The sequence below is a fragment of the Polypterus senegalus genome, chromosome 12 (genome assembly GCF_016835505.1).
Source record: "Polypterus senegalus isolate Bchr_013 chromosome 12, ASM1683550v1, whole genome shotgun sequence".
Taxonomy (NCBI): domain Eukaryota; kingdom Metazoa; phylum Chordata; class Cladistia; order Polypteriformes; family Polypteridae; genus Polypterus; species Polypterus senegalus.
Window position 1 is genome coordinate 155,409,388 of NC_053165.1, and position 144,179 is coordinate 155,553,566.

General features: G+C 40.4%; 3 protein-coding genes across 5 annotated transcripts in view; all 3 read left to right on the forward strand.

Moving 5' to 3' along the window:
* Positions 1 to 22,880: 22,880 nt before the first annotated feature.
* LOC120539978 (G-protein coupled receptor 54-like) lies at positions 22,881 to 65,203 on the forward strand. Its single transcript, XM_039770387.1, has 6 exons — positions 22,881 to 22,982; positions 23,067 to 23,425; positions 38,643 to 38,767; positions 54,729 to 54,864; positions 59,078 to 59,316; positions 64,215 to 65,203. Exons 2-6 carry the CDS (start codon positions 23,122 to 23,124, stop codon positions 64,575 to 64,577), a joined length of 1,167 nt encoding a protein of 388 aa, XP_039626321.1. The 5' UTR covers positions 22,881 to 22,982; positions 23,067 to 23,121; the 3' UTR covers positions 64,578 to 65,203.
* A 6,026-nt stretch (positions 65,204 to 71,229) lies between these two features.
* akap8l (A kinase (PRKA) anchor protein 8-like) lies at positions 71,230 to 94,465 on the forward strand. Its single transcript, XM_039770388.1, has 13 exons — positions 71,230 to 71,378; positions 75,829 to 75,882; positions 76,130 to 76,139; positions 80,668 to 81,130; positions 84,160 to 84,262; positions 85,195 to 85,247; positions 86,034 to 86,064; positions 86,376 to 86,481; positions 86,616 to 86,757; positions 87,389 to 87,494; positions 89,415 to 89,545; positions 89,811 to 89,906; positions 93,560 to 94,465. Exons 1-13 carry the CDS (start codon positions 71,354 to 71,356, stop codon positions 93,896 to 93,898), a joined length of 1,659 nt encoding a protein of 552 aa, XP_039626322.1. The 5' UTR covers positions 71,230 to 71,353; the 3' UTR covers positions 93,899 to 94,465.
* A 27,408-nt stretch (positions 94,466 to 121,873) lies between these two features.
* The window catches only part of brd4 (bromodomain containing 4), a 130,798-nt gene continuing 108,492 nt past the window's right edge, over positions 121,874 to 144,179 (forward strand). For 2 of the 3 annotated variants that reach the window (XM_039770390.1, XM_039770389.1), the window contains exon 1: positions 121,874 to 121,963. The gene's annotated coding sequence lies outside the window, so the exon portion shown is untranslated. The remainder of the gene's footprint in view (positions 121,964 to 144,179) is intronic. The other variant, XM_039770392.1, reaches the window with a different exon arrangement.

Consider the following 144,179-nt stretch of genomic DNA (forward strand, 5'->3'; position numbering starts at 1 on the left):
GGGGGGCTTGGGTGATGGATTCCCCAACATGAGCGTCCTGGCCGTTGGGGGGAAGCCAAGTCTAGGTCTGGAGGGAGCGTAACCAAAGCCAGGGATCAGGAAGTCTCCAGATCATTCGAGTGGAGAGAAGGTCAGCAGCAGGAAGGGCGACTCCCCTGTTGAGAAGCCCGATGGGAGAAGCAGGGGAGCCACCAAGTAAAAGAAGGCACCAGGCTTTGTTTTTAAAGAGACTGCTTCCAGCCGTTGTTTTTAAGCTTGTTCTTAAAGAGTTTTTTTTCTATTGGATTTTAACCTCCACTTCACAACTGTTTTATTGGATTATTTATTTAAGGAATTAATGCACTGCACTTATTTATTTGAACACTTTGACTTTGTTTTTGTTTGCTGCCTTTTTTAAAAAAAGCACTTTACACTTTTGCACCTTCCCCTTGCTTGGTTGTGCCTCACTGCCAAGCTCATCGGTGACATTACCGACGTCATAGGGTTCAAGGGCTCTCAGAAGCGAGATGGGAGCATGGAGCGAATCCGCATCATCACGGTCAGTCAGTCACACAGTGTTATGAAGTCAAAACGGTCAGACCTGAACTCTATACTACGTGCACAAGGTGACAGAAAGTGTTATGGTGTATAAAATCTGTACATTTTGGTTTCCATTATATTTTCTTCAAGACAAGACAACAGATGAACTAAGACAAATTAAAGCAGGTTTTCTTCCCTTACACCTTACTTTTATAACACTTGTTCATAGCTTCGTGCTAATTTGGTTTATAGCCTGGGAAAGGATGCTGAGCTGATACCTCAGGCTATTGATTACTTTATGGATGGACATCTGGAACAACAATTTGGTTTACAGCCTGGGACACAGAGAACTACTGATACCTCAGAGTACATCAAAGGTTTTGTTGTGTGGGAAAACGGACATTGAATTAATTCATCAATCATTTGGACAGCCAGCCAATCAGGTGCATGTGTTGTGAAACCAAGGCTTGACATTTCATAATAAATATGCCTTGGTTTGGAAAGCAAGTGAGAGAGAAGCAAAGGGAGAAGAAGAGAGAAGCAAAGAAGAAGAGGAACGGACGAATACGGCCCTGGTCGTCAGAAAGGCATCATGAACATCGATTGCTAAATCAAACGCCTCCCTGGGACATTCATCCTTGTCATCTGTAACTTTTTCGTAAGCTTTTTCTAAAGACTATATATTCAGACTTTCCTATCAGTACCTATTTTCTAGTATTTTTTGTTCCAGTGGTATTATTATTATTCTTGTAATAAATACCATGCTGCTTTTAACTTTCAATGCTTTGTCTTAATGTCTAGAGTGATTGAAGCAATAAGTTAGATTTCTTTGAGCACCTGGTGACAGCCGGATTTTTGCCATTATTTCTGTGCTGCGAGGTTTATAAGGCTGAGAGTGAGAGCGCTATACTCAACAGAAGGGACAAATACGAGAAAGAAGGTAAATGGCCTATAGTCAAGAGTGCTGAGTCTTTGTATGTTTAAATGTATTCTTGTAGACAAAAAGTAATATTTAGGTCTGAGATATCACTAAAACATCGTATTGTTGTTCATGCCGAAAATAAATAAGTCTCTTGAAGTGCTGAATGACAGGCTGTTATTCCTATAGCACTTGTGTGGTTTAAAGTGCTAAAGGTTAATCAGCGTGTGTGTGTCATTCATGAGGCACTGTTGTGGTTAGGGTCGGTGTGTGTGTTTATCTATGTGTGTGTGTGTGTGTGTTCATCTTAAAGTGCAACAGTAGACCAACCCGATAACGAACTTGACGAGGACACTTACCCTTGAGGAAACAGATAAAATGGCAAGTAGAGGGAAATACCACAATAATACATTATTAAAAGATAGAGAATGGAATCAGGAGATGACACACAGACAGATCAGAAATCAAGCAGGAGTCGCAACTAGGAAAAGAAATATAAATTAAGCAAAGATCAAGAGTGCCACTAGAATCGTGGTCAAAGGAAAGGATAGATAGATAGATAGATAGATAGATAGATAGATAGATAGATAGATAGATAGATAGATAGATAGATAGATATGAAGGGCACTTTATTATAGATAGATAGATAGATAGATAGATAGATAGATAGATAGATAGATAGATAGATAGATAGATAGATAGATATGAAAGGCACTATATAACAGATAGATAGATAGATAGATAGATAGATAGATAGATAGATAGATAGATAGATAGATAGATAGATAGATAGATAGATAGATAGATAGATAGATAGATAGGAAAGGCACTATAGAATAGATATAGATAGATAGACCCAGAACCTTCTTGTTCCTTGTTGTTCACTTGATCTTTGTTTGGTTTCCTGATATGCTTAAATAAGTTTTAAATAAGTATTAACCCTTGTATTCTACTTCTAAGATAGATGCTATATTTTAATGTGGAAAACATGCCAAAACACTTGATGTGCAATAACTATATTACCCCTAAATAATTATGAGATAGATTATTAATCCCAAGGGGAAATTCACATACTCCAGCAGCAGCATACTGATAAAGAACAATATTAATAAAAGAGTGATAACAATGCAGGTAAAACAGACAATAACTTTGTATAATGTTAAAGTTTACCATCTGGGTGGAATTGAAGAGTCGCATAGTGTGGAGTCTCCTCAGTCTGTCAGTGGAGCAGGACGGTGACAGCAGTCTGTCTCTGAAGCTGCTCCTCTGTCTGGAGATGATCCTGTTCAGTGGATGCAGTGGATTCTCCATGATTGACAGGAGCCCGCTCAGTGCCCGTTGCTCTGCCACGGATGTCAAACTGTCCAGCTCCGTGCCTACAATAGAGCCTGCCTTCTTCACCAGTTTGTCAAGGTGTGAGGCGTCCTTCTTCTTTATGTTGCCTCCCCAGCACACCACTGCATAGAAGAGGGCGCTCGCTACAACCGTCTGATAGAACATCTGCAGCATCCTATTGCAGATGTTGAAGGACGCCAGCCTTCTAATGAAGTATAGTCAGCTCTGTCCTCTCTTGCACAGAGCATCAGTATTGGCAGTCCAGTCCAATTTATCATCCAGCTGCACTCCCAGGTATTTATAGGTCTGTACCCTCTACACACAGTCACCTCTGATGATCACGGGATCCAGGAGGGGATTGTAGACCAAAAAGGGAACATGGAACCAGAGCAATAAAAAACACAAGATGTCATTTATACTCAGAGTATTGTAAACTAGAAGGCCCAAGCATTAAAGAGCTCCAAAGCACATAAACTCAAGCACTTCAAATAGTGCCCACTAGAGGGGCATATCACTGCCAAACCCCGGCTAGTTATGACGGCACGCATCAAATGTTTTACTCTTCACTAAAAGAATTTCAATCACAATGGAGCTCTGTGGAGCACAAAGGCAGTCCTTAAAAAGACAATCCAAGTCGAACAAACTCCCAATACAGAATCCAAAACAAATGGTTGACAAAACAGCAAGATGGTCAAAATTCTTGCATAGCACAGCAAAACAGAAAATAACTCACTGGCTCCATGCAGGTGGACAATGAACCACTAGGAACTGTGGAAGACCCTCTAAATGTATAGAGTGGAGGGCATTTCCTGTTCGGTGAATGGTAGGGGCCCCACCTCCCAAGGAATCAATCACAAAACATATGGAACATAACAAACACAGTTTATATAAATAGACCAAACCTAAAATAAAGAATGAACAACATATTCAACGTAAATAGAATCAAACATGAACAAAAAAGGAATAAAACATGAATTTGATCTCCAGCTATGGGAGGAACTCTGAATGAGATATAACACAGAGGATAATCATAACCAGCAGCTCAGAAACTAACAATCAGAAAGGTGCAAAAAGTAATTCATACGTGAATCCAAATCTTGTACAAACAGTAAGTGTAAGACTCCGACCTTTATGATCTCATGGTCTACCAGATGGGGATGTTATTCGTCTTCCGGCTAGTGTCCCTCTGAAATGCAGCCATTAAAGGAGACAGCGTTAGCGACAGTGCCCCCTCTCAACTTGGCGTGGATGCTTCTTCCTTGGCTGGTGCTCTGAAGATGTCCCCTATGAGCACCTTCTTCACAAAGTACTAAGGACATCGGTTCTCACCAGGATATGTTGACCATGGCTGAGCATTGTACATGACTGTATCCCACAACTGACTGGCTCCATGTCTAGCACTTCTGAGATTAACTCCATCTCGCTATAGTCTACAAAGATGTGACTTGAATAGCAAAGTACTTCAGAAAATGTGGGAGGCAAAAAAATGACTCAAAAAGTAGAAGGGTCACGTTCCCCACATTCTACACGGATGTGCATTTTCACTTAAGAAACATAGCAAAAGTTAGACCTCTTATATCATTGAAAGATGCTGAGAAATTAGTTCACGCTTTTGTTTTCAGTCGACTAGATTACTGTAACGCACTCCTCTCAGGACTACCCAAAAAAGACATCAATCACTTGCAACGAGTGCAGAATGGAGCTGCTAGAATCCTAACTAGGAAAAGAAAATCCAAACACATCTCTCCAGTTTTGATGTCACTACACTGGTTGCCTGTGTCATTCAGGATTGACTTTAAAATTCTGCTTATGGTTTATAAAGCCTTAAATAATCTCGCTCCATCTTATATATCGAAATGTCTGACACCTTATATTCCAAATCGTAACCTTAGATCCTCAAATGAGTGTCTCCTTAGAATTCCAAAAGCTAAACTTAAAAGAAGTGGTGAGGCGGGCGGCCTTCTGCTGTTAGGCACCTAAAATCTGGAATAGCCTGCCAATAGGAATTCGCCAGGCTGATACAGTAGAGCACGTTAAAAAACTGCTGAAAACACATTACTTTAACATGGCCTTCTCATAACTTCATTTTAACTTAATCCTGATACTCTGTATGTTCAATTCATCATAATAACTATTCATGGTGGCTCTAAAATCCATACTGACCCCAACTCTCTCTTCTGTTTCTTTTTCCGGTTTCTTTGTGGTGGCGTCCTGCGCCACCTCCACCTACTCAAAGCATCATGATGCACCAACATTGATGGACTGAAAGCCAGAAGTCTACGTGACCATCATCATCAAGTCCTTCAATGAGAACCCTAAATCCAAAGAGGACTGTTTCATTTATGTTAGGTAGAATGCCCAGAGGGGACTGGGCGGTCTCATGGTCTGGACCCCCTGCAGATTTTATTTTTTCCTCCAGCCATTTGTTTTTTCTGTCCTCCCTGGCCATCAGACCTTACTTATTCGATGTTAATTAATGTTGACTTATTTTATTTTCTTACTGTGTCTTTTATTCTTCTATTCTTTATTATGTAAAGCACTTTGAGCTACTGTTTGTATGAAAATGTGCTATATAAATAAATGTTGTGGTTGTTATGTCTTTCATCAGATTAATTTTCTAAGTCTGCTTGGCGTCTTTGAAGACGAGCTCTTCTGTTTTGGCGCTGGAGCTGCTTTTTGAACAGATGGCACAAAACTCATTCACGTCTCCTGCGACTTTCTCTTGCTTGCTTACTGTATCTCGTATTTTCTGTGTCCTGATTCTGTATGCTAATTACCTGATTTCTGGCTCTTCCGTGTGGTAAATGAGGTATTTGTGAGGTGACAAGTCAAGGTTGGAGCAGCTCAGAGCCATTCTTAAATCCCACCTGATTCAAAGAACGTCAGATAATTTTACTTGTTCCAGGAAAAGGGAAGAATCGCTGTGAAGGCAGAGCAACATTTCTTTAACCCCTGAAATTAGCTGGTAACATTATTTCTCTCATCCTTTTATGACGCTTAAAAACGTAAAATTAATAATTATTATAGATCCATGGTTTTTCAAAATAATTTCTTCGTTGTTTCAAAATATTTGATATACAGATTCAGACTAGCAAGAAAGGCGGTTTAGAGCTTTTGGACAACATAGATGGTTACATATTATTGCTATTTTTGTCATATTAGAATTCCTTTTTTTCATGTGATTTTTTTGATGTCATTTTTGTTAATATTGTTATATGTATTTATTATTTAGTACTAGCGTAGCATACGCTGCATAAGGTGACGTCACATCAGTGTGGCGATCATGTGGTTGTGAACTTTGTGTGCACATACTGACATTGTCAATAGATGGCACCAGAAGGTCATCGCGTGTGTATTTGAGAGGCAAGAGAACTTCGTAATGCCCATGATCTAAAGGACCACTAAATAGCAGGGATATGGAGAGACGTTGGCTCGGATTGTAAACTCGAGGAGAGGCATGACGACGTTCTCGGAAGTGAATGGAGATAGCAGCTGGAAGCATTTGGGACATCGCCACCATTTCTGCCTCGCCACCATAAACTCCGGAAGTATTCATGTAGTTAGCGTATTGTTGAGCAGACTGTGTGACTATGCTTCTGTGACTAAGAACAACGGGCAGCACGTCGGCGAAGTTATCCCAATGTTGGCAAACAAAGGTTACAGCCATGTTGCAAAGTTCGAGAGCAACAGTTTCGTCGATGACATTTTTCCAGAAATATCCGACTGATAGAAACAAACAGTTACCTGATGCAGGAATGTGTATGACATTGAAAGAAGTGTTGTTTTCATGAAATACATTTGAGGTGGTGGCCATGGTAGGCAAATGAAGAGTCAACGTGGCTCACAGCTGCATGTGGACTGTAGCACAGACCAAAGCGAGTGAGGATGTGTTTGGTGACGTGTTGGGGGCGGGCACATGAGTAAGCAGTGCGCATGCCTTGAGAGGGAGGGTGGATGCGTGAGGAGGGTGAGAGTTGGCGGGTGGGGCTCTGTCGTGCATTCCACATGACGTGGGAGGAGGGTTAGAGTTGGCGGGCGGGGCTCTGTCGTGCATTCCACATGACGTGGGAGGAGGGTTAGAGTTGGCGGGCGGGGCTCTGTCATGCATTCCACATGACGTGGGAGGAGGGTTAGAGTGGGCGGGCGGGGCTCTGTCGTGTGTACCCCATGGTCAGGCGACTTGGTCGATTATATATATAGAATCGCAGCCGGAACCAAAAAGAACAATGAAAAGTCAACGTGGCTCAGAGGTGCATGTGGACTGTAGCACAGACGAAAGCGGCTGATGCTGTGTTTGGTGAGTTGTTGCATGCGGGCACATGAGCAGGCAGTGCACATGCCTCGAGAGCGACGCTGGAAAGCAGGAGGAGGGTTACAGTTGGTGGGCGGGCCTCTGTCAAGCGTATCCCATGACGCGGTAGGAGGGTTAGAGTTGGTGGGTGGGGCTCTGTCGAGCGTATCCCATGGTCTTACAGTTGGCGGGCGGGGCTCTGTGAGTTGGTGGGCCTGGCCCTGTCATGTGTATCCCATGGTATCCCATGGTCTTACAGTTGGCAGGCGGGGCTCTGTTAGAGTTGGCGGGCGGGGCTCTGTGAATTGGCAGGCATGGCCCTCTGTCTTGCGTGTGTCTTGCGTGCCCTTAGTGAATTATATATATAGATTTATATATTGTGTATTAAAGCCGTTTGAATCTATCCTTTATGCTTTATGAGTGGATCTCTTGAGGCGGGTAGCACAGTGGCACAGTGGGTAGTGCTGCTGCCTTGCAGTTAGGAGACCAGGGTTTGCTTCCCGGGTCCTCCCTGCGTGAAGTTTGCATGTTCTCCCCGTGTCTACGTGGGTTTCCTCCCACAGTCCAAAGACATGTAGGTTAGGTGGATTGACGATTCTAAATTGTCCCTAATGTGTGTGTGTGTGTGTGTGTGTGTCCTGAGGTGGGCTGGCATCCTGCCCGGGGTTTGTTTCCTGCCTTGCACCCTGTGTTGGCTGGAATTGGTTCCAGCAGACCCCCGTGACCCTGTAGTTAGGATGTAGCGGACTGGATAATGGATAGATGTAGTGAAAAGTAAAATGATACCTTTTATTGGGTAACTAAAAAGATGTCATTTTGCTTGAGTTTTCACTACATTTATAATGGCTAACATGGCACAACACCCTAGTATTGTGTATATGAGAAAATAAAAACAGAAACATTTCGAAATGTCTTATAATGTGAAAATGCTACTGAATGCAAAATAACAGAAGAGAAATGAAAAAGGTATTATCAATTATTATCACTGATTGTGAATCTGGTTGGAACAAAAACCTCCAGCCATTGGATGTTCCTAGGTCCAAGTTTGGGAACCACTGCTGTAGTGGACCTGGGCAACTTGAAACATATTTATTGTGGACACTGGCCCGGGCACACACAGACGGACATCGTAAGTTCCACCACACACTCTTTATTCACACAATATTTACATTTTTAAAGTGCTCTCAAACCCCAGTGCCTCTTGCACCGATCCCCCAAAGTCCAGGCCTCACAGTTCTCCGTGCCTCTCTCTCCTGGCCGCCTCCAGTCCTCACTCTAGCTACGTCCTCTTCCACCCGACATCCACCAATGACCGGAGGGAGGTGGCCCCTTAAATAGCTGCTTCCCGGCATTCCCTTGAAGACACGCCCCAGTGTGGCGGAAATGCCGGCTGCGCACCCGGAAGCCCTCCGGGTGTCCCCTGTCTTCTTCCCCCCAGCACTTCTGCCACACCAGGCATCTACAGGCACCGGGGCGCCGCCTGCCGGTGGCCACGGGTCCCTACAGGGCTGGGCTTCCAAGCCCTTTACCCGAGGCCCCCAACATAACCAGGGCGGACGCCCCCTCACGGTCTGGAGGAGGCACAAGCCCTCCTCCGGTCCTCCTGAGCGTCCCGGCCAGGCTCCAGCCCCGGCCGGATGCCACATTATTTATTTATTTATAAAGCTTTTTAAAAACAACATCAAGGCTGACCAAAGTGCTGTACAATTAAAACCCAACATATCAGACACACAATAACCAAAGGCTAAATGAAACAGAAACACATAAGAGATTCATAATTAAAGTATACAGATAGCCAACATACCATACTGGGTTAAAAGTCAGAGAGTAAAAGTGTGTTTTTAAATAAGATTTAACTTGTCTTGACTCATGACTTCTCCATCATTAACAAATGACAAATATCACATAAAAATGTGAAAAATAACAATTCAAACATAACCATAACTACAATAACACAGAAAATTAGCACAAGCCAGAGAATAAACTGTACATGGACTGACTGACGTCCTGCCTTGCACTTGATGTGTCTAGGATTGGCTGCTTTGCCCTACAAGCTTGTAATAGCAAATGACTGGACAGATGTTACAAAGTGAAAAGCATGAGTCAAATAACTCTTCAGAAAATGAACAAAACAAAAAGATCTTTACTTAAAAAAAAAATATTTCAATGTGATTACTATGGGAAAAAGAATAAAAATCTAATTAGGCCCATCTGTTGTGTAATTAGACGAGGGCTAATTAATGAGTCCTCTTCACTCTTTTAAACAGGCTGTTAGTGTTTCCAGACATTTTAATTACATATTTTTTGATGCCCAGACGTCTCTGTGGTTTATTTAACTGCTGTTATCTCAATTAGCTGCACAAGGCCTGCTTGGCAGAGGAGAATGGAGGGTCAGCGGGTCGGTCCCCTGGAATAATCCTTCCATCTATTTTGTTTGTCTACGGCACTGCACTTTTTTTGGAGTTGCAGGAATGCATGCGGCTCTTTAACGATGATTTACGAGATCACTGTGCTGCCAGACGGTGTATGTATCATTCAGTCTGACCTGAAAGGGAACGCAAAAAGCACAACACGTCACCCCTGACTACGCAGAAAAGTACACTACACATACCTGCGTATGCGATGGATTGGCACCCTCCTCACTGTCCTGTTTCATTACCACGCGGGCAGAGCCACAGGGGATGACTAGTATATATATGTTGTCACACACGTGCGAGTAGGAGGCAGCTAAAGGGTCTGAGTAAGTGTAATAAAACATCTGACCAGGGCGTGGCGGAGTGCACTGACTGTCTTTCTCAGCTCCCTTCAGACTTTTCCCGGGAAATCCTGCAAGGTTCCGGTGCCTCAGAAGACGTCACTTCCGAAGGCGGCCCCTTTGATGACGTCACTTCCGAAGCCGGCCCTTTGACGACGTCACTTCTGAAGGCGGCCCCTTTGACGACGTCACTTCTGAAGTCGGCTCCTTTGATGACGTCACTTCTGAAGGTGGCCCCTTTGACGACGTCGCTTTTGAAGTCACTTCGGCCGCCCCTTTGATGACATCACTTCTGAAGCTGGCCCCTTTGATGACGTCACTTCTGAAGCTGGCCCCTTTGATGACGTCACTTCTGAAGGCTGGCCCCTTTGATGACATCACTTCTGGTTCCGGGCCCTTTGTTGACATCATTTCCTCTCCAGACTTTTAAAGCCTCCATCTTGGGCTACTATAGTCAGTTCTGTTTTGGACTCTGTGATATGCACATCGTGCTTCTGATTTAAAAACCCTTTTGCAGCTGGGAAAAACAATATATGGGTTGCTGCCCCAAACCTTTATGATGTCTTGGACTCTTAATTCTTACAATATAAATACATATATTGCCACACATGTGCGTTTAAGATGTAGCCAACAAGCCCTAAGGACAGTGATATTGCACGAGTACTAATGCCTCTCTCTCTCCATGAACAGAACTAAAGAAGACAAACAATAACTCACCTTCAATACTTTGGTCACCCAAAATGGCTACCATTCAACGATCCCATCTGCATACTCCATCGATGACGTCACTTCCGACGCTCCCAAGATGACGTTACTTCCGGCTCCCCTTGATGACATCACTTTCTGGCTCCGCCATGATGACGCCACTTCCAGCCAGCCATAATAACGTCTCTTCCGGTCCTCGATGATGACGTCATTTCTGTCCATGCGCGTTCGATGTCATTTCCTATAAACCATCTTGTTATAGAAACTCCATGGAATCCATGTATTACTGTATGTTGTCAAATGCTCTTATTTTGATCCAGTTTTACGCTATTTTTTTCATTCTGTCCAGGACTTTATACAGGGTCATTCCCCAACTCTTTTTGAGACTTTCTGAGTTGATTATTTCTATCTGTACTGTGAATCGTCGTCATGTTAGTTTTGCAGCATTTGTCTTAATTTAAGCAGACCGTATAGCCGCTCTGTACTCTTCAGAATTCATCCAGCAACTTCTGACAGCAGTCACATCATCAATAAACACCAGTGACCGACTTCCATTGGCAGCCATGCATGATCAGGCCATAAAACTGCCTCCTCTATGTTTCACAGATGATGTGCTAATCATCAGGTCATGAGCCATTTCTTCTCTTCTGCATACTGTTCTGTCTCCTCCATTCTGGTACATAGTGATCTTAGTTTCCTTTGTCCAAAGAAAACTGTTCCAAAATTGGACAGGCTTTTTAAGAATATTTTCTGTCAAAGTCTAATCTGCCCTTCCTACACTTGAGGATTACCAGTGGTGTGCACCTTGCGGTAAACTCTCTGGCTTAACTTTCATGAAGTCTTGTCTTGATTGTAGACTTTGGCAATGATAGGCCTGCCTCCCGGAGAGCGGTCTTGGTTTGACTGAATGTCATGAAGAGGTTCTTCTTCACCAAGAGTTGAGAGTTCAAAGCAACATCTTACAAATGCAAATTCCACACTTGGAATCAACTCCAGACCTTCTACCTGCTTAATAGGGAATGAAATAATGAGTGGTGGCTCTGAGACTAGGGATCTGCACTGGCAATTGGAAGGTTGCCGGTTCGAATCCCGTAAATGCCAAAAGAGACTCTGCTCTGTTGGGCCCTTGAGCAAGGTCCTTAACCTGCAATTGCTGAGCGCTTTGAGTAGTGAGAAAAGTGCTATATAAATGCAAAGAATTATTATTACATCTGGCTATGGAACAGCTTGTCAGTCAAATGCCCAAATATTTTTGAGCCCCTGGAAATGAGGTGGCTGTGCAGAAAAATGGCTGTCATTCCTAAGCGGCTCATATGATATTTTTGATAAACCCCTTAAAGCTGAAATTCTTTACTTCAGTCACATCTTGATTGCTTTGTTTCAGATCCATTGTGGTGGCGTACATAGGGTTGCCTGTCCCATATCTGATCATTTCCTCAGGCCCGCCACCAGAAATATTTGGGCCCCAGACAACTGGATACGTGTGGGCCCCTCTGCCTTCCCCTGGGTCCCCACATGCCAAAACCTTCAAATACGTATACAAAATGATTGAAATGTAGTTTATCCGACAGCGACAATGCTGCATTTATGAATACCATACTTGATGAGTTAAGCCTTCTGGCATATCAAAGTTTGACTGCGAGAAGGAAAGCCAATGCTAACGGAAGCTCTTAGCGGAATTGAAACAATACATTAATGAGATAAGCCTATGTATTATCTAACGTGTAACGGTACAATTATACCAATGCAATGAATAGGAGTAACATCTGAACATTTTAATATATACTAACGGTTAGGGTTATCTACATGGTGTACAATCAGTATGGTAACTTGCTGTATCAAACTTCAAAGTTTTCAGAAAATCCGGGTGATCCAGAATCTTTAGTGATACACACAAAACCAATGCACACTCGTCACTGCTTTAAAAGCAACAATAAACACCCAAGCGAATGAATTATCAAACTACGGAGACGGATTTCTGCTACACCATACACGTCAACATCCACGATAGTGCGCAACAATATCGCTGTGGTCTGAGACAGAACAGCCCCTTTGTGTGTGAAACGGAAGTTTTCAATTACAGCGGCGAAGTCAATCCATTATCCACTTACCCTGTACAACAAACATACGACTCAACGTCAAGCTCAAGGACGTCGGCGTCGGCTCTCCTTTGTCTTTGAGAAGCGTGCTTCACACGACACGAGCACGATATCTACCTGCGTGGAGCGTGCGGCTATTAAAACACTCACTTGTATTGTTGTAAGCTAAATGATTTAACTTTTCTATTACATGTAACTTGAATAATTGTCCGAATATATATCTACGCGCACAACATCAGCATAAAAAAAAATCAAGCGTGATTTTTTAGGGTCCTGGACCAGAGTCCCGTTTGACCCCCCCTGGCGGCGGGCCTGATTTTGTCCCCTGTCCCGTACTGACCTTTCAGGGACACCCAAATGTCCCGTATTTAGTTCATTTTCAAATTTCGGAATAAAAATATATTTTTTACTACCTTCTTACTGCACTTAGTTGTAGCTTTATAAGTAATTAGACTTTCTTTTCTCAGATTCTCTTGATGAAAATAACCCAAATGTAACGAGGAAACTCGTGTTTGCTTCCTATTTGCAGTTTGTTCAGTTGCTGTGCTTGGCTGAGGACGGCGACACTCTTACCGTTATGCTCTCCCACCGCGCTGCTCTGCAGTTCTGGATCAGCACTATACAGCGGCAACAAAGTGGGTTGTTACTACTTTCCACCGCCCACCTTTTTTCTAACTGCCTGTATTAAATAATAATAATAATAATATTTCTCTGTTGTCTGTATTAAATAAATATTTTCAAATGATTTGACATGCAGGTTGGGTGCATTGGCAATTATTCTAAATTGTCCCTAGTGTGTGCTTGGAGTGTGTGTGTGTGCGTGTGTTTGCCTTGCGGTGGGCTGGCGCCCTGCCCGAGGTTTGTTTCCTGCCTTGCCCTGTGTTAGCTGGTATTGGCTCCAGCAGACCCCCGGTGACCCTGTAGTTAGGATATAGCGGGTTGGATGATGGATGGATGAATATTCACATTAATCAATCAACATTTATTTATATAGCACATATTCATACAAAAAAATGTAGCTCAAAGTGCTTTACAAAATGAATAGAGAAATAGAAGACACAAAAAATAAACATAAGTCAACATTAATTAACATAGAATAAAGTAAGGTCCGATGGCCAGGGTGGACAGAAAAAACAAAAAAAACTCCAAAGGCTGGAGAAAAAAATAAAATCTGTAGGGGTTCCAGACCACGAGACCGCCCAGTCCCCTCTGGGCATATATAAATAACTCCAAAATGAACAACAAGGACATGAACACCACACTGGCTGAAACACAACATTCAGGGCTTGTGACAGCCATCACCTTAGGCCCTCATTGATGACCATTAGCTTATTAAACCGTTACTGGGGGTCCTATTTTATTTGTATTGATAGCCATTACCTGCAGTGGGCTGGCACCCTGCACGGGGTTTGTTTCCTGCCTTGCGCCCTGTGTTGGCTGGGATTGGCTCCAGCAGACCCCGGTGACCCTGTAGTTAGGATGAAGCAGGTTGGATAATGGATGGATGGATAAAAACATGTTACACAAATATATGTATGTACTATTATGCTAAGGGGTGGCATGGTGGCGCAGTGGTAGTGCTGCTGTCTCGCAGTTAGGAAACTCGGGTTCACTTCCTGGGTCCTCCCTGCGTGGAGTTTGCATGTTCTCCCCGTGTCTGCGTGGGTTTCCTCCCACAGTCCAAAGACATTGCAGGTTAGGTGCATTGGTGATCCCAAATTGTCCTTGGTGTGTGTGGGTGTGCCCTGTGGTGGGCTGGCGCTCTGCCCGGGGTTTGTATCCTGCCTTGCACCCTGTGTTGGCTGGGACTGGTTCCAGCAGACCCTTATGACCCTGTAGTTAGGATTTAGCGGAATGGATGGATTTCACTTTTACAGAATTTTTTTTAGCTTGTATTAATTCATTTTCAAATGGTTTTTCTTTTGTTTTCCTCGTAACTTATTAAAATCCTTGCTTTATGTTTTTAACTCATCCATTCATTATCCAACACGCTATATCCTAACTACAGGGTCCCAGCCAACACAGGCCACAAGGCAGGAAACAAGCCCCGGGCAGAGCGCCAGCCCACCGCAGGGCACACACACACCAAGTACATACTAGGGACAATTTAGAATCGGCGATTCACCTAACCTGCATGTCTTTAGACTGTGGGAGGAAACCCACGCAGACACGGGGAGAACATGCAAACTCCACGCAGGGAGTGTTTTTAACTCATGTCGCTACTTTTATATAATATATTGGTCTGGGTGTGTAGAGGGCATGTATACATTGTGACAGATAGGGGGGGCTCTATCGCTCCCTTGAACCCCTGTCCAAGACTCCAGACACCAGATAAAAGTCCAAATGATGACTTTATTTATTAACAGCAGTGCACCAAGCACCCTCTCCTCCACTATACTCATACAATACACAATACTACACAATAATAAACAATCCCCCACTCCCAGACGCGTTGCCACCCTTCCACCCAGCTCAGCTCGCTGTCTGGGAGCTCCCACAATCCTTTTATAATCCCTGTCCCGGGTCAGATCAAAAGTCCTTTTCTTCACCCCGGAAGTACGTCATTTCTGCCGTCTCTGCCTATGACGCACTTCCAGGTTATAGGGCACATATGACTCTCTTGCGGCCCCTGGGGTATCCCCAAACACTATTGTCCAGAATTCCCTGCTGGTCTTCGGGGCACCTCAATACTGCAGGGTGGGCTCCATCTGGTGGCCTGTGGGTATTGGCCGGGGTGACAAGCCGGCCATAGACCACAACATTTATATACAGTATATAGTAATAGAGAGAGAGATTTTAAGAGTGTCCCATATTTCCAATTTTCTAATCTGGCAACTCTAGGTGTACAGAGCCAAAATTATGAAAATTGTGTCACTGTCCAAATACATATAGTATGTACCTAATTGTAGTTAATATACAGTTGGTTGGAAAAATATGTGCTTATGAGGCATAAGTAAAATGTGCTGGTAAATTTTTTTTTTGCTGGGAGGAATTTCTTTACATGAAGAGAACAAAATTTGATAAGAGGAAAAACTGGCTGTTTGAAAAGGAGCCGAGTGTTGGTAAGTCGCGATTGCAGTGATGCTGCGTTTCAGTCTTCGTGTCAGTTGGATTTGCTGTGAGAATAACCGAGACTATTACAATTGAACTGCTTCTCCTCCTGACTCTTGCCTTTGGCAAGAGAAGTTTTTCAATTTTAAAGCTGATTAAATCTGATACTTGAGATCCATCATGTGCCTGAAGACGATTTCAGCCCAAGCTCTAATTTAAATAGAGCTCAGTGTTCGAAGGACTTTGCGCATGAAGGCCATAGTGGCTGCCTTCACCGTAGCCAAAGCCTGCAAACAGTGATTTAGAAAGTTATAGTAATATCCATATGAGTGATTTTTTTTGTTTTCATTTCTATTGTGTATTTATTTTTTTAATTGTATATTGTGCAATTTGCATTTATTTTGTAGCTATCCACAGTACCTATTAAAGATGGGTAATAGAATAATCTTTATATATAATACACTACCGTGGCTCTTCATTCGTCTGTCCAGGACTTTGAATCACCGGTAGCTCGCAAACCGTTTGAACTACTGACCTGAAATTTGGTACACATATGTTACGTGACATGTGTTTCGGGGAGATGATTGACCTCCAAGGTTATTCCTCTTTTCATTTTTATTTTATTTTATTGTAGAATCAACATTCGGCAGCAGTCTGCAGGACAGCTGTGTGGCGCATGCATACGGGTGCAGTTCTCATCCCTACCACCTTCACCGTCACTTCCCCTACCTCTTCATATCTTAAATCGTTCTTGAGGCAGATTGAAGACTTAAGTGCCAGCTTAAGTGAAAAATTAAGGAAAAAGTACTAAGTAATCGCAACACAAACACCGACTTTATCAGTTTTAATGCAAAAAGATGCCGACGGTTGAAGAGAAGAAGCGGGCCGCTAGGGTGGAGAAAAGAAGAGCTGCCCAGGAAGCAGCAAGCGCATCAACCTCTGAGCAAACGAATGATAAACGTACAGAGAAAGAAAGTCAAGTGTATTCACTGCACGTTATTGTGCAGGGCACCGTTACTGGTTATAAAATGTTTGCTAGCTCTTCTCCTCTGTGTACTTTTAGCGCCTTTCCTTTGCATCCTCAAGTGTGTGAATGTCTCTTCACCGGCACTCCTTCTCTCGAGTCTTCTTCTTTAGATTATTTTTGAATATTTTATACTTTCCATCTCTGAAGGTGACTTTCTCAGCATGCCCTCTACACCTTTGTTAACGTCTCTTCACTGGCACTCCATTACTTGAGAACGATCCCGTAAAGCCTGTTTCACAGACTCTGTCATTTTTCTCAAGGTACCTTTCTCCCCACCATTCCAGGTTTATACTTTCCATCTTTGAAGGCGACTCTCTCAGCGTGTGCCTTTTCTCCTCATCAGCCATCTCATACTCACGGTTTCTCTTTCGTCATATCACCAAAGCCAAACTGACCAATCACAGTAAAGCCAAACTGACCAATCATACTAAAGCCAAGCTGACCAATCACAGTAAAGCCAAACTAACCAAACACAGTAAAGCCAAACTCACCAATCAGAGTAAAGCCAAACTGACTAATCATACTAAAGGCAAACTGACCAATCACAGTAAAGCCAAACTGACCAATCATACTAAAGTCAAACTGACCAATCACAGTAAAGTCAAACTACCCAATCAGCGCAAAGCCAAACTGACCAATCATACTAAAGCCAAACGGACCAATCACAGCAAAGCCAAACGGACCAATCACAGCAAACCGAAACTATCCAATCATACTAAAGCCAAACTGACCAATCACAGTAAAGCCAAACTGACCAATCAGATTTCTCCAAGGGACTGGACACAGAGACCTTATTCTTTTATTATACAGTAAATGCAATGTGCACCTTACATTTAATTTGCATTTTTACTTTTTTCTTAAATATAACATTTTCTGTTATTGTTTTTCTATTTTCTCAAAAAAATAAAAACAAAATAAAGGATTTGTGTTTTTTAAAATCTTCCTTTTCATTTAGATATTGCACTAAAATAATGGTGATAAATTTTACCTTGTTGGGATATGGAAGAGGGTGATGTGAAGGGTCCCACAGAGTTTTTTTTTTTTACTATTGCCCCCAGAGTCCCTAGGACTGCCTCTGTCTTCAGCGAGAACACGGGGACAGAGTTGGAAAAATGTTAAAGGCAGATTTTGTACAAACGTTAGAAAGTTTCATGCAAAGAAACAGATGTGTGGAATAAATTACCAAGTAAAGTGGTGGAGAGCAGGACTTTATGGACCTTCAGATCTCATCTTGATGTGATTTTGGGAATTCTAGATGAACTAGCATAGTGAAAAGTCCATTTATTAAAACAAACCTAATGTCATGTCTTGTCATTTTCTAACCCGCATAATCCAGACCAGGGTTGTGTGGCGTGTTGGAGCCTATCCCAGTTAGCACAGGGCGCAAGGCAGGAACAAACTATCCACAGGGTGCCAGTCCACAGCGCCACAGGGGATGAATGGGAAACGGCTCAGCCTTCCATTGCACTACTGCCACCACTCCTGGAAATACAGCTGGAAAGAGATCATGGGACACCTGGGGCACTTCCAGGCGCTCTATAAAAGGAGCCACCTCACTCCATTTGAGAAGCCAGAGTTGGGAGGGAGAGAACGACGCTTGCCTGAGCAGGAGTGGAGGGCAGAATGAACTGAGGGATAAGAGACAAAGTACTTTGTACTGTGCTTGCTGCTGTGGGAAGCGATGGAGAAGGGCTTCCCCACTGAAAATAAATGTGTCTGTTGCTTTGCCACGTGTCTGTTGTGTCGGGTGTTTGGGGAGCTGTGCTCCCCCTGGTGGTCACAAGTGGCACCCCAGATGGGATTTCTTGGCTGTCTGTTGACAGGTGACCCATATTAAGAAATTTCTTGTGACCAGCCCCGGCACACAGTGCAGCAACTCGTAATGGTCAGACAGATTGTTAATTTCCAACATAGCATGTGAGTTTTGCCATTGAGGATCCTAAAGCTGGACGTGCAGCTTCCTGTCAGCATAGACGCCAGCTGTGGAAGTCATAGAAGTGGACTGTAGCAGAACACAATGCCCTATGTTACTTGAAAATGCCTTCACATTAAATCAATTAGCCAAATGTGCTGAATTACTTTAGGATATAAAAATGAAAACTTCATAACTATTAGAGATGTTATAACTAAAAAAAAACAATTACCACACAGGTTTCCATTTATGTTTAATCAGCCCTACCTTGTTCTATGTGTGTTTTTAAACATCTGCATTTATATGTGTACCAGTTCTGGGAAAGGTATTATTATTACTATATGATAGATAGATAGATAGATAGATAGATAGATAGATAGATAGATAGATAGATAGAGAGATAGATAGATATGAAAGGCACTGTAGTATATCGGTTTCCTCCCACAGTCCAAAGATAGATAGATAGATAGATAGATCAGCAGCCCTAACAAATTCAATGAGGTAAAGATAGATAGATAGATAGATAGATAGATAGATAGATAGATAGATAGATAGATAGATAGTTTTCATTATGCACGAAGATAGATGAGAAAGACACTATAGTGGATAATAGATAGATAGATAGATAGATAGATAGATAGATAGATAGCCCTATGAAAGAGCACAGAATCAGAGCTGAATTGAATTCATTTGAGGGACCAGACACAAGTGTATTGTTGGTGACATATTTGCAAGTGACACAGCGGCTCCTGTTACAAGCTCACAGTGCCTGGTGGAGAATGTGGCCCTCTTCTGAGAAGTGATCTGTGGACGAGAAGTTTTTGCATATTTAGGTGAGCGACAGAAGGAGATGTTGAAGGGTCAGTCTGCAGCATGGGGAAATTTTGTTTTCCTACTGTTATGGGTGTGCGCCCAGGGGCCTGTGATGGCAAGGGACTCTTTTTCACCAAGATTTACCCTCTACTCGATGAAACGATTGACTGTCTGTGGATAAGAATTATCAAGGGGAATCTTCCTCCACTTGATGAAACGATTGAATATCCAACAAGTCAAAAATAATTGCCTGAAAGCAATGAAGTGATAGATAGATAGATAGATAGATATGAGAAGATAGATAGATATGAAAGGCACTATATAATAGCACTAGATAGATAGATAGATAGATATAGATAGATAGATAGATAGATAGATAGATAGATAGATAGATAGATAGATAGATAGATAGATATATGATAGATATAGATAGATAGATAGATAGATAGATAGATAGATAGATAGATAGATAGATAGATAGATAGATGAGAACGACACTATATAATAGATAGATAGATATGAAAGGCACTATATAATAGATAGAGAGATAGATAGACAGACATACAGATAGATAGATACTATATAATAGATAGATAGATAGAGTAGATAGATAGTGATGGATAGTCTCCTCAGTCTGTCTCTGAAGACAGCAGTCTGTCTCTGAAGCTGCTCCTCTGTCTGGAGATGATCCTGTTCACTGGATGTTGTGGATTCTCCATGATTGACAGGAGTCTGCTCAGCGCCCGTCGCTCTGCCACAGATGTTAAACTGCCCAGCTTCATTCCTACAATAGAGCCTGCCTTCTTCACCAGTTTGTCCAGGTGTGAGGTGTCCATCATCTTTATGCTGCCTCCCCAGCACACCACCGTGTAGAAGAGGGTGCTCGCCACAACCGTCTGGTAGAACATCTTCAACATCTTATTGCAGATGTTGAAGGACGCCAGCCTTAATGAAGTATAGTCAGCTCTGTCCTTTCTTACACAGAGCATCAGTATTGGCAGTCCAGTCCAATTTATCATCCAGCTGCACTCCCAGGTATTTATAGGTCTGTACCCTCTGCACAGTCACCTCTGATGATCACGGGGTCTGTGAGGGACCTGGGCCTCCTAAAATCCACCACCAGTTCCTTGGTTTTGCTGGTGTTCAGGTGTAAGTGGTTTGAGTCGCACCATTTAACAAAGTCCTTGATTAGGTTCCTATACTCCTCCTTCTGCCCACTCTTAATGCAACCCATGATAGCAGTGTCGTCAGCGAACTTTTGCATGTGACAGGACTCCGAGTTGTATTGGAAGTCTGATTATAAGGCTGAACAGGACCGGAGAAAGTCCAGTCCCTTGCGGCGCTCCTGTGTTGCTGAGGCAGGAGTTTTGCAACATCGGAGGTGACTCTGTGATTGTTCCGATTTGGTGTCATCCTCAATGAAGGAAAAAGGGAAGAAAGAGTTAAAGACATTGCCGACACTTGGTCTGCAGTCGAATTACATTTCATTTCAGAGCCTCAAAGATTCCTCTAATCGCATGTGTACCAAATACATAAGCAGACCCACACAGCAGCTCTGATTGACGACTCGTCAATAGATTAGACGTAAACCTTCAGCCATCAAGGGCCACATTTACTTGGGACACTTCAGATGCAAACTCCTAGCGGTGTAGCTATAGGAGCGGGCGGAGGGGGCGGTCCGCCCCGGGCAGTATATTTTTGGGGGCGGCATTATGGGCCAAAAGGCTCAGTACAATTCGTGTGTAAGCAGCAGGGTTCGGAAAAATATCACTCATGAATGAAGAAAGCCAAATTCTCTGATTTTTATCCACAAATGCTTCAAAAATGATTTTCGGACTTGTAATCTGTGACCGCATCAGACACGGCAGTTGAAATTTATGTGGCAATAACAAAAATAAACATAAACATTACACCGATAATAATCTCTAGGACGATAAACAACTAATTTACATTTTATAATTTTGTTTTGTTATCAATCTGAATTCGTTCTTGCTCTGCGCAGAAAACATCCCCACCTATCGCTTGTACACTACATTGGTTGTGGTTTTCGCAGCGTAATTATATTAAACTAATAATTAGAACACGGCTTATCAGTGCGTCTATACTATATTCTTGTTTAGTTGATGCTTATAAATAATTAAATGTGAAAAATTATTGCTGTTTCTCTCTATATATGAATACATCTATGCAAAAATTATCTTAATTTTTCTCTTAATTTTCTACGATAGATATGTTGGAGGGGGGCAAATTGAGGCACCGCTCCGTCCCGAGCGGCACGAATTTGAGCTGCGGACTTCCCAAATCAAGCAAAGTGCGTACTCTGCAAACGATCCACCAATCAAAAATCACTACTTGCTAGAGTCCGCCCTCTCAACTTTGACAAGTAAAAGTGACAGTTTTCATTTCAGACCTCATTTCATGTTGCGTGTGTATCACTGAAATAAATGAAGAAATAAATAACGAAACACTTAAAGAAATTAGCAACTAAAATATTTTGGTGACGCGTTTAATTATCGGTACTCACATTTCATATTGCTATCGTTTATTTATCGTTAAATGTCACGGTATTTTATTTGAGTATTTATTTTATTTTGTCCGAAATATTCCTTCATATATAGAGAAGACAACCAGTAACCTTGTGTGCAATGGAAGTCATTGGTCAAAAGGGGGCAACACTTCCCAAAATCATTTAACTATTTTCCCTGTGGCAAATTGTGACAAATGTATGACATGACAGGTCGAGCTAACAGAAGGGGCTAACGGGTCTCTCATAGCTATGTATAAATACGAGGTTATTCACGATTCATGTCACTTTGCCGTCACTCGGACTGTATGACAATCAATGCAATGTACACCAGCATGTATCGATCAACAAGTTCGGTCAATTTATCTTTGTCACGAGTGTGCGTTTTAAACCAGACCTATCTGGATGAAATGGACCCTTTAAGTGAGCTAAGACATTTCAACGGAACTGAGGGCCACATGTCAAGAGCGCCACTGCGTTACTTTGATCCCCTCACAACATTCTAAATAGTTCACTGTTAACGCAGCGCTCTTCGTTCGCTAGGAAGTAACCTTACCTTCAGGAGACATTTTAATCCGTCTGTATTGGCACTGACAAATAACGCGTTTAACTGTTTATCAGTGTCCAGTTTTTAAAAAGTCGTTACCCATATCGTACCTGTTACATTAACTCTTCCTGCTGGGTACCTGGTGAATCTCCTAAAGTAAGTCTCAATCTCCGGAGCCCATCCAGCGGCGTCAGTTACTGAGTAGACCGAGAGGAACAAACGACTCTGCAGCAGATGTCAAATTGTCTCCGACAGCGAGCCAATGAGGGCTCGAGGAATTCGAAAGGAATCCAATAGGCTCCGCCCCCAATCCTTCCTCCCACCCCCTCCAGCACCGCACATCTGTATAAGAAGCTCTCCGCTCTGCCTGATGGTCAGGTTGTCTGCCTGCTTTCTGCGGTGAAGAAAGGTGCACCTGCACCTGGGTGAAGTCAAACGAAAGAAGACTGCGGAGAGTGGACGGGATACTGACCACCATTTACTGCGTACGTATTAAGCGGCAAGTGGCTCCGGGATCATCCGCGTTTTATTTCGCACAACCATCTAAGAAACTGTGTTATAAACGGCAGGTGCACTGAACTTGAACCGACCCACGCAGAAGAGCGCCATGCACTGACAGGAGACATGAGTTTACGCTCCACTTGTTTACCAACAGAGGGGTCGGGACAGGGGAGGAACAGCTCACCTCCTGACAGGGAGGCCAACCCCACGGGGGGCAACAGCAACCCCGCCAGCCTTTTAGGCATCGGGACGAAACTGTGGATCTACAACATCACCGGCGACGAGTCGCCACCCTTCCTGACTGACGCATGGCTCGTGCCTTTGCTTTTCGCCCTTATCATGCTGGTTGGACTGGTGGGCAACTCGCTGGTCATTTATGTAATCACAAAGCACAGGCAAATGCGAACTGCAACCAATTTTTACATAGGTACGTAGATCTATCTATCTATCTATCTATCTATCTATCTATCTTATAGTCAATTTTATATATCTATACTTACATGCTGTCTTTCATGTATCAGTAAATCAAGCAGATGGCGCCTTTTGTGTGTATATATATAACACTTATATAGTGCCTTTCATATCTATCTATCTTTAGAATTTTCAAGGTAAAATCGCTAAAAATGTTGCTTTACCCTGTACAACAGAAATAATGACATGGTCTATCTATCATAAAGTGCCTTTGATATATCTATATTTATCTATATTTTGTTTAGTGCCTTTCCTATATGAAAGCAACTGCATCAATTAATGAATGGGCAGATGTTTCCTGTTTCCATTTTTGTTTAATCAGTTTCTACCTTATTCTTTGTGTGTTATAATTACAAATCTATATTTTTATGTGTACCACTAGTTTGTTTAGTAATAAGTATAAACTATACTTTTACTTCGAATTGTTCACAGTGCTCTCCACCTGCACTCAGTGAAAAGCGCTTTAAAAATATGAGTTGTATAGCACTGAATATATTACTGTCATTTATACATTGCTTTTCATCTGTTGATATATCACTTATACTGTGCCATCTATCTATCTATCTATCTATCTATCTATCTATCTATCTATCTATCTATCTATCTATCTATCTATTATATAGTGCCTTTCATATCTATCTATCTATCTATCTATCTATCTATCTATCTATCTATCTATCTATCTATCTATCTATCTATCTATCGCATGTTAGGAGACGTTAGCCAACATAAGCGGAAAGCTCCAGACCTAAATTTGCTAAACACGCTGTAATAGATAGCCATGGAGGCAGAACTCTGATAATCTTATTGGAAATGACTGAAGTAAGTTGTATGGCAAGCTGATCAGTGAACACTATAAAACAGGATTTTCTTTTTGTAGATAGCTATGTGATTACAGCAAGTGTATCACATTCTTCTTAGAAGGGTACAATGTCACATCATTGAAAAGTTGGTTAAGCAGAGGTTACACAATCAGATCTATCAGAAGCTGGTTTAGAAGGTGCCATAGAATTGGATCTACCAAAACGGTGTGTGCGAGCTACAAAATCAGATATGTCAAAAGCTGGATTGGGGGGACTTCAGATTTACATCAATTAATGCTTGTTAAAGAAGGGAACAGATGCAACTCTATATTAAAAGCTTCTGAGAGAGGGCCACATCATTATCGTGTCTGCTCACAGTTGGTCACAGAATCAAAAGCACTCTTAAATGTCTAATGTTTCTTTAATGGTACTTTTCTGGGTTGTGTGGCTCCTTGTAGAACCACTGCTTGACTGAGAATAATTTAATTCTATCAAAGGGCTCTTTGCTTATCAATTGTTTTGATTTTTTGGTGGGGGGCTTTACAAAGATTTGTATGTGGACAAAACAGAAATCGTTAAGGTGTAGTAGTCTACCACACAGGATCCAACAGGAGAAGAAAACCTGCGCTGAGCCTGAGTGATTGTATGAAGTAAGCATCCCATTGCATCTTACAAGTCTGTTATCATCTATTCATGGTTATTTGTGAAGCCTGTAACAGATCTAATTAAATAAAGGCTCTGTCTGGAACTTTCACGTGGACCAATATTAGTTTCATTGTAAGGTTCGTCAAGTTCTGGAATTTCCATTTATTGGTTATTTTAGCCGTTCCTTTCCTTTTATCTTTCCTGTTGGTCATGATATTAAATTGTTCAGGCAATCATTCCACAGCTTATAATTCTTTAATAATAATAATTCTTTGCATTTATATAGCGCTTTTCTCACTACTCAAAGCGCTCAGCAATTGCAGGTGAAGGGCCTTACTCAAGGGCCAAACAGAGCAGAGTTCCTATTGGCATTTACAAGATTCGAACCGGCAACCTTCTGATTGCCAGTGCACAAACCCTAGCTTCAGAGCCACCACTCCACCCAGATAGTAACTGGTGACTACTTTCTTTCGGCCATTTCTGTCCAATGCTGTGCACACACCTCCATCTGCTCCCTGCAGCGCAAAGGTGAAGGCATGTTTGGTAGCTGGTAGAGTTTGGGTAAATAAGAAATTGTCACGAGGCATACCATCAAGAAATATTGTATCGTTATTTGTGACTGTTTCACAGATCAATGGTTTTCTCTGTTGTAACTTGAGCTTCCACTTCAGTTCAGTGTGTATCTATTTTGTTTCCTGTTTTGCTTACAGGAGCCAGATATCCTAGGCAGGCGCTTAATTCCAGTTTTCATGAAGCTGATAAGGTGAAACAAGCACTTGTAAGCTCATCTATAGACAGTGGGCTAGGTTCCTGTTCATTGCAAAAGTACACAAGGACCTCTTATGGGTTTAATAGCTCATCTTGATGTAGCAGTTTCTCTCACTTGCTTTAAAACCATTCTTTGTACAAAGAGATCTTGGCTATAATTATAACTTTCGTAAGTTGTACTCCTCACCCAAACATCGATGTTAGGATGTCTGCATACGAGAGGAAGATGTGAGTATTTGGCGGTCTCCATATTTGTTAGCATATATTTCTCTGCCGTTGTCCTTCCTGCATTCTGTATCATGGAGTATGTGTGGCGGGTTTCATTGATCCATAGTATTAGCCACCCACTCAGTCCTGTGTTTGGCTTGATACTCAGGAGTTGGCATTTATTTTCGTGCCATTATGGTGTGTAACACTGTATTTTGTAACAATCCCTTCGGTGTGGTGACTGGAGCACAGGACAATTTGCACAGGCATTTGTCTTCATTTTGTATGCTGTACTTGATGCTCAGCAGTTGGCGCTGCTGCTCTTCTTTATCTTCCTATGAGCAGCCTCAGCAAATACACTTCAGACATCGTTGCTGTTCTTTTCATTTCTTCCATGTCACCCTCTTGAGCAAGACTTGAACCCTGATAACTACGAAGAGGCTGCTGCCACCTCATGCTTTTGCTTCACCAGTGCATGTCATGTCATAAGCTTTCAATTAAGATCAAAACCAAGGTTTTATCCCCAGTGGTTCACGCGTATTCACTTGACAGACAGATATATCCGTTAACATTTTATATATAATGTAGCAGAAAGGGAGTTCAATGATAAAGAGTTGGGGTGTCAAGACAGCCACTCTGTATGTTTGGAGGTGGCCAAGTCAGGTTAGGTTGGGGAGTAGGCACTGGTACAGCGCATTGCCACATCCACCACACAACAAAACAGCTCGGGATCCTGGTTGGCAACCCCCCAGGCAGACATGTGGTCCATTCAGGTGTTTTGTGGGCATCCCCTTGGCCTGGTCCAGCTCGGGTCCTCAGGAATAAGAATCCTGTAAGCTGATCACCCTTGGGAGAATCACACCACATGGCCGTAGTGCCATAACTGATGCTCCCTCACAATGCAGGTAATGTGTCTTATTCATCACAAAGTCAAACCAGCAGTACCCAAGGATTCTCCGAAGAGAAACAGCACTGAAGGAGTCCAGTCTTCATCTCAGGTCACTGGATAGCATCCATGTCTCGTAACCATATAACAAAACAGGAAGCACCAGGACACTAAACACTTGGACCTTCCTCCTTTTGCAGAGATATCGGAAGCACCAACACCCCTTTCCAGCGACCTCATGACCCCCCATGTTCTCCCAATCCATCTTCTGACTTCATAGGAAGAGTCACCATAGACATGAATTTCGCTGCTGAAGTAAGTAAACCCCTCAACAATGTCAACACTCTCTCCGCTGACAGACACACAGCTGATGGCCGTGCCTAAGAGGTCATTAAAGGCCTGGATCTTGGACACTCAGACTCCTCACTCAGTCTCTTGAGAGCTCCGATCAGAGCCTCCATTGACTCCATGAAGATGTCAGCAATGTCAAGATCAGCGAAGCACTCTTCACCAACAGATGCCCCACAGCCACTGGACCCTACGACCCAACCCAACACCCAGTCCATGCAGGCATTGTACAGGGTAGAAGCAGGAACACACCTCCCTGAGGAACCCCAGAATCAACAGGAAAGAACACAGAGGTTCCACAGTACCTCTCGACGTGGTCGACACTCTCTCCGCAGACAGACACACTGCTGATGGCTGTACCCAAGAGGTCATTAAAGGCCTTATCTTGGTTTTTATCAGGACACTCTCAAGCCCGATACTCAGAATCCTCCCTCAGTCTCTCGATTGCCCCGATCAGAGCCTTCATTGACTCAATGAGATTAAAAAAATCAACACAAATATTGCGGAGTCATTCCCAGTGACACGAGTTCAAGATGGCCGAGCTTCCAGTTTTGGGCCACTTCTGACAGGAAGAGGGGTGTCCAGGTGGATGGACACCAGAAGTGACATCAGAATCAAGTCAAGTCAATTTTATTTATAGGGCACATTTAGAACAATCAGAGAGGAAGAGAGAGGAAGAGAGAGATAGAGGCATTAGGACACAGCGCCATCCCCTGGAGTGGCGGTAGAATTGCAGTTACTAGGCCTCTTTAGCTGTCCCCTATGCACACACACGTGATAATATAGATAACTAGCCAACCAGCGTACCATACCGCATAATCAGGCCGGTTTTTAATGATTTTTAAGCACAGGGAGAAAATTAACATTTGAAAAATTGGTAATGTAATAAATCAGCAAGAAAAGCAACATTGTAACAATGCACGGAACGAACCAACACACAGTCGTCCGTGACTGAAAACTGGCGGACCGCCATCGCTCATGTGCCCACCTCCAACTCGTCACTTGAGTCGTTGTCATCTTTGCACAGTCCAGATGCACCTGTGACTCACGTAGACTTTCCGTGTTCCTGCAGGAGCATCTAAGAAGACGCACGATGCGAATTGCTGAATGTAGCGTGTAAAACAGTTTGCTATGGTGCACGCGGTCGTGCGTCGTAACCAAAACCTCGGTTTTTAAAGACTGCGACTTCATTGTGTTTTAACCTCAGTTGTAAAGGATTGCTTTAATGATCCCATGGGATACCCCTTGCAAACCGTTTTACACGCTGCATATGGCGATTCACCTCTGGCGTGGCCCCTCCCTGCGTGCGCCATAGGTGTCTTGCTTGTCGGCGGCTTAGTGAATCCACGCCCCTTCCGGCGTGCTTTCCATGGGTGTCTTGCCTTTCCATGGGTGTCTTGCCTTAGTGAATTATATATATAGATGATTCATTTTAAACAATGCAATACACTGCATGCATGTCTCCCTAAAAATACACAGATTTGCCACAACTGGACCTTAAAAAGCAAATGTTTTTCTTACTCAAGATATTTAAAGAATAGCCTGAAGTCCGACAGAATGAATATGAAGAGGTCGGAAGGCCAGCCACCTAAAGTTGAATTTGATCTTGTAGAATTAAACAGGGCAGAGCCCTGGGGTTCCAATATTTCTTTTATTATTACTCTGAGAATTGAGTTGACAGCTTCACCCCTGCGGGAAGATGAAAATGTTTTTTTTTTCTCTTGCAAAGGACTAGATTTTCAAAAAACTGAAATAGTTAAAGATGATCCAGCCTGTCCATAATACGTAAGTGAGAAACCAGAAGCTATCTGAATGGTGAAATATGGGACTGGTCTCATTTTTCTCCCCATAGGACACCCCTACCAAGTGTGATGCCCAGGGACTTTTTTGATAATCGTGCAAAGCGGACCACCAGGGAGGTAACAAAAGATGCGTGGTCCTTTATATTAAAACTAAAAAGCTGGGTCAAAAAATCAAAAACAAAAACAAACAAAAACACCTCTGTGATCTTTCATATTGTTGGTTGCTTTCTTGTTGTTACCTGAACTGCTTTATTGATTGTTAATCTATGATTGTAAATTTATGAGTTGCTACGGGGGTCTGCCCCCTGCTCACTTCGCTTGCCAACCCCCTGGCGGGCGCTACGTGCTAGCCACTTCTCAGCACTGCCGCTCACATATGGGGAAGCGGATGTACAATTTAAACAGATTGCTATTTACATGGTAATTGTTACATCTGCATAATAAACCTAACTGTTTTACATTACAGCGAGTAATTAACCATATTAAAAAATAGTAAAATGTAATAAATTGAAAGAAAATTTTGTTTTATGTTGCGTTAGAGGTATTCATTGCGTTATATGTTTTCGTTCTACTTGACTTTGAAATTAACACGCAAATACTTTTTAAGCTTACACTTTTACTGTAAAACTTCAGTAAAAACAATATTTGGAATTAACTTTTCATCAATTTCACATTGAATTTTGATTCGGTGTTTGGACTAACATCGTGACAACGCAATGTATAACTGCCCATGAGACAACATCGTTTCTTTCTCTCTAATAAATAAACCGACTTTTTCGAATGTTTGTCCCTGTGATTTGTTAATTGTCATAGCAAAAGCTATTCTCATGGGAAACTGTAAACATTTTAATAAGAATGGCATATCAAGATCTCCTTTGGTGTGTAATGTAATACCCTGAAAATGTACTACATTACCTTTCTTGTCACCTGTTAAAATTTTACGTCAGAATTGTTCGACCAATTTTGAATACAGCTAATCTCGTCCTATTGTATAGCCCATCCCTCAGACATAAATTACGCAATAACATTACGATACATTCTTCTTTCCACAGTAGTTTGTGTGGTGGAAGAACAGACGGTGTTAACAGTTGTAGATATTCTTCGTGATATTATAAATTGATGTTTTCATCCTCCACACCATCACCACCAACTGCTTCAGCTTAGTCTATTGATACGCATTTAACCAATTTGCTGTGTAACCAATGGACAATTTTTGTGTTAATTCGTTTGACTTCATCGTTTCTCGGTGCTAGGATTGCCCGTGTACTCATTTCTTCTGTTGATAACCCTTCAAGATGAAATTCTTCATTAAAATTTGGACATAAGTCATCTTTTACTGGGAACTTAAAGTGAGGAAAACGTAAAAATTTATAAGAACCAAGAGTGCAGGAACTGTGTCTGACAAAAGCATTCACACGAATGAGAGGTGAGAGGACCGTGGCTGAGAGGAGGACGGGACTTAGTGAAATCTCTTGGCAATAGTCTCATCTCATCTCAAGATTTTTTTAAAAATAAATTACATCTTTCCACTTGTGGCAATCAACTTTGGTTACCTGTCCTGACTGCTACCTGCAGGCTTTGGCCTGCCCATACCCAAAAAAGGAAACTGGCTTTGAAAGTTCAAAAAGAGTTCAAACGTTCAAAAATATTATAAACGTTCCTAACAAGGGAGAGGATAATCATAACTGTCTGGAGTGTTAAGGCAATCCAAAACCTTTTTTATATATATATATAAATTGAAAATAAGGTAACAAAAGGGCAACTAAAAGCAAACAAATCCCAAAATGCAATTCAAATAGGACAATCCAAAATTAATAGTTCATAAAAAAACTAAAAATATCAGAAGAAAAACACTCAAAGCAACATCCAATCAACAATCAATGATCCACTGCAGAGACTTCAGTATAAAAGCAGAGGGAGGAGCCACCTACAGTGATGTCAGGCTGCCCCACCTCCTATTGCTCCACCCACAAATCAAAAGAAATGGAAGAACACTTTAAGACATAATGTACACGTGACAAAAATAAGAAACTCTTTTTTTTTCTTTTTTCCCCGGGTCTGGCCGTTTTTAGTTCCTTAGTTAGGTGACATTTTTTTTCCCTTTTTGACGGGGCCAGTTCCCTCGGCAATTTTCAAATTTTATGGTATAGAAAACGATTAAGTTCTACATGGCTGCGCATTCAGTACGGACTCTTGGGTATACATCTTAGTAGAGTTTTCTACTTTTCCATTCTTTGTACAAAGAGATCTTGGCTATAATTATAACTTTAGTAAGTTGTACTCCTCACCCAAACATCGATGTTAGGATGTCTGCATACGAGAGGAAGATGTGAGTATTTGGCGGTCTCCATATTTGTTAGCATATATTTCTCTGCCGTTGTCCTTCCTGCATTCTGTATCATGGAGTATGTGTGGCGGGGTTTCATTGATCCATAGAATTAGCCACCCACTCAGTCCTGTGTTTGGCTTGATACTCAGGAGTTGGCATTTATTTTCGTGCCATTATGGTGTGTAACACTGTATTTTGTAACAATCCCTTCGGTGTGGTGACTGGAGCACAGGACAATTTGCACAGGCATTTGTCTTCATTCTGTATGCTGTACTTGATGCTCAGCAGTTGGCGCTGCTGCTCTTCTTTTTCTTCCTATGAGCAGCCTCAGCAAATGCACTTCAGACATCGTTGCTGTTCTTTTCATTTCTTCCATGTCACCCTCTTGAGCAAGACTTGAACCCTGATAACTACGAAGAGGCTGCTGCCACCTCATGCTTTTGCTTCACCAGTGCATGTCATGTCATAAGCTTTCAATTAAGAACAAAACCAAGGTTTTATCCCCAGTGGTTCACGCGTATTCACTTGACAGACAGATATATCCGTTAACATTTTATATATAATGTAGCAGAAAGGGAGTTCAATGATAAAGAGTTGGGGTGTCAAGACAGCCACTCTGTATGTTTGGAGGTGGCCAAGTCAGGTTAGGTTGGGGAGTAGGCACTGGTACAGCGCATTGCCACATCCACCACACAACAAAACAGCTCGGGATCCTGGTTGGCAACCCCCCAGGCAGACATGTGGTCCAGTCAGGTGTTTTGTAGGCATCCCCTTGGCCTGGTCCAGCTCGGGTCCTCAGGAATAAGAATCCTGTAAGCTGATCACCCTTGGGAGAATCACACCACATGGCCGTAGTGCCATAACTGATGCTCCCTCACAATGCAGGTAATGTGTCTTATTCATCACAAAGTCAAACCAGCAGTACCCAAGGATTCTCCGAAGAGAAACAGTACTGAAGGAGTCCAGTCTTCATCTCAGGTCACTGGATAGCATCCATGTCTCGTAACCATATAACAAAACAGGAAGCACCAGGACACTAAACACTTGGACCTTCCTCCTTTTGCAGAGATATCGGAAGCACCAACACCCCTTTCCAGCGACCTCATGACCCCCCATGTTCTCCCAATCCATCTTCTGACTTCATGGAAGAGTCACCATAGACATGAATTTCGCTGCTGAAGTAAGTAAATCCCTCAACAATGTCAACACTCTCTCCGCTGACAGACACACAGCTGATGGCCGTGCCTAAGAGGTCATTAAAGGCCTGGATCTTGGACACTCAGACTCCTCACTCAGTCTCTTGAGAGCTCCGATCAGAGCCTCCATTGACTCCATGAAGATGTCAGCAATGTCAAGATCAGCGAAGCACTCTTCACCAACAGATGCCCCACAGCCACTGGACCCTACGACCCAGCCCAACACCCAGTCCATGCAGGCATTGTACAGGTTAGAAGCAGGAACACACCTCCCTGAGGAACCCCAGAATCAACAGGAAAGAACACAGAGGTTCCACAGTACCTCTCGACGTGGTCGACACTCTCTCCAGACAGACACACTGCTGATGGCTGTACCCAAGAGGTCATTAAAGGCCTTATCTTGGTTTTTATCAGGACACTCTCAAGCCCGATACTCAGAATCCTCCCTCAGTCTCTCGAGTGCCCCGATCAGAGCCTTCATTGACTCAATGAGATTAAAAAAATCAACACAAATATTGCGGAGTCATTCCCAGTGACACGAGTTCAAGATGGCCGAGCTTCCAGTTTTGGGCCACTTCTGACAGGAAGAGGGGTGTCCAGGTGGATGGACACCAGAAGTGACATCAGAATCAAGTCAAGTCAATTTTATTTATAGGGCACATTTAGAACAATCAGAGAGGAAGAGAGAGGAAGAGAGAGATAGAGGCATTAGGACACAGCGCCATCCCCTGGAGTGGCGGTAGAATTGCAGTTACTAGGCCTCTTTAGCTGTCCCCTATGCACACACACGTGATAATATAGATAACTAGCCAACCCGCGGCGTACCATACGCCGCATAATCAGGCCGGTTTTTTAATGATTTTTAAGCACAGGGAGAAAATTAACATTTGAAAAATTGGTAATGTAATAAATCAGCAAGAAAAGCAACATTGTAACAATGCACGGAACGAACCAACACACAGTCGTCCGTGACTGAAAACTGGCGGACCGCCATCGCTCATGTGCCCACCTCCAACTCGTCACTTGAGTCGTTGTCATCTTTGCACAGTCCAGATGCACCTGTGACTCACGTAGACTTTCCGTGTTCCTGCAGGAGCATCTAAGAAGACGCACGATGCGAATTGCTGAATGTAGCGTGTAAAACAGTTTGCTATGGTGCACGCGGTCGTGCGTCGTAACCAAAACCTCGGTTTTTAAAGACTGCGTACTTCATTGTGTTTTAACCTCAGTTGTAAAGGATTGCTTTAATGATCCCATGGGATACCCCTTGCAAACCGTTTTACACGCTGCATATGGCGATTCACCTCTGGCGTGGCCCTCCCTGCGTGCGCCATAGGTGTCTTACTTGTCGGCGGCTTAGTGAATCCACGCCCCTTCCGGCGTGCTTTCCATGGGTGTCTTGCCTTTCCATGGGTGTCTTGCCTTAGTGAATTATATATATAGATGATTCATTTTAAACAATGCAATACACTGCATGCATGTCTCCCTAAAAATACACAGATTTGCCACAACTGGACCTTAAAAAGCAAATGTTTTTCTTACTCAAGATATTTAAAGAATAGCCTGAAGTCCGACAGAATGAATATGAAGAGGTCGGAAGGCCAGCCACCTTAAAGTTGAATTTGATCTTGTAGAATTAAACAGGGCAGAGCCCTGGGGTTCCAATATTTCTTTTATTATTACTCTGAGAATTGAGTTGACAGCTTCACCCCTGGGAAGATGAAAATGTTTTTTTTTTCTCTTGCAAAGGACTAGATTTTCAAAAAACTGAAATAGTTAAAGATGATCCAGCCTGTCCATAATACGTAAGTGAGAAACCAGAAGCTATCTGAATGGTGAAATATGGGACTGGTCTCATTTTCTCCCCACAGGACACCCCTACCAAGTGTGATGCCCAGGGACTTTTTGATAATCGTGCAAAGCGGACCACCAGGGAGGTAACAAAAGATGCGTGGTCCTTTATATTAAAACTAAAAAGCTGGGTCAAAAAATCAAAAACAAAAACAAACAAAAACACCTCTGTGATCTTTCATATTGTTGGTTGCTTTCTTGTTGTTACCTGAACTGCTTTATTGATTGTTAATCTATGATTGTAAATTTATGAGTTGCTACGGGGGTCTGCCCCCTGCTCACTTCGCTTGCCAACCCCCTGGCGGGCGCTACGTGCTAGCCACTTCTCAGCACTGCCGCTCACATATGGGGAAGCGGATGTACAATTTAAACAGATTGCTATTTACATGGTAATTGTTACATCTGCATAATAAACCTAACTGTTTTACATTACAGCGAGTAATTAACCATATTAAAAAATAGTAAAATGTAATAAATTGAAAGAAAATTTTGTTTTATGTTGCGTTAGAGGTATTCATTGCGTTATATGTTTTCGTTCTACTTGACTTTGAAATTAACACGCAAATACTTTTTAAGCTTACACTTTTACTGTAAAACTTCAGTAAAAACAATATTTGGAATTAACTTTTCATCAATTTCACATTGAATTTTGATTCGGTGTTTGGACTAACATCGTGACAACGCAATGTATAACTGCCCATGAGACAACATCGTTTCTTTCTCTCTAATAAATAAACCGACTTTTTCGAATGTTTGTCCCTGTGATTTGTTAATTGTCATAGCAAAAGCTATTCTCATGGGAAACTGTAAACATTTTAATAAGAATGGCATATCAAGATCTCCTTTGGTGTGTAATGTAATACCCTGAAAATGTACTACATTACCTTTCTTGTCACCTGTTAAAATTTTACGTCAGAATTGTTCGACCAATTTTGAATACAGCTAATCTCGTCCTATTGTATAGCCCATCCCTCAGACATAAATTACGCAATAACATTACGATACATTCTTCTTTCCACAGTAGTTTGTGTGGTGGAAGAACAGACGGTGTTAACAGTTGTAGATATTCTTCGTGATATTATAAATTGATGTTTTCATCCTCCACACCATCACCACCAACTGCTTCAGCTTAGTCTATTGATACGCATTTAACCAATTTGCTGTGTAACCAATGGACAATTTTTGTGTTAATTCGTTTGACTTCATCGTTTCTCGGTGCTAGGATTGCCCGTGTACTCATTTCTTCTGTTGATAACCCTTCAAGATGAAATTCTTCATTAAAATTTGGACATAAGTCATCTTTTACTGGGAACTTAAAGTGAGGAAAACGTAAAAATTTATAAGAACCAAGAGTGCAGGAACTGTGTCTGACAAAAGCATTCACACGAATGAGAGGTGAGAGGACCGTGGCTGAGAGGAGGACGGGACTTAGTGAAATCTCTTGGCAATAGTCTCATCTCATCTCAAGATTTTTTTAAAAATAAATTACATCTTTCCACTTGTGGCAATCAACTTTGGTTACCTGTCCTGACTGCTACCTGCAGGCTTTGGCCTGCCCATACCCAAAAAAGGAAACTGGCTTTGAAAGTTCAAAAAGAGTTCAAACGTTCAAAAATATTATAAACGTTCCTAACAAGGGAGAGGATAATCATAACTGTCTGGAGTGTTAAGGCAATCCAAAACCTTTTTATATATATATATATAAATTGAAAATAAGGTAACAAAAGGGCAACTAAAAGCAAACAAATCCCAAAATGCAATTCAAATAGGACAATCCAAAATTAATAGTTCATAAAAAAAACTAAAAATATCAGAAGAAAAAACACTCAAAGCAACATCCAATCAACAATCAATGATCCACTGCAGAGACTTCAGTATAAAAGCAGAGGGAGGAGCCACCTACAGTGATGTCAGGCTGCCCCACCTCCTATTGCTCCACCCACAAATCAAAAGAAATGGAAGAACACTTTAAGACATAATGTACACGTGACAAAAAATAAGAAACTCTAGAAGAGATCATGTAAAGACATGAACAATAATTCAAAAACAACAAAAACAATGAACAATGATTTATCTGTCTATCCATTATATAGTGCCTTTCACATCTATCTATGTATCTGTCAATCTATTTATCTATTTATAACTGTCAGGTTACAGGTTCTTATGTTGAGTATTGTTTTAATATCAGAGTGCTGGATTGTTGATAAGATTGGATTGAAAGCTCCATTAGAAGCATTGCAGCATGTAATAATTGATATGAGGCAGTGAAACTGTTCCCTGCTAACTTGTTTGAGGTCTGTAATTTAAGCTCTTCTATCCAACTTTTGTAAAACAAATTAAATCATTTTTCCTTTCACACCATCTACAAGTTTTCTGGTTAACATCCACCTCTTTGTTTTCAGAAAGACATGTAGTTAATGCACTGATATCAAATGTACTATTGATTTTCTTTTTACTTCATTATATACATATATACTGTAATATATATATATATATATACAGTACAGGCCAAAGGTTTGGAGACACCTCATTCAATGAGTTTTCTTTATTTTCATGACCATTTACATTGGTAGATTCTCACTGAAGGCATCAAAACTATGAATGAACACATGTGGAGTTATGTACTTAACATAAAAAGGTGAAATAACTGAAAACATGTTTTATATTCTAGTTTCTTCACAATAGCCACCCTTTGCTCTGATTACTGCTTTGCACACTCTTGGCATTCTCTCAATGAGCTTCAACAGGTAGTCACCTGAACTGGTTTTCACTTCACAGGTGTGCCTTATCAGGGTTATTTAGTGGAATTTCTTGCTTTATCAATGGGGTTGGGACCAGCAGTTGTGTTGTGCAGAAGTCAGGTTAGTTGGACGATCATTTATTTTTCAACAGGACAAGGACCCCAAACACACCTCCAGGCTGTGTAAGGGCTATTTGACCAAGAAGGAGAGTGATGGAGTGCTGTAAACGGTCATGAAAATAAAGAAAACACATTGAATGAGGAGGTGTGTCCATACTTTTGGTCTGTACTGTATATATATATATATATATATATATATATATATATATATATATATATATATATATATATACTGTATATATACTGAGGTGGGCTGGCGCCCTGCCTGGGGCTTGTTTCCTGCCTTGCGCCCTGTGTTGGCTGTGATTGGCTGCAGCAGACCCCCGTGACCCTGTAGTTAGGATGTAGCGGATTGGATTATGGATGGATGGATATATACTGTATATATACTGTATATACTGTATATATATGTGTGTGTGTGTAAATATACAAGATTTGGGGTACCACCCTAGTAAACCTAAATAACTGAATGTTTTTAAGCAAAAATGCACAGTGCCACCCTCAGGAGTGGTGGGGAATTACCATCACTCGAGCCTTTAAGTTGTCCCCTATGCACACATGCATGACTAATATATATATATATATATATACTCACATATATATATATATATATATACTCACACACACTGGGGATTAGTGTTTCAGATAGTGGTAGCTTAGCTGATTCTTGTGATGTCCAGGTTTGTGTTTTCTTTAGGCCAGGTATTGATCACGTGTGTATTTCCTGTAGTTTGTTTTTTTTTGTTTTTTTGCGTAATCCTTTTGTTTCTTGTTGGTTCTAATTAGTTAACTACTTTTGTTATTAATATCTTTTTTGTGATGTGTGTTTTTCTATACAGAGGTGTGTCATGGCCAGGAAGACTCTGGGAGCCCACAATAAACAGTGGCGTGCTGGTCAGGCAACCCTATTTAATGATAAGAACACCCAAGTATTGTTGCTTGCCAGCTAAAAGAACGTTGGCCGATTTAGTCTTTACAAAAACAAACAAAATAGCCACATGAGGCTACCAAGTTGAGAAATTATGAAATGTATACGCAGCTATTTTGATATATAAAAAAAAAGTATTTGAGATATCTCGAAATATATTGTAGATATTTTAAAATGTAAAGAAACACATTTTGAAATATCTGGAGATATCTCAGAGTGATATCTCAAAGTCAGCTGTATTTTGAGATACAGTATCTGACATTTATTTTCAGATATCTCTAGATGTTAATTTGGCTCGCCATACATAATTGTCTCAGCTGTGCTTTTTATACCCTTGACTATGCTGACATCTACTGTCTAATAATATTATTATAGCAACATCTCTATATTAAAAATGACGCCATGCAACCGTACTTAAAAATGTATTCATAGCATGTAAGGATTCCAACTTTTATAAAATGCAGAAAAGTTATATTAATCACACAATCTGGTGACAGGACCAGAAACAGACCAAAGTGATCTTTTTACTCCTCTTTTTGTCTCTTTTCAGCTAACCTGGCTGCGACAGACATCATATTTCTAGTTTGCTGTGTACCCTTTACTGCCACGCTTTATCCTCTGCCTAGCTGGATCTTTGGGGAATTTATGTGCAAGTTTGTCAATTATCTTCAGCAGGTAAGGCCATGGATGCCAGCATTGATCCGCACAGATTGATTGTGTGCATGTGACCTTTGTGCTCAGAGTGAATCAGGCAGGCAAGCCGGGTTTCTCTCATCCCAGCATCACGGATTTGTTACATTTTAGCCAGGATTTTTTCTTAATCTTTTTGCTCATTTAAAAGTTCTTGGCATGTGTTTAGATTATTTTTGATAATATTGTTGTGTTTATGTGTTTTAAGTACTAGCTGTGCTACTCATCTAAGACGGGTTGAAATCTAAGTAATCATCCTCAGCATATTCAACCTCAACATTTGGAGTGCATCATCTTTCAGAATGTAGTAAAATGCTTTGCAGTTTTCATTCCAACAGATGGTGCATCAGAAACACTAGCATTTCTTTTACAAATCCCATGACAATATTTTAAAATCTAGTCTATCTATCTATCTGTCTATGTATCTATCTGTCTGTCTGTCTGTTTGTCTATTATGGTGGACGGCCGGGACACCTCCACACTGGGAAGACCGGGGGAGCAAGTGTGGCCAGAATGTTACCTCCCCTGAAATGCTAGATGGCAGCCCCACTTGGTTGCAGTGGTGCCTTGGACTCCCTCAGGGCTTCATGGGAGTTGAAATTTGGTGCAGCCCTGTTGAGATCCATGGATGCCACCAGTGGGTGCTACAACTGCTGCTGAGCCCTGGTTAGCAGCTCTTCCACCACACCCAGAAGTGCTGCCAGAATTAAGTCATCAAACACCTGGAACACTTCCGAGTGCCTTATATAAGGGGTCAGCAGAGACCACTCAGGGAGCCAGAGTCGGGAGGAGGAGGACAAAGCTTGCCGGAGACAGAGAGAGTGGAGGAGAAAGAAAGACAAAGAGATGGACAAAGTGGGAAAAGGACTGAGCGATAGTGCTGATGTTTTGTGCATTGTGTGTGCTGTGCAGAAGGAAATAAATTTGTGCTTTGGGACTTCTGCATGTCCAGTGTCTCTCAGTAGCTGCGTTAATTCCACACTATCTATCTATCTATCTATCTATCTATCTATCTATCTATCTATCTATCTATCTATCTGGCACACAGTTTATTATGGTGGATAAACTGATTTCAGCAAGTAGAGTGGATATCTGTCCACCAATCAGTTACTCTTTGTGGGACATGTTCAGTGTTAACTTTACACTGCACCATTTATTGGAATGTATTTTGTAATGCATATAGTAATGAAAAGAATTGCATTTTCCATTCCAACAAATGGCACATCACAAACAGTAGCACTGCTTGTACGAATCCCATACCCAACGGCATATAACAGAGACATGGCAAGTGGACAGGGGTGGACAGACATACAAATGCATAGATACACACACAGACACACACTTCTCGTTTTATTAAGGTAGATCTATATGTAATCTATTATTCTCTTATGTACCTTGTGCTCTTTGGGTGTTACCCAAAGTGGAAGGGCCACCCTGACATCACCACACCTGAGACCTCCCTTAGCTATTTAAGACCCAGAGAAGAGGATCTCATGTTACACGGTTGATGTTATCAGCATTCCACTCCAAGAACTGGTGTGTCAAATATGTTACCATCCAAATTTGAGGGAATTCTTATTTGTACTGGTGATGGACAGGTTGATAGAGGAAAGAAATCTAATAGTATGTAGTGTAGTATGAGTAGGGAGCAGGTCGAGTAGACCCTGGAGAGGTGGAGATCTGCTCTAGAGAGAAGAGGAATGAAGATCAATAGGACTACCACAACAGAATACATGTGTGTAAATGAGAGGGAGGACAGTGGAGTGGTGAGGATGCAGGGAGTAGAGTTGGTGAAAGTGGATGAGTTTAAATACTTGGGATCAACAGTACAGAGTAATGGGGATTGTGGAAGAGAAGTGAAGAAGAGAGTGCAGGCAGGGTGGGATGGGTGGAGAAGAGTGTCAGGAGTGATTTGTGACAGACGGGTATCAGCAAGAGTGAAAGGGAAGGTCTACAGGACGGTAGTGAGACCAGCTTTGTTATATGGGTGGGAGATGGTGGCACAGGAGACAGAGCTGGAGGTGACAGAGTTAAAGATGTTAAGATTGGCATTGGGCGTGACGAGGATGGACAGGATTAGAAATGAGGACATTAGAGGGTCAGCTCAAGTTGGGAGACAAAGCCAGAGAGGCGAGATTGAGTTGGTTTGGACATGTGCAGAGGAGAGATGAGGGGTATATTGGGAGAAGGATGTTAAGGATAGAGCTGCCAGGCAAGAGGAGAAGAGGAAGGCCTAAGAGAAGGTTTATGTATGTGGTGAGAGAGGACATGCAGGTAATGGGGGTGACAGAGCAAGATGAAGAGGACAGGAAGATATGGAAGAAGATGATCCGCTCTGGCGACCCCTAATGGGAGCAGCCGAAAGAACAAGAAAGAATGAAAGAAGCAGAACAGGAAAGCCTATTGTGTGTGTGTTAGCTGCACCATTGGTTTTCCCAGTTCTGATTTTTGCTTTGACTATTCTTGTTACGATTACTGGGTTTAGATTTGGGTGTTGAAGTCCCATAGGGCTGATCTTTGGTTTTGACTTTCTCCTCGTTTACTTTTACTCTCCTCCTCATCCCTTTAAACATGGTAGCCTATCCTGCACAAGATTAACAAGCAATCCCATAAAGCATAGTGTATCTTTTGTAACTTGTCTTGACATCTTGTAAACGATGGTGGAACACAATAGTGGGAAGACACTAGAGCCGCCTGTCATGCTGAATAGTGTATACCTCACCGGAGCCAGGGAGCTGGTCCCCAGGCACACATACGTGACGTTAGTTATTTATATAGATACAAAGTGTGAGAATTTCTCGATAAGAGACTATTTAAGACCCAGAGAAGAGGTTCTCATGTTACATGACCAAGTGTGAGAATTCCTAAAAAGATGCATTCAATTTTGGATGTCGATGAATAGCTGGGAAAAGAGAATAACTTGAATAACTACATTAAGATACAAAAAAGGATGTGAAAGTACCAAAATGAATATCTTTACACCAAAAATGCCTCAAGATAATATTTGATCAACCTCCACCTTTCTTGCCTTGGCAAATAGAGTGAACAAAATTATAATTTGGAGGTGTTGCTTCAATTAACACTGCCATGTCATCACCGCTGAGGTTGAAAGTCTAATTTCTTATCACTGATAAGATTATTAATTAAAAATGTCTTTCTGGTTAACACTCTTGATATTTAGTAAGGCCATATTGTTTTTGGGCAGTCTGAAATGGCAATTACTTGCGGATAAGTTCTCCCGTAGATAAGTCGGGGGCTTGATTTTACCGTATAATTTCCGGTATTTTATAATGTCGGTCGTATAAGTCGAATTAGGAAAACTCACACTACTGGCCCAAGAGATTACGATATGCTAACGCCCACCTGAGAGAGCAACCACGGAGCTCACAGCCTTGTGTTTCTATGTGCCTTCGTGACCACACGGTGATACCAGAACTATTCCTAAGTGATGTTTGCACTGTTTTGTGTGTTTTGTATCTCACACCCTCACACACCTTTATCGTAAGAGCATCCCTCATCTACGATGGAGCGTTCGATCAGAAGAAAATATGAAGCTGGTTTTAAATTAAACGTTGTTGAAGTAGCGAAAGAAATTGGTAACTGTGCTGCTGCAATAAAATTCGATGTGTTTGAGAAACTGGTGCGAGATTGAAAGAGGCAAGAAGAGTCGCATTTTGAACGGGTATATAAGTCAAGGTCTTGACTTTATGATCGATTTGTTTCAGGTTTGAAGACCCGACTTATGCGCGAGTATATACGGTAAGTTATTTGCATTTATACTGGTTTGTCTGGACATTTTAGCTAAATAATCAGCAATTATAGTGCTAAAATAGTCCACGTGTATAGGTAAACCTGCTGCTCTGCTATCATATCCAAACGTGGGTTTATGGCTAACATTGTCTAAAAGTAGGTAGTCATGAATGACAACATATTACCTTAGAGAATTTGGGCTGCTACTGCAGAAATGATTGTCTTCATTTGTATAAGCTTCTGGGCTATCTAAATCTACGATAGCTTTTAATGTAGTCTATTATAATGGTTCTCGGTATGTTAAGAATTAGTATCAAACCAGACTTATGCTGTAGATTAGAAACAATGCAGCAAGGATGCACAAGATAGGGCTGGTGTTTATATGGGCTTGCTCATCGCACCAAACAAGGAAACTGCTGGGTTTGTAGTCATATAAGATATTGCCCATTGGTTTTGTTATTTAGTCTCAACCTTCAACCCGAGAATACTTTAAAATGAGCTGAACATCTGAGTTTATTTCAGCTCTTTCATGGACCTAACAAAGAATACTGCTAACGTTTTAAAAATTGGTGAAACAGTTGCTTAAAATATCCAAATATTTGTATGCAAGATTGTAATGTGTAATGATTCTAGTGATTACACTATTGTTAAAACATGGTCAAGAAATGCAATTCAAATACACAGATAATTTTTGTCACAGATGTCTTTCAGGTAGACATGTGTATATTTAGTTGTCAGTCTGCACTGTGTGACGGATGTTTGTCCACTCAGGTTTTTAGGCGACCTGGGGTCTCGATTAGAACCCATGGGCTGTTTATGCGCTGCTCGCAAAAGACATAGGTAGTATCTAATTGTAAGTTTATTTGCACTTGTTTGAGCTAGATTGTTCCTGTGTTTGTTCTCCAGAGACTTATTGTTTGAGATCCTTAGACATTAATGGTCGTCAGTCTGTTTAATTATATGTTGCAGTACGAAAATTAGTAACTGCTCTACAAGTTCAGATGATGGGAAGGTGAAAACCTGATTGAGTTCTTGCTCTAAGTCCTATGGCATCAGTCTCAGCGAACAGTGGTTTTAATGTTATTTCATTATATCGTGCTAACTACAATAATAGTGGCTAAAAGTCACGGTAGTCATGGAAAACTGCTGATCTGTATCACATCCGGGATTTACCTAACATAATTCAAAGAGGAGATGTATGCCCTAAAATTGAAGCTTAGTGGGCCTAAATAGTGGGCCTATCCCAGTATCAGAAATGGGGTTTAACCTGATTGCTTTTAGAATGTGGGAGGAACACCAGAAAATCAAAAAAAAAAATACCTAAAGAAACTCAATAACTCAGTGAGGGTATAGCCCAGGTGGTGGGTATCAGATATGAACCCCTTTTCTAGCAAAATAGATTTTATGACAGTTTCAACTGGCTGATCATAAGATGGAAATGTGATTCATGTACTTTCTCATCCCTCCTTGAAATTGATTCCTGCAAGCCAGGTATTTAAAGCCTCCCAAAACGGTCAGGGGAGCAATGCTAACAAATTGCCATCATGCTGCCGTAGAAATGATTGTGCTTCATTTTGTATAAGACCTTTCAAAATGAGGACTATCACAAAGGACTCTACCAGGCAATCTGTAACGATCAGCTCTTTTTAATGTAGGGTCTATTATAATGAGTTCTCTCAAAGGGTATGTTATGTAGCAATCAGTATCAAACCAGACTTCATTTGCTGAAGTAGGATGCCCTCTCAGAAACAGAAGTGCAGGGCAAAGGGACTGCCACAAGATAAGGGCTGGATGTTTGGATGATAAGTGATGAATGATTTCTCTCAACACTGACTCATCCGCATGCCAGAGCAAAGGCCGGAATACTGCTGGGTGTTGGTAGTCATATAATGTTAATGGGTGCCCAGGGTTCACTTACTCAGGGGTCTCCAACCTTCAACCCCGAGAACTACTTTTACAAAATGAAAATGGCTGAGAGCTACTCCTGTTTTCTAACGTTTATTTTCATAGCTTCTTTCAACCCAAACAAACTGAATACTCTTGTTTTGCCTGAACGTTTACAAAATGTTGGTGTCCACAACACACAGTTTGCATTAAAATATCACAAAAAATATTTAGTTCAACTGCAAGTGCATTTTGTATATGTGTGTATGCATTTTCTAGTGTATCTCACACTATTGAATTAAAACATGAATGCTGTCAAAACAAAACAATGCAATTCCAAATACACAGATGTGACTTATTCATTTGTCATTTTGTCACACGTCATTGTTTCATTTTATTCACAGGTCCAGTTACATGTGTGATGTGTTGTTTAGTTCGTCAGATGACTGGCACTGCATGGAGTCGACAAGAGAGGCAGGTGTGTGGTGGAGTGGAGCCACTCAGGTTCACTCTTAGGGCGGCACGGTGGCGCTGCTGCCTCGCAGTTAGGAGACCTGGGTTCGCTTCCCGGGTCCTCCCTGTGTGGAGTTTGCATGTTCTCCCCGTGTCGGCGTGGATTTCCTCCGGGCGCTCCGGTTTCCTCCCACAGTCCAAAGACATGCAGGTTAGGTGGATTGGCGATTCTAAATTGACCCTAATGTGTGCTTGGTGTGTGGGTGTGTTTGTGTGTGTCCTGCGGTGGGTTGGCACCCTGCTCAGGATTGGTTCCTGTGTTGGCTGGGTTTGGCTCCAGCAGACCCCTGTGTTCGGATTCCGTGGGTTGGAAAATGGATGGAGGTTCACTCTTATGGAGTCATTTAAATGTTCGTCTGTCAGTCTTGTTCTGAGCTTTGAGTTCATGACATTCACGTCAGACTCACAGAGGTATGGAGACCCAAACAAAGCAGACATTTCCAGAGCTGTTTGGTGAAGATTGTTATATTTATCTGGCTCTACTAAGCTCCAGAAATGATGGGAATGCTGTTGAGACTTTAACTGCTCATGATTTTGAAGGTTTACTAATATATCCATCCATTAACCAACCCGCTATATTTTAACTACAAGGTCACGGGGGTCTGATGGAGCCAATCCCAGCCAACACTGGGCGCAAGGCCGGAAACAAACCCCGAGCAGGGCGCCAGCCCACCGCAGGGTTTACTAATGTATGATATATAAAATCAAATGTCTGTCTGCTTTTCACGAGAGAACTACTTAACAGATTTTGATCATTTTTTTTCTATAATTTGCTTGAACATTCCAGTTGATTTTGCTACATCACTCATTGTTATGTATCACAGTTCGCTTGCGGTACCGAGTTATTACCACGAATCCAAGTGAGACGCAGCGGGCAGAGAGGCAGAGAGGAGGGGGGCTTAGCACTCCTCACTCACGTGTCAGCTTCAGGGCGTGGTCCTTAATTTCGCTTAGCTAGCAAATGAGAGAACAGTTGAATTCAACTTTTTTGATGTTTAAAATAAAGTGTTACTTAGGTCCTGCGGTGGACTGGCGCCCTGCCCGGGGTTTGTTTCCTGCCTTGCACACTGTGTTGGCTGAGATTGGCTCCAGCAGACCCCCGTGACCCTGTAGTTAGGATACGGCGAGTTGGATAATGGAGGATGGATGGATGGATGTTACTTGGGTCTTGATGAGTGTGAGTCCGGATATTCTCTTAAGTGTATGCCACGTTGAAAAGAGAGATTGCAATTCAGATTGTGGATCGTGATTTTGTGTTTAAAGGATCGTGTTATGATTTTTTGGAAAGATCGCCCACCCCTAATTTGACTAATCAAGTTTCAAATTTATGTAGGATTCATTAATCCTTTGGCGAGCTACTTGGAAATGGGTGGCAAGCTACTGGTAGCTCGCGAGCGACGTGCTGGAGACCCCTGGCCTAAGGGAACTGTTGAAGAATAGCAGTGAGGGGAAATCATACGGGGGGCACAGGGAAACGGGAAATTTTAGAACTAGGTGTTGGCGACCCTGGGGCAATGGGTCCAATGCGACCTCGTTTAGAACTCCTTACCGTTAGTTATAATGGAGCAGCGGAGTGGTGTGCAAGGAGCGTTTGCTGTGAAAGCCTTTTTTAAGAATGGTGATAGTGAGAGTGCAGCGCAAAGGGAATTTCGGCGTCATTACCAGTTAAGACGTCACGATTGTGTCCCGTCTGTTCACGAGATTACAATTTCGAAGAAACGGGATTAGCCTTAAAAAAAGCAGCCCCCAGGTGGAGCCACTTTCCATATACTGCCCGGCAATCGATAGCAAATCTTCGACGATTGTTTGGAAGGCGCGGTATTTCACGCAACGGTGACTTTCCATGACCTCTGAGATCCCCAGATCTCACTGTTTGTGGTGTGGGGACATCTTAAAAGCTAAGTGTACCACACACGACCTGCAACCATTGCTGAACTAAAAAGGCGGACTGAAGAGGAAATTGCTGGCATTCTTCTTATCACGTTACGTCGAGCAATACAGAAGCTGTCAGAATGTGTATGGAGAAATGGACAACACCTTCATGATGTTTTCTTCAAAACATAATATGAATATTGAATAAATATTGATTACCATCATTAATTGCGTATCCTGTACAATGCATTTCATCATTAAATGTATTTTGTAAGGTGTTTATTCGTGCATTGGACGTCAATTGAAAATTTCCCTTTTCCCTGCGCCACCCTGTATTTTACAGGAGCCCTCCTTTAAAGGCCTGACCTTTTTTAATGAGAACAGGGTGACTCAAGTTTGCAGAAGGGTCTGAGGGAGCTTTACAAGATTGCCTATTGCAAAGTGCTTCCACTGTCAGAGAAGACAATTTTGGGTATGTGAAGTTTTTAATTAAATATGAATAGATTGATTAATTGATTGATTATTTAACCCCACCTTGGGTAAACTAAAAACTTTACAAAAGCGCAAGAAAAACATAAATAGTATAACAAACCATAAGCCCCCAAACACACACAAGAACCTCTGACTTGGAGAATGAAAGAGCTGCTGGAATCTGATAATAGGCTTGTAGGTGGAAGCAACATAAGATCAGACCTGTCCAATTGTACATCAGGTTTGCGTTTAAACATTTGAATCTGCTTATGGAACCTGCTTATACTGTTTTGTGCTCAAGAGGTTCCAGTTTCAAAAAATTCCCACTAGAGGGGGAAACACCATCAAAACCCCAGCTAGTAACTCAGAGGACCAAGTAAAATCTTTATAAATAAAAGACTTATTGATACAAAGATGCTCTGGAATAACAAGGAGTTTCATGGAGCAAAAAAGGAAAAAAGAATTGCGTGAAAGGAAAAAGCAATCCAAAGTTAAGTCAAAAATCAGTGTACACATTCACAATAAGCACAGAAACTCCCAGTAATACTCAAGAGAACTCACCATACCACGAGTGCATTCAGAATGAACGGGAAGGAACTGTGGTCAGCCCGTGCATTCATTGGGTTAAATGTGATGGGTAAGTGACCCCACCTCTTGTGGAACCTCCCACAAAACTCATGGACCCTAACACACGCATCAGGAATAAAGCAAATACAGGTAGTCCCCGAATTATGGACATCCGACATACGACTTGCGAACGGGGCCGCATCTGCTCCTTCATCTGTCTGGAGGATGCGACGCAGGCTCCTCAGCAACTGCCGCTCTGTCATCTCCAGTCTGGGGACGTTGCAAGCGGTGGCTGGACGGAGGCTGGAGGGGGGCGGTTTCACTCTTTGTGCAGTGTAATGTCCCTTGGGCAGCTCCGGTTGATGAATGGCACCCCATTCATTCTTAGTGGGCAGCTGGGTGGGCAAGCACTCGTGTGCAGGACAGACGCTTGATGGGGCGGAGGGAGCGGTTCACTGCCCGCCCACCACACCACCACAGCTACTGCTCCTGACTGGACGGAGGATGGATGTGGCAGAGGGGGGCGTTTCACTGCCCGTAGCTTTGAAGTGTCCCTTGAATGGCTGCCCTGTTCGTTCTCAGTGGGCAGCTGGTGATACTGCAAGCGGTGACCCGGTTGTTGCTGAACGGAGGCCATTGAGGGTGAATGGGGCGGCGGGGGGCAGCATTGTAGTGTACCTCGGGTGGCTGCCTGTTGAATGGGGGTGGTGTTGGGCGATTCACTACCCGCCTTTGACTGCACCCTGTTCGCTCTCGGTGGGCGGACGCTGCAGACAGCATACTGTAGTGGAGGTGACTGTGAGGTGGGCTGGTGATGAACCGCCCCTTGCTGCCCCCATTCATTCTCAATAGCAAGCCTGCCTGTACCGTTATGCACATAGAAGGAAGTTGTCTCTTGTCAGTACATCAGACGTGTTGACGACGGGTGCCTTCCTGCTGTGATAGCGTATACAGAGCTGTGCAGAAGAGCTCATCTTAACCTTTTGTCTTCACCCTTCAACAATGTCTCTGAAACACAAATCTGATGTAAGTGCTGGTGATATAGTAAAGAAGAGAAACAAACATCACCATTGAAAATAAAGTAGAAATAATAAAAAGGTCAGAGAGAGGTGAAACTCCATCATTCATTGGCAGAGCACTTGGTTACAGCATTTATTAAAATAATGTACCTGTTCCGACTTACATACAACTCGTTCAATTTGCTCATTCTGCACCTGTTCTTACTGTCCATTGTTCATCTCTAGTTTCTGTTTTGCTTATTTCTGGTTGGTCTTTGGCCGGGCAGATGTTTTCCTTTTTCCATCTTTGGGCTTTTATGGTATCATTTCCTTTTCTGAGCCTTTCAAACTATGCTATAATGGTGGTCTGATTCTAAGCTTTAATTAAAAAGAAATATGGTGTATGCTTTTATTTAATCATTTGCTTGGCATGCTTGATTTGCCTTAATTTCTACGCTAAAGTTAATTTCTAATATATTCTTCTATATTTACTTGCTAGTGCCTGAATATACTAATTTTACTTTCATGCATTACATCATTGTGACCTTGCTTATAGAAAAAGCCTTTTGCTGTCTTACCAATCCAGCCGGTTTCTTACGTGCCTACCAGAGAATTTTTTTTTTGTGGTATCGTTCCTCAGCTTCCTATCCTTGAACACAGGTGTTCTCATTCCTCCTTATCCTGTCCTTGGGTAGTTTCTGTGCGTCATTCTTGTCCTGTTCTATCCTTCCTGCCTTAATACTGGTAATTTTCCTTTTTTACTAGAAAATGCAATATGCCTGATTTTTTAATTAACCATTTGACCTATCTTATTTGCTTACCATTCTAATTTATGCTTAATCTAATGTTTCATCCATCCATCTTTCAACCAGTTGAAACCAAACACAGGGTCACAGCCAATCCCAGCCAACACAGGGCGCAAGGCAGGAACCAATCCCGGGCAGGGCGCCAACCCACCGCAGGACACACACACCCACACTAGGGACAATTTAGAATCGGCAATCCACCTAACCTGCAAGTCTTTGGGAGGAAACCGGTGTACCCGGAGGAAACCCACGCAGACACGGGGAGAACATGCAAACTCCACACAGGGAGGACCCGAGAAGCGAACCCAGGTTTCCTAACTGCGAGGCAGCAGCGCCACCGTGCTGCCCTCTAATGTTTCAGAAGCTTTTAATTACTTTTATGGCTATTTATGCTAAGATGCTATTTATGTTAATATATCATTTTTTCTCTTCTATAATCAAAGAGGTAAGGACTTCAAGAAGACCCGGGTACAGACCTCCTCAAACTGAGATCCTGTTTGTTACCCCAATACTGCTTTTAACCTGAGTCCTGTCTCCCTAATACATATCTTAGACAATCCTGACACACTTCTCTGGTCCTCCTTTCTCTCTCATGCACCTCCAGACCTCCTGACATGGCACTCCATCATAAGAGATAAAACATTATCTCATTATATGGAGGCAGGCCAGTTCTGAAAGTTTTCCACCTTACTTGTGTCCTCATTCCAGATCTTTGCCTCTTCCATCCTCTGACAAGATTGTAATTTTTCTTCATACTCCAGATCTTCACCTCTTTTATTCAAAGATGAGCTACTCCTCTGATAAGGTGTGACAATGTGGAGGTGATCTCAGTGCTACCAGCTAAGTATCCGACTGGCTCAGCAAAAAAATAATAAATTATAATCATAGGGTAGTGGTGCATAAGAGGAACCACGCATGCAACCTTTCTACTCCAGCAAAGAGAAAGTTCACACTTATTGTCAATTTTGAGAATAAAGGTCAGTCCTGCTTGAAGATTAGACAGAGAATGTCAGCAATTTAAGCAGAAGAAACAGAAACTATGGGAGTTTTTTGTTTTATTTCCTTCTTTCTCATATAATAACACCCCCCGGCAACCAACCCACAAACACACACACACAAACACACACACACCTCATTGCCCTTCAGATTGATCAAATGTCTCAAACCAACATCAAATTGAAATCTAATTCTCTGTCTGAAGATTATTTTGCCTAGAGGTGAAAACAGCAAAATTGCAATTCTTGATGTGAGGAATTCTTCATTTCTGGAAAAAAAGAATTTAGCCATCAGACCCATAGGTCATAAAAGAGCATCAACAAATGAAAAGTCACAAGGCGGAGAAGAATGGCATGTGGAGAAAGTGACAAATACTCCCATTGAACAAAACCTGCCAGGGACTGGAAAATAATAATAATAAAGCAAGAAATAAGGGAAGCAGACAGAAGGCTATGAGCTCCTGACCTGTATGTTGTCCTCAATGAGTGATTACCAGTGTGATGTGTCAGGCCAATCCTGTCGGGCACCCATCATGCAACTTGTTTGATTGAACAGAACCCTTTAATTAGGCAGGCTGGCTTTGCTCAGCTTCTGTCTTAAGTGCTACTAATTTCTTGGTACATTATTTTCTGATTAGGCACACTATGAAGGGCACTTTAAAACAAATTGTACTTTACTGACAGCTTTACACAAAGCTTTCAGATGCTCATTATTAAAGATACTAGATATTTAGCTGTTGCTTTATGAGGTGATTTCTGATTTGCTCACTAGTAAAGGAATTTGTGATGGATGGACTGGTATCCTGACTGGCATAGATTGATATTATGAGGATGGTGTAATAATATTATAACAAAATAGACAAAAATTAATTTAGAAACCAATTGTTATACTAACTGCTGCTCATAATTATATTCTTAGAAAAGACAGGATAAAAAGCAGGAAGTGACTGGCCAGTTAGCCTGGGGGAATACAGAGGGGCTGAGGTGAAAAGCCTTTCATATGTAACATTTATTATATTAACAATATAATATATTGTGATTATATGTGTGTTCACCTTGAAGCTGTCTATCATAAGCACCAACATTTTTTCAGGAAGCAAAACCTTTGAACAAAATGTGTTTTCATGTAATAGTCAGTATGAAATAAGTTGTTTAAAACAAACAGCGTGATAAAATGTGATAGTAGAAGAAGGTGGGAATGCAGTTGCATTAAATGCAAACGATGGATGAGAAGGAAGGGAGCATCTGCATATTAAAAGCCGAGCCACTGTGAGGACCTCTAATAGACAAAGTGGTTACCTTTCATGGAGAATATTCAGTTACTGTGATTCCTTTTACAGAATGTTTGGTGTTCCTTTCATTGTGAAGTTATGAATTTTCCAAGCTGTTATAATGAATTGGATTCCTTAAGCAATGGTCTGGTTTAAAGCCGTGTTGAATTCTGAAACTTCTGGGCTTTTAGACTTACTGGGATTGCTTTACAGGTATGAGTCTTATCCTGTAGCCATTTCTGACTCTCCTTTAGATAGATAGATAGATAGATAGATAGATAGATAGATAGATAGATAGATAGATAGATAGATAGATAGATAGATAGATAGATAGATAGATAGATAGATAGTGTCACGCATGAGCGCTTGGGGAACAGCTGATCGACCCGGTTTGCTTCGTAAAACGTTCCGCAGGGGTACAACAGCAGTGTACTAATCTTTCTTTCTTTACTTCCTTAGAAAGGCTGAGATGTCGTAGCCGTAAAGAACACCCGGGCGACTATAGAAAGTGCACACTTCCGGGTCTATTTCTTCCCTCTGCTGACCCTTGATGACGTCATGCTCCCAGAATCCAACACAACTTCCCAGCATTCCTCACGTTAATATCCTGTCGACTATGCCACTGTAATAAAGACACAACAATAATCAAGGTTTGGGGGTTTTAGCCCTGTATACCGTAAAGCAAAATCGTCAATTGTTTTCTTCACAAAACTCAAAAGACATTGAAGGGAGGGAGGACGGGCATTTTATGGTGGCGGACCGGATATTAACATGAGGAATGCTGGGACAGTTGTGGTGGATTCTGGGAGCATGACGTCATCATGGGTCAGCAGAGGGAAGAAATAGACCTGGAAGTGTGCGCTTTCTATAGCCGCCCGGGTGTTCTTTATGGCTGCGACATCTCTGCCTTTCTAAGGAAGTAAAGAAAGAAAGATTAGTACACTGTTGTTGTACCCCTGCAGAACGTTTTATGAAGCAAACCGGGTCGATCAGCTGTTCCCCAAGCGCTCGTGCCTGACAATAGATAGATAGATAGATTAGATAGATAGATTAGATAGATAGATAATGTCACAAACTCGACACAGAGTCATACAAAGGTTTGGAGCAGCCACCCGTATAATTGGTTTCCTGGCTGCAAAGTTGCTTAAATAGATACATCACTGATATGCACAAAACTGAGTCCAAAACAGAACTGAGGGAATAGGGAAAAGGTTGAGGCTTTTAAAGGGGAAGACAAGAAGTGAAGTCAAAGGGGCCGAGCTCATGAAGGTCTTCAGACATTGGTTCGAGCCCGGACGTGACATCACAGGGGCCGGAGCCGTCAAGGTCTCCTTCCATAGGCTCAGACCCAGAAGTGACATCAAGAGGACCAAGTGGAATTTCCCGTGAATGGTCTGCAGGCAAGGGAGAAAAAATGTCAGTGCACTCTGCTACATCCCAGTATGTCTCGGAACTGCCCTTACTCAAGCTCTTTAGCTGCCTCCCATGCGCATGTGTGTGACAATAGATAGATAGATAGATGGATAGATAGATAGAACTTTATTTTTCCCCAGAGGGAAATTAAGCTTTTAACAGAAGGTCAATAAATAAAGACATAAACAGATTTTATAGATAAATAGAATAAATTTATATACAAGTATATATATATATATATATATATATATATATATATATATATCGTGTCACGCGCGAATAGGAGACCGCAGACGGACCTTAAACCGCTTCGGAAGACGTTAGCGGCAGGAAGTGGCGGGTACTAACCTTTCTCCTTTGATTTCTTCCAGGAAAAAAGACGCTCCGCCATCATAAGTCTTCCCGCAATACGCTTACTTCCGCCCTTCCTCCGCCATCTTTCCTGACGTCCTCAGTCCCATCCTCCCTCACGGTTCCTTCCCAGCATTCCTCCACTTCCGGCTCCTCCCTTATAAAATGGCCACCGACGCCTAGAATTGCGTCGCGCGTATTAACATATTTGTGTTTATATTTTGACCAGAGTTTTTTCGTTAATTTCGTTGCCCTGTATTTATACATGTGTAATGACAATAAAGTGAATCTAATCTAATCTAATCTAATTGTGGATTGTCTACAATATAAGGGGCCGGATAACCCCAAACCTTTATGCTGCTTGTTGTTGTCTCTTTTACAATATATATATATAGTGGCCTCCAGGGTGCGCATCAGCTCTCCAAACCTGACAAAGACAGACACAGCCACAAGTGCAGTAACAAACATTTTTACTTTTCTATGGGAAACACTTCCCAAATCATCTCCCACCTGCACACCACAGTTACAACTAAGCACAATAATATCACACGGCACTCTCTCTCAGTCTCTCTCTCAGTCTCTCTCTCTCTCTTCTTCTTCTTCTGCCTCCACTCCTCCTCTGACAAGCTTAGTCTTCTACCTCCAGACTGTGGCTCCTGGAGCAGTGGCAGCAGGCTCCTTTTATCCTGCACCCAGGAATACTTCCAATGGCACATTAACGTGGTCCAGCAGCACTTTCGGGTGACTCGTAACCACAATAAATTAGGGCTTGGAAATTCTTGCAGCATCTTCAGCAGCACCCATGGAACCCAACAGGGCCTCTACATAAGGCATCAAGTTTAGAGGAAGAAAAAACACTGAAAAAAATATTTTAATACTTATTGTATAGAACAGTAACATCTTTAAGACAGTAGAGGGCAGTAATGCAGCATACTGTTGTGCTCAATTCCATTTGTTTTTACCTTGACCTTTGTCTTCCTGCTGTCCTGAAGTCACGTCACATTTAACCCCTCAACCATTCACTTTTCTGTCTTTCTTTCTGTCTGGATTGGTAGGTCACAGTTCAGGCCACTTGCATCACTCTGACTGCCATAAGTGTCGATCGCTGCTATGCTACTCTTTACCCACTGCAGTCACTGAGAAGACGCAGCCCACGTGTAGCCACGGCTGTGAGTGTGGGCATTTGGATTGGTAAGTTAGAAATGATGTCTGAGTGTTTACTTCATATGTGTTTTAACGCTACTATTAATGGAATTAGCTGCTGAAATTTGAGCGAGTGGTAAACCCCCATTTTATGTTTTCCTGCTAGTGTAGGTCTGTTAAGCGGGTATGGAAAGAGTGAATGGATTCTCTGAGCAGATGCACATTTGTGTGTGGGCAGGCTCACGTGTCATGGTGTGACATTTTCGTCTGCCATTCATTTATTTCTAAGAAAACAGCAACAGGGAGTTAGGATGGGTGATACTCATCCATTCCACTTTGTTGTTTGCAAAGAGATGACTGAGGGCACTTTGCAGAAGCCCAAGTTATATCTTCATAATCATGGAATATATTAATTTTGCCATATGAAATTGTATTCTAAAGTAAAGTATTTTTTATATATTTTTTTCATTGTGTTTTATAATGAAGCTAATGGGTACCAGGGTCCCATTGTGAAAAAAAAAATCTTAAAACTTCATGTCCATTTTTTTTTTTTTTATAATTTTATCGAGTATTCGAAATCCATGTCTTGAGATTACACACACTTTGCAAAACATAGTCTTTTAAAGAAAGGAAAAGAAGCAAAACATTGTTGTGAGATTCAGCCATTTTAAAAGGAAATCAGGTGTGTAATTTACTTCATCACTTGTCTTCCTCCACAATACCCTTTATGACCAGGGACGTGGATCCAAGAGTGGCGTTTGGGGGGTGGCAAGTAGGGCAACTGCCCCAGGCCCTGTGCCTAAGAGGGTCCCACTTTTGAGGTCCGCATGTCCCGTTCAAACAGATTTGTCAAGTTATATTCTCCATTATGTATATATATCTGAGGAACCCTTTTAAAAATCCCTCTTCAAGGTCAAATTCCGTACATGTACGTCTTTGAAAACATTCCAAAGTCTGAATATTAATGCACAAAAATATGTATGATAATGATAACCGGCTGACATGACATCAACACGAGTTATGACTATGACATCCTGCATATCGAGACTCTGAGTATACTTTTCTAGAAGAGGCCCTGCTAATTTCCGCATGACACGGGTGTGGCGGAAGTGCTGAGGCCCAGGACTCCCAAGGCATTGGGGCACCCCTCGTGGTGACCACGGGCCCCTACAGGGTTGAGTTTCAAAGCTCTGTACCCGTGGTCCCCATAGGCACCAAGGCGGGCACCCTCATATGGTCTGGGGAGGCGTGAGCCCTCCTCCGGTCCTCCTGGGTGTCCTGGCTGGGTCGCCCCAGCCATCTGCGACACATGATTGTGAAGAAATAAAGTCCACTTGAGAAATACCAAGCTTATACTTTAATAAACGTGTACCAAAGAAGAAATAACAATTTAAAGTATTAATAAACAAAAATAAGTAAATATATAGATAGATAGTGTGAACGCTGGCCCCGGCACAGACAGACGGACATCATTTTTGCACCCACACACCGTTTATTTACACTATTTACAATCATATAAATGTCACGTGCACTCACGAACCCCAGTGCCTCTTGCACTGATTTCCCCAAAGTCCAGGGCCCACAGTCTCTTTGCCTTTGTCCTGGCCGCCTCCCGTCCTCTCTCCAGCTCCGTCTGCTTCCTCCCGACTTCCACCAATGACTGGAGGGAGGCGGCCCCTTAAATAATGCCCCGGATGAGCCCCAGGTGCTTCCGCCATCTGTTCCTTGGCACGCCCCAGCGTGGCGGAAGTGTCGGCTGCCTTCCTGGCAGCTCTCCGGCGCCACACAAAGTCTTCCCCGGCACTTCCTGGTGTGGCGGAAGTGCGGGCTCCGGGATAATTAGGCACCGGCGCCGCCTGGCGGTGGCCACGGGTCCCTACAGGGCTGGGCTTCAAAGCCCTGTACCCGAGGCCCCCTGCCTAACCAGGACGGACGCCCCACTCCGTCTGGAGGAGGCACTCGCCTCCTCCGGTCCTCAAGCGCCCCGCCGGGCTCCAGCCCCAACCGGCAACCACGGGATAAACCGGCATCGGGGCGCCGCCTGGCGGTGACCACGGGCCCCTACAGGGAAGGGCTTCCATGCCCTCAACCCGTGGCCCCCAACAGAAGCAGGACGGACGCCTCGCGGTCTGGAGGAGGCACAAGCCCTCCTCACGTCCTCCTGGCGTCCCGCGGGCTCCGCCGCGGGGCCACAATAGATAGATAGATAGATAGATAGATAGATGTGAAAGGCACTATATAATAGATAGATAGATAGATAGATAGATAGATAGATAGATAGATAGATAGATAGATAGATAGATAGATAGATAGATAGATAGATAGATAGATAGATAGATAGATAGATACTTTATTAATCCCAAGGGGAAATTCACAAAAAAATAAAAACACTGGAGTCATGAAATGTTTCATTATTATGTTAACACACAGCAGTTTTCGCCTGAATTGCAACAAATTTGCCAAACACAATATGATCTCCAAAAAAAAATCATTTATTTTAATACTTTTTCACTTCAGAGGAGAGGCAAGTGGGTTTAAACCAGTGCTTCTCAATTATTTTCTGTCATGCCCCCCCTAGGAAGAAGAAAACATCTCGCACTTAGCGCGACTATAAATAGTATCATTTGTCTAAAAAATTGTTATAAGTACACCTCTGCATAACACTGTATCCTTATTAACGTATAAGAGAATAAAAAAAGAAAGAAATATGGACCAATTTACAACAAAGAATAGCTTTATTAAATGTAACAGAAAAGATTTAAAGTGCATTCTAAATTCAAAAAAAATTTAAAAGAAAAATAAAAAAGCATGTTCCCGAGGTCAAGGCGCTACCACTATTTGAGAAACACTGGTTTAAACTAAATGCTTTTTTATATTTTGGGGGATGGGGGAGGCTAATCTTTACTATTGTAGGGTGGGCCTACAAATTATGCGCTACGCCATTGTAAATGAACATGTCCCCTAATGATGAACAGTGTCACAGCAATTACTAATCAATCTCTGAGCAATTCCATTATTATTATACTAGCTGTGTAAGCCCGTGCTCTGAAAAACCCAGGGGTCCTAGAAACTATTGAAATCATTAGAAAAAAAATTGAAATGTAGAGATGTCGGATAATTGAAAGGAACAACTCTGGACGTCTCTCTCTTAGGAGGTTTTGTTTTGCCGACGTGCTGACATCGCTTGTGCATTAGCAGCTAAGCGAGTTTGTCTTTCTTCGGAGATTTCATTTTGCAGATGTGCTCGCCTCCCTTCTGTATTAGCAGTGTCATAGCATGGCCGCTTGGTGGCACTGTTGCTCACCTTTTCCCAACAGACAGATGCAGGACACAGGATAAAAACAGCAAGAAGTTGTTTCATTTTCTTCTACAGTGCCCCAAAGCACCTCCACCACAATAAACAAGCAACAACTGTAATAACAGTAGTAAAGCACACAAATCTCTCTTCTACTCCTCCCAGCAAATTCTGTCCTACTCAATCCCAACTCTAGCTCTCTTGCTGGCGTCCCAACAGTCCTTTATATAGTCCTTGACCTGGAAGTGCTTCTGTCCTTACGACCACGTGACTGGGTGGCACTTCCAGGTCTAACAAAGAACTGAGATTTTCTTTAGCCCAGAAATACTTTAGGGCTTCCATCCTCGTGACTACCTCGTACTTCTGGGCTATAAGGAAAGAATACGCCCCCAGGTCCTTTCACAGCTCCCCCCTGGTGGCACCCAACAGGGCTGTGTGTCAGAACTTCATGTCCCAGAGTGCCCTTCGGGAATATGGGGTACCACAGGACTCCAGGGAAGCTACCATCTAGCGTTTTGGAGGCAAGTAGCTGCCTTCCCCCATCCTTCCATTCCAGGGGCATCCCAGCGGCTAAGCAAGTTTCTGTTTCCTCGAAGGTGGAACCCTTACCCCGATTCCACCTGTCACTAACAGGCCGGACAGACAGACGCACACACTTCCATGTGTAGACGTTTATATACAAAAAGATTCTGAAATGGTAAAAAAAATAATACATTCTATAAATGAAAAAAGTGACACCTTTTATTGGCTAACTAAAAATATTACAATATGCAAGTTTTCAAGGCAACTCAGGCCCCTTGTTCAGGCAAGATGGCTAACATGGTACAACACCCTAGTAAAAAAATATATGTAAGAAGACCAAAACAATATGGTTGCCACTTAAATGGTGAGCAAGGCAGCATTAATGTTGTTAATTTTCATTAGTTCAGTGCCATTCTGACTTTTCTTTTGTTCTTCTGAATACAGGCTCCTTTATCTTGTCTCTCCCCATGGCCCTGTATCACCACACAGAAGTGGGTTTCTGGTATGGCCTGCGTACCTACTGCATGGAGAAGTTTCCGACGCCATCTCAGCAAAAAAGCTATATCCTCTATACTTTCTTGGCCGTGTACCTCCTACCCCTCCTGACCATCTGCATCTGTTACACCATTATGCTGAAGCGTGTGGGAAGGCCCGTAGTCGAGCCCATCGATAACAACTATCAGGTATTGCCACCTTCAAGCTCACAAATCACAGGTCACTAGGATCTTTCTTCATTTACAATGAATTCAGACCCCTTCACTTGTTTCCCATTTTGCTATGTTACAGCCTTATGCTAAAATGATTTCAATTATTTTTTTCCCTCATCAAGCATCATTCAGTACCCTAGAATGACAAAGTGAAAACAGGATTTTAGAAATTTTTGCATATTTATTAAAAATAAAAAAGGGGGGGAAATATCACATTGACACAAGTATTCAGATCCTTTGCTATGATACATGAAATTTGGCTCAGGTGCATCCCATTCCACTGATCATCGTTGAGTTGATTCTGCACTGTGTTTGGAGTCCACCCGTGGTTAATTCGCTTGACAGGACATGATTGGAAAAGCTAAGCCACAAGAGCAAAAGAATTGTCTGCCGAGTTTAGAGACAGGAATGTGTCAAGGTCACAGATCTAGGTGAAGGCTACAACAAACATTCCTGTAGCACTGAAGATTCATTCCCAAGAGTACAGTTGTCTTACCTAATCTTAAATGGAAGAAGATAGGAACAGCCACAACTCTTCCTGTAGATGGCCACCCAGCTAAACTGAGTAATCATGGGAGACAAGCCATGACAGGCCATGAACCTCGTGGTCACTCTGGCTGAGCTCCATAAGATATCTATGGAGATAGAAGAAACTTCCAGAAGGCCAACAATCGCAGAAACTGATCTGGGCTTTATGACAGAATAACCAGACAGAAGCCTTTCCTCAGTAAAAGACACATGGAAGCCCACTTGGAGTTTGCAAAAAGGCACCTTAAGGACTCTTAGACTGTGAGAAACAAGATTACCTTGTCTGATGAGGCCAAGATTAATGCTATGTCTGGAGGAAACCAGGCACAACTCATCACCTGTGCAATACATTCTAATAATGAAGCATGGTGGTAGCATCATACTGTGGGTGTTTATTTCAGCAGCAGAGACTGGGAGCTTAAACAGGGTTGAGGGAAAGCAGGAAAGTCCAAAGTACAGAGATATCCCTAATGAAAACCTCCTCCACAGCATTCTGGACCTCAGACTGAGCTGAAGTTTCACCTTCCAGCAGAACGAAGCAAAGACAACACAAAAGTGGCTTAGGGATGACTCTGGGAATGTTTTTGAATGGCACAGCCAAAGCAATGACTTGAAAGAAATCAAACATCTTTGGAGAGACCAGAAAATAGCTGTCAATGGACGGTCTCCATCCAAACTGATAGAACTTAAGAGAATCTGCAGAGAAGAATGACAGAAAATCCCCAAATCCAGGTGTGTGAAGCTTCTTGCATTGGCCCCATAAAGACTATAAACCAGAATGGTTGCAAAAAGGGGCTTCAACTACAGTCATGTGAAAACATTAGGACACCCTTTGAAAGCATGTGGTTTTTGTAACATTTTTAATAAATGGTTATTTCATCTCCGTTTCAACAATACAGAGAGATTAAAGTAATCCAACTAAACAAAGAAAACTGAAGAAAAGTCTTTTCAAGATCTTCTGTAAATGTCATTCTACAAAAATGCCTATTCTAACTGAGGAAAAGATAGGACACCCTTGCCCCTAATAGCGAGTGTTACCTCCTTTGGCTGAAATAACTGCAGTGAGACGGTTCTTGTAGCCATCTACCAGTCTTCGACATCGGTCTGAGGAAATTTTACCCCACTCCTCAATGCAGAACTTTTTCAGCTGTGAGATGTTTGAGGGTTTCTTGCACGTACAGCCCTTTTCAAGTCACCCCACAGCATCTCAATGGGATTCAAATCTGGACTTTGACTTGGCCATTCCAGGACTCTCCATTTCTTCTTTTTCAGCCAATCTTTGGTTGATTTACTAGTATGTTTTGGGTCATTGTCATGTTGCATGGTCCAGTTCCGCTTCAGCTTTAATTTTCTAACTGATGGTCTCACATGTTCTTCAAGCACCTTCTGATACACAGTAGAATTCATCGTGGATTCTATGATGGTGAGCTGACCAGGTCCTGCTGCAGCAAAGCAGCCCCAAACCATGACACTTCCACCTCCATGCTTCACAGTTGGTATGAGGTTCTTTTCTTGGAATGCTGTGTTTGGTTTACGCCAAACATGTCCTCTGCTGTTGTGTCCAAATAATTCAATTTTGGACTCATCTGTCCAAAGAACATTATTCCAGAAGTCCTGGTCTTTGTCAACTTTATCTCTGGCAAATGTCAGTCTGGCCTCGATGTTTCTCTTGGAAAGCAAAGGTTTCCTCCTTGCACACCTCCCATGCAAGTTAAACTTGTACAGTCTCTTTCTGATTGTAGAGGCATGTACTTCTACATCAACAGTAGCCAGAGCCTGCTGTAGTTCTCGAGATGACACTTTAGGGTTTTGGAGACCTCTTTTAGCATCTTGCGGTCTGCTCTTGGGGTGAACTTGCTGGGGCGACCAGTCCTGGGCATGTTGGCAGTTGTTTTGAAAGCCCTCCACTTGTAGACTATCTTCCGGACAGTGGAATGGCTGATTTCAAAATCTTTTGAGATCTTTTAAATCCCTTCCCAGACTCATAGGCTGCTACAATCTTTTTTCTGAAGTCCTCTGACAGCTCTTTTGTTCTCACCATGGTGCTCACTCTCACTTCAACAGTCAGGAGCACACCAAACTAAATGTCTGAGGTTTAAATAGGGCAAGCCTCATTCAACATGCAGAGTAACGATCTACTAATTATGTGCACCTGGTGTGATATACCTGTGTGAGATCTGAGCCAATTTAAGAGGGAATACATGTGAGGGTGTCCTATCTTTTCCTCAGTTAGAATAGGCATTTTTGTAGAATGACATTTACAGAAGATCTTGAAAAGACTTTTCTTCAGTTTTCTTTGTTTAGTTGGATTACTTTAATCTCTCTGTATTGTTGAAACGGAGATGAAATAACCATTTATTAAAAATGTTACAAAAACCACATGCTTTCAAAGGGTGTCCTAATGTTTTCACATGACTGCTAAGTACTAAGTAAAGAGTTTGAATACTTGTGAGAATAGGATATTTATATATATTGTGACGGACAGCCGGGTCCCATGCCCGGCAGGGATGCCCCTGCTGCTTATGTTCTGGGGGAGCCACCATGGGCACTCCAGTACCTCCCCTGGGACGCTTGGTGGCAGCCTCCATGGCTGACGGTGATTCCCCAACCACCCGCAGGGCTCCATGGAAGATGGAGTCCTCCACAGCCTGGTTGGGGGCTCGGATGGCCGCTAGTGGGAGCTGCATGGACTCAGCAGCCTGGCTGGATGAATCTTCAGCCCCACCCGGAGGTGCAAATAGGACCAGGTGGTCAAGCACCTGGAACACTTCCGGGTGGGTTATAAAAAGGGCCAGCCACCAAAACTCAGGGAGCCAGGGTTGTTAGGAGGAGGACTTAGCTTGAGGAGGAGTGGTGGAAGAGGAGGAGGAGGATTGTTGGTTGGGTTTTCAGTGTGTGCTTTGGGACTGTGTTTGGGCTGTGTGGCACGGGGAAGACGTGTCCCACAGCTGAAGAAAAATAAAAGTCTTTTGTACTTTTTATACGTGCCTCTGTGTTTTTCTGTGTCGGGTCAGGAGCCTATAATAGCCTTTGTTACAATATGTACATATACTGTATATATTTATATATATGTATATATATATATATATAAATATATATATCTCTCTCTCTCTCTCTCTATACATATATAAATATATACTGTATATATGTATAAACCTCTACACATGGAAGTGTGTGTGTCTGTCTATCTGGCCCAGAAGTGCAAGGCTGCAGCATGATGCTCAAAGAAAACGACTCTGTCACCAAAGTGAAACCCCTGCCGCTAACACACAAGGGACGCAAGTACATCAGCAAAACGAAACCTACAAAAAAATAGAACCTTGCTTAGCCACTAATGCACAATCGATTCGATTGATTGATTGAAGTGCCAGAATCCATGGTGTCTAGGAGCCCAGGCTTTTCACAGCATGGGCTTACACAGCTAGTATATATATACATACAGAATTTACTAGCCATGTAAGCCCATGCTGTAAAAAGCCCAGGCTCCTAGAAACTATTGAAATCATCAGAAAAAATTGAAATGCAGAGTTGGCGGTTTCGTTTTGTGGACATAAAGCCCCCCCTTGTCTATCAGCAGCTAAGCAAGTTTCTCTCTCATTTGTCTTTCCTTGGGCGGCACAGTGGTGCAGTGGTAGCACTGCTGCCTCACAGTAAGGAGACCTGGGTTCACTTCCCGGGTCCTCCCTGTGTGGTGTTTGCATGTTCTCCCCGTGTCTGCATGGGTTTCCTCCAGGTGCTCCGGTTTCCTCCCATAGTCTAAAGGCATGCAGGTTAGGTGCATTGCCGATCCTAAATTGTCCCTTGTGTGTGTGTCCTGCGGTGGGTTCCCTGCCCAGGATTTGTTCCTGCCTTGCACCCGGAGCTGGCTGAGATTGGCTCCAGCAGACACTGTGTTAGGATATAGTGGGTTGGATAATGACTGACTGACTAGTCTTTCCTCGGCAGTTTCACTTTGGGAACAGAATGGCTTTCTTTCAGCTTCATTCTTCTTTCTTCTTCTGACTTGTTAATTTGGGGCCTCATTGCTGGCTCTTTGAGCTTCATGCTGTAGCCTCATACTTCCAGGCCACCTTGCACTTCCAGCCCAGACAGACAGACACACACATACTTCCATGCGTAGACGTTTATATATAAGATATTTGCAAAAATTTCTAAAATCTTGTTTTTCCCTTTGCTATTCTGGGCTATTATGTGTTGCATGATGTCGGTGGGGGAAAAAATAAATTAAAGGTCACCACAGGAAAATGTGAAAAAAGTGAAGGGGTCTGAATACTTTTTGAATCTTCTTGTAACCAGTGAGGCCTTAGTATTCTCCCTTTTTGATACTTTCTTTATGTCTTCATCAGCAGGTGCAGCCTCTCTCAGAGCGTTCAGTTGCTATGAGGGCGAAGGTCACCCGTATGGTGGTGGTCATTGTTCTGCTCTTCGGCATCTGCTGGGGTCCAATCCAACTTTTCCTTCTGTGTCAAGGCTTCTATCCAGGTTTTCAGGCCAACTATGAGACCTACAAGATCAAGACCTGGGCCAACTGCATGTCTTATGCCAACTCATCCTTGAACCCCATTGTGTATGCCTTCATGGGGGAGAGTTTCCGCAAATCCTTCAAGAAAGCATTTCCTTTCATGTTCCGTCACCGTGTACAGGACACCACCCTTGCCTCAGGCTCCAGGAACAACGTGGGACTGAAATCCATCACAGAGGGAAGTTAAAAAGAAGCATCTGAATCCAGTTAAAGGCAGAGATAGCTTAAGGTGAGAAAGCTGAGAAACAAGCCAACAGACGGCTTCATAAATCATCAGCACTCGCTGATTGAAAGCACAAGAAGCATGAGGCTATTGCAAGAGGAGCAATCTTTCATAAAAACGTTTTTATTCCGGCAAGTTCTAGGTGTTGCATGCAAAGCTCTGTTACATGAGAGCCCATCTCCTACAAGGAGAGCACACATGAAGGCTTCAGCATGCGCAAGAACACTTCAGCACCGTTGCAGAAATTTACGGTTTCAAGTGTGCCAGCTTAACCTGGAAAATTCAAGTGTCTCAGGTGCTCAACTGCTAGAATCCACATCTAGTCTTAGCTTTCAAATACGCCTGGTATATTCCTTGTTGTGCAGATAGGACATGGTGGAGAACACTTAGATGTTGTGCAACAGACCTTAGGAGTTAGTGAGTGGGCACCAAGTGCACAATACCAGCTTTAAGATACCCATGAGACAGATGAAGACCCATAATTAAGAAGCCATACGTTCCAGCTGGTGATCACACATATTATTGTTTTTTAGATTTCATTTTTGGGATATATTTGCCATTTTGCCTGTCAATCTACATGCAGTAACCCATAATGACAAATTCAAAACATGTTTTGAGAAAGGTTTGCAAATGTATTAAAAATCAAAAACAGAAATCTCACATTCATAGAAGTATTGAGACCCTTGGCTGTGACACCCCAAATTGTGGTCAGGTGTATCCTGTTTGATTTAATTCTCCTTGAGATGTTTCTGGAACGTGATTTTAGTCCACAGGCTGCAAATTGAATTGAATGGACATCATTTATGAAGGCTCCTCCATATTTGTGTAAAGATAGTCCTACAATTTACTCTGAATGTCAGGACAATAAAAAAAGCCATAAAGTCCAAGAAACTCTCTGTAGACCTTCAGCATCAAATTGTTGTGAAGCAAAGATCCGGGCAATGATGTCAAATAATTTCTACAGCTTTCATTGTTCCAAGGAGAACAGTGGTCAGAATAATTGTAAAATGGAACCTCCAGGACTCTCCCTAAAGTCGGTCATCTGGCCAAACCGAGTAACCAGTCAAGAAGGACCTTGGGCAAGGAGGTTACTAAGTGACCAACGGTCACTCTAACAGAGCTTCAGAAGTTATTTTGTGTTTTATATTTGTCATTTATTTAGACCATTTTGCAGAGATCTGTTTTCACTTTGACATTGGAGAGTCTTTTTCTGTTGATCATTGTCAAATTTGTCAAATTAAGTCCACTGTGAGTTAAATGTTGTAAAAATAATAAAATGTGAACACTTCCAAGGAGGTGAATAATACATACATGTTGCCTTTGGTGTATACACTGCTCTTGCTGCTTTCAAGAAATTAGCATGGAGCAACCTCCCATCCTGTTCTCTTAAGTTATTTGCACTAAGTAAGTATCTGTCACTTGTGGGCAGCCACCATGGAGTTCTACATCTACTTGTGCGGAGCTGATGTGCAGAAATTAGGGGCAGAATTGGAGCAGAACTCCCATCTGTCACTCCTCCTTGTTTTCAGCATACGGTATCCAGGGTGAACTTGGACAATTCTCTGATTATCTACCCCAGAACCCTGTGAGGACCTGGAGTGAAAGGCTAAAGCCTGAACTAGGGCAAAAATCTGGACCAATGCTCCTGTAGTATGTGAACAGTTAATCTGGAATAAAAATACAGAAATGGCTGGACAGTTCAAATGTACTTGCATTTTATTTTGTTCACATATTTGTGGAAAGAAGCAAAAAAGACAGGATAGTAGCAGTGCTTTGGTCCATAACTCTGCTTCTCGTGAAGAAGTATCTGAACCAATTACAAAAGGATGTAAGGTAACCTTTATTTGTCAAAATGGGAGTGTTATAATGTTTGAGAGAAATGTGGTGGCCCCAGTAACGCAGGATTAATTACAGGCACCTGTCCTAATCTTCACCTCCTCTCATTTGTCCGTTTGAATTGTCTTTCTGGGTTCCTTCCCATATGTAATAAATGGTATATAAGATGGTATGTGACTTTTATGTGAGTATTTTCTACCTGAAAAAATACCCATTTACAACTCCATTTATTTAAATGGTCCACCTATTATTTTTTTAACTCCTTCATCTTATTGCAGGAAGCCAGAACTTATTCTCTGTTGTGGAAATAAATTATAATAAATAAATTCAGTGGCTTGCTCGGTGACACAGTAGTTGGCTATACTTCTTCAGAACTCCAGGAGACTTGAATTTGAATGTCAGTGCAGCCACTACCTGTGCAGAGTTCACACAGGATTGCACTTTTGAATTGAAGACAGTACTCTTCACCTGTGAATGATGGGAGAGGCAGGTCTTCAGTTCAAAATTGCAACCTCATGTGAAGGGGCTTCCTGTTTGTGCTTCTGGAGTTATTTATTTAGCAATATTTAGGCAAGAAATACAAACATTTTCATGTTGTGAGCAAACAACTGGATGATGTGAAATGTGGTTTGTGCAACACAACTAATATTAAAGTTTTTCATCTGTGTTTTTGATATTGCTTGCTGTTGTCCAGCATTGGTCACCATTGGGACCCATTCTAGCAGAAATTGTTCTGTTCTCCATGAAAACATGATATTGATTTTTTTTTTTTATTGGCCATGACTGCAGCCTACACAGACTAAGTAACATACTGTATAAAAAAGATCATTTTTGGGTTGAGTATTGTCGGCCAGTCCTGGAATACTTATGGCTTGTGCCGGACAACTGTATGGTGATCTCTTCTACGGGTTGTAGGACAAAGTTGGCATTGACCATTCTGCTAGGCTTTAGTGAGACACCAGGCCTGTTAAGGCAGCAGACTTAGCAGATATCCAGCTGTGCCTTCCACCACTTACATTCCAAACTGAGTCGCTGAACTCCAGCTTGTACCAGGATCTGTGTGTACTTCATCTGATAACAAAGGTGCAAATCAAAGTTGAAGTGACACCATTCCAGAGGCCCCTTTGCAGACTCTTTCAGGTCAGTAGGCATGAAATGGACTCAAGTAAGAACAACTAGAATGGACAAAATCACTCACCAATGAGAAGACACTGATTTTGTAACTGGAAGTGACTTTAATCCAATCACAACAGGAAAGAATGCCTTCTTAAAAAATAGCTACACACACAAGATTCTCTGGGAAATTCTGGGTGAACTCTGGAGATCCCCTTGGGCACTCTGCATCGGGGTCACTGCTGAGAACACTCTCCAAAATGGCTGAAAATCTCTGAAACTAAAAGCTGATGAGCCTCTTCCTCTCTCTCTCTCTCTCTTTTGGGGGAGCTGAAAGCTGACAATATGTTCTGTTTGTGGACCAGAAAGCTGAAATCCAGTCTGCCAAGCCAAAACTGTGGACCAGTAGTCTGAAAAAACTATGAATTGGCCAATACTTCAAGAAGGGAATTCCATCATCTAAACTCTTGTGCAGAAAGAGTAATGCTTTCCCCTATGAATTTAAAGATGACACAGTAAACGGCTTAACTGAGGAAAGCACTGTACACCACAGTGAAAGGATCAAGCAGCAAGAAAAAGCGCAATCCAGCGCAAGAAGATTCCTCCACTTGGACCTGGAGCAGCAACAAAAGCAACAACTCCACACAACATCAGACATCACGTCTAAGGTTCTTAGAATCGTAAAACTATCTGTGCTAAAATAAATTAGAGCTCTAAATAAGTAAACAGCTAGTTTATTCTATGTTATATGTTTATCTGTCTAGTCTGTGAGCATCCTGTCATATATATATATATATATATACTGTATATTTGCAGTTATCATATTTCTATGATACTTGTGCTTATCAATAAATTATATAATTCTGTTTCTTACAATGAGTGGGCTTCAGTTAACTTGATAAAAGCCTAACAGCCGGAGACCTGCCTCCAACGACAGAGAAAGGAAAAGTAAATAAAGCATTATGAATTATTAAATTAATTACCAGCAAGACCGAGTTAAATAAATTATTTAACTGAGTTAAATCTCTGCTCACTTCCTACACTGTTCACTCTGTCACTAAGGCTCCAGAAAGTCCCACTACTGTGGATAATATCCTGTATTGTTCCAGATCCAAAGAAGACAGGTGTCTCTTCACCTCATGTCTACAGAATAGCAGCACTTGCATCTCTCTTCATGAAGACCTCTTTGTGAGTCTGGTCCTGGACCATATGAAGGGTAAGCTCAGGGATATGCAGGTGGATGAGCTTATGGAGTCCCCGATAATGGACTATCTGTCTGGCAGTTTGTGAGACTAATGGACTGTGTGGAACAACCATGTCACCTTTTCTGTTCATACCTGTACACCTTAGAATATAAATATAACAGCATGTCAGGTCACTTGCAGAACTTCTCCAATGATTCTGCATTAATGGAATGTATTTGACAAGGGAGATGAGACAGAGGAGTCGGTTGATAACTTTGAGAAATGTCTTCAACTTAATATTAGGAAAACCAAAGAACTGCTTGACTTTCACTGCACCAATGAGTCTGTAAACCAGTTTACTATTCAGGGAGTGGATGTGGAGGTGGAGCACGGCTACAGGTACTTGATGGGCCACACAAGTGATATCTTTTCAGGCCTGCAGATGGCAAAATTCTTTGTAGAAATTTTATGTGCCTGAGATGGAATCGGAGATCAATATGGCTGGTAGAAAATAGCAAAGCCCAGTATGGGATATTTTTGAATGCAATATTGAAGACATTCATTATAAGCCCATTGTTTTGGAGCAGGATATGTTGTGTGCTGTAGACATTTAGAATAAAAAACCCTCAAACCTTAAAATTCACCTAAATGTCATTACAAATTTGCCCATTCTGGGCAATAAAAGAAAAAGATGGAACATGCCAACAGTCAGAGAATATTTGTTCAGCACAAATGTTAGGATACAGCGGGTTGGATAATGACCGACTGACTGACAAATGATATAGAAAATGTTTTAAAAATTACAGAAGGGTATAAAATTGTTCATATTCAGTATCTGGTTTTGATTATGCTTGTTTTTATCAGACAAAAACAAAACCAGATAGTAATCTATGTAGTATAGAAAGGTTCCACTAAAATTAAACTCCAGATTATATCCAATCCATTTCAGTGTACAGTTCTTTGTGAAATAAAAGCTAAATTAAAACTAAAAATACATAATGAAGGAAAACTAAAAGTAAATTGAATTTCCAAGTACTGTAATGTGAGAAAAAATATATAAATAAAAACTAATATAAAAAGGCAAAACTACTGTATAATAACCTTGCAATGGACCTGCTGGAGGTAGTAATGGTTGAGAAAATTAAGATAAAACTGAGTACCATTATGAACAATGTTGCACATCCTCTCTTTAACACACTAACACTGAGGATTTTCAGCCAGCAAATTATTCAACAGCGTCTAAGGCATGTTGATATCTAAGTAATCAATGCAGACCCCAGCGTTAACATTTGCAGAGAACCGTGCTCTTCATTTGTCTAGTGTTATATGCCATTTGGTATGAGACTTGTGTCAATGATTGTGATGTGCCATCTGTTGGAATGACAAATGCAATGCATTTTATTATTAAAATGTTTGTGATGCAACATCTGTTGGAATGACAAATGTAATGTACACATCTCGGTTACATGCAATCTGGTATGGGATTTGTAAAAGCTGTGTTAATGTTTGTGGTATGCCATCTATTTTAATGACAAATTCAATGCATTTTTTACCAAAAATGTTTGTGATGCGCCATCTTTTGGAATGGCAGAGACATAGTCACCAGACAGATGCACAGATAATCAGACATCTATTAAGGTGGAAAGAATGTTAAGAAACACCACTAGATCTCCTTCATACCTACGGCAATATGCCTTTAAAATACTTCACTGTGACTCCTCTCCTATTAAAAACCAAGTCAGATATTTTTTTTCCTTTATTGTAATTTTTTTTTGTGTATTTGAGGGGTTGGTTGTTGTTTTGTAATAATATTTATATATTTCTTGAGTTGATATAAATGCCAAGTTTCCCTTGGGATAAAGCACTATATAGCAATGTAACTGGCATAATTATAGAATGTATTTTTTGGTCTCTTGTTCTTTGACCAATATATCGTGCAACTCTATTAAGCACACATTATTTCCAGACTACATTACTTCAAAGATTTTTGAGGCACACTACATGCCCCAGTCGCCAAGGTCATAACACTATTGTACATATGATATTATATATTATATAAATGTACATATTTTAACGTAAGTCATACGTGTTTTACCATAAACAAATCTTAGGAACCATTAATTTAAAAAGTATACAATACACGAAAGATGAGTTTGAATTGAACCGATATCTTGTCATCTTATGTCCTTGGCCTTCTCTGCCCGCCTCTTCCTCATACTTCATAGACTGACTTTTAAATAGCCAATCAGCGCGAATACATTTGATAGCGTCGCCCGCATTCCCGCTGCATCGTGATTGGTCTAAACATTTCGATTGTGCAGAAACTAAGAAGGAGACTCGCTCTCCTTTTCCCACCTTCTGCATATATTTCAGAGATTGACAGTTAGGTAGCCAATCACTGATAGCGTTGTAGGCGTTATTGGCTGGCTGTATTCCCGCTAGTGTCTGATTGGTCCAGCATCTATTAAACGCGCACATCCGTTCGATTTCTCCCCTTGTCGTCGCCAATTTTCTTTCTCTTTTCTTCCTTCCGTGGTCTGGCCTGATTAACGCTGGTTGGAACGATTCATTCGGTTACTGTTCAGTCTACTGTATCAGCCGAGAAAAATGGAAGGTCGAGGCTACGGTTCAGGTATGAACAATTCGTGTTGTGTGTTTGTTTTAATAGAAGTAAGATTAAAAAATGTACGAGGGAGGTTCGACGGTACACCGAAATTGGGGTAAGGTTAAAAAAAAGAAACATTTCCCCAAGCCTCAATTATTTCCTCTCGTTGTACATATGAAGAAGCAGAAACTTGCCATGCGACGGTTTCTGAATAATGCCAACCTCCGCCCAATTTTAGTGGGTCTTCTGGTGTTTTTGGCGTTAATTGCTTACGTAGTTCTTCACATTCGTAATTGTAATCGCGACTCGGAGATTATTTCTGTTAAGATTAATGCTTTCGTGCATTTTTTTTTCGAAGGAGTTCGTGAGCATTTTCGCCAGTGTCCCGCACACATTTTGTGAAGCTCGTTTTGGTTCACTGGTTGCGTAATTGTTCCCAAAGTTTTTTTTTGTGTCCTTAATGGAGGTATGTATGTATGTGTGCACTTTATTTTCTATCGACCTAAAAGATTTGGCCATTTTTGACGCCACTCGTGTTTTCAGGCATTTAAAGGTGAATAATGGAGGACAACGCTGCAAAGAACAAAATGGCGGCTTGTCCTCCACCTCGTCGGTGATCCAGTCAAGCCGTTGCTATGGGGGAGGGACGGACGGAAATCATTGTATGCAAGTTCTTTACCGCCTGGCGCACTTCTGTTTTGCTGAAAAATGTCCAAGATCAGCGTTTCTGGAAGGTTTTGCTTAACTGTTTATTTGCGCAGCTTTGAAATATAGAAGAAGCTGTAGAAGATAATTGTTTAGGGACAAATGACCCTGTTCAATTGTCTTATGCATGGTAGTAACCCCCGCCTAACCTAACCCTCCTGGTCGGTGTTCATGCAATTAACTATTCAAATTCGATATACTTGACATCAAATTGCAAATAATTGTACCATTAATTCACACATCCCGTCCGAATCGAGGGGACTGGAGCCAGTTCCCCTTAAACATCGAGCGAAAGGCACGAGCTATAGCTGGCTAAATTGTACAAAAGGTCGAGTTTTTCCCTATTCTTCTACTTCATCATTTGAAGGTGTTACTCGCGCTTTGTTGCGATTGTCGTATTTCTTCCAAAAATGTATTCCGGGCGTGTAAGCAAAGATTGCCAGTATTTTAAGATGAAAGTTCTTACAAAATATACACGCTTGATATCGCTTTGTCGATGATTTCAAATATTGGCATTTAAACCTAAATCCGTATTCTTCGCCATTTTCTCATTTCTTTGAAGGCAGGCCTGCTCCTTTTTTTTTTTTTTTTTTTGCAATCTTGATTAATTGCTTAATGTTATCTATTCATGTCTCTGTTTATAGGAAAGGTACAGCACTTACAAATTAGCAAAAACGTTTTTACTCTCTATTACTTACGCCACAATCATTGCAGGACATCACCAGAACAAGTTTCCATTCCAACATTGAAAATTAGAACATGTTTCGAGATTCCGTTTGTTAGCTCTGTTCACTTGTCTAAAGGTTAAGGGTGAAACCTTGATTATAATGCAGCGTTGTCTGGAAGAGGGGTTGGTGAGGCCAGTAGGGGGTGCTTGCCCCATTGCAGTGATGGGAACACAACTGGGAAAAGTGGTGCGGCAAACGAACGAGACGTTAAAGTGAGGCCCTTGGCCCAATTTTAAAAAGTGTTCCCAGATGACCTGGTAAAATTTGCCCATTAAGGCCTTATCTGTTCTGCCGCTCTGTCTTTTATTGGCTACTGGTATCTCTCCCATTCACCACCTAATAGCTGAAGTGTGGTGAGCATACTTGCGACATAATGTCTCTCCTATTCTCCAGGTGGATGCTGCACAGTGTGGTGGTTGAAGTGGCTCCCAGCTCTCTTTGTGAAGTGCTTTGAGTAGATGGAAAGTGCTATATAACTGTAAATATTTGATTAAGCTGTTAATCCCACCGAGAAATTCTGATGCAGATAACAGCAGAAACATGAAAAACAAGGAGAGACTCCTGGGACAAATACAGCCTATCAACCGATAAATACAAGTGCATATTACAACATCATCTGTACATTAGTGTGAAGTCCATTCTGGGCATTCTACAGTATTGCACAGGTTTGTTCTGGGCAGTCTGAAATCCAAGGATGGAAGGCTGGTGTAACTTAAAGTTCCCAAGTATGTCTAGTGTTTGTTTTTTGGCATAGCATAGTAATGGATTACACCAAACACCCTAGAAGGAGCATAAAGACAGTGGAGATATATATCTATATATATATCTATCTATCTAGAGATATCTCTCTCTAGATATCTCTCTCTAGATATCTCTCTCTAGATATCTCTCTCTATCTATCTAGATATCTCTCTCTCTATCTAGATCTCTCTCTCTCTCTATCTAGATCTCTCTCTCTATCTATCTAGATCTCTCTCTCTATCTATCTAGATCTCTCTCTATCCATCTAGATATCTCTATCTATCTAGATATCTAGATGATATATATAGAGATATATATATATAGAGATATCTATCTATATATATATATATATATATATATATATATATATATATATATATATATATATATATAGAGATATATATATATATATATATATAGATATATATATATATATATATATATATATAGAGATATATAAAAAATAAATAAAATACAGTAACAGATGGCAAACGGGAGCAATCTGACTATGCTAGGCTAAAATTGTGAGTTTTTCACCTGCAGTCAATGGCTACAAAAAACACACCTCTATGGCCAGGTAGCTATTTCTGTAGTAGTTATATGAATTTTCTATTAAGTATTGAAAGGTTTAGAAAAGCAAGTAAGGATTAGGTGGTTTAAAGGTATGTTTCCCAGAAGCATTTTGAGGTTGGCCTTGTGCTTTATTGGAAGCCAGTGTGGAGATGCAATGATTATGTGGTGGTACTCTAGAAGTGATTCTTGCTGCATCATTTTTATATAACACAATGTGTAGAGTGAGCAGCTTATTGATCAATCAGTTGCAGTCGTTTGTCATACTAGAGATGCATGAATTTGTGTCCTTCATATTTGAAAAGTCGAGTTGTTCAAATTTCTAGGTTGTCCGTGTTGTCCCCTTCATTCTTTTGTGTTGGGTTGGACTATTGACATCTAAAAAGAGAACTGCTGTTATAGCCAATATAATACTAATTAGTGGCCGAAGGCAGTATACAGTAATATATATTACAGGGCTGAATTTTTACCCACCCTTACTAACAGTTTTCTAGGACTCTTTAATAGTGTTTGGAATGTTACCACTATGCCATTCATGGGGGGGGGGAAATGGTGTTATGTTTTCAGACTTTTATTGCTATTCAAGTATCCTTAACCCATGTTGGGAGTTTACTATATAAATGTTTTTTTTGTTTTAGACAAGGTGGTTGTTTCTTCCTTCAGAACTTTATACAAGAGACATGTATACTGAGTACCAGCTTATTCTATAAGATGGACAGCTGTTCATCTAGAAATTTCTCTATGCCCGATTTTGGCGGTTCCAGTTAATTAGATGCATTTATGAATTAATTGGTACAGGAATAGATTGTTTGAAGCACTCCCTTATTGCTTTTTTTTTAACCAATTTTGCACAGGTCTTGGTAGCATTTGGAGTAAACTGTTTGGCAAGTATGAAGTTTAGTATGCATGAGTACTGTGCCTTATGCATTGCCCCCCAATACAATACAACTTATTTTTGTATAGCCCAAAGTCACACAGGAAGTGCCGCAATGAGCTTTAACAGGCCCTGCCTCTTGACAGCCCCCCAGCCTTGACTCTCTGAGAAGACAAGGAAAAACTCCCAAAAAAACCTTGTAGGGAAAAATGGAAGAAATCTTGAAGGGCAGTTCAAAGAGAGACCCCTTTCCAGGTAGGTTGGGCGTGCAGTGGGGGTCAATACAATACACAGAACAAATCCTTAATACAGCATAAAAATAAAAATTTTAGAAGTACGCAGCAGAATGCTGCTGGGTTAGGCCTAGTTTCCCCCCATTGCTCCTAAGCAGTAAAAGATTGTGGTCAATGTGAGATCCAATCAAAACTAAAAAGGGATCTGAAACACCGGTGGATGAACCTAGGCATGTTTTATTTTTCTTCACTTTCTAAATTTTTAAACTTTTGGTAAGTCGTGACTCTTCTTCCACTCATTTTTTTCAGTCCATTTTAATGTAAATGTGCTGTTTCCTGAACCACAGTTGTTAGTTTGGATTTTATTACTCTTATCCTGAATTCAAAATAAACACAATGCTTTTTTTGTAAACCTAATGTTGCATATTTTTGCATCCTCGTTAATTGGTGGTGACTGGCTGTTCTGTGCATGTTTGAAGTGTACTTCAGGATAGTCTCTGTTTTAGTTTAGTTTTTTTGGGGGTTTTTTTGGGTGGTTTATGCCTTTAATTTTCAGTGTATGATTTTGTTGTACTTGGGGGTGTTTTGCTCTTTTTAAAAGTCTGTTGCCTAATATGTTTAAACAGGCTATGGAGGTTCTGCAGGGTACTCCTCCTGGAACAGTGGTGCTGGCAACAGAGGTACGTGACAGATGACATTTTTATTTTTCTATAATCAGTACTTTGGTTTGGAATGGTTTGTAGGCCTTATTTAATAAATGGAAAGTATGCTTTAATGAAACAGTCGCTTACAGTAAAATGACTGTTCTATAATCACCATGTGCTTAACATTTTATAATTTAAGATTTGACTGATTTTAACATTTTTAAATGCATGTTTAATTCTGATTTTTATTTTATTTTTTTTTTTTCTCCTCCCCCTTCCACAGGATCTGGAGGGTATGATTCTTACAGCTATGGCTATGGGCAGGATTCATCTCGGGCTAAGAGTTTCGGGGGATATGGGATGCACTCCTCTAAGAGCTGGGATTCCTCGAAACAGGGTGGCTCCGCTACTGGCTCCAACGCTGATGCAGCAATTGCCAAGATCAATCAGAAGCTGGACATATTGTCACAGCTACAGGGGAATAGCGGGCCAATGGGAGGGGGCATTCGTCAAGCTGAGAGGTAACAGCGTTCTGCCAGTAGCAGTCTTGTACTGTTGAGGCACAAAGGGACGGTTTAGTAATTTACCTTTTTAACTAGTGTAAAATGTGCACATGTTTTTGAAAGCGTGCATAACACCACACTTTGCCTACCATTTCAGTAATACCTGCCTGTGTTTAGTGATAAATGCAACAGTGCCCAAGAACAAATGCAATACTTGCACAAGTTTGGAGTAACCATTTTTGGGTTAACTGCTAGTAAAATTAGCTTAAGTTAGGAAAACTACAAAAGGCCAGTAAGACCAGCAATGTTTTGCACTAGTACAAAGGATTGGTAAATCGGCCCATTGTGTTTCTTACATAAGTTCCAGCTCTGTTTGGGGGATGTACTTTGCATTTTCATTTATTTGGTCATTGAGAGTTCAGCAATGTGTGTAAATCTGTATTATCCTGTGTATGCTGGGAGACTGCTTAATGCATAACCCTTTTTACATGGGAAGTATTTAAAGCAGTGGTGTCAACTCCAGGCCGCAGTGGCTGCGGGTTTTCATTCTGACCCTTTTCCTATTCAGCAAGGAGTTTTCACTGCTAATTAACTCCTTTTTCCCTTCACTTTAATAGCCCTGTTTAAGGATTCAATTCTCTTGCATTTGTTCGTTTCTTCATTAAATGGCAGCCAAACAGAGATGAGATGTGAAACGAGCCGACAGATGAGCATCTAAACTGGGATTTCAAACTCCAGCCAATCTCTTGAGAAGCTGATTTTTGCTGTTAAACTCGTTATTTAATTCCATGGCTTGTTGTTGCTCTCATTCTGCCACAACAGACATTTCCAAAACTGTTGATTTTTCTGTTTTGTTTTTTTTTTTTTTCTTAAGAACTCCAAGATGTTTTGGTGACCCGAGAGTTCAGCCTTGCTGAGGCTTTCACCTTTTCAGGTGAGCTGGTCACATGGTGACTTGTTTCGGGTCTCATTATTGTTTGGCTGCTAATTAAAGAAAATGAGACAACTAAGGGGTCTGAGTCAAGTTAATTAAAACTGAGGCAAAAAGTTAATTGGCATCAAAAAACTGGTCACTGATGAAGATGGTTAGAATGAAAACCTGCAGCCACTGTGACCCTCCAGGCCCGGAGTTTGACACCCCTAATTTAAAGCATCCTTTTTACAGCCATCTTAAATTTTGGTTATAGTGGCTCTGCAGCTGATTTACATAGTTTAGCAGGAGCTGTAGTTGGATTGTAATTTTGTGTACAGCAAAGGGTGTATGTTGATGGTTTCTAAACTTTAGGTGAAGTGGCCTAATGTTTACATTTTAATAGTGGATCTTGGTCAGAAGTGCTCTTTCCACCCCCACTGAGGAGCCACTGCAGCAAGTATATTTTGGCTACATATGACAGGCTGTACTTCGACAGTAATCTTGTTGATTTTAAAGCAATTTGTGTGTTTTGAAATAGTGTGTGTATATAATTGTTTTGCATTCTTTGTCTGCTTTTTGCTCTAGTTAATATGGTTTGTGCTAAACTTGTCTTTATTGGTGGTAGATGCCTATAATACATTATTTTGGAGCGTGAGCTTCATGTGCATGTGTTTAAATGTTATAGTATTTGGTAATAGTACCCCAAAGCTACTTTCAAGATAATTGTTCTGTTGTGCAGTGCATAAGGCTCACAACCTTCAAAGTTGAAAAGATTTGTTCACAGCAGCCATCTCCGTTTCAGTTGAGCTTTTTCTTTAATTTCACTTGCAGCTGTGTATTAAACTCTTTTTTAAATGTTTTAAAATTGCTTTATTTTACTGGTCTTGCCCTCCAAGACATTCAGTTGAGACCAAGTGTTGATTTTTAACATCTTGATGTTTTTAGTGATGCTTGTCATTGGAAGCTAAGTCACTTCACACTTAAGTTAGAATTCATACTTTTATTACAAACCTTTTTTTTGATCAACTTTAGTCCTGTGGATGTTTTATAGAGAAAAAAAATGCCCTTCTGAGGATGTTCTATATTGAAATAGGTGGAAGCTTAACTATATTCCATTTAGGTGTTTTGTGTGTGTGTGTATATAATGTATAGATAAAAGGTCATGTCTGTCACTGCTTTGCTCTTTCTGTATTGTCAAGTTTTCTGGCATTGAACAAATTCTATCCCTTGCCTTAGAGGAATGGCACTTCATGCACTCCTTGACTCTTAAAGTGCCTCAAGTTTATAAATTTATTTATAAAACTGATTTGCTAGCATTGTTGCCCTCATCAAGGGCCACAATTGCATTGCTCTAAATCTGTGCACATGCTGCCATCTTAAGATGTATTTGTACTGAATAAGGTGTTGCAGCAACCTATAATTTCTAACATTCAGTGTGGCTTACTAGTAGAGGTGGCAATCAGTTGTTACTCATGTGGAAACCTTCCCCTCCACCCCCTCTTGATCTGTGTTTGTTAATGTTAGACATGAAACTTTCTGAACTGTGCCTTCTAATTGATTCCCATTATTGGTCTGTGTGGTTTTTTTTTTTTGTTTTTTTTTTAAGCAGGTACTTCTGCGTTGGTTTTGTTTGGTCTTCAGGCACATAGCTGGTTCATTTTTGTAGAGTAAAGATTAGATAGATACTTTATTAATCCCAAGGGGAAATTCACAGATTAATATTTTTAACAGTCTAGTTTTAAAATGCAAGATTTTATGAACAGAACAGTGCTTCATATCTCAATTTCAGACGTATTTGAATGTTTTTTCATATTTGTAGTACAGCCTTTTTTGTCTATCTTGTGTTTTCACATGTGATTAATACACAAGACCCTTAAGTGATTGCCAGGAAAGCCCAAAGTTTACAAATGACAGCATTTCAATTGAAGAGCAACAGTACAGCACGGGGGATTTGAAGCTTAGAAATGCGCAGCTGGTGATTAGATGGCTGGATCCAGGAGAATAGCAGAGGCGGTGTAAAGATTAACATTTCATTTTATGAAATGCATGGTTTAGAAGCACTTCATGTTAATCTTGTAGTTGTGGTGTTTAAGTTCACATACATTCTGAAAGTGAGATGCACAAACTAAAAGCATTTTGTCTAAATGCTCAAGTTGTCTCAAATTTTTAGGAGTAAATCTGACCTTGGACGGAAAGGAAAAACCTGCAGATTGTTGTAAAAGGTTGCTGACCTCCATTTCCCTGCTGTAAGTGAATTAATACAGAGCTTTTATTGGCTTTGTGAACAAAAGTATGCACTTTACCATCAATACGACCTGAAAAATGAATTTAAAAGGTAACATTCTTGGAGATGATTCAAATGGTAGAAAGCAGGTAGTGTACTAGACTGTTCTTGTAATAGTCTTTAGCACCGGTTTGGTTGATTGTGTTAATTGACCAATTTGTTGCCTGAATCCCCCTTTAGCTATAAAATGTCTTTGGATGTTAATTGTATTTTGGGGGCAACTCTTTGCATGTTTAAGAACCCATATTTTCCTTTTGTATTCTGTTGTCTTTTGGCAGAGATTTGTGATTTAAGATGTATAGCTGAGCTGAATGTTAGAAGCAATTCAGTGTAAATTCATCTTAAGTGGTTAATTTTTAAAGCATTATGATTTTACTTTAACATGCAGCTCTCTTAATGTGCTTTCCTTCCCAAGACATTCTCACAGGTTTGTTCAGTCTCAAGTCTACCATAGTTGCATAGTACTATTGTATGTTAATTGCAAGTAACTTGCTACAAAATTTTTGTTAACTTGCAAATTGTCAATCTTTGAAACCGTAGGAGGAACAGAGGGTGCCCCAAATTGATTATGATTTGAAATTAAAAGTATTTAGTAATGGCGCTGCCCAAGATTTTTCCCATGGAGGATAAAATTTTGGCCCGTCTATGAATGAATTTATAATTTGGACTGGGGAAATCCTTCATTTACCCAATCACCTGGATGTCTAATATTTTGGGGAGTGCAATCTTCTGGCACATTATTTTAACTCTTCAAAATGTAATCCAGGGGTGTTTGAGATATGGTAAACCAAGCCATCTGTCTGGTTTCTCCTACGATGAAGTACTCTTTTAAATGGAGTGCCATTTTTATATATTTTTTTTCTTATTGTCTGGGGGAGAACTAATTAGTTTTTTTTTTTTTTTTTGTTTTTTTTTGCGACATTGTACAGCAGACCAGTGTCTCTCCATGTAAACATTTTCCTTTGCATAATGTTTCACTGTATTAACTCCCCTCATTTTATTATTAAATGTCTGCCATTTTTTTTCCCAAAGGCTCTCAAAAGGTTGCCTTCATTGATCAGCTGCAACAGTAAATGATACTGCAATGGATTCCTTACTTGCTTGCTCTGCACCTCTTGCAGGTTTGACCAATATGAGTCCTACGACTCGCGGTCCACCTCACTAAACAACCGTGATCTCTACAGATCCGGCTACGGTTACAGTGAAGGGGGAACTGACTTCAGCCACCACCGGGGCGGCAATGCCTATGGAGCAGGTCGCTTCGATAACTCCTACGGATCGAACCAACCCCAGAACCCAAGATTACGAGAGAACTTTGGCCAGAGCTGGGCCGGCCGAGGTATTCGAGGCATGGGCACCGGGCGGGGTTTCGGACGCTGGAACGAGCCCCTTATGGGAGCCCGGGGCCCAGGTGCTATTGGGTCACCAGGGGCCAAGCTTCCTTCACTTCTCTCTCCCAACGTGTACCCAGAGATGGGCATGTTCAGCCAGGGAATGCAAGGGTTCTCTGGGAACAAGCGTTTTGGAGCTGGAGCTGGGTTATGGGCCGGCAGACAGCGCGTACGGAGGAGAGTCCCCAACCGAGTAAGTACCTCTGTTCATTCTTCCCCCCAAATTCCACACCCTTTTGACAATACTGTCACCCCAATGAGTGAATTCACTCGTGTCACATTAACTGTCGCAAACCCACCACACTATTCTAGTGCTGTGTGGACTGCAACAAGTCTTTTTCCATAGGAAAGGAATATTAATTTTTAAGTTGTTAATTTAATTCCCAGTAAACTGAATTATGCATCTCATGTTTGATTTCGTTATCTTTAGTTTTATTTTTTCCCAATAAGCTTAAGTTTGATTAGTAATTTAAAGTCCTTTTAAAGTAGGTTTTCTTTCTCTTGGAATTTTAAGCTCAAAGTTTGCCATTAAATGTGTTGTATAAAGGAGTTTGTAAAACTGGTATTCTAATGATTATAAATGTTCCAGTTAAGGTAAGCTCTGTCACTTTAGTGCTGTGTGGTCAACACTTAAACTGAGTGAAAGGTTTTTGGTTATAGATCTAGTACTACAATACTCTAAATTGAAGTCAATTATAAATAGGTTGATGCAGATTTTAATTTACTAATGTGCAGTATCAGATTTAAATTGCTGATCTTGTATCTAGAAGGCCAGTTTTTTCTTGTTTGCTATGACCAATGTTTAAGTCTGATACTGAATCATAACTCAGTGTGTATTAAAAATTTTAGCAGTAGCCTTTTTTGATCAGGATTGACAGGGTTCAGTTGTTGGACATGAAAATGATGAATGCCTATCTTTTTTTTTTTTTTTTTTCCTTCTCTCTCTCACAAAGGGGCTTTCTACTTTTTGTCTGAATAGTGCTTTTTCTCTTGTATGTTTGAAATGTGATGTTTTGTGTAATTTTTTTTTTTAAACTTAAGGCGTTGTACAAGCTTTAAGGAATTTTTATTTCATTTTTTTTTTTTTTTAGTTTTCAGTGCACACAGTTCACTTGGGGCATTGCAGTGCTGTTAACAATTAACAATTCATATCCCTGTAAGATTATGCTCGCTCTTTGGTGCCAATGGAAGACTGCTTGTTCTATGCAAAATTATCATTAAGACAGTGTTACATTTAAGCCTTTGCTGCTTTTCCCACTTTCCTACACTTGCAGGCTGTCTTTTGCATTAAGCATCAATGCAAAACTGCACAAACTAACACATTTGGCCAGTTTAGTAACTATTTCCTTAAAATGTTTACCTTCATTTTCCTCGTTCAAAGTCTGAATGTAAAGGTAAAGTAGATAAATATGAGGGACAAATAGATTGCCTACAAAAGTAAATGTATAGCCAGAGGAGCGATAATGCTAGATAACAAACTGTCTGCTTTTTATTGAATCATTTGCTTTTCTTGTATACTGTAAACACTTAACTTATGATTGGGCAAGCACACACAAAGTGAGAAGTGTTAACTGCTTTCGATGAATTTGCCTTTGTGTGTAGCTGCAGCATTTGCTCGACAAATATAAATCAGCCTTACCTTTTCTCCAGGTCTTCTAGATGTAGTACACATTTTCTGCTTCTTTGCCATTACTTTTGTTTACAATAGTCTTGATAACATGGGAGGATTGATTGCCCAAGTTAAATAATGCAATGCAACTTAGTTTTGACATACTCTAGTCTGTGTGTTTTTTAGAGTTGTTTTTTTTTTCTGTTTGCCAGTCTGCCTGTTGAGGGTTCCACTTGGCATTTTTTTTTCTAGGTCTTCCTCTGTGCATTAGTGTAGACACAATGTCCATGGTGTGCCTTTGTGATCACTACACTGCATGCTTAATCACCTGCCCCACCTGGTATCTTCTGTGTAAGAAGTCCCAAAATCTTTTTTGAAATTTCCTGCATACAGTTAAATTGTTTCATATTGTTGTCTAAAAATACTTCAATTTTGAATCAGTTTCCTTGATACAGTACTAAATTTGAAACCTTAACAGGCAGTCTCCAGAAGAGCCTCCTCTACCCAGTATTTAACCGCACATACATTGTTGATATGCACCTACAATTGCCACTTTGTCTGAAGCATAATTTAACTCTGTTACTTTCTGTTAATTACTAAATATCTCATCTTAAAATCTAGGCAAATCTAGGATGGGAGTCTTCATTATTTTGTCCAACTACTGAATTCTGTAATGCTGGCCTTTATCAACAAGTAAATATACATGCTGAAGGGTTTTTTTTCCTCTTTGGGGTCTCCCACACTGCATTTCTGGTTTGGCATGCTTTAACATTGCAAGACCAGGTTTCTCATTCAGGCATATCTAACCTTGAGTGTGCAATAATTGTAGAAATTCTGCCAAACGCAGTGTTAGACTCGCAGCCTTTTCTGCTATTGTGCTGTATTTAGCTTGTTTGCTGCTTTTAATTGTCTGACGTGTGGCGTGTTCTTTTGTGACACATGTTGAGGGATGGAAAACTGCAGCAGCAAAATTACAATTTCTGTAGCATTTTGAATTTCAAGAATATTTGACCAATTTTCCTAGATATGTGTATTCCAGGTTTACTGTGTAATGTATATTTAATCTTAAGCATAACTAAAACATACGGTGCATTTTAAATATGCCATTCAGTTTCATTTTGGAGCTCTTTGAAAATCTGTTCCAGCTGTTCAGGATTTTTTGTTCTGTATGTGGAGGGAGGTTTATTGCAGCAGGCTCCAGATACTGAACCAATCAATATTAGATGTTGCTTGTGTGCAGAGGCACTTTTTTTTAGTGAGAAATACTATGTATGCATCCAAATAGACTGCATAAATTATCTTCCTTTGTTAGCAGATATAAACCTTAATTGCTTCTACAAGGACTAATTATGCTGTTGCATTATTTCATCCTCAAAACAGACACCTGAACTATGCAATTTATAATTGGCTCTGAGACTAATACTGCACAGTAGTGGGAAAATGCTCTTGGGTTTAGATATGGAAGAGTTAAATTTTTGTATGACATCAAATTAAAAATACTGTTATGAATTAGAGCAGTTTGGCATACAAGTTGACTAATTTATTAAATGTAAAAAAAAAAAATTAGCTTTGTTTTAATGCTACTGAAATTTTACTTGTCTTTTTGAATTTAGCAGATGAAAGTACAGAAAGATGGCAAAAAGAGAAAATCTCAGAACAGTGGCGATGAGCCAGAGAGCAAAATGGGAAAGATGGATGCTTCTGATTCTGAGAATGGTAGGTTTCAATTTTAAGCCTCATACTTGGGCCAGTATAATGCTACAGAACATACAATGCTGGGAGTATCTGTGTACTGTACTGGTCTTTTGTTGAAGTACAACTATGATGTTCATGTAATTGTAAATTTGAAGGGGGAAGGTTTTTGGAGACTATCACAAACTGCAAACCAAAATAGACATTTTTAGTTCTTGCAAGCTGTTGGAAGCAGTGTGATGCATTAATAAGACTGTAACAATGCGGAGTGATTTTAATTCTTGATTCAGAATATTTATTTAAGCAGTGATATAAAGCACCTTTCAGTTTGAAAGTACTTTGATTGTGCATATTGTATATAGCAGCGGGTGCTCCGAGTAACCAAATGCATTAATTTTTAAAGGATATTTTTAAGCAAAAGGGTGTTTTTCCTTGGAACCTTGCATTGGTTAATTGACGCATAATTCAAAGTGACTAAAAGACCTCCCCCCACCCATCTCTATGCCTGCATTAAATGAAGCATAATTTAAGTTAACATAAGTACTCCCCACCTTATTCAGATTTACAGTAGTCAATCATGTAATGGATGTTTTTTCCTTGACTCATTTAGTGGCAAGTATGAATAATGGAGAACTTAACTCATCTCTAAATAGATGATGTACTTCAGACTTGTGCCCAACTTTTTGGGTGTTTTTGTCATCTTACAGAATTTGTAGGATTCTGTTTGACCTGAAGTTTAACTTTCATCTAAATCTTGGTACTTCCCTGCTAGGTAGAAACTAGACATCCTAAAACTGTTTCATTTACATATTGAAATTCCGGATACTGTTTAAAATCTTATGCAGGGTGTGGTTTCTGTATGCTGTTCTAAAATTCAATGAATTTCATATAACCAGCTTAATTAAAAAGTCCTTCTGAAACTTGTATTAAATCTGAATTTTTTTCTTTATTTACAGAGGAGAAAGCATCTGAAACTGGAGCTGAAGAAGGTGAAGCAAAACCTAAAGCAGTAAGTTAATTTGATAAAGCTATTTTTTTTTTATGCTGCTTTCTTCCCACTTACAAGAGATACTTTGATATTTAAAGACCAGTTACATACTATAGGGGTGACTAAATGATTCCTTCATTTTTTGCTTATACATTTTCACCCCACCCCCATTAAACCCCAAACACAACCAGGAATAAACTTCGGCATCACTATTTTGACAGCTAGTCAACATCGTGCACATTAAAATTGGCCATTTCCACACGATTGTGGTACATCAGAAATTAAGGAACAAATTTGTCCTGGATCCGTTTGACAAACCTTTGCATTTATAATTTTAAACACCAGTTGTTCCTATTTTACTACTGCTGGTGCTGTATTCTACTTTTCTAGCTACTGTTGTAGCTCTTATTCCAGAGCCCAACCCTGTGACTAGTTACTTGCACAACTGCTTATGGCACACACGTGTCTGCCTGTCATCTGCTGTCATTTTCTTTATGTATTTAAGTATGGAGTGGTTAACTACACTTGATTGTAGATGTCACGACAAACCTTCTCCCAAGAGAGTCCTATTGGTTGCCCTAAACCATTTGGTGTAATGTGGAATAATTTAGTAATGTACGCTAATAGCTAACTATCGTATTGACTATGTGCATTATAAATTTCTTATGCAGCTTTAAAATCCGCCATGGTTTCTTCTGATTTTTGGCTATCCCAAACTTGCTGTAAGCCACATTGACACCACATTTTAAGCAGTAATTTTTAATTTTCTTTTGGAATACCTTAACTGAGTGACTCTTCCCTTTGTAGGAAGGTGAAGGTGGAGGGGAAGGAGATGATGGTAAGTACATTATTGCTGCCTTTTAATGTGCTATATTACAACTGCTTAGATTTCTTTGTGTGCATATAATGCTTGCCCCTGGTTGTGAGGGAACAGTTGCAGTTGTGAGAAATCTAGTCTTGAACTACATTAGTCTAAAATATTCCTATTGGCACAAAGCCACCTACTATTCTGTAGTATCATTGTAGTTTGAATATTCATAGGTTTAACTTTTGGTCTACATGGAGTCTGTAACCAAGTAAAATGTTCTCTATAGGTTACCTTGGTCTAATTGAGTCTGTAATCAAGTAAAACTTGTTCTTGCCTCACAGCACTCACAATGCAAGAAGAGATTAATCAGATAAAGCGTAAGCTGCAAGCTAATAAGCAGACACAGGAGAAGCAGAAAAGGCGTCAACGCAATCGACTTATAGAAAGGTAATGTATACAAAATTACTAACTGTGTAAACACCAGTTACAATTTGATCTGTTTGAGGAATGGTTTGGTGATATTTTTAAATAGTGTACACTTTTGCATCTTTAATTATGTCTTCTATCCTTTATCATTTTAGGGTCCAGTTTACCTGTTCAATCTGCCGGTTCCGATCATTTTATGATGATGAAATGAAGAACCACCTAGAAAGCAAGTTTCACAAGGAACACTTTAAATTCCTTACTACTAAGCTGTCTAAGCCTACTGCTGACTTTCTACAGGTATTATTGACAGGGTCCAGAGTACACCCTCCACCTTTTTGGTCTGAACAATTTCCAATAATACTCCTCCTTTCCAATCTTGTATTAGTATAAGTGTAAATTGTCAATCTTTGCTGCCAAGTTTAGTTTGTGTGCTTTCTCAGCAGTACAGCATGATACTCATTATTTTATAGGCATAAAGGAATAGTCAACCCAAAAATTTTAGTAAAAAATGGTTTTGGATATTAACTATACGACTGCATACCTGACATTTGGTTTATGCAAAAAAAGTAATTTGAGCATTAAATGGATGTTTTAGTATTGGTTTTTTGAAGTCCATTGTATTGCCGATTCATTCCCATTCTTGAAAATGAGATTTAAGTGTGACTTGTAGTCTGTAATGGAAACTGTTGTCTTGACACACTACTCAAGGTAGATGCATTACTGAATAAGTTTAAAAAAGCATCAGTTTTTCTATGCAGGATTGTTTCCTCTTTATCTGAAAATTTCACTTCCTGATAGAGCACTGATAACCTGCAGTAATGCTGGACAGTATTGCAGATTTTTTTTTTATTGATTTTTTGTTCAGTTTAGCTACTTTGCAAGTTTCAGAACTAGTTTTTTATTTTGGCTTTTTCCTTTTGATTTGTAGGAGTATGTTTTGAATAAAAGCCGTCGGGCTGAAGATCGACGAAAGCACATTGAGAACCTCAATGCTGCAATTGCTCAGATCTACAAAGAACAAGATCTTACTCAAGGTAAAACATTTTAAATCTTTTAATTCCCAAAGTAGATTTTAAGATTTGTCATATGCCGTGTGTTAATAGTGGGAGGGAGGTGGAATGAATGAAAAAAAATTCTCCATCTCGTATTATGGCATCTAAAATTTCCTTTTGAGCTCAATGCTGCCATGACTGGCTGTGGCCTCTACAGCTTTGAATTAAGTAGATTTGAGATTAATATATGAAAAGCATTTTACGGACAGTTCTGTAAATTCAGCAATACTTGCAATCAATCATGCAAGCATTTTATTCATTCAACTTTAGTTCAGTGCATAAATTTGTCTAAGCTACATCAGACTTCTGTGAACAGAAGGAAAATCTGTGTCTCTTTATTAGGGTGTGTTCCAAAAACTATTGAGTGTTAAAATGCTCTTTAACAGTCCAAATTTACTGAAGGAACACAAGGAAGGTCAACAGCATTTTAGTATGAATGCAAAAGTACAAGATAGAGGTAATGTGTAATACTGTAGCACAGATTTTCAAAGTAAAGGGAGGGGGGGGGGTCATTCGTAAACTTTTTTTTTTTTTTTTTTTGGATATTTAGCTGTTGGTGGGTACAAAAACCTGTTTGGTGCCTAATCATTGAAATGTTTGGTAGCATATCAAGGTAAATGTCTGCTGAAATCACTTTTTGAATTTTGCAGACTGTTTTTAGGAGTGACACTAATCTTTTTAGACCAGGGGTTTAAATGTAGAAAATGGATTCTTGTTACTGCAGAATGCAGTGTGGTCAGAGCTACTGAACTATATGGTGCTACTTTCCCAAATACAGTGTTCAAAAACTCCCTTTGTGTGTGTTTGGGGTTTTTTTTTTTTTAAACTGATAGAAATTTGTACATTTTGAGCTGTGTAAAAATGCATGTTTACAGAAACTAAAGTACCATGTGGAGTTTGATAATTGGCAAAATGTATGCATATGTGTGCCTTTCCTTGCACCCTCTGTTACAGTGATAGCTTCTCGCTCCCTCCTGGCCTATCCTACTCCCAACCCTGAAGTGCCCAAAAAAAATCTGCCATAAATTAGTTTTTATACTTTTTTTGTGTTGGTGTGCTGTGAAGATTTATGCAGAATGCACTTAATTCTTCAGGATTTGCATAGTATGTATGTGTAATTTGATTAAGGTTTATCAGCATAGTGCTGTTTTAGTGAGATTCCTTTCCCGCCTCATTTTGATTTTTAATTTTTTTTTTTTCTCCCCCGAAGGAGTAAATATCAGTGTAACGCTTTGTGTTTTTTTATATATAAAATGGCCCTAATCCAAAACCAGTGTAAAGTCGCATTTCGAGCATTTAAATCCAAATCGAATGGGTGTTCACTGTCTGCCATCTCTTACAAAATTGTTTTAAAAGCTTTAGACAGACTTTATACCCAAATCTCACTCTGACACAGTAGCATGGAGTTTGCCCTGTTAAAGCCATGTCACGCTACTACACTAGTGTCGGACTTCATTTACATAATCTTGTTTTCAGTTTTATCACACTTCTCTGAAGAACAGTTGTGTGTTTTGACACACTCTCCAACTAGTCAAACTTGCCCCAACAAAGTCCTTTTATTTTTGAGGTTCTGGTTAAATTTCCATGACTATAAAAGCTTTTTCTGACACCAGCTCACTCTCTCAGAAAAAGGTCCATGCTTAATATTCTTTGGAAATGTAAACAAATTTACTGGGGTTCCCCCCAAATCCCATGTAAATTGACATGCACCGGTAATGAGATCAGCAACTGCAGTCAGTTTGACATCCCCCTCAGATTAGAAGTTATATAATGGGACATCACACACCAGCAGCCTAAAGCTGAACTTTTTATCTGTTTCAGTACTATTTTTGTCGTCTTGTTAAATGTCATGGTCATTCTCGCTTCTGTAAAAGTTAAATTGAATACCTCTTGTTTTGTCAGAACTTGGCATGGGGCATTTTGTCCGTAAAGTGGAAGCTGCCCATTGTGCTGCCTGTGATCTCTTCATTCCCATGCAAGTTGGGCTAATTCAGAAGCACCTGAAAACACCAGAGCACAATATAAACCGCAAGGTAGGCTATGAAGGAAATTACTTGATCTGTTTTGCTCCTGTTGTGTATCTTGCAGATGTGAGTTGGGATGTATGACCCGCTTATTTTCAATTGCTTTTAATTTTTCTTGCATCTTGTCAGCTGCCATCCTACATACTTTATTTTAGTCTTGTTAAAATGGCATTGTCACTGCTGTGGATTTTACTGTATGTTCATTACCAGTTTTTTGGGGTGTGGTAAAATGGATGTGAATTGTAAACATGCCCTCCCCCTTTAAATCTTTTAGGCCATGATGGAACAATCAAAGAGAACTTGCCTCTCTGTTGCACGGAGCATTTTGAATCACAAGGTGATAAGCAAAAAGCTGGAGCAATTCCTAAAGGTATGTGGGTGTTTCTTGAACTTTGTTTATGCTTAAGAGTTGGTCAAATCTTCAAGTCCATGAGCTGCAAAGAAATTTTGTATGCTTAATTGACACAACCTGTGATGGGCATGTGCCCTGTCCAGAGATTTTCTGCCTTGTACCCAGTGCTTACTGGTATAAGCTGTAGCTTCACCTCAAGCAGTGGTGGTTTTGGAGAGGAATTGTATTTTTTACTCATTGTTTATAGGCAATTTGTGAAACTACATGTCTTGAGCTACCAGCAAATTTTAAATCGCCACTGATTGGAATACACTGTTAGTCTTGGTATGGCTTTCTCTGAATACATAAATTGTCAGTCATGTTCAAAATTTTTTATTTTTTGCACCCATGTTAAACCAGTTACATCAAATATAAAATAGCTAGAACCCATGGTAGACTTGAAGCAGACTAAAATGGTTATCACATACATATATACACTAGTAGAGCTGTTATCAAAGACAGTAGCTAAAAACTTCAGTAAATCCCAGGAGTAACACAATTTGTAAATCTGGGACATGAGAGAATCTGACCTTTTTGGTTTATTTGGTGCTTGCCTGCCAAAGTTTTGACTGATCTTTTGGTTTTTAGGGAGCGTGGTAAAATTAAATGTGTGTGGTGTGAAGATTTACCTAGATTACTTGCAGAATCTTTGCTGTTCAGATTAGAAAACCGTTCTTTTGCAAGTATGACTTGATTTTTACCTTGCTGTTGTAAATGGGACATTAGAGACTAATTATATTTATATTAAAAAAAAAAAAATACTCCCATGGAGCTTTAGTTCCCAGTTGTGTTCCATACTTTTAACACAAACCCATCCCGAAGTATCTTCTAAAAGTACAGTGGAACCATAATTGTTCCAAATGTATGTAAATACAATTAATCCGTTCCAGACTGTACGAACTATGTAAAAAAAATTTTAAGATTAAGCACAAATAGTTAATTACACCATAGTATGTAAACCCATTGAATAACACTAACACAACACCCGCCTTCACGAGCAGTCTCTCTCTCTCTCTCTCTCTCTCTCTCTCTCTCTCTCTCTCTCTCTCTGCAACAATTCACGCTACGAACTCAAATTAACTTTTGAAAAATCCTTAATACAAAAAACTATAAACTAATCTGGCATGATGTGAGGAACAACTGGGTGAAGAGGAGGTTACAGTTTTGTGGGAGAGTCCGGCTCCGCGATGGAGGGCTGTTTTCCTTCAGATGTTTTTCTCTGTTGCGATTTCTTGGGTTTCTTTTGCAGGCAGGCAAGTCTGACCGAGAACAATGCAACACGTGCGGAAATCCTTGTCGCGCGCATACGGAAAGGGAAACTGGCTTGTTCGTGTACAGAGTGTGTGGTCGTGAACCGAGTTGTACGTGTGCCGAGACGTTTGTGAACAGAGGTTCCACTGTAAATGTGCATTTTGGTAGTTCTTGAGAAATGACTGGATAATGGACAGGAGTAACATAGGATTACCCATTGAGTGCTTCTTGTCGTTTGCAGATGTATTGTATTGGTCATTTGTTTTCTGTCAGTTTTGCATTAAAGCATTAGATTTAAAAAAAAAAAAAATCCACTACAAACTTCATTAAGTTGAGTACCTTAGGTTGAAGTATTCTTTAAATGCCTTTATTCAACTTGACATTTGCAGACCTAGGTCTGTGTTCCCTGCTTGAAGTCTGGTAGTACAAACATGCTGTCGGCTCATTTCTTGTCTGGATTGTTTGAATTTTACAGTTCAGTTGGCCATGATCCTATAACTGAACAGCAGGCTACAGAAATCCTGGTTAACTCTTTTAGGGCTGTTTTTTTTTTTTTTTTTTATTTCTGATCTCCCAGGGCTGAATATTTTTCCAAAAACTAACATTTTTTAAAAAAGAACACAAAGCAATTGTTTAACATATCAAATCAACAAAAATATTTACTTTTGACAAATGTTACTGTCTTGCATGTTGTATGAGCCTGCATACTCTATGATTTCACATACATATCACATACATTTTACACAGCAAAGTCCTGCAAAGTCTGATCTCGCTCAAAGCAGCCAATTTCAGTCATTGCCACATTGCACTGCTTACAATACCTGTTGCTTTGCCGCCTACTTTTCAATGGTCTGTTGCTGCACTTTCTCACATATATTGTTAGTGTGTACTGTAGAGACAAGTCACCCTTTTGCCATTGTGCCATTCCACTGCCACCAAGTTTTTCTGCCCGCGTGAAAACCGTATTGTCACCTCTTCATCTTCTGAAACTTTATGAACTTTATGCATGGCATTATAGCCTGGCTCACCCCATGGGATTTGCTTCTGTTTATTACAGAAGTGAATAAAACTTTGCAGCAGCACGTACCTATCGCCATGCTGCATAACCTGTCCAAAGACACCAGGGGACAAAGCACGTTTGGACCAATGCTCCCTGAAGTTATATCACCAGTTCTGTCCCATCTCTATTTGTAATACCACAGCACGCATCATCTCGTCTTTTGTTGTGGGTTTACACTTTGAAAAACGAGAATGCGATGCAAACGCAGCCCGCAATTCAAAAAATCTCTGCCTACCTGTTTGTCTCGTCTGACGGTAGCTGAAAAGCAGCATCGGGAGAGAGCAGCCTGAAGTACAGCAGCTGGTGATCTGTCGTGTCCAACAGCGAGCCATGCCGTCTTGTGAAGTCCAGTAGCCAGATCGGCTCTCAACGGATCAATGTCTGTGTTTATCCCACGCAAACCTTGCCGTAGATGCATCGGCTGCACGAAGGCGCTCAACTGGCAGCAGATCCGCTGGCGCGGCATCGGCTGGTGTTTGATCAGCTGATGCCTGGCTTCTCGATCTCCTGATCACTGTCAATAAAATCCGATTCTGAAAAATCAGAGTCCGACTCTGATGATGATGCGCAAAACATTGTCTGCCGAGTGTTCTTTTCTGCACTCGCTTCGCTCCCTTGCCACATGTCGATGCCGTCTTGCCATTGTTTACATTTTGCAACTCGCGCACACGCTAGGATTAGTTGCCAAGTCAACGAGTCTAGCATTCCTCCAAGCACAGAGGGAATGCCTGTGACGTGACAGTGAGATTTGTCGCCATTAACAGCTGATTATCGCCCTCAACCCCTCCTGTCGACAAAAGTCAACATCCGCCCTAAAAGAGTTTAGTTTGTACAGCAATAATTGGACGTAGGTTACACCACTTTTAATGGATATGGGGATAACCACTAGACCGCTAATAGTCCTGAAGTCTTTAACAAGACCAACTCTATGCAGCTTGTATGAAAGTGCTTTTTTGGGGAAGCTTATTGTTCATAGTTATCGGCGTTCAGGGTGGATATCTCAGAAAACTACTCATTGTAAATGTTTCTTTGCTAGGATGCCGTCCAGGGGCTCTGTGCAATGCAGAAAGAATGTTTTTTTATTCCTCAACTTATAGCTTAAGCTTTGAAAATCAAATTTGATTTTCTGGACACACCATGTTATCAACTTTGCTCCATGTTTTAAACATTGTAGAATCAGAATCTGAACTTGTATTCTTGACCCTATCTCCAACCTTCCATTCATATGGAAGTTAAAGGCAATATTACAACTACCATGTGAGTCAATACTTTAAAATCATAGGTAGAAGTTAATGGGTGTTGAATTTGTTTGTGTTTTTAGGGAGAAAATCCATTTACTGATGATGCAGATGACAAAGGTGAAGAAAAAGAGACTGAAGGAGGAGAGGAAAAAGCCGAAGGAAAAGAAGCAGAGGGAAAAGCTGAAGGAGCAGAGGGTGAAGCAACGGAAGGGGAAGCTGCCACTGACGCTCCTGCTCCTGATGAGGCTGCAGAACAGAATGCTGAGGAAGAAATGGAAGAGAAGAAAGAGGGTGGTATAGACTGGGCTGAAGAGTGCGAGGAAAGTGACCAGCAAGAAGGTGAAATGCCAGTAGAAGAGGATGCTGGAGTGCCAATTGCCGACGAAGACTTGGGCACAGATGACCCAAGTGCTGAATAGACTTACAAAATATTGCCACGTTGTATTTGCAAGATGTGTAATTTGGCAGATCTTGGCTACCAAAAAGATTAGAATTGCTTGACATGGATGGGGCTTTCATATTTAACATGACCTATAGTCTTTCATAGTTGCGTTACACCTTGTAACTGTTAGCATTTTTTTTTTTTATAACCTTGCCAGTGTTTTTTGTTTCCCCTGTCTTAAGTGTGTAAGAAGAAGATTCTGTTAGAACTGTTTTTATAATACTGTGCAAGTCTTGGCATTGGGATAAGTTGAACAAATGCGCTAATCTTGCACCTGTGTTTTAAACAGTTTTAGTAGTTAACGTATGGTGCATCAGTTTTAATGTAACTGTTGCGTAATTGGTTTATATAAGTGAGTGCTTTGCTAATTTAATTTTAAAATCCTGTTCAGATTTTTTCTACAGCTTTGTTTATTGTAACCTTTGAAGCACAGAGCTCTCCACTACAATTTAAATTGGAGAGCCTTTTTTAATACTGTATATTCTGTGCATCGTTTTTGTTTGTGGAGAGAGGGGTTGTCTAATATAGACTGTGAGTAACCATCTTGGTGTGGAGTTTATTTGCACATTTCATTTTAAAGTTGGCTTAAAATGTTTGAGACTCGACTGATCCAGCTATGAAAAGTTTCATGTTCAGTTCCTTCACTTTTTTTTTTTTTGGTTCTTTGAATTTGTAAAGCTTTAAAGGTCCATCTTCCGCTCTGTTAGTTTGCTCTGTCTATTACAGAGAATGATTTGTATTTGGGTCCAAAATGATCAGATGTGGCTGACAGTAGCAATGTCTGACTGAAATCGACCTCGTTCTCAGTTGTTTAAACCGGAGTTCATAAACCAACCTGACGCCCAATCCAGTTTTCCACAAAATACAGAAGGTATTCAGACCGCTTTGCACTTTTTTTTTGCAGGCTTGTCCCAAAATCCATTACAATTCAATTTTTTTTTCTTTGTTTTCTTAACACTGGGTACCCCTGATTGACAAAGCAAACACAAGATTAGAAATTTGCCGTAATTGTTTTAACACATTATTCAAACCCTTTTACCCAGTGTGTTGAAGTCCCTTTGGCAGCAGTTCCAGTCTTGGGTCTTAATCCACAACCTACAACCACCTGGATTTGGGGATCTTGTATCATTCTGATCTGCAGATTATTTCGACCTCTGTCAGGTTATATTAGGGACAGGCTGTGGACTGCTGGTTCAGGTCTCTAGAGATGTTTGAGCTTTGGGTGGGCCACGCAGCACGCACTTTACTGTTTTCATTTTTTTTACCTATTGCAGGGTGAGCCTTCAGCTTGTCCCGTGGCCCACTTTCATTTTTCAGTTATGGTGCTGGAGGGCTGCAGGTTTGTGCAGATAATGAAACTTGGTGTGTTCTTGGATCAGTACTTTTTACTTATGGGTATCCGGGGGCCGCGCGATACCCCCTGCCCTTTTAAGAAGACCACGTCCCAATTAAAGATGGCGTGTTATGTCCGAATCTTAATGAATTTAATCACGAAGGGTTATCAACTGAAGAAATGAGTACACGGCCAATCCTAGTCAAACTAATTAAAACTAAAATTGTCAATCGATCACGCGGCAAATTGGATAAATGCGTATCAATAGACTGCTAAAACGATGGTGATCGTGCAGAAGATGAAAACATCTTGCAATATCACGAAGAATATCTGCAACGGTTCACACTGTCCGGTCCATCTCCGCACGAATGACTAGAAAGGATTGATCCAAGAAAGGTAATGTGGTACATCTCGGGATAACAAAGGAGAGATCTTGATATGCTATTCGTGTTAAAACGTTTACAGTTTTCCGTTAGAATAACTTGCAAAGCCAAATATCAGAGCTAAACATTCGAAAAACTATTTAATAGAGCGAAAGAAACAATTCAATCTTGGATAGTTCTACGTTGCATTGAGGCATCTGTAACAATTTACGTTAAAATAAAATTCCGCGCGGTCGGTGGAATGGTTGGCGAGCGAAGCCCCCTACCTGATTAAAAAAAAAAATTATATAATGCGGAGCTGGGCTGTCATACGCTTGTGTAAAATCTGAGCCCCTCGAGGGTTCGTGTTTAAAAGTTGACCATTGATCAGCGGTATTTTGTATACGATGAGCCAAACTTCAGGCGATTGCTCGTGTATATCTGGGCTACTGCAGTTGCTAAACTGTCCTGTTTAGATCACTTATGGCAGTAACGGTGGCTCTTCACAATAATACTCTGCAGAGGGTAGTGTTCAGTCTTATTTATGCTTACATAATGACCTTTCCACTATTTTCAGAGAAAGGGGCATTTTTGAGGAGGGCCTGCAGTAGGCATGACATTCATTAAGTCAGGTAATAATGTTGGAGAGCAGCTGTGCTTTACAGTACATTACCTTCGCCACTAGAGGGCCACACTGCAAAAAAAGAAAGAAACGAAGCTACAACATGTTAAATGAATAAAAGCAACGAATGAGAAGAACGGAGAAAGAAATCCGCACAGGTTAAATCCACACCCCGTCTCTCCAAGCTTATCTGAGCCATTCGTTTTAAGTCACGCTGTGACAACGGACAACATGAAAGGCACTATACGTAACCAAGATTGGCTGACTGGGGAGTGTTACTGTAGCTCATTGGTTTTTAGAAGCTGCTTCCGCAATTTCAACCTTTTTTGGGGAAAATAACGCTAAACTCACGAATGGGACAACCAGCACTGATTTGGATTTCAGTGGCGCAGCTAGGAGGGGGCAGTCTGCCCCGGGCGGCACATTTTTGGGGGTGGCATTATTGGCCAAAAGGCTCAGTATACTTCGTGTAATTCGTGTGTTACCAGCAGGGTTCGGAAAAACATCACTCATGAATGAAAAAAGTCAAATTCTCTGATTTTTTTTATCCTCAAATGCTTCAGAAATGATTTTCAGACCGAATGCGTTCTTGCTCTGCGCAAAAAGCATCCGCACCTATCACTTTTACACTACACTTGTTTTGGTTTTCGCAGCGTAATTATATTAAACTAATAATAAGAACACGGCTTATCAGTGCGTCTATACTATATTCTTGCCTAGTTGATGCTTAAAAATAATTATACGTGAAAAATATAGCTGTTCATATATACATATATAAATAAATCTATGCAAAATTGACCTTAATTTTCCTCTACGTCATTTTAATTTTTGATTTAAATAGGTTAACATATTCAGATATGTTGGCGGGCGGCAAATTGAAGCCCCGCCCCGAGAGGCACGAACTCGAGCTACGCCAATGGAAGGTTAGGATTTAGCGATGGTCGTTGCTTGGGGGCGGGGCGTTGTTGCTCCTTCTTTCTCCTTCACTCAGGAAAGGTGCACTCAGGCTCCGCCCCTTCCAGGCCGCGTCCAATAAAGTCGGATGTCCCTGGAAAGGAAGGATTCATTTTGGGTGCGCCAGGACCTGACGACGGAGCTCCTCCGTGCCACATGCCAGACACGCTCAGCCGAGCAGGGGTTACAAGTTAAAGGAAGGCAACAGCCTGCGTTTCATTATTTGACACCATCCTGTGGTATTGTATGTCTTCAAACTTTTTCTTTGAATTAAATCCTGCTTGGCATCCCAATATTTTTTGGTCCCTATCTTTCCTCCCGTTTGACCACACCGTGTTTTAGCCTTCCATCTTCTTCTATTATGGTCTGCTTCCATTAGTCTAATGCACTTATCTCCTTTGGCTTCAGGGTAGGCTTTAAAGGCTCCACCAGTTTGCTGTTAGGTTCTCCTACGATATTCCAGATGGCATTTGCCTCTCAGGCTGGAGAACGTAAGGGACTCGTCAGGCCTTCCTCACTGTCTGTTTCGATTATCTCCAGGCATTTCCTTCTCCTCTGTTTTTTTTTTTTTTTTGCTCATTCAGTCAATAGTGGCTCAGTGCCACAAGTTGAAATTCTACTTCTGGCTCATTCTACACACCTGGAGCCCACCTGGGACCGCCACCACTTGGCCTACAGACACACCATTTGGAAGAATCTTGGACTTTTGTTCGACACCCTACAGGTAAGGTATCACAAGACAGTCGACATGGTGCTCCCATGCTGCCCTATAGTAGGAATTAAAGCTAGAATTCTCAAATTCTGTGGATCATGTCGGTGAAGAAGAAAGCTGGGGTATCTGGAAGGGGACGTTGGGACATCTTAGCTATTGGCTAAACAAATTAGCCTGATGGACTGAACGGCCTGCCCGTCATTTGTTCTGATTTCTTGTGTTCTTTTGTCATGTTATTGCTAAATCTGCTTAGTTCTGGCAAGAGCTGGGCGGGTTTAGGTCTACTGGATCCTATCCCAGCTAGCATAGGGCACAAGGCGGGAACAAACCATGGACAGGGCGCCAGTCCGTCGCAAGGTGTACAAGATAACCATACACACATACAGGGCATCGCCAATCCACTTAACCTGCATGTGTTTGGACATTGGGTGGGGGAGAACATGCAGATTTCACGCAGGGAAGACCAAGGATGTGAACAGTAAGGAGACCAGGGAGGGGTAACCCCGTCGTCGTGACCGAGGTTAGGAGTGCGTGCGTTGATACAGCGGCACCCACCACACGGCGAACCACCTCAGCATCCCAAATTAAGACCCGAGTGCAGCCGTGCAATGGGTGACACCTCAGTGTAACCAACTCAATGTGCCTTTCTCTGCGTTGTGCAAATGATCGGCACGTAGGGTTAAAACACAAGTTTTTATTTTCCTCTTCAATAAACCCACAGCACCCACCGCACCTCTGCCGCTTTTTATTTATACAAACACACTGCATATAAAACTATTTACAAAAAAAGACTCAAATTTTCCAAAGAGAACTATTTACAACACACATAGCTTTAAACAAAAAAAAAAAAATCCTAATTTTATAATCTCAACAAAAAAAATAATTAAAGAAAAAATATATAGCATACCGTTTCAAAACAAAAGGAAAAAAATGGACAGGGCATCCCATAAACGTCTTCTCCCCTGTGCCTATTAAATCATTTATTAAATCCATCCATCCGTTATCCAACCTGCTATATCCTAACTACAGGGTCACGGGGGTCTGCTGGAGCCAACACAGGGCACAAGGCAGGAAACAAACCCCGGGCAGGGCGCCAACCCACCGCAGATTAATTAAATCGATTGCAAATTATTAATAAAAAATAAATTAAATAAAAATCAGGAAAAACTTAAGAGAGAGAACGGAAACCACGACCTACCCCAACAGCGTCCACCGCACTTCTGGCGTTTTTTTATTTATACAAACACATTGCATATAAAATATTTACAAAAAAATAACTACAATTTTCCAAAGAGAACTATTTACAATACACATAGCTTTATACAAAAAAATCCTAATTTTATAATTACATATTCTCAACAAAAAAGAAAAGAAAAGAAAAATACAGTATATATAGCATACCTTTTCAAAGCAAAAGGAAAAAAAATGGACAGGGCATCCCATAAACATCTTCTCTCCTGTGCCTATTAAATAATTCATTAAATTGATTGCAAATTATTAATGCAAAACAAATGAAATCAAAATTGGGAAAAACTTAAGAGAGAACGGAAGCCACAACCTACCCCAACAGCGTCCACCGCACTTCTGGCGTCAGAGCCTAAAAACGTGGTGCGTGCGGGTTGTGAGGTGTGACGCTATTTAACGCCCGTACTACAACAAATGACAGTATGTTGTTAGTAATCTATTAACTATTTACAGGGATCAGCTTTTATTGGGGAAGTTCCATCCATCCATTTTCTAACCCGCTGAATCCGAATACAGGGTCACGGGGGCCTGCTGGAGCCAATCCCAGCCAACACAGGGCACAAGGCAGGAACCAATCCAGGGCAGGGTGCCAACCCACCGCAGTGGGGAAGTTCATAACTAAAAATAACAAAATTATAAATCACATTTTACACTTCGTTACATCAGCACCACACTCGGTCGAACGGAGTGAAACAGTTTGAGGTGTTTTTGTGGAGTGCCAGTCCCTGCCACCAACCGCCATGTTTTCCCTACAAGATGGAGGACCTGCTTGCAGGGCGGAACATGATAGGACATTCCGAAAAAGAGAAACGAGTAGAAGAATAAAAATGGCTCATCTATGAACTGAAGTGATCGTTTGAAACTGTCAGCTAAATAATCGTGCAGGGGCAAGTCAGACATGAAAGAATTAAGGAATAATGTCTGCCTTAATGTGTGCAGAGCCTTTCCACTTAGAAGTTCTCACTTTTCCTTCTTCTGCAACATTGAATCCCAGTGGATTTCATTTGGCATTTTTGACTGGAATCAACAGAAATAAAGACTCTTTAATGTCAACGTGAGAACAGATCTCTGCATGGTAGGTCTGGATGAGGGTCTCCTCTGCTTGACACTAAACAGGTTTAATTCATCGCGTCTGTCACTATAGGTCATGTCCTTCAGTCCCATGATGCACTTGATTGCTCTCCTCTGTACAGCTTCATGCACTTCTATGTCTTTCTTGTACCGTAGTGACCAGAACTGCACACAGCAATCCAGATGTGGTGTTACTAGTGCATTATGTAGTCTGACCATAACCTCCCTTGATTTATATTCAGCAGTTTTTACAATACAACATTTTATTTGCCTTTTTCATTGCTTCTGCACACTTCTTAAGACACAATGATGGAAACCCACGCAGACATGGGAGGAACGCACTGCTTTATCATGGAGAGGTTATGGGGTGACCCTATCTAAACCACATTATTCCCATGCCTAGAATCTTTCATACGTACTTTAGATCCACAGATATTTCTTCCACCCCCGGCTCTAGTTCTCTTCTCCTTGTGGTCACCTGGGACTTTGAGATGATCCGAACTGCACCCATAAGTGACTGCTACTGTGCTTTATTTACTTCTCCATGAAGACATCTCCTCTTTTCTCTGCATACCCAAGATGGTAAGGTAGAGCAACAAAGTGAGGTCAGGTCAGGGAGCGTACACTGGTAAAGTGCGTTGCCACATCCACCAAACAATGAAACCTGGTTGGCAATGCCCCTAGGCAGACATGTGGTCCAGTCCCACCTTCCAGAAAAGACCAATCTATCTGCCGCAACCAGGTGTTATGTGGGTGTCCCCTTGGCCTGGTCCAGCTGCTCTGGTCCTCAACAATGAGGATCCTGTGAGCCAGTCCACTCTCGGGGATTTGCACCACATGTCCGTAGTGCCATAACTGATGGTCCTTCTCAATCCAGGTGATGTGCCTCATTCAGGAGCATTCAGTCAGAACAGTCTTTTATATTCTTGTATAAAACACAATGAAATCGTCACAACTGCACCCGATATGAGGTGGATGGCATTAAATGCACCCTCACCCTCCTTCTTAGGGGCATTTTACTTGTTCTTCCCTTTCTTTTTCTAGAACAGAGCCTTGAGGTCCAGACCAGGTTTTCAAATAGGCACACCCCCATAACCAAACCACATTCTCTGATGTTTGGTCGATTAGCCCCTAACCCCTTGGATGGAGTTCCATAGGAAAACCAGCATCCTGAATCTACCCTGTCCAGCTCTCCTCTGCAAGCTACGTTCTGCCATCTCTTATTCCTCTTAATCCAAAGCCACCTACATGCGGCCTCCAACTGCTTGCTAATGTCATCCTGCAAGCAGGACCTCCAAACCTGAGAACCCCGAATTTACACCACAGTGAGTTCCCCTCGGAATCCAGCGGAGTTGATGTACACTGAGAACTTCCGGGCACTCCATCTGTTCTGCTTACATTTAAGTAAAAGAACTTCTTATTTCCTGGACTGATGCTAATGCACTTCCTCAATTCTAGGAAGCCATCAGCTTTGTGGCCATGGACCAAATGACAATGTCGGGTCGCAAGCTATGCTGGTGATTTCCCTGGAAAATATGAGTTGCCTGTTCAAGTCCACCAGCATCTCCCAGTCAAGTTCTGTGGCCCAGATTCTCTTAAATGATAAGTTTGACATTTTTCAAGCAGAAGTTATATACCGTATGTATTTGCAATACAAAACTGTGATCTAAACGTGTGCGTTTTCTATAAATTTAGGAAGCACTGGCGCTTTACAATAGAGGCTATGGGGCAGGCAGGCCCGCCGCCAGGGGGGACAAACGGGACTCTGGTCTGGGGCCCTAACGGAAGGGGGCCCCTTCACGCTTGATTTTTTTTATGCTGATGTTGTGCGCGTAGATATATATTCGGACAATTATTCAAGTTACATGTAATAGAAAAGTTAAATCATTTAGCTTACAACAATACAAGTGAGGGTTTTAATAGCCGCACGCTCCACGCAAGTAGATATCGTGCTCGTGTCGTGTGAAGCACGCTTCTCAAAGACAAAGGAGAGCCGACGCCGACGTCCTTGAGCTTGACGTTGATTAGTATGTTTGTTGTACAGGGTACGTGGATAATGGATTGACTTCACCGCTGTAATTGAATACTTCCGTTTCACACACAAAGGGGCTGTTCTGTCTCAGACCACAGCGATATTGTTGCGCACTATCGTGGATGTTGATGTGTATGGTGTAGCAGAAGTCCGTCTGCGTAGTTTGATAATTCATTCGCTTGGGTGTTTATTGTTGCTTTTAAAGCAGTGACGAGTGTGCGTTGGTTTTGTGTGTATCACTAAAGATTCTGGATCACCCGGATTTTCTGAAAACTTTGAAGTTTGATACAGCAAGTTACCATACTGGTTGTACACCATGTAGATAACCCTAACCGTTAGTATATATTAAAATGTTCAGATGTTACTCCTATTCATTGCATTGGTATAATTGTACCATTACACGTTAGATAATACATAGGCTTATCTCATTAATGTATTGTTTCAATTCCACTACGAGCTTCCGTTAGCACTGGCTTTCCTTCTCGCAGTCAAACTTTGATATGCAAGAAGGCTTAACTCCTCGAGTATGGTATTCATAAATGCAGCATTGTCGCTGTCGGATAAACTACATTTCGATCATTTTGTATACGTATTTAAAGGTTTTGGCACGTGGGGACCCGGGGGAAGGCAGAGGGGCCCACACGTATCCAGTTGTCCGGGCCCAAATATTTCTGGCGGCGGGCCTGGTGACACCACCGGATATCAAAAGCTTAAAAACTTACTGGTAAAGTGGTAAAAGTTTCCATATACAAAAATATGCCGTATGTCTTCCCAACGTATACTTGTGACATCAAACGGGATCTTGAAAAATCATTTGATCACATATTCCTGGTACTATTTTTCTTGTGAAAAGGATGCATTTTCTATTCATTAGTCTGAGTTCTCACATAAATACAGAAGAAAAGCAAAACAAAACCAACCACTTGGCACAAGACGTTTACCGTGATTTGTTCTTTCGAGAGGAAGTTACACCTCAGGGATGAAAGGTTTATGGTGCTTTAAAATGGAGGCTATGGGGCGGGGGACACCATCGGAATATCAAAAGCTTACAAACTTACTGGTAAAGTGGTAAAAGTTTCAATATACAAAAATATTCTTTTACGTCTGTCCAATGCATATTTGTGACATCAAACGGGATCTGGAAATTTTTATTTTATTGCATGATTTTTCCGTGATAAGGATGCCTTTTATATTTGCTTGTCTGAGTTCTTACATACATGCAGAAGAAAAGCAAAATGAAACCAACCACTTGGCACAAAATGTTTACCGTGATTTGTTCTTTCGAGAGGAAGTTACACCTCAGGGATGAAAGGTTATTGCGGAAAAAGACCAGCGCTGAGCAACCTTCCATGGCTGGACTTCTTTTAAAATGGCTGGATCTCATCATATTGGTGTTATTTTTCTTCAAAAATGACACGTATAAACCTTTTTTAACAATGTGTGTGTGTAATCGTAAGACGCGGATCAATACTCAACAACTGTCTTGGCTTGAAAAACAGACATGTTTGGTACGTTTTTAAGAGTGTCCTCCATGCCCCATAGCCTTCATTGTAAAAGCACCAGTACGGGACAGATATTGTTCAAAATATACAAAAAACATTTAACTTTGGAACACAATTTCAAATGGCAAATATGTTTATACCATGCTTGTGAAACGATAACTTCAACCTTAAAAATACCAAACGTATCCTTTAATGTGCCAAAAGCAAATAAAACCTAAATAGGTGTAGCAAAATCACACCATACAACCTGAATATTTCAGGAGCTGGCATAGACGATACTGGCGGCTGAAACCCCCAGTATGCGTGGCACTCACTCTCTTAGGCAGTGGCGTAGCTCGAGTTCGTGCCACTCGGGGTGGGGCGGGGCTTCTATTTGCCGCCCTCCAACATATCTGAATATGTTAAACTATTTAAATAGAAAATTAAAATGACATATAGAGAAAAATGAAGATACATTTTGCATAGATTTATTCATATACTAGCAAAATACCCGCGCTTCGCAGCGGAGAAGTAGTGTGTTAAAGAAGCAATGAAAAAGAAAAGGAAACATTTTGAAAATAACGTAACATGATTGTCAATGTAATTGTTTTGTCACTGTTGTGAGTGATGAGTGTTGCTGTCATATATATATATATATATATATATACACACACACACATAAACATATATATATACATATCTATACATATACACATATATATACATACATATATATCTACATATACACACATACATACATACACACACATATATACACACAAATACATATATATATACATACATACACACACACATATATAAACATATATACATATACATACATATCTACATATATATACACACACAGCTATTTCGTATCAGTGCAATACGCTGCTTGTTAAAACGGATGACTCCCGCTCTTACGTGCAAGTCTGCGTGGATATTATGAACTATCGTATTTGTTCAAGTTCTATTTAAATTTTAAATAGAAGGAATTTTTATTTAGTCGACAGAAATATGTTTGGTAGGAATGGTAAAAACAGACAGGAATATTATTTGTGAATAAATCAACTCAAACCTTAAACAACTTATAATATTTTGCTCTCCATAAAAATATATCCTGTCTAAATTATACAAGCACTGACACACTGATAAGCCGTGTTCTGATTATTAGTTTAATATAATTACGCTACGAAAACCAGAACCAAAGTAATAGGTGCGGATGTTTTCTGCGCAGAGCAAGAACGCATTCGGATTAATAACGAAACAAAATTATGAATTGTAAATTAGTTGTTTATCTTCCTAGAAATTATTATCGGTGTAACGTTTATGTTTATTTTTGCCTCATTGCCTCATACATTTCAACTACTGTGTCTGATGCAGAAGGACAGTCTGAACATTATTTTTCAAGAATTTGTGGTTAAAAATCAGAGAATTTGACTTTTTTCATTCATGAGTGAGATTTTTCCGAACCCTGCTGCTTACACACGAATTGTACTGAGCCTTGTGGCCCATAATGCCGCCCCCAAAAATGTGCCGTCCGGGGCGGACCGCCCCCTCCGCCCCCCCTAGCTACACCACTGCTCTTAGGGTTACACTGCGGCGTCTCATGGTTTAGGTCTTCTTGGTGACTGTGTCCTTCCTCTTTCTCCTCTTTCCTGCTTCTCTCTCTCTCACTCTGTTTTTCTCAGACTGTTGACTTTTTAAAATGGGTCAGGCCCAAGATGACCTTCCCTAGTCCCTCTCTGTCCAGTATCATTATGACCAAGCATATCATCACATGTTCAAAGGGTGTGTATGAACAACGATGTCCAATGGCTTTTTTACACAAGTAGACAGTCCAGAAAACGTCCCATTAGAACTTGACCTTTCTTAAAATGTCACTTTGCTGTGTTTAAAGTTTTCTCCTTCCTCTAAATCCCACCAGCCTGTAAAAGGCGTCTGTCAGCTCTTGCGACTGCAGAAAACCCCCCTCTCTGCGACAATGCCCTCTGTCTCTACTAAAACTTCCCTTTTCTGTGTTTAAAACTTTCTGCTTTTACAGTGGGCAAAAGTTCAAGCATGAGAAAAGAACTTCCAGTTTTAACCAGTGGATCCAAATTACTGCTGGTACTTTTTTATGGTGATACAGTGATATATGGGGCAGCGGGGTGACCCATGGAGATTCATGCTACTCACTGGTACGCTACAAAAAAGTGCGTTGAAACTTTGATCGTCACCATACTGTGACAGTCGATCGAACAGTGGAGGGTCCCCCAGGAAGATTCCCGAAGACGTTTTGGTACTCAGTGGTACCCTAAGAAAAGGTGCCAGTATGTTGCAAATTTGATTGTCGTGATACAATAACAGTTGATTAAAGGGCGGTGGGTCCCCCAGTTTGAGATGCTGGTACTCACCATTGTGATGAAACTTCAGTCGTCATTGTACAATGACAATCGCAGAGTGTTCGGGGTGGATTCCCCTCATGAAGTTTCATTAAGAGGTGACTCAACTGGTACTCTGAGATAAGGTATTGTGGAACTTCAATCGTCGCAGTACAATGACAGTTGAGCGAAGAGTAGATTGGGGGTCCAACATGAAGATTCGCGAAGAGGAGCTGGTTACGCAGCATTACAGTCAGAAAAGGGTTTGGTATGGCGAACCTTTGATTGTCGCGGTACATTGACAGTCGATCGCAGACAGGGTCGGGAAAGAGAGCAGTCCCATGAACATCTACAAAGATATGGCAGTACTTACTGATACGATAACACCAGGTGCCACTATTCAATGTAAAATTGTAAGAAAGACCAGTAACTGGTTTTAACATAATTTTGACATTAAGAAAAATTGTCTTTAATTCTTCTTAAAACTTTAAAAACAAGTATAAAATCACCTTCCCCTATGTATGCCAACTCTATACAGGCTGTGTGAATCTCCTGGAGTCGCGCCACAGCAGTGACAAGCACTGTGCCAGCATGTCACATCATACCATCACTGGAATTAACATCTTTCAGGTAAAATATAATACTAATTCCTTGCTGTAAATACCACAAAGTGTTTTGTTAATTTAAAGATGACTTTAACTGTACATGTTGAGAGTGACATGTGTGGCGAACGGCCAGGACTCTTACTTGGCCGGGATGCCTATATAATGGAAGGACTGAGGGGCAGGGCATTATCTCCCCGGAAGCACTAGATGGGCTACAGCAGTGCACCGGGCAACATGGGAACTGGAGTTCAGCACAGCCCTGTTGGGTAGGGTGGGCGCCACCAGGGGGTCCTGCAGGAATGGCTGAACCCTTTATTGCAGTTCTTCCACCACACCGGAAAAAGAATACGGGACACCCGGAGCACTTCCAGGCGCTCTATAAAAGGACCCAAATTACTCCATTCGGGGAGCCAGAGTTGGGAGAAAGAAGACGAAGCTTGCCGGGAGAAGTGAAGGCAGAAGGAAAGACAAGATGAGAGAAGAAAAAGAAAAATAATGTGTGAGCTCAACTTGTGTCCCGAGTTTGTCTGTGTCAGGTTTGGGGAGCTGTGCGCACCCCTGCATGCTAAGGATTGATGTTCTGTAGGAATGGCTTCAGCAATTTTACAAAAGCTGGGAGAATGTATTGACCAAATCTTTGCCTTGAGACAGATTCTGGAGCAGACCGCTGAATGCGTATATTACATTCATTGATTTTGAAATGGTGTTTGACAGCATACACCAGGAAACTTCAGATCCTCAAATCCTCACTCAGATGGTATGGCATATCAGTGAAGATTACTAATCCTTATACCAAGATTTCAGGTGCAAAGTGATCAGATGGGATCATACAGAGAGGAGGCTTCACTGTGGAGATTGGAGTTAAGCAAGGATGTACAGTAGCATATCTCCATTCCTTTTCATTCTTATTGTAGACTCAGTTACCTTTTTTTGCATACGTTTTGGGAGTGTCTCCACCTAGTCTCAACTTTACGGTTGTCTATCGCGAAATTTCCCTCGACTTCTGTCATATTAACATCGCTTTCTTTCCTCAGATTTTTCTCTTATTGGACCACTCATCTATCTTCCTCTTTCTTCCATCCAGTAGAGCAGCGTTTCTCAACCTTTAAGTATCTGCGACTCAAATTTTCATAACAGTTTTAATTGCGCCCCCCTAACACTTTTTTGAAAGGAGCCCACTAATACTAATTTGTTCTTTTTAAATTAATGATATATCATAGATGCATATTTTATCATACCTACTTAACTTTTATCGACATTTATCTAACTCTATATTTATTTTTCTAGTATCAGAATGTAGTTTAAGATAATTTGCTTTGGCTTCAATAGATGTATTTTTCATATTTTTGATTTTTGTTTTCTTTTTTTCACATCTTCGCCCCCCTAGGGGGGCCCGCCCCAAAGTTTGAGAATCACTGCAGTAGAGGATTATTTTATTTTTTATTTTTTCTCCAGCCGTCTGGAGTTTTTTTGTTTTTATGTCCCCTGGCCATTGAACCTTACTCTTATTCGATGTTAATTAATGTTGATTTATTTTGTTTTCTTATTGTGTCTTTCATTTTTCTATTCTTTAATACGTAAAGCACTTTGAGCTACTGTTTGTATGAAAATGTGCTATAGAAATAAATGTTATTGTTGTTGTTGTTGTTGTATTTGTCTAGGCAAAACCGTTCCAAAGACATTTTTACCGTTCTTTCTAAAAATCTCCTTTACATCTTGGAAAGTTTCGATTTTCAATCTTACTCTCCTGGAAGTCAGTGGCGGTGACCAGTGGGTCATCAACTTCATCCTTCTATATAAAAGCGGTCGGGATTGTCTTTCCGTCCCGTGAATACTACGCAGGCGCATTGTTTCACACACGCTCCGTCCATTTTGTAATGCACGATGGGATTTGTAGTTTCGTTTTTCCAGGTAAAAGATGATTTTCTACTCCAGACTGCGAAATCTTCTTCTTCTTTCTTACTATACTGCTCAAAAGAATTAAAGGAACACTTTTTAATCAGAGTATAGCATAAAGTCATTGAAACTTATGGGATATTAATCTGGTCAGTTAAGTAGCAGAGGGCGTTGTTAATCAGTTTCAGCTGCTGTGGTGTTAATGAAATTAACAACAGATGCACTAGAGGGGCAACAATGAGATGACCCCCAAAACAGGAATGGTTTAACAGGTGGAGGCCACTGACATTTTTCCCTCCTCATCTTTTCTGACTGTTTCTTCACTAGTTTTGCATTTGGCTACAGTCAGTGTCACTACTGGTAGCATGAGGCGATACCTGGACCCTACAGAGGTTGCACAGGTAGTCCAACTTCTCCAGGATGGCACATCAATACGTGTCATTGCCAGAAGGTTTGCTGTGTCTCCCTGCACAGTCTCAAGGGCATGGAGGAGATTCTAGGAGACAAGCAGTTACTCTAGGAGAGCTGGAGAGGGCCATAGAAGGTCCATAACCCATCAGCAGGACCAGTATCTGCTCCTTTGGGCAAGGAGGAACAGGATGAGCACTGCCAGAGCCCTACAAAATGACCTCCAGCAGGCCACTGGTGTGAATGTCTCTGACCAAACAACCAGAAAGACTTCATGAGGGTGACCCAAGGGCCCCATGTCCTCTAATGGGCCCTGAGCTCACTGCCCAGCAGCATGCAACTCGATTGGCATTCGCCATAGAATACCAGAATTGGCAGATGCACCACTGGTGCCCTGTGCTTTTTACAGATGAGAGCAGGTTCACCCTGAGCACGTGACAGAAGTGAAAGGGTCTGGAGAAGCCATGGAGAACATTATGCTGCCTGTAACATCATTCAGCATGAGCAGTTTGGTGGTGGGTTAATGATTGTCTGGGGAGGCATATCCATGGAGGGTCACACAGACCGCTACAGGCTTGACAAAGGCACCTTGGCTGCCATTAGGTATCAGGATGAAATCCTTGGACCCATTGTCAGACCCTATGCTGGTACAGTGGCTCCTGGTGCACGACAATTCCTGGCCTCATGTGGTGAGAGTATGCAGGCAGTTCCTGGAGGATGAAGGAATTGATACCATTGACTGGCCACCACACTTTCCTGACCTAAATCCAATAGAACACCTCTGGGACATTATGTTTTGGTCCATCCAATGCCACCAGGTTGCACCTCAGACTGTCCAGGAGCTCAGTGATGCCCTGGTCCAGATCTGGGAGGAGATCCCCCACAACACCATCTGTCATCTCATTAGAAGCATGCACCGATGTTGTCAGGCATGTATACAAGAACACAGGGGCCATACAAAGTGCTGCGTACAATTTGAGTTGCTGCAATTCAATTTTGGCAAAATGGACTAGCCTGCCACATCATTTTTCACTCTGATTTTGGGGCGTCTTTGAATTCAGGGCTCTGTAGGTTGATCATTTTCATTTCCATCAAACGATGTGGCATCCTTTCGTTCCTAACACATTACCCAGTCTATATCAGTGTAGATATCCAGGAGGATTTCTTTATCCCATTGAGATCTGATGTGTTTACAAAGTGTTCCTTTAATTTTTTTGAGCAGTTTATATAAAAGCGGTCAAGATTGTCCTCCCGTCCCATGAGTGGAAAGCGTAGCGGTATTCCGCTTATCACAGACTTACTACTTGCAGCTTGCGGTACGAAGCGACATGATGTGCACAGAGTTCTGGTGCTCCCATCGTTCCCTTGCTTTTGTGTGCGATGCGCTGGAAAAATAGACAAAATTACGTCTCTGGAAATAATTAATGTTGATGGAGTACAAATGCCTCACCGCATAGTAACTATCAGGGGGGTTCAAAAGGGCAACCTCAATATAGAAAAAAAGTTTAAATTTCATCACAAAAATAACAGAAACTACGAGTATTAAAGTAATACCGCTCAAATGCAATATAACCAAATTAATGAGTTTGTATAAAATATCAAATTGATCTACATATTGAATTGCTAACTTAAAAGATGGTCGCCTTAAAAGGCGGGTCAGCCTAGTATTAAAAAATGGCGTGCTCTGGAGAAAATTCTGCAGAGGTGAATGGTTGCCATCATTCTGTTTTTCTTTTTCTTAAATTTTTCTAAGTGGAGTCTTACGTTTGGTCTACATTTCCCTCCTGTGGTTGAGTATAGGTGGGGTAGTATTTTTATGATTATTACTGTTGTTATTATGGTCTTCTTTTGACTGTTTATATTATGAGAAACCTATTGGTTAGAATTTATTCAATTGCTCATTAACGTTATTTACATTTCAATAAATACTTGACCTGAAAAAAAAAACCTTTGTATCTTTTCATTTTGTTAGAAAATGAATTTACAAGTTACAACTTATTCTCTGCCACCTTATTATATTTGTGTTTCTTGGCTCTGGTTTCATGTACCCTTTATGGCTTACAACTTACCATTCTGTTCTTTGATTATGATTCTGTCTACACATCCTGAACTTTGTCATTTATTTATTATTTGTTATTTAACTACTGCGGTGGGCTGGCGCCCTGTTTGTTTGTTTCCTGCCTTCCTGTGTTGGCTGGGATTGGCTCTAGCAGACCCCTGTGACCCTGTAGTTAGGATATAACGGGCTGGATAATGGATGGATGGATGTTATTTAACTATTTATTATCTTCCCGGTTATGAGTCCTGCATGAAGTCTGACTTACAGTGCATCCAGAAAGTATTCACAGCTCATCACTTTTTCCACGTTTTGTTATGTTACAGCCTTATTCCAAAATGGATTAAGTTCATTTTTTTCCTCAGAATTCTACACACAACACCCCATAATGACAACTTGAAAAAAGTTTACTTGAGGTTTTTGCAAATTTATTAAAAATAAAAAAAACTTAGAAATCACATGTACATAAGTATTCACAGCCTTTGCTCAATACTTTGTCGATGCACCTTTGGCAGCAATTCCAGCCTCAAGTCTTTTTGAATATGATGCCACAAGCTTGGCACACCTATCCTTGGCCAGTTTCGCCCATTCCTCTTTGCAGCACCTCTCAAGCTCCATCAGGTTGGATGGGAAGCGTCGGTGCACAGCCATTTTAAGATCTCTCCAGAGATGTTCAATCGGATTCAAGTCTGGGCTCTGGCTGGGCCACTCAAGGACATTCACAGAGTTGTCCTGAAGCCACTCCTTTGATATCTTGGCTGTGTGCTTAGGGTGGTTGTCCTGCTGAAAGATGAACCATCGCCCCAGTCTGAGGTCAAGAGCGCTCTGGAGCAGGTTTTCATCCAGGATGTCTCTGTACATTGCTGCAGTCATCTTTCCCTTTATCCTGACTTCTCTCCCAGTTCCTGCCGCTGAAAAACATCCCCAAAGCATGATGCTGCCACCACCATGCTTCACTGTAGGGATGGTATTGGCCTGGTGATGAGCGATGCCTGGTTTCCTCCAAACGTGACGCCTGGCATTCACACCAAAGAGTTCAATCTTTGTCTCATCAGACCAGAGAATTTTGTTTCTCATGGTCTGAGAGTCCTTCATATGCCTTTTGGCAAACTCCAGGTGGGCTGCCATGTGCCTTTTACTAAGGAGTGGCTTCCGTCTGGCCACTCTACCATACAGGCCAGATTGGTGGATTGCTGCAGAGATGGTTGTCCTTCTGGAAGATTCTCCTCTCTCCATAGAGGACCTCTGGAGCTCTGACAGAGTGACCATCGGGTTCTTGATCACCTCCCTGACTAAGGCCCTTCTCCCCCGATCGTTCAGTTTAGATGGCCGGCCAGCTCTAGGAAGAGTCCTGGTGGTTTTGAACTTCTTCCACTTACGGATGATGGAGGTCACTGTGCTCATTGGGACCTTCAAAGTAGCAGACATTTTTCTGTAACCTTCCCCAAATTTGTGCCTCGAGACAATCCTGTCTCGGAGGTCTACAGACAATTCCTTTGACTTCATGTTTGGTTTGTGCTCTGACATGAACTGTCAACTGTGGGACCTTCTATAGACAGGTGTGTGCCTTTCCAAATCATGTCCAGTCAACTGAATTTACTACAGGTGGACTCCAATTAAGCTGCAGAAACATCTCAAGGATGATCAGGGGAAACAGGATGCACCTGAGCTCAATTTGGAGCTTCATGGCAAAGGCTGTGAATACTTATGGACATGTGCTTTCTCAGTTTCTTATTTTTAAACAAACAAAACAAAAAGGAACTCATTGCTTTTTGTACATCTTCTGAATTCCGTTCAGTTCAATCTCGTTGCCTCTTTTCTCAACTTCAGTTTTACTCTGTCGTTAGAATTTGACAGTTAGGATTATTTGAATTTGTTTTGGTTTCAATTTTTTCAATTTTCAATTTTGAATTTTCAAATTTTTTCAATTTTTATGTGCTTCTTCTGGTTAACTCGGTAAAAAATCATATGTGCATTCCTCAGCAGGAGACCAGTCACAAGGATGAGGACATTATAGAGGGGCATGGTCACGAAGACACGAACCAAAAACACCAAAACCCAGTAAGTCTATGAAAATACACAAGGTTCTGTCTCCTCAAATAGATTTTTAAATAGATAAACACACTGCAATCATTCACACAAACATCCAAAAATGTTGGTTATGGGTTTAGGTACATAACACCTCCAGCTGCAATATGCTAGGAAAAGCAAGCTGGTATTAATGACAACTTGGCTGCAGCTAATAAAAAAATATGCAAAATATTGAACCCCTTAATTGAAAACAAAAATCTAAATGACAGCAAGACAAACATAAGAAAAGAAACAATTGCAACTGAAAAGAATATATACAGTTGTGCTTGAAAGTTTGTGAACTCTTTAGAATTTTCTATATTTCTGCATAAATATGACCTAAAACATCATCAGATTTTCACTCAAGTCCTAAAAGTAGATAAAGAGGAACCAGTTAAACAAATGAGACAAAAATATTATACTTGGTCATTTATTTATTAAGGAAAATGATCGAATATTACATATTTGTGAGTGGCAAAAGTATGTGAACCTTTGCTTTCAGTATCTGGTGTGACCCCCCAATAACTGCCACTAAACGTTTCCGGTAACTTCTAATCATTCCTGCACACTAGCTTAGAGGAATCTGAGCCCATTCCTCCGTACAGAACAGCTTCAACTCTGGGATGTTGGTGGGTTTCCTCGCATGAACTGCTCGCTTCAGGTCCTTCCACAACATTTTGATCATATTAAGGTCAGGACTTTGACTTGGCCATTCCAGAACATTCACTTTATTCTTCCTTAACCATTCTTTGGTAGAGCGACTTGTGTGCTTAGGGTCGTTGTTTTGCTGCATGACCCACCTTCTCTTGAGATTCAGTTCATGGACAGATGTCCTGACATTTTCCTTTAGAAATCTCTGATATAATTCAGAATTCATTGTTCCATCAATGAAGGCAAGTTGTCCTGGCCCATATGCAGCAACACAGGCCCATACCATGACACTACCACCACCATGTTTCACAGATGGGATAAGGTTCTTATGTTGGAATGCAGTGTTTTCCTTTCTCCAAACATAATACTTTTCATTTAAACTAAAAGTTCTATTTTGGTCTCATCCGTCCACAAACATTCTTCCAATAGCCTTCTGGTTTGTCCACGTGATCTTTAGCAAACTGCAGACGAGCAGCAATGTTTTTTTGGAGAGCAGTGGCTTTCTCCTTGCAACCCTGCCATGCACACCATTGTTGTTCAGTGTTCTCCTGATGGTGGACTCATGAACATGAACATTAGCCAATGTGAGAGGCCTTCAGTTGCTTAGAAGTTACCCTGGGGCCCTTTGTGACCTCGCCGACTATTACATGCCTTGCTCTTGGAGTGATCTTTATTGGTCGACCACTCCTGGGAGGGTAACAATGGTCTTGAATTTCCTCCATTTGTACACAATCTGTCTGACTGTGGATTGGTGGAGTCCAAACTCTTTAGAGATGGTTTTGTAACCTTTTCCAGCCTGATGAGCATCAACAACTCTTTTTTCTGAGGTCCTCAGAAATCTCCTTTGTTCGTGCCATGATACACTTCCACAAACACGTGTTGTGAAGAGCAGACTTTGATAGATCCTGTTCTTTAAATAACACAGGGTGCCCACTCACACCTGATTGGCATCCCATTGATTGAAAACACCCGACTCGAATTTCACCTTCAAACTAACTGATCATCCGTGAGGTTCACGTACTTCTGCCACTCACAAATATGTAATATTCGATCATTTTCCTCAATAAATAAATGACCAAGTATAATATTTTTGTCTCATTTGTTTAACTGGTTTCTCTTTATCTACTTTTAGGACTTGAGTGAAAATCTGATGATGTTTTAGGTCATATTTATGCAGAAATATAGAAAATTCTAAAGGGTTCACAAACTTTCAAGCACAACTGTACATACAAGTAATGTGCAGGAGTGGACTCTACAGTTTTCAAACCTTTAAAAGTGTAACAAAAACCTATTAAGAGAAATGAATACCACTGCCAAGAAATAGTGACCATAGGCTATTTAAATAGCCCACAAGTACTGCAGCCTACTGATTGCAGCACCTAGATGACTGTTACTTTATTTCTTTTTAACGATATGGAAAAGCTAAAAAAAAAGTTTTTTTTTTTTAATTTTTTTGCAAGCTTCAGATTGGTTTTCTTTAATTTTAAAGCACAATGAATCAGAATTTCGTTTTTTGCTAAGTCGTTGTTATGACGAGACGACCTGTTGTTATAGGGGATGTGATTATGGAAGTGGCATGTGACAACATCATCAGTGTGACCGTAGAAAAGACTACATTGGGAATAAAACTTTGTCCATGATTGTGGATACACAATAAAAAGCTTGCTGATTGTTTTACCTTACGCTTTCTTGGGTTCCTGACATTCTGCTAAGCTCTTTTTCATTCCATTTTTGGGTATTGTTATGGTTTGGACTATCAATCTCTTTCACTCTTTAACTTTTTGGTTTCAACTCTCACTGTTCTTTTTGTTTTATGCTCATCTCCTGATCCTTTTCACCTTGCCCTTGTAGTTGCCACTGCGCTCTTTCTTCTGATATCTTCCTCTACTATTCATAAACATGATTTATTGATAGTGGAGGGTGGAACTAGGTGGAAAGGAAAATAATGTAGAATCAAATAAATTATTACAGAGGGACCTGGGCATCAAAAAGGCCTAGGCAGATTTATAGCACATTAAATGTAACTAGCCAACCCGTGGCGTAACATACGACGCATAATCAGGCCAGTTTTTGAATGATTTTTAAGCACAGGGAGAAAATTAACATTTGAAAAATCGGTAATGTAATAAATCAGCAAGAAAAGCAACATTGTAACAATGCACGGAACGAACCAACACACAATCGTCCGTGACTGAAAACTGACGGACTGCCATTCGCTCATGTGCCCACCTCCAACTCGTCACTTGAGTAGTTGTCGTCTTTGCACAGTCCAGATGCACCTGTGACTCACGTAGACTTTCCGTGTTCCTGCAGGAGCATCAAAGAAGACGCATGTTTGTCGCGGATGCGAATTGCTGTATGTAGCGTGTAAAACAGTTTGCTATGGTGCACGCGGTCGTCCGTCGTAACCGAAAACTCGTTTTTTAAAGACCGCTCACTTCATTGTGTTTTAACCTCAGTTGTAAAGGATTGTTTTAAGGATCCCATGGGATACCCCTCGCAAACCGTTTTACACGCCGTATATGGCGATTCACCTCCAGCGTGGCTCCTTCCTGCATGTGCCATAGGTGTCTTACTTGTCGGCAGCTTTCCATGGTTCACTTGTCTTTCCATGGGTGTCTTACCTTAGTGAATTATATATATAGATGCAAGTAAATATAAAATATTACATGTAGGAAGCAAAAACGTTACAGTTAAGTAAACAACAGGAGGTTTGACACTTGAAAGTACCCCTCATGAGAAGGATCTGAGAGTCATACTGGACCCCTCACCATCTATAGCAAGACAGAAGTGATCAAGAAGGCTAAAAAGATATTATATTATATAGCACGATGTGTTTAGTACAAGTCAACTGAGGTTATACACATGAGTTATTATGAGACAGTGAAGCAGCAGAGCCTTTTCAGTTTAAGCAAATGGAGATTTAAGAAGTGACATGACTGAAGTGATTGAAATTATGAAGAGAATTAGTGTAGTGGATTCCAGCTGTTACTTTAAAATTAATTTTTCTACAAGAACACAGAGACATAATAGGAAACTTGTTAAGGGCAGAATTCACAAAAATGTTAGAAAGGTTTTCTTCAAACAAAAGAACTATATGCTCATATAATAAGTGACCACTAAGTGTGGTGGAGAAACACTTTAGGGATCTTCAGATCTTGACTTGATGTTATTTTGGACAATCTAGGTGAATAGGAAAGACAAGTTTGTTGAGCAGAACATGGTATTTTAGTTAATAAATCTGAAAATAAATTCCAATATCCTGTTTTTACTATCGTTATGGGGTAATGATTGTTGCTTGAACATGGCAAAATTAAATTATTTTTGTACAAGGCTGCAACATAATGAAATATGAAAAAGTGATGGCGTTTGAATACTTTATGTAGGTACCGTATCATTAAATTCTTTCTACTACTTGTAATTTTTATTTTCATGCAGACGACGATGAACTGAATTGGTGGTTCCTAATGGTCTGGGCCAATAAAAATCTTTATATACTTATTTGTATGATGATTATTGTATCAAAAGCTCCCTAACACAAGTGCATCTCAAAAAATTAGAATATCATTGAAAACCTAATTTATTTTAGTAATTCAATTCAAAAAGTGAAATTCATTTATTATATAGATTCATTACACACAGTGTGATATATTTCAAGCATTTATTTCTTTTCATTTTGCCGATTATGAATTTTGAAACTCAAAATTCAGTACCTCAGAAAAATAAAATATTACATAAGACCAATTAAAAAAAAAAGATTTTTAAATACAGAAATATTGGTCTACTGAAAAGTATGTCCATGTATGCACTCAATACTTGGTTGGGCTCCTTTTGCATTAATTACTGCGTCAATGCGGCATGGCATGGAGGCGATCAGCCTGTGGCACTGCTGAGGGGTTATGGATGCCCGGGATGCTTTGATAGTGGCCTTCAGCTCGTCTGCATTGTCTTCCTCATCTTCCTCTTGACAATCTATGAGGTTTAGGTCAGGTGAGTTTGCTGGCCAATCAAGCACCGTGATAAACCCCATGGTCATTAAACCAGTTATTGGTACTTTTGGCAGTGTGGGCAGGTGCCAAATCCTGCTGGAAAATGAAATTAGCATCTCCATAAAGCTTGTCAGCAGAGGGAAGCATTAAGTGTTCTAAATTTTCCTGGTAGACGTCTGGCTGCGCTGACTTTGGACTTGATAAAACACAGTGGACCAATACCAGCAGATGACAAGGCTCCCCAAATCATCACCGACTGTGGAAACTTCACACTGGACCTCAAGCAACTTGGATTCTGTGCCTCTCCACTCTTCCTCCAGATTCTGGGAACTTGATTTCCGAATAAAATGCAAAATTGACTTTCATCTGAAAAGAGGACTTTGGACTGCTGAGCAACAGTCCAGTCTGTTTTCTCTTTAGCCCAAGTAAAAAGCTTCTGACGTTCTATCATTCAGGAGTGGCTGGATACAAGAATTATGACAGTTGTGGCCAATGACCCAGATACATCTGTGTGTGTGTGGTGGCTCTTGAAGCACTGACTCCAGCCATAGTCCACTTCACAAACCTATCAAGACTGCAGTTATTCCTGTTGCTTGTGCACCTTTTTCTGACCCATTTTTCCTTCTACTCAACTTTCCATTAATATGCTTGGAAACAGCACTCTGTGAACAGCCAACTTCTTTAGCAATTACCTTTTGTGGATTATCCTCCTTGTGGAGGTGTCAATGACTGTCTTCTGGACAACTGTCAGGTCAGCAGTCTTCCCCGTGATTGTGTGGCCTACTGAACCAGACTGAGAGACCATTTAAAGGCTCAGGACAACTTTGCAGGTGCTTTGGGTTAATTAGCTGAGTGGAGTGTGACTCCATGAGTCTACAATATTGAACTTTTTCACAATGTTCTAGCGGGCGGCATAGTGGTGCACTGGTAGCGCTGCTGCCTCACAGTAAGGAGACCTGGGTTCGCTTCCAGAGTCCTCCCTGCATTAAGTTTGCATGTTTTCCCTGTGTCTGCGTGGGTTTACTCCCACAGTCCAAAAACATGCAGGTTAGGTGCATTGGCGATCCTAAATTGTGCTTGGTATGTGTGTGCCCTGCGGTGGGCTGGCGCCCTACCAAGGGTTTGTTCCTGCCTTGCGCTGGCTGAGATTGGCTCCAGCAGACCCTCGTGACCCTGTGTTCGGATATAGTGGGTTGGACAATGACTGACTGACAATGTACTAATTTTCTGAGATACTGAATTTTGGGTTTTCATTAGCTATAAGCCATGATCAGCAAAATGAAAATAAATGCTTGAAATATATCACTCTGTGTGTAATGAATCTATAGTGCATCCAGAAAGTATTCACAGCGCATCACTTTTTCCACATTTTGTTATGTTACAGCCTTATTCCAAAATGGATTTAATTCATTTTTTCCTCAGAATTCTACACACAACACCCCATAATGACAACTTGAAAAAGTTTACTTGAGGTTTTTGCAAATTTATTAAAAATAAAAAAACTGAGAAATCACATGTCCATAAGTATTCACAGCCTTTGCTCAATACTTTGTCGATGCACCTTTGGCAGTAATTCCAGCCTCAAGTCTTTTTGAATATGATGCCACAAGCTTGGCACACCTATCCTTGGCCAGTTTCGCCCATTCCTCTTTGCAGCACCTCTCAAGCTCCATCAGGTTGGATGGGAAGCGTCGGTGCACAGCCATTTTAAGATCTCTCCAGAGATGTTCAATCAGATTCAAGTCTGGGCTCTGGCTGGGCCACTCAAGGACATTCACAGAGTTGTCCTGAAGCCACTCCTTTGATATCTTGGCTGTGTGCTTAGGGTGGTTGTCCTGCTGAAAGATAAACCATCGCCCCAGTCTGAGGTCAAGAGCGCTCTGGAGCAGGTTTTCATCCAGGATGTCTCTGTACATTGCTGCAGTCATCTTTCCCTTTATCCTGACTAGTCTCCCAGTTCCTGCCGCTGAAAAACATCCCCACAGCATGATGCTGCCACCACCATGCTTCACTGTAGGGATGGTATTGGCCTGGTGATGAGCGGTGCCTGGTTTCCTCCAAATGTGACGCCTGGCATTCACACCAAAGAGTTCAATCTTTGTCTCATCAGACCAGAGAATTTTGTTTCTCATGGTCTGAGAGTCCTTCAGGTGCCTTCAAACTCCAGGCGGGTTGCCATGTGACGTTTACTAAGGAGTGGCTTCCGTCTGGCCACTCTACCATACAGGCCTGATTGGTGGATTGCTGCAGAGATGGTTGTCCTTCTGGAAGGTTCTCATCTCTCCATAGAGGACCTCTGGAGCTCTGACAAGAGTGACCATCGGGTTCTTGGTCACCTCCCTGACAAAGGCCCTTCTCCCCCGATCGCTCAGTTTAGATGGCCGGCCAGCTCTAGGAAGAGTCCTGGTGGTTTTGAACTTCTTCCACTTACGGATGATGGAGGCCACTGTGCTCATTGGGACCTTCAAAGCAGCAGAAAGTTTTCTGTACCCTTCCCCAGATTTGTGCCTCGAGACAATCCTGTCTCGGAGGTCTACAGACAATTCCTTTGACTTCATGCTTGGTTTGTGCTCTGACATGAACTGTCAACTGTGGGACCTTCTATAGACAGGTGTGTGCCTTTCCAAATCAGGTCACATCAACTGAATTTACCACAGGTGGACTCCAATGAAGCTGCAGAAACATCTCAAGGATGATCAGGGGAAACAGGATGCACCTCAGCTCAATTTGGAGCTTCATGGCAAAGGCTGTGAATACTTATGTACATGTGATTTCTCAATTTTTTTATTTTTAATAAATTTGCAAAAATCTCAAGTAATCTTTTTTCACGTTGTCATTATGGGGTGTTGTGTGTAGAATTCTGAGAAGAAAAATGAATTCATTTTGAAATAAGGCTGTAACATAACAAAATGTGGAAAAAGTGATGCGCTTTGAATACTTTCCGGATGCACTGCATATATGAGTTTCACTTTTTCAATTACTTAAATAAATTAACTTTTCGATGAGATTCTAATTTATTGAGATGCACCTGTATATTCTCTATTTTAACCAGAAAACCGGAGAAAAATTCACAAAGAGTTGGTGATGATGTACTCCACCACTTACTTTGGAATGTTTAGAAATCACCTCAGTTTTAACCCTTAGATATGACACACAATTCGACTTGTCTAAAGGTCTATCTATCTATGCAAGGTGCCGAGCTAAAAAAAAAAAACCTTTTTCATTTTTGGGCGATAATGTGTGCAGGAAATTCTATCCTTATGATAAAAAGTAAACCAATAGTTGCCTTCAGCAGAAATTATTTGAAGGACTTGAAGTTGTGCAGGCCACATCAACCGACCCCAGGGTTTCGCTCCCTAATGGGATATCAGGGGTCAAGGTTACTCACAAAACTTCAATCGGTAGTCACATGGAGTGTTGTTTTATGCTAACATGATCACGTTTGATGTTTCATTCCTTACAGGAAGTCCTAACTCTCAAACAGACATTCTTGTTAAGATTAAAAATTACAAATTTCAAACATACGCATTTGGTGTATCGTTTTAAACTGTTTCATCGTCAGTGATTACGAACACGATGTAATTTTCGGTGCTTTACTAGGGATCTAGTCCTATACGGACCTCTATCGGGAGTGAAACAAATGACAAATGTCTGTTAATTCGAGAATATTTAGACTTGACACATTTAAACGGAATCACACAGTTTCTATTTTACGAAGCTATTCTAGCGTATTATGTACTTCTACCATTATTAAGCAAGTCATTAAATTTCTTATAAACTCACCGAATTATAGTGGTTTACGATAATACAGATTTTTAATTTCTTCGTTTGAGTATCTTCACTCGGCACGACGTTGCTCGGGTAATCTTCGACACCGTGTGACCCTGCACTAGAAACATACTCAAAAAGCGAAAATGGATGGGTATATTTGCGTTCAAGAAAAACTTCCATTGACATGTGTTCGCAAACATTTCTCTTACCACCTACTTATTTCGTTATTTTGACACAAATGGCGTCCCGTACTAAGCAGCGTACGGTCGCAGGAAGGCTGTCAGTCCTGGGGGAGGGGTCAGGCGAGAATGCGTCGTGCGTCACACCGCTGCGTGTGACGTTACAGTCGGCGGAAAGCTGTTTGTTCTGGATTCGGGGAGGAAGATCTGCGCGCGTACCAAAAAGCCACTTAAAAGAGAAGGTAAATAAATGTTTTTAAGCATGTAACCTTTTCGAATGGCAGCTGGTTATGTGTTTGTGCTTTAAGGTCGGGAATGTGCCTAAATAAACGGTAGAAATACAGTAATCTCTTGTGCAAAAAGCTCAAAAAGATTCTACCCTAGAAAGGCCTACTGCCTTCGAGGTAAGGAAGATGGAAAATCTGACAACGAACTGAAAGGCCGCGTTGTATTTGTAAGCCGAGGCACACTGGCGTAAACGCGTTGTACTTTTCCGACTCCAGTTGTTTTTTCTCCTACCATTTCCGTGCGGTTTTCGGCAGTGTCAGTCGCTCTTTTGTCGGAAGAGGGGGCGAACCGTGACTACGCCGAGGTTGTTTGTTTGTAGCCCAAGGCTGTATTCTTGACGCGTGTTACGTGCGTATTCTGGCGTAACTTGTGTAGAGGATCTCTACGGCTGCGTACAAAATCTTACGCAGAGCTGTCCGCGAATACGAGCGCATATATCCGCCGCCATCCCTCCAGCAGATTCGACACATTTTTTTTTAAGTGCGCTTGTGGTCATCATGTAATTTTTTCCCCCCACGTTCACAGTGCATTCAGAGGTCTGGTAATCTTCTGAAAGTAGCTGTTGGAGTGGGATGTTTAAAGGGATAGATACATGTTGTCGAGATTACCAGCGTCGTAGGTGTTACAACGAAGAGATGGATCACGCCTTTTTTGCCCCGGTAAAGACACGTTAAATACGGCACGTTAGGCGACGATTGAAAATTCATTTGTTCTGATGTTTTTTTAAAGTGTGGCTGCACAGCTGATCAATACGCCATAATGTGCTTACGTCATACGTGTATCCTGAAAATCAGCGACTGATACCTTAGTAACGGAAGATGCTGCAGAAATGTCAATTCCCATATTCCGAAGAAACTGTAGCATCTTCTCTGAATGTATGTTTTTATTTGGGGAGTACATCCCGTTCAAGGTTGCTTCCAGCCTCGCGATAGTTTCTCCTCCGGCGGCCATCGACTCTGCTTTGGAGGTTAAAAAATTAAAAGGTAATTATGGCGACGTTCGATCGTGCAGTTTGGCTCACGTAATAACAATATGGTTCTAATATTCACGTCTTCAACACTTTTATTTAACCTGAACATTGATCGCGAGGCTTGCGGCGTTCTGTCCCCACCCCCGATGGGGTGTAGTCAAGGCTGACGCTGTGCAAAAGAGGGTTGTGACCAGGATATGGCTTTTATAAATCAATACTGGAAGCCCCAGATGTGACACCATCGTGTGACTTTAATATTGACAATTAAATGGACTTTAGCAGGCATTTGTTTCGTCCATGTGTGTTTATTAGTATATGATGGAGACAAGAATTGAGTCATAAATTAGGTTTAAATACCAAATCCCCACGCTTTACGAGATAATGTATATAGTGCGGAATCGTTTGTAGGTTCGGTGTCTATACTGGAAGCAACTTACAAGACGTTAGTCCTTCACTGGTTTCACGTTAATATGTTTGTATATACACGTCTATATGTATTTGCATCTTAGTAGGCAAGTGTAGGATTGTGTGCGATTGACACGCAAGTGTTGTCGAAAGGGCAATATGCATGCTTTAAAATTTGGTTTTAATTTGATGACCGACAATACTATGATTTAGCTCTCAAACATTCTGACATTACTTTTCAAAACTCGACTTATTGGTGCCGAATTGGTTTTCGGGTGGGTATCATCCTTTTCTGTTCTGGACTGTGTATGTTGTATGAGTTTAACAGCTAATTCTTGTTAATGTTGGGGTTATTAACGCATACGCAGTCAATTGTTCACATGCATGTGTATATTGTGCAACTGAGCCGAAACTTCTGTTTCAGAAAGCCGGCGCTGGAGAAGGTTATACAGAGTTATTCCGGCTTTGGTTGTGTGAATACCAGAATGTGGCTGTGCTGATAGGCTTGCCAGCTTTTGTTTAGTGTTGCTGCGATTAAATAATTCCAATATTATTATAAATGACAATGTTTCTCCTGTCGGAAAGGAGTTCTGCGGTGTCTGCGCAGCTGAAGCAGCAGCCAGCATTACAGAAGACGCTTGCGCAACATGCGTTGCGCTCTTGCCGAAGCGCCCAGGCTAGTTACGCTACGCTGCTTACGTAAAAGTGGAAGGCAATAGCCATCAGCGTAGCCGGTGAAACAGATTTTTGAAAAGGGGAGAGTGTTTGGTTCGGGGCTGCGCGAAGCTGTGCGATATCGTTTCTTGAGTTGTCCATCCGACTTGAGTAATTTAATTTTAAAAGAGGATATCGTCCTAAGAAACCAAAGGGCGGTGTATTTATGAGGACGGCCGCACCGGATTTGCAGTTTGGATCTATTAAAGAAAAAAAAAAAAACGAGGAGGACTCTGCGCTTCCTGCGACCGCCATTTTGTGCCTTTTTTTCAGGAAGATGATCTCGACTGCATATAAACCCGAGTAAGGAAGCACCATTTCTTGCTACAATCTGTGTCACTGCCCGCCGCTTTGTGTTTGCGAAGCCTGTCGTTGTGTGCCAGTGTTCGGCGCGTCCGTTCCGCCATTTAAATCACGTACCGGCAAGCTGCAGTGCACCCACTCGCCCTCCTCCCCCTTCTACTGTAGCTTATTCCTGGAAAGTTGCACAATGTGTTTCATGCATTCTAGGTTTTCCAATACCTTTTTCTGGTCATGTGTAGATTTATTAGATTGTTCGGCAACCGGTTGTTCGCCCGGCTTTTGCGGCGGCGCTTCTGGTTTGTTATTTTTGGTAGTTGCATGGAAGCGCTTTTGTTGTATGTTTGAGGGTCATTTTAGGATTTGGTATTGCAGAGGAGCAAGTTAAGTGCGCAGCCAGTTGTATTGATTTTAGGAGGGGAAAGCCGCGATTGTTTTCTTTTTATAACTCCTCCTTGTTCGAGTCTTGACGTTTATCGCAGTGTTTGCTTTTTAAGAAATCTGTGATTGAAGAAGCCTTTGGGACAAGGTTTAGGTACCTCCATTAAATAATTGTATACTTCTTTGCATTGTAAACCACTGTCACTATCGTCAGATTCTTCCTGCTTAATGTTTTACATTGAACGTTTCACGTTTGATAACTGAATATCAGCAGCACCCAAAGATGCTTCTAAGTCTCTGACATGTGTTGTGGCGTCAAACCATTTTTAGTGCTAATTATTGTGCAATTACACTGGGGACACGTGTTGGAGGTTGTAGGTACAAGTGAAGTAAGAAGACAAGACTGGATTATCCATCAACCAAAACCACGCCCCCCCCACACACACACACTCTAATGTATGTGTATATGTATGTATGTATGTATATATGGGAAGCAACCATTCTATCAACTCAAAATGAAAAGACTTCCTATGAAAATATGTGAGTGGGAGTCATGTTTACACATTAAGTATAGTTTTCTGTCAGGTGTACAATACATATGGGGTTGTGAAGAGTTGTACTCTAGCCACCTGGGCCAGAGAGTTTATGCCTGCAGCCAAATTTCTACTGTCACTTGTGTACTGAAAAGAGTTTGGTAGATAAAGATAGCACTTGTGCAGTAAAAAAAACCCAAAACACTTTGTTTATAGCAGTGTTTATTGCATGAGGAGAGTTTCTGTAACTACACTACCTTTATTTGTAAACACTTAAATGTAATTATTCAGGGGCATTATCTGTTACATCAACATTAGATAAAACTTCATAATATGTTCGTGGTAGCATAGCACCATTAAACTGATAAATAGCGTAAAGTGCATGTCTGTCATTTAGTGTTTCTGCTGATGAAATATGAAGTGTGTCAAAGCTGACACATTGTTTTTGAGTGTTTAAAATTTTAATATGGATATCCTTTCTTGTTTACCCCCCCTTTGATAGATGACCTTCTTTTGATTTATTCTAATATCATTTTGATAGTTTATGGTGTTGCATATACTTTAGAAAAGCAGTGTTCACGTGTTAGCATTGTGAATGCTGTCTGGCTTCATTAAGTTTGTGCAGTTGGGCTCCCAGATTCCATCCTTTAAGTTCTTGGTACTTTAGAGGCATTTCTATGCAGTCATTAATGCTTGTTATGCATTGTTAGACACTCGCCCAATATGTTGCACTTAATTTGTATCTTATGAATTACAGAGATGGTTATACCCAAAGGAATTCACAAGTTGTATGCAAATTATTCTAAATTCTTAGTTATACTTTTATTGCATTTTAACTGGGTGTATCTCAAATTAACAATACCCAAGGGAGTGACTAGTGAAATAGATACATAATAAAAGTAGTTTAAAAACTCATTTGCTGTACTTGGATAAAGCACAAGTAAAAATTGCTGTAAGCATCACAGGTTGAATATATAAGCTTTTGATTCTTTTTGAAAATTTCAGATACTTTTTCTATGTGTCATTTGTGATAAATATTTTCATCACTTTTGTTCCAAGGGTCAAATATTGGATTAAATTGTTTGCTATCAGCAATGTTATCACAATAAAATAATATTAAATGAGCATTTTGATGCCATCCATTGATTGCAAGCTGCATTTTAAAACAACGGGCTTTGAAAATGGCTATTCTGATATTCATAACATTGCAACATTGAGATTTTGTGATATTGCCACAAGGCCGTTTCAGTAGGTTTTTACAGCAGTGCTCATATGGATATTTTTTTAAATATTAAATCTGTAATCAAATTATATAGAATTCATTTTAAAGTGCATTTTTTAAAATGAATTCACGACAGCTTTCTTTTTTGTCGAGTTCACCATTGACATATTGAGTATTGCATGTCAAACATTTTGCTAATTTAAGTGTTCCATTTTAAACAGATTTTGTTTTGACATTTCATACGTGTTCCCTGTGATGTTTCATATGTGGTCCCATCTTTTTTATGTTGCATTTTTATTTATCATACTGAATGAATAGCCCAAAAGGCTGCAAAACATAGAATTGTTAAGTATGAATCTCACATAAAATGTGCAAACATGAACCATATATAGCTGCATACATATCAACAACAACATTTATTTATATAGCACATTTTCATACAAAAAGTAGCTCAAAGTGCTTTACATAATGAAGAATAGAAAAATAAAAGACACAGTAAGAAAATAAAATAAGTCAACATTAATTAACATAGAATAAGAGTAAGGTCCAATGGCCAGGGTGGACAGAAAAAAAAAAACTCCAGATGGCTGGAGAAAAAAATACAATCTGTAGGGATTCCAGACAATTAGACTGCCCAGTCCCCTCTGGACATTCTACCTAACATAAATGAAACAGTCCTCTTTGGATTTAGGGTTCTTACGGAAGGACTTGATGATGATGGTCACATAGACTTATGGCTTTTGATCCATCCATAATTGTTGGAACATCATGATGCTTTGAGTAGGTGGTGGTGACAGAGAAACCGGAAAAAGAAACAGAAGAGAGAGTAGGGGTCAGTACGGATTTTAGAGCCACCATGAATAGTTATTATGATGAATTGAACATACAGAGTATCAGGATTAAGTTAAAGTGAAGTTATAAAAAGGCCATGTTAAAATAATGTGTTTTCAGCAGTGTTTTAAAGTGCTCCACTGTATTAGCCTGGCGAATTCCTATTGGCAGTCTATTCCAGATTTTAGGTGCATAACAGCAGAAGGCCGCCTCACCACTTCTTTTAAGTTTTGCTCTTGGAATTCTAAGGAGACACTCATTTGATGATCTAAGGTTACGATTTGGAATATAAGGTATCAGATATTCCAATATATAAGATGGGGCGAGATTATTTAAGGCTTTATAAACCATAAGCAGAATTTTAAAGTCAATCCTGAATGACACAGGTAACCAGTGTAGTGACATCAAAACTGGAGAGCACTGGAGAGATGTGCTCGGATTTTCTTTTCCTAGTTAGGATTCTAGCAGCTCCATTCTGCACTCGTTGTAAATGATTTATGTCTTTTTTGGGTAGTCCTGAGAGGAGTGCGTTACAGTAATCTAGTCGACTGAAAACAAACGCGTGAACTAATTTCTCAGCATCTTTCAGTGATATAAGAGGTCTAACTTTAGCTATGTTTCTTAAGTGAAAAAATGCTGTCCTAGTGATCTGATTAATATGCAATTTAAAATTCAGATTGCAGTCAAGAATTACCCCTAAGCTTTTTACCTCCGTCTTGACTTTTAATTCTAATGTATCCAGTTTATTTCTAATGTGAAGTTTTTACAATTTTCATTGTATCCATTATTGCCAATCACTAAGAGTTCAGTTTTCTCTTTATTTAACTTGAGAAAGTTACTATCCACATTTTAGTCACCAGAGAGAGAATAGGAAAATATAAAATACAGCAAAATATGAATGGCAGTGAAAAGCAAAACTTACTCATGTCTTGGCATGAAAAGAATAAATTGTAGAGTTTTACCTGTCATATTTCTTAATTTAACATTTTTATATATTCAAAAATGCTATAGTATTAAAGAATAAAAACAGAAGTGAGATTTTTGGGAGGAAGAGTAAGAAGATATAAATATTATCAATAGATGTGTCTAGAAATATCACAAAGTGTAATCCACATACATCGCACCTGGCCAAAGTGTAATGGATTATAGTCCCAAACGGTGGATTAGGGAACTGCTTGCTAGGCATAGCTTCATCTTTGTGTGGATAACAAAAAGACCCAACTTTTTTCTAAACTTGGAATGATTTAAATTATGTGTGCCTCAATTTTGGACAACTTACACACACCCATTCACATACTTATAGCTACTTCACTTGTAGCACTTCAGCTAGCCTGTAACACCCCTTTTTGTATCCATGTATTAGCCTACATTTCACAAATTGTCTTATTTTTTTAGACTTCTACAAATGCCGCACAACCAACAACTTGCACACACAGTATGACTTGATTTATTAAGCACAAAATACTTTTGCAGTAATTACATGATTCATTCAGAAGCATAGACATAGAAAATAAATAAATTAGGGAAAAACCTTAGGCTGTGCAAGTTGTGTTTTAGTAGGTTTTCCTGCATTTTCTTGTCAGTACATTTGTAAAAGGGGGTTCATTCTACTCTGGTTTGAACTTCTTCCAACACAGATAATTACTCCTTACAATACTGGTTCCCAGTCCATTATCTGAAATCCTTGGGGCCAGAAGTGTTTAAGAATTTGCAATTTTTCACATTCTGACACAGTTTGCACTTATAAGGTTTAGAGGTGTGTGTAGGTAGTCAAGTATATATTTTGATGTTGAGTGTCAGTAGTTGAGTATTAAATTACTATTTAGGTAATCTGTACGTATTTGCATCGTGGAATGTCAGAGATATGAGCGGAACAAAATGCTCTACAGCCACAAAAAGGAAGCTCTGAACAACGAAGCATGTGGCAGTAACAATAGACACTTGGTCTGTCTTATCAGCAGGATCCTATGTAATAATCACTTCTTGTCAGATTGGTGATTGAGAATTGCATATTTTCTGCCAAAGATCTAGCAGGTCATCCCACAGTGGCTAATAATTCATACAGTTTGCAGAACAAAGTGATGGCGTGTGTTCACTATAATGTCAGTAATATGGTTTACACAACATTTAATTTTCTGATGCATTTTTGTTTCTTTTGTTAATCAGAAAGATGCATGTGCTGACTAATTGTAGTAGCCAATTTAGTCCTCAAGTTATAACATATTGATATTGGACAAAGACTTTTTGTCTCTTAAATTCCCATTTGTTATTCATTACTGAGTATCAGAACTGGTGAGAACGCACTTCCCTAGTGTGACTTAGGCCGGAGTTATACTTCACGTGACGCATGCTGCAGCGGACGCTCCTGCTACGCAAGCGTTGTAGTGTTCATACTTGCGCGTGTACTTTACGTAAATCTGGAGGAATCCACGAGGTGGCAGTGCGAGATATTATCAGGGTGAGAACATGTTCGTGTTCTCTGTGTTGTGAATTGCCTAGAAAACCTATTAAATTCTGATGACACCTTACTGCAATATCTCTGAAAAGGATGTTTATTGATTAAAATCCATCAATCCAGGGATGTGTCCATTCCAGGAAGCATTGGGCACGAGTGAGAAACAGTCCCTTGACAAGGCCTCAGCTCATCGCAAGGTGAATACAAGCATACCCATACACTAGCGTCATTTTAGCGGCACCAAATCCCCAAATCTGCATATCTTTGGAAGGAAACCGGAGCACAGTGTGGAATACAAGCAGGAAATACCAGCAGCATAACTCCCTGCAAGACAGCAGTGCTATCGCTCTGCCACCGTGACACCCCTATGTGTGTAATTATTCCCCCATGTGTGTAATTAACAGTATTCATTATTTAAACGAAATTATATGTAAAATGTAACATACACACTTTAATGCATTTCATCATGAAAGTGATATCAAGTATAAATCTAAAGATTCTAAATGTGCAGAGAGTTGGAATATCATACATTTAATTTGTTCTTTATGGCGATCTATTGCTGCTTTCCGCTGCTGAAGCAAAATGCCGACATACAGATGCATTCGTGGTGCTTTTATATTCAAGCGTCGCATATTCCCGATCGTAATGACACGATACATTTTAAAAGTCTGACATACCATCTTTTGTGCCGTCTATTTTTTATTTTTTTAACTTTACCTGCTGTCAGGTCCAAGAAGCTCATAGTGATGAAAAACTGGGATGCCGTTTGCGACGGTCTGCTTTAATGATAAAGTAAACTATGAGGTTAAAGTGGACATTTCGAGATTAAAGACGAAATTTCCACTTTAATCACAAAATACACGTTTTCACCGTTTATTTTTTCTCAGTGGCTCAAATATAACGCTATACATTATGTTGCTGCTGTTAAGTTGCAAAAATTGAATAATAAAAAAGACATATATAAATGACACGATACATTTTAAAAGTCTCACATACCATCTTTTGTGCTGTCTATTTTTTTTTTTTTTTTGCAACTTCACATCGGCAACATAATGTATAGTGCTGTATTTGAGCCACTGAGAAAAAAATAAGACACGGTGAAAACGTGTATGTGATTTAAAGTGGAAATTTCAGCTTTAATCTCGAAATGTCCACTTTAACCTCGTAGTTTACTTTATTATTAAAGCAGACCATCGTAAACGTCATCCCAGTTTTTAATTGCTATGAGCTTCTTGGACCTGACAGCAGGTAAAGTAAAAAAATAAAAAATAGACGGCACAAAAGATGGTATGTGAGACTTTTAAAATGTATTGTGTCATTACAATCGGGAATATGCGACGCTTGAAAATAAAAGCACCACGAATGCATCTGTATGTCGGCATTTTGCTTCACCACTTTGAACCATTCATCAAACAGCAAAGCGCGCACATCGATCCCCGAACGATCTCCATAGAGGCTTGCTGTCACACGTAGATAGTAAAAGGAGACTCTGACGTCACATTCCGACTTTTAGCACACTGCGCCCCCCGACTTTTTGCTGGTACTGCAACTCGCGCACGCGTCGCGTTAATTTCTAAGGACCTGCTCAGAGGACATGTGAAATGAACGCTGGGAACGTGTGGCAGCCATGATGCGGGTGCGTACACGTTCTGAGCGTGAAGTATAAATGAGCCCTTAAGCCAATGTAAAATGACACGACTTCTTGTTGTGGAGTATGTCAGATTTGCCAACCATAATTGTTGATCTTGTTACTGGACCCTGCCAGTTTAAATGATTGAAAGTTGCTCAATCTTACTTGCCCCTTTTTCTGACAGCCAACAGCATGATGCCTGGTTCAGTCCATGCTGTAAAAAGGGTTAACATGTACGACAACTTTGACAGCAATCAAAAGTCTTTTGTGGTATTTAAGACATGAGACATAAGGCACATGAAAAGCTTCTTCATTGCTAGATTCTTTGCATTGTACTTCTAGATCAGCATTTATTGGTTTTCAGCAATGACACATACCTGTTTGATTTTAACAGAGTGAGTCATGGGGCATGTCGCATTACGCGACCTGTTTTTATGGAAGCTCGTCATGGACTACCTTCAAATCACTAAGTTTATGCAAATGAAGTCCGTGAAAGTGGCTGGAAATTTCAGGTTTTCTATATGTATAATTTCTTTATCTTCCAGTATTCTTATCTGATTTATGAAGAATTTCCTAAAAGTTTCATCTTTTCATTTTTCAAAGGGTAGTGTATTCTTTGCTATCAAATATTTGTGTGATTTCAACTCTCCCACCTATAACAGTAGATGGCACATTAATCCCACTATTTCTCTTAAGTAAAGCACTGGACTAAAATATAATAGGTCATTTATTACAGCTTGTGGAAAGATAACATAAATGTTTTAAGGTAAATATTGCACCTTAAACATTCATGCATGAATATGTAATGTTGTAAAATAGATGAGAGAACTTGTGAGATTGTGATTTTTAATGTCACTATAATTTATTTTTTAAAAGAGCTAATACTATCATATTCTTTTCACGGTGACCTTATGACCTAAACTGTACACCATTTTGCTATGTGCTATTCATCTAATTATTGAAACACAACCTACTGAGCATATTTATGCACCATCTGGCTTCACTAGTGTTGGGTCATTAAGTTGCATTTGACACCAAAAAAAACATCGTTTTTGGGGGAAAGAAAAACTTTGAGTAATTGTGAACCTATATTTGATGTTGCACCGTAGCCTGAATAAAAGGTAAGCTCATTTTATTTAATAAAGGACTTTACAAAGTGTACCCAATCAATCTAGAAACGGATGCAAAGTATTTTAAGTAATATAAGGCAAGTCAAAACTTTGCTGAGAGCACCATGCATGACAGACCATTGGATTGTTGCTTTAGCCCTAACCAGATTATAACACAGTTTTAGAGAGAGATTACCTCAAAAGAGGAATGGTAAGGTGGAAAAAGTGCAACTTGCTTAGTGATTTATGCCATTCGGTTTGATGTGAAAAGCAATGTAGATGTACATGAAAATCACTGCCTAGGTTATGTTAATCTTTTACATTTATGAGGATTGTCGTTTGCTGTTTTGGCCTAATATACATAACATTCGTAAGCCCAACTAATTCAGAGGTGTAACTTTCCAGTAAATTTTAGTTACTGGTAGCACACAGGAAAAATAACACTTTGGAAATGTAGTTAGTTGTTGTGATGCCTCAGGTTCCCGCAGCCTTGACTTCCTCCTGTTTATGGGACTTCAATAGTCATGTACTGAGAATTGAACTAGTGCAGTGAGGACACACAAAAAAAATGTTGGTGCAGAAGTGCTTAGTACAGTTTATTCACAACAGTCAGTGTCCAAAAAATAATGTGTAACCATGTCGTCACTAAATAATCCATAAAAACTGGTGCTGTTTGTTGGAGATAAAATTGATCAATAAATAATCCAATTAAATAGGTTGAAAACATCAATGATAAAATAAAGATTCAAAATTGAATTCCCTTTCTTCTGTCTTATCTGCCTGCGATCCTCATTGTGTTTCTCTCATATGTTTCCACTGCTCATCCCGCTGCCCATCTGCCTTGCATGGTCAACTATTAAGCGGCTTGCTTGCCCAACACTTTGATCGGTGCCCTTAGCATTTGTGGAGATGATCATCAAAATTGCTCAACAGGGACAACCCGCACTGCAGTGCTTTTCCCATTACTCACCATGGGGCCTTCTGGCCGGCCTTGCCTTTCCAACACATTAGCTCACACTCCTGATCTCCTTGTTCTCTCCAACCATGTTCCTTTATTTTTCTCCCTTTTTCTTTTTCTTTCTCAATTCTCTTTGTCCTGTTTTGACTGTTTCTATACTTTGTGGATGGAGGGATTTTCTCTAACAAACCATAGAGCATCAATGGGGAATGGCAGCACTGATCACGCTTGCACATTCATAAGCATTTACCCAATTTATCCATTGCATACTCTGTGGCTGTGTAGTTTCTCACTGGTATGCACCTACGCTTCCAGAGTCTGAGCTTCACCATTTTTATTTAAGAAAAGGAAAACCACACACTGCCTCAGATCCCTGACTTGCTTCACCACAGTGATTCATTTATTTTTCAAACAGGTTCTGCATCTTTTATTCCTGCTTACAGGACGTCTAAAGTTGGTGCAGTAATATTCTGCCTTTTACAATAGGTAAAATGAGTCAACAGTTGGGTTGAGTTCCACAGTAATTTTTTGTTTGTTATACATAATCAATAAATCAATGGAAATTACTTCTTTCTTCTAGTTAGTATATCCTTTTGGATAGGAGGGTGATTGGATCATTTGTTGGTTTCCTGGTTGGTCCTATTAGTAATATGTAGTGAAAAAGAAACACGTCAGGCAAAAAATCTATACTCTAGTTATTTCAGAATCTACTAGCAGTATGAAAATGTAGCACATTTCAAAAATAAGTGTTATTGAATATTTAATTTTTGTGTTAAGAATTTGAGACTAATTCCTATATAGTTTAATCCCATCCATAGTCAACACTTTAAAAAAAGAAAAAGAAAACCTGCAATGAGTCTCATTATGTTGTTTGTTAGATATCTGGAAATCCATTTCTTCACTTTGTGGCCTCATTTCAATCTGCTTCTATTCCATTGGTTATGTCTACTGCCAGTGGCCTACTCTTAGTGGAAATATTTTCAAATTACAGTACTTACTGGAAAAAAAATCAAGAAAGCAACAAATGTACGAAGTGCAAAGAGAGAATTCCTGCTGTGCATTAAGTTGTATTTAAATGCAGAGTATTCCTGTTGCACTTGACCACTTACATGTATGCATTATTAGAAAAAAGACCAAGCAACTGGATATTGAACTTACTGTATCTGTTACAGTAATTAGACATGTTTTCTTAATACATGCATTTTTATTTTTTTCTTTTAAATATTTTAATCGTTTCTCAGACTTCCATAGCCCAACCTCAGTCTGCAGTATTCTTCCTTTTAATTCAGTTACATACTGTGTTTACTGCAGCAGTGACCATCCAGTCATGCTCATGTTCCTGCAGTTGTATTTCAACAGATATATTCATTCTTCTCAGTGTTCAGTGGTTCATAGTAAGATGCTTTAAATTGTGGGTCAGATGAATATTATGGCATTATCTCTCATAACTTTATTTTGATGTTGCTGAAAAGAAGTTTAAGACATTTATCAATCCATAGTTATACAGCATGAACCACCTTTTTATATTAGGTAACAACTCTCTCCTTTAAGGCTGGTGCAGTTGCTTGCTAACTTCATCAAAAAGGTGTTATTACTGTGAAGATTGCACTGTCTAAAGTTAACGTAACTATGAAAGAAGTGCCTGGAATGAAGAGAAGATTTTCCTAATGTTCATTTTAAAGTAGTTTTGATGTGGAGAGCTTAGGGAGGAGTGCAAGATAGTTTTGATTGCTTAGGCATCTCCCCATTAGTCACTGTTTTTTCACAGATTAATCTTAATTTTTGGCATGCAGCATATATATTCAGAAAATGTATAAATATCTTCTGCATAACCAATAGCAATATGTATATCTTTACGTTATGTGTTATACATATTATGTTGTATTTTTTTCCTTTAAATTATTTTAATGGTGTTAAGAAGAAAATGCAATTGCTGATAAAATGTTCAAGTAGTCTGTAGACTAACAAAAAAAAGATTTGCTAAAGCACCTGTGTCACTCTTGTCTGGAAAGCCTTACAACCTCTTTCTAAGGGAACATTTAATGTGGCTTTTTGACATTCACACTTTATTTGATATAATATTTAATGTTGTCACTGATATTTTCCCCATCCCACTCCCTTATTAATATTTAATCCAGCCTGCAGTGTTTTCTTATGATATAAAAGTTAGTGTTCTAGTTGGTAGTTTTTTTAAGTTTTAGTAATGAATCTTCCCAGCAATAGTTATGATGGGATGCTTTATACTGTACTATTTCTTTTGCTGCTGTACAATAAAAAAGGCTCAAAAATGTAGAGTTTTCAAAGGGTAATCTGGCTTCAGGGTCAGGAATTTCTCCTCCCCACAGCACGTACCTTTTTAACATGTAATTTGATATGGCAACTGAGCAGACCTCCACTGGTTGCGTCCCCCATGCTTCATGGCTGTTAAACTTGAGTAGTACTTCCTGGCAGTCAGACATTGCACATCTATCTTGGTGGTATAGCATTTATGTAAATTGAATTGTATTGAACTATTAAAAAAATACCAGTATTGATTGATATATTAAAAGTGCCCATCTTTGACACTGGAAATTCTAAAAAATAGATGCATTCATAGAGAACTGGAATTGGTGTGTTATATTAGCTTGTTGAAAAGTCATCTTAAGTTTCAGTTGACATGCATCAAAAATAAATATGATTTTCTTCTACTTTTATATGTTTGAAATTGATAGACTCGGTTTATACTACTGTATGTTGATATCCTGCCCCAATATTTTGAAGTGTTTACATTTGACCAGAAAAGTGCCAAAAGGCAGTATATAAAAAGTTTTCTGCTGTATTGCAGTAAACATTGTTTTAATGCTGTAGTGTTCTTACTAAAATTGTAAAATTACCTCTGATCTTGGCAGAGTATGTTCAGTAATGTTCTTCTGCATTCAGAAGTCATTTTTTGATCATGTGAATCTTATTTTAAAAGAGCTATTCAATGCTGAATGTGAAAGTAGATTATTGTATGTATCACCCCATCTAAATCTAGAGCAGTTGTGGGCATTCCTAGCCATTTAAATGTCATTTGTGTCTCATATTTGCTAACATTACAGACACTGAGAATATGCTAGAGCTGTCAAATGAAATGTCACACACACACACCCACACAAACACACACACAGAGTACAGGCCAAAAGTTTGGACACACCTCCTCATTTAATGTGTTTTCTTTATTTTCATGACCATTTACATTGGTAGATTCTCACTGAAGGCATCAAAACTATGAATGAACACGTGGAGTTATGTGCTTAACAAAAAAAGGTGAAATAACTGAAAACATGTTTTATATTCTAGTTTCTTCAAAATAGCCACCCTTTGCTCTGATTACTGCTTTGCACACTCTTGGCATTCTCTCGATGAGCTTCAACAGGTAGTCACCTCAAATGGTTTTCACTTCACAGGTGTGCCTTATCAGGGTATTTAGTGGAATTTCTTGCTTTATCAATGGGGTTGGGACCAGCAGTTGTGTTGTGCAGAAGTCAGGTTAGTTGGACGATCATTTATTTTTCAACAGGACAATGACCCCAACCGCACCTCCATGCTGTGTAAGGGCTATTTGACCAAGAAGGAGAGTGATGGAGTGCTGTAAATGGTCATGAAAATAAAGAAAACACATTGAATGAGGAGGTGTGGCCAAACTTTTGGTCTGTACTGGTGTATATATATATATATATATATATATATATATATATATATATATATATATATATATATATATATATATATATATATATATATATATATATATATATATATATATATATATATATATATATATATATATATATATATATATATATATATATATATATATATATATCATATTTTTTCAGGGAAAAGTTCTTGGTTCAAGAAAAAGCAGACATTTGATTTTAAAAGAGTCTTGTTTTAACCTCAGACTAATTTTGACATTGTGTTACACAGGACACACACTGCATTGCTGTGGTATTTTACAGATCTGTTTTTGTACATAACTTCAGTGATCAGCTTTTTATTTTTGAATGGATGGACTTTGTAATCTTCGTTAGCACGTCTGAGACAGGGCACTTAGCCCATGATACAGTTCCTATTGCGATCCAGGCTTCATGATGCAGTATGTGTTTGATTTGACATTTTCATTAAAGAAATGCACTGTATGTTTTGTTACTTATTAGACATTCATAGATCAAAATCCTTCAAAATAAATTCAAATCAGTGCACAAATACACAGGTTTTAGCATATTTGTGCAAGCTTTTTTTTATTAAAATCTTAAATATTAACATAAAACTTTGGAGTTTTTTTTTTTTGTTTTTTCTGTCCACCATGGCCATCGGACCTTACTCTTAATGTTAATTAATGTTGACTTATGTTTATTTTTTATTGTGTCTTCTATTTTTCTATTCATTTTGTAAAGCACTTTGAGCTACATTTTTTTTGTATGAATATGTGCTATATAAATAAATGTTGATTGATTGATTGATAAAATGGTTGCACTGCTGTAATAGAAGTATTAACATAATATAAAGTTACTGCAGTGCAAAACCATCCAATTTAGCTGTATCTTTTTGCTTTTTGTATTAACATCAAATATTGCTCTTGCAAAGGTTGTCCTTTTATTTCCCTTGAATGAGTTACTGACCTATTTAGTTGTGGGTCTTGAGACATCTGTGCTTCCAACAATATCCTTTGTGCACACAGGTTATTGCTGTAGCAGGGGCATGTGCATGGTATAAGCAGAAAAGCAAGCAGCAGAAATTTGGCTGCTTACTGTCTTTCACCATATTGCAGAACCGCTGTTGAGAGAAATGCAAGATTCACTGCTTTATAATTCCACCTGGCTGTAATCAACTTTACTTTATCTGTGTCAGTGAAAGCTGTATCTCTGTCACAATCACTCCTAAGTGTGGGAGTAACAACAGCTTGCTACTTCCAGGACTGTTTTAGTATATCATGAGAACTTTTACTACAAGCAGTGATAAAATTTTGCTTTGGTGTTCCCAGTAGAGTTTGATTTGAAAAAACGTCTGTGGCTTCGGTTGTGCATCTATGAAACAATGTTGCGATTTAATGTCCTTAACCATATCCTTATGGAATGTGACTCACCAAAAACACTTAACTTGTGGTGATGTCAATGTTGTATGCTGAAAACGTTTTACCTTCTCAACATTATATAAGTGATAAATAAAAGTTCTTTCAAGTACGGTCATATTAGCACATTATACTTCGGTTTTAGTTTTTCAATCTGATTTTTAAATCCCCTGCTTTCAACAAAAACGTTTTTGTTTGCCTTTGTGCTTCATTTCAGACATGTGGTAATATCATACAATATACAAAGCCAGATTTAACATTGATAGTATTTTGTGTCATGAAATTCAATACAAACAAATTTTGTCTCATTAGTAGAACTTTCAGCCACGCTGCATGTCATTTGCTCTCTGTTTGCTTGCCTGCTTTGCTTTGCATGCGCTTTTAGCAGCCATGGGTAGAAGCATCCACAAGATAAATTTCCTAAGACAGATGCTTGGATGATCCTTCTCCTGGTTGAAGTAACTTGACTTGATATTTCAAAAATCAATCAATTTAAGAGCTGAACATACAGTGCACAATCTTGGGAGCAGTGGGGAAGTGGTTAATATCCATCCATCCATTTTCTAACCCGCTGAATCCGAATACAGGGTCACGGGGGTCTGCTGGAGCCAATCCCAGCCAACACAGGGCACAAGGCAGGAACCAATCCTGGGCAGGGTGCCAACCCACCGCAGGACACACACAAACACACCCACACACCAAGCACACACTACGGCCAATTTAGAATCGCCAATCCACCTAACCTGCATGTCTTTGGATTGTGGGAGGAAACCGGAGCGCCGGAGGAAACCCACGCAGACACGGGGAGAACATGCAAACTCCACGCAGGGAGGACCCGGGACACGAACCTGGGTCTCCTAACTGCGAGGCAGCAGCGCTACCACTGCGCCACCGTGCCGCCCAGTGGTTAATATGTTAAAAGTAACTTGTGTTACATAGGCAGATTACATTTTAAAGTAAGGAGTAACCTTACTTGTTTTAATGAAATAAAATAACCAGCTTTTATTATCTCAGCAGCACTGGGTGTAAGGCAAGTGGCAAATATACCAGTATGCTGCTCCTTTGCAAGCCTCAATTGCATTGCCAAGTTGAAAAGAGTGTACTGTGTGCACCCCGGTAACAAAAATGTATTAATAATGCCAGTTTTAAGATGGCTATTTGCTATTTATATGTTGACAAAGAACTCGATGACCAGTGTTTGTACCAGGAATTATCAGTGTGTTAGGTCAAGGATACAAAAAGGTGATGGATGTTATTTACTTCATCATTCATGAAGAACTGAATTTAGTTGTAAAATACAAGGGAATTATCACAGGTTTCATGCTTGATTTTTGGATTCATGGTGGCAATGATAATGTTAAACTTTTTTTTTTTTTTTTTGCGCAATTTCACGATGTCTGAGTGTTTTTCCATCGAAGAACTCCAGAAGCAAACTTGCACATGAAAATGGAGGGTTTTTAAGAAACCATTCTTCTGCCTTAAACAGGTTACCCATCTTACCCCACTTTTGTGTGTGCATGTAAACACAAACATTTTTGATCTACTGGTGTACTCGGAGCAGATTTTAAACTCTTCTCTGCATTGGATCAATTTTGGTTCAGCCAAATACAGGATTATTGACTGTTTTATGCTAAGCCTTTCTAATGGATGTAAATGATTCTTGTAATAGTGATTCATTCATTATATTTTTTTCTGCTTCTGTTTTCAAAATAAAAAAAAAAGAAAGAAAGAAAAGAGCCCATTTAGTGCCTTATGCACTGTACTGACATTCGGCAGTACAAACTTGTCGAGTCCATGCAGTCTTCCTACTTTGTACCAATTGTGTGTTTTTTTTTTATTTTTTTTTAATATTATTGCTATTATTTTTTAAACTAAATACATCCTATAATTCTTGTGATGTGCGTTAGAATTTTGCTATCGTTTGTTAACGTAGGAGTTTCCTGGAAAATAAGATATGCAGAATGAGTTTGAGTAAGTTGCTGTAGATAAAAAGTATTGCTGCACAATTAATCTTGTATTAATTGTAACTAGTTACTACTGTCTAATTGTAGAAAACGATGATTGCTGCTTTGCATTTAGCATACCTCCTCTCAGATTTCAAGCTTTTTCAGTTGCAAACTGCTCTGAACAGCAAATGAGTGATATATTTAAGGACAGACACAGTCACTGGGTATAAGACTCGCATCTTAGGACTGTGTTATCAATACTAAATGCATTTTAGCAGTCTAATCCCAAAAAATATACTGTAAAATATGAAAATATTTTCTGTTCTCAGCAGATTCTAGAAAAAATGTGTATACAGTAATCCCTTGCTATATCGCGCTTTGACTTTCGCGGTTTCACTCTATCGCGGATTTTAAATGTAAGCATATCTAAATATATATCATGGATTTTTCGCTGGTTCGACGCTTTCATGGACAATGGGTCTTTTAATTTAGGTTACATGCTTCCTCAGTTTGATTGCCCAGTTGATTTCATACAAGGGATGCTATTGGCGGTTGGCTTAAAAGCTACCCAATCAGAGCATGTATTACATATTAACTAAAACTCCTCAATGATATACAATGTGCTTCCCGCGTGGCGCTTGTTTGCTTCTCTCTATCTTTCTCACTCTCTCTGCCTGACGGAGGGGGTGTGAGCAGAGGGGCTGTTTGCACAGAGGACACGGACGCTCCTCTACAAAATGCCGCTTTATCGGGTGCTTCTGTATACTTAAAAGCATGTATTGATTTTTTGATTGTTTGCTTTTCTTTGCGAGCGCTCTCTCTGACATTTTCTGCTCCTGACGGCGCTCCTTTAAAGATAAGATATGTTTGCTTTCTTTTAATTGTGAGAAAGAACTGTCATCTCTGTCTTGTAATGGAGCACAGTTTAAACGTTTGACTAAAGGGTGTTATTTCATGTCTAAAGGGCTCTAATAATGTTAACAGTGTGGGAGAGTTTATAAGGGCTTAAAATATATAAAAATAACCATACAAACATATGGTTTCTACTCATGATTTTTCACCTATCGCGGGGGTGTCTGGAACGCAACCCCCGCGATCGAGGAGGGATTACTGTAATTAAATTTTAACCTAGATCACCTGACACTTTTTTAGGCAATTCTCTTCATGAAGTGAACTGTGCAATCTGTTATTCCACTGCATGTAAACTTGTTTAGAACCATTTTAAAATTCACCCACATAGTTTAGTATGAAAGGTGCATGAAAACTAAGCAAGCAACACCAAGTCCTGGTAACTTTAGGTGTGTGACACATATGACCATTAACTGCTTACACAAATGCATTCCCACATACAGCAGGTAAGCGAAAGCAAATTCAGATAACTGTAGTCATCATGTTTTATGTATCAAAAGACAAGGCTCAGATTAAAATTGTGCACATTGAAAGTTTAAAGAAATGCTCTGGGTAAGAGAAGTCATCACCTCCTAGATTTGTTGTTCTGAAGTTACATTGCCTTTTCTTTATTCCAAATTTTAGACAAAAATACAAAGAATCTGAAACAAGTGGTGCTTTATGCTACCATTACCAACTTAGAATTGAGTATAGCTATGGCAGCATGCCTGAACGAAAAAGTTTATTATATTGATAAGGAATATTTGCTGGAAAGCCGATGTTTGCAAAGCTGCTTCTTTAAATAGGTGCACCTTTCATTATAGTACTTTTCCTCAAGAACAAGCACACAAGTGCTCAAGGGTGAGTCTGGTAGCAACATGTAACAACTGTGTATCTAAATACTTGTAGTGCTTGCTGTATGTTCACTTTGTTACATTTAATGTGTGTACATAGATGTACAACAGAACTACGACATCTCTGGCATTACTGTTGTATAAGATTTTATCTGTTTTGATTTTCCATACAGATGCAATATAAATATATATATATTTATTATATATTATATATATATATATATATATATTTATATATATATATATATATATATAATATTTATTTATATATAATATTTATTATTATTTTTTTTAAATACAGCAGCATCCCAATTTAACATTTTTCATATTTGAATGTTGAGTGGTGGAGATGGCTTGTTTTTCAGAAGTAACATTTATTTTGGGGGGGAGGGGGAAAGTAAGTGTTATACTTGCATTTAATTTTATAAATATGTGAATATCAGTAGTTATTTATTGTAATAAACAGTATCATTTTTATAATGTACTGTATCTTGTAAAAATAAGAAAAAATTCTTATAGACTTCAGATTTTTCAAATCTAGCATTTAACAATTTCCTATTGACAAATGTTTACTGCCAAGTGGAGGTTCATATTTCATTTTACTTGTAAATTGATATTGTGATTATACATTTCAAAGGCAGTAATTGTCAATTATTAGTTTTGTCATGATTGTGCACCCCTAATATGTATTCTAAATAAAAATTACAGTGGGGACTAATGAATTAGATTATTATAATTCAGCATTGAATGCATTCAGTTACTTTATTTGTGAGACAAGAATATGCTTATAGCACCTAAATTTATTTTGAAGAGAGACAGTGACCTTGCATCTTTTGACCTTGTAGACCCAAAGCCATTTAGCTAGGGGGGAATAAAATAACCACTGTTTTTAGTATGTTTATTCAATCAAGAATTATTATGTGTGGACTTTGTATGTGCATTAAATATAGTGCCAAGTGTATTGTGGTTGTACTATCTTTTCGATCATTTCTTTTTGTATGCACAAAACAATCATGTGTTTCTAATAGCTTGGCTTTCAAGCTTCACTTTCAATTGAAGGCCTCAGTATTGACTTACCAGTTGTCTAGATCCAGCCCGGGAGGGATACTCTGGTTACCTGGCTGTCTTCTGTAGGCCAAGGGGTGAGAGATGTGGAGGCAGTGGTGACCTTGGTGCCCTTTAAGGTTGACCCTAAAGTCCCAGATCTCTGGTACTTGTGTCTGATAACAAGTTTGGTTACCTGTTGCAGACCATTGTCTCACAGACCTGCATTTATCATTCCTAACCCTGATTAGCCCCTAATGAAACCCCTAAGGTGGCATACAATGATTAAATGTACAAATTATGAAGACTTGGTTTTAGCACCACATCACTGACCTCAAATTATTCACTGGCCTTCAAAGCTGTGACTATGCCCATCCACGATGAATATTAGTGCAAAAAAAAGTTGCTTTGAAATAATTCAAAGAGCTCTTAATTCATCTTTCTCTCAAGAGTCTATTTAAATGGGCTGCTGTAAATGTGTCACTTTATGGCTGTAGAATTACATCCAGTCTACCAATAATTTGCCAATCAGCAAAACATATTCGTTGGAGCCCACCCTCTCAACTATGATGGGTGAAAATGACATTTTTCAATGTTTATTTTGTGTGTGTGGAGTCACTAATATAAAGGTATACACTGGGGAAAAAAAACAGACATGCATGAAGAAATAAGCAACAAAAACATTTTGCTACAAATTTAATTTTTATAAGCCCCTATTTTGGTTATTTTCATATTTTGCAGTACATTTATTTATCTGATTATGTAATTGTTTTAAATATTTCATCATACAAAAGAAAACGAGTGTTTCATTTAGAATGAAAAAATGAGCTTTTCA

What these genes read in the sequence shown, in the direction of transcription:
- LOC120539978 (XM_039770387.1), top strand. Translation starts at nt 23,122, where the DNA reads ATGAGTTTACGCTCCACTTGTTTACCAACAGAGGGGTCGGGACAGGGG. An exon ending in TTGTCAATTATCTTCAGCAG is followed by an intron (nt 38,768 to 54,728) that starts GTAAGGCCATGG and finishes CTGGATTGGTAG; the next exon opens with GTCACAGTTCAGGCCACTTG. An exon ending in CCATCGATAACAACTATCAG is followed by an intron (nt 59,317 to 64,214) that starts GTATTGCCACCT and finishes TGTCTTCATCAG; the next exon opens with CAGGTGCAGCCTCTCTCAGA.
- akap8l (XM_039770388.1), top strand. Translation starts at nt 71,354, where the DNA reads ATGGAAGGTCGAGGCTACGGTTCAG. An exon ending in CTACTGCTGACTTTCTACAG is followed by an intron (nt 86,758 to 87,388) that starts GTATTATTGACA and finishes TTTGATTTGTAG; the next exon opens with GAGTATGTTTTGAATAAAAG. An exon ending in AGCTGGAGCAATTCCTAAAG is followed by an intron (nt 89,907 to 93,559) that starts GTATGTGGGTGT and finishes TTGTGTTTTTAG; the next exon opens with GGAGAAAATCCATTTACTGA.